This window comes from Marmota monax, unplaced genomic scaffold (genome assembly GCF_021218885.2).
Source record: "Marmota monax isolate L192 unplaced genomic scaffold, Marmota_monax_Labrador192_F-V1.1 WCK01_AAM20220418_F8-fsc00007, whole genome shotgun sequence".
Lineage (NCBI taxonomy): Eukaryota > Metazoa > Chordata > Mammalia > Rodentia > Sciuridae > Marmota > Marmota monax.
Window position 1 is genome coordinate 11,311,889 of NW_026692781.1, and position 142,387 is coordinate 11,454,275.

The 142,387-nt window shown below is 37.5% G+C and overlaps 1 pseudogene; it reads left to right on the top strand.

Annotated features, from left to right (window-relative positions):
• Positions 1–9,236: 9,236 nt before the first annotated feature.
• Positions 9,237–119,108, top strand: LOC124094637 (MICOS complex subunit MIC26-like; annotated as a pseudogene).
• Positions 119,109–142,387: the final 23,279 nt, after the last annotated feature.

Sequence of the window (142,387 nt, forward strand, 5' to 3'; positions counted from 1 at the left end):
TCTGAGCACCTTAGTACCAACAACCCTTACTCATCAGAAGCAGTTGGTAAGTTAAAACCAACTTGCCACCTTCGTTCAAGAAATGGTCCTATCTCTCACCTCTAAATTCAAGCCAGTGTGGAATGTCATTCAATGTTGTACACCTCAATTATGTCTCTATAATGTTGTAGGGTATTGATCCTTGGGATGCTATAAAATTCAAGTCTTTTACATCTGTCTTAGTCCATTTCTGCCACTATAACAAAATACCTGAGGCTGGATGATTTATAATAGAAATTTTTTTTTCTCACAGTTCTAGAGGCTGAAAAGTCCATGATGAAGGGGTCAGTTTTCTAGTTCTTTCTAGTTTGATGAGGGCTGCTCTCTGCCTCCAAGAGGGCACTTGCTGTGCCCTCCAGAAAAGACCAATTCTGTGTCCTCACACGGCAGAAAGATAGAGGTCCAGACTCATTCCCTCAAACTCTTTTATAAGACAATAATCCAGAACTCCCACTTCTTAACACTGTTACATGGGGGATTCAGTCTCCACATGAATTCTGGAGGAGACACAAATGTTCAAGCAATAGCAACATGACTGAAGAAAATATTTCACATTACCTTGGGGAAGAACATATTTTGTCTTTCTCTTGTCTAACCCTTCAAAAATGTGTAATGCATTTATATAAAGAGGGAGGATCAATAGCACTAGTGCGGTTCCTGACTCATAGTAGAAACAGAATTCTCAGTTGCCCAGAATGTCCTATAGACAACCATCTTGTTTCACGGAACAGAAGCTATTTCTAGTTCTTTGAGTTGGCTATGTGTTAAGAAGAACTGACAAGGAAATTCAGGGCACCCGTCCTACCATGTGCAAGCCACGACAGAATCTCTCCATTGTCACTACAGCTCTGTCAGAAGAGAGCTAAATCTGGGGAGGGATATGGGGTGGGGTGTGCTAGCACAGCAAGACTGATGGATTAATCTTGTGGCTCCTGCCTGAACTACCTGCCTTCCCCCAAGAAATCCTTGTTCTTCTGAAAGCTCAGGTCAAACTAGTATAGAAAAAGACCCTCTGAAGTCCCAAAGTTCCCATGTGCTATGAGACTATGGACAAGTCATGGTATCTGAGTCTCATTATCAGGAAAAATAACAAAGTAAAAATAAAGGGATATAATCAAATAATTTTATCTCTAGTCATTTCCTACTATCTTAAATTTGTGATTCTAAAAATGATACCTTACATTGCAAATGGAAAAACTGAGACAAAAGCTTGCTTAGGGCCACAGAAAATCCCAGGACCAAATTGTTAAGTTACAGGCAGTTTGCAGGCACAATCATGAATATTTATAATAATTAGCTATTTTCTACTTAGCAGATACTTTTTTAAAAAAGAAATTCACATAAATGAAATTTATCTCTAGATAGCTATAGATTACTAAAGAAAATGTTGTGTCCTAAATTACTATACTGCCCTGGATTGTTTTTTTCTTACCATTCTAATGTTTCTGTGGGTAAGGTTGATGAAATAATTTTATGCCATAAACACAACCAGCATTAAGACTGTTTATTTTTACTATTTCAATTCAAAAATAACTAATTTTAGAAAGTTGGTTAAATTTGGAATTGTTTGAATCAGCACAGTTATCATTGTAGATAAAAGTATTGGGATGCCATAATAACAAAAAAAAAAAATGTAAGCCAAATTAAAAAAAAAAAAAAAGTGCCAGTAATTAATCAGAACTGGGATAGGATGGTGGGAAAGAGAGAGAGGAGAGAGAAATGACAGAGACTGAGGCAGAGAGGGAATGAATAAATATGTCAAGGTTTCCATAAAGAGAGTAGCCCTGCAGTACATGAGACATTTACAAAATCCTTGCTGATTTACAAGTTGGCTATTCGTGCTTCTGCCAGAAATGTGTTCAACATCCTGCTTTTGGTCATGCTGGATTACCTAGTGTTAACACACTGACTTCTTCTGGTCCCATCATTGCTGGCTCCTTCCTAAGAAAGGAGGCTGTATCTGTGTTAAGAAGGAAAGAAAATTCATTCCATGAATTAAAAACCTCATCTTCACAACACAGAAAGCTTTTCATAGATCAGACTTTTCATTCTGAAAAAGAAATAAACATTTTCCAATGTTTTTTTATATAGAAGCCCCTTTAAGAGTTTAAAAAGCAGAAAGGAAAAAAAAATCCTAAAATGACAACAAAGCAAAATGAACATTTGCTAACATACACATGCCCTTGTTTTCTATTCAGCTATTCTGAAATAAAAGTTGAAACCCTCTTTACATAAAATGTTGATCCAACAATAAGCTACTATTAATGACATTCTCATACCTACTATTCTTAGTGATTAACTGCACAAACACACATGGAGTTCTAAATAATTACTGGAACTTTTGTTTTACTTAACTCACATTTTGTTATATTATGGCACCCAACACTTTTATTGACAGTGATAACTGCATTAGTTCAAACAATTGCAAATAGAAGCTAAGAGATTTGATCATACCTGAGCTGTACACCAGTGGTCAAGAAAGTATTGCCCAGGAGCCAAATCCAGCACGCTGCCTGTTTTATAAATAAAGTTTTATAGGAACACAACAATGTCCATCAATTATATAGAATCTATGGCTGCTTTCATGATATAATGGCACAGTTGAATAAGTAAGACATTAGAACCAGGCACATTGGATCACACCTGTAATCCCAGTGGCTCAGGAGGCTGAAGCAGGAGGATCACAAGTTCAAAGCCAGCCTCAGCAACTTATAGAGGCACTTAGCAATTCAGTGAGACCCTGTCTCTAAATAAATGACTGGGGATATGGCTCAGTGGTTAAACACCCCTGGGTTCAATTCTTAGTACCAAAAAAAAAAAAAAAAGTCTCACAGTGGATAATATGGTTCACAAAACTGAACTTTTAAAATGTTTACTATCTGGTCCTTCCCAGACAAAGTATGTTGACCCTTTTTCTGCACAACAAATATATTCAATGCTTCTTCTGCCAATAACATTAAAGAAACACATAAGCCAAATATGTTTTGCTATATGTTCTCTCCTCTGTACCCATTCATTCAAAAAATATTCAGTGCCTACTCTGAGCCCCACACCGTAACCTTTTTGTATGAAAACTCTAACATATGTACAATAAAACTGAATGAGAGTTCTCTAAGCCACAACAGCTAAAGAAGAAATGCCATAATTTCTAAGCAAATTTTTTTTTTCAGTGGTTTTGAGCCATCATTGCTTGCTTCTTGATCTTCTCTTGTGTGAATCTGGAAGTAAATTAAAGACAATTGTTACTCTTTCCTAGACTTAGCAGCACCTGCCTCAAAAACTAGATTACACTGTCCCAACAATTGTCCTCACCCTCCACTTTTTCCTCTTCCACACACCCTGAGAAGCCCCCTCACTGGGCACAGATTAAAATCCTGCTCTAGTTCATTTCTTTATGTATAAAAATCAAATACTGTACAAAAAGATAGGGATCTGGCCTTATTTATAAAGATCTTTTAAAAGAAAAGCTCCATAGCTATCCAAAGTAGCTCATTTTACTGTCTACCAATTTCTCCGATGAGAAAACCCTCTCCTTTGTATATTTCCATTTAAACTTACTTATTTCTAGGTATCTATTGAGAGTTGACTAGTTAGTACCTTCTAGAAATCTTAAATCTAACTGGTATATGGTTCTGTGGTTCACATGTACGGAGGGGTTGATTCTTTTGGCTTCTTTGAACAGCTTTAGAGCCAGTCCAAGAAACACTTCATAGTAATCAAATGTGCTATGGGAATTCAGCTCAGACTGAAGAATTCTACTCATTCACTCAAAGTATTTTTACATTAAAATTATTTGAATAAGTACACTGAGTGCCCATTTAAAGATAATAGGTTTGAAGTGGGCTGATGAGAAAATCATTCCACAAGGATAGGTAGTAGTGGGGTTTTTGTTGCTCACCTGTAGTCTGTCTGCCAATCCCTGGAAGACACAAATGCTGCAGAGGCCCCTCCTAGAGACATGGGAGGTCAGGGGAGCACAGCATGGTTCTTTGTAGCTGTCTAGCTTAGTTGGGAACTCAACTCACTGTGCCAAAGAGGTCACTTCTCATGTGTCCTAGACAAATTTACAAACCCCAACAACTTACTACACAAACATGATAACAAGGTGGAAGAAAATAAAGAGATCAAAGTAAACTCATTGCTGTTTCCACAAATAAATACATCTGCCTGACTCGTGGTGGGCATCTTTATACACAAAATGGAAGCGTGCTCTTCATTTCACTTCTACTTAAAATTTCAGCAATAAAAAAGGTGAGAGAGTCCAATGTGTTGCCCATGTTCAAAGAGTCAACTTGCTAATTCAAAAAACAAGGAGATATTTTATTATAATAAAGTAAGACCCAGACACTAGTCCTTCTGCTATAGTCACCAAAAGACTAAACTGGGGCAAGCCCTAGCCTGAATATTTTGAGTGACCATGGCTCTTTGCAAAACACCAGAAATTATAGAAATATTCTGAATTTGATTAAGTTTGTGGCTAGTAGAATACTCCTAAAATAGTATAACTCACAAAGAAAAAAACAGTGCAACTTACCAAGTAAGCCCAGGAGTAACAGAATTGGAATCTACCCAGTAAATACTGTTGGTCTCTGAAACAATGGCACCAAGCCACTCGGGCTCCCAGCATGTTTTCTACTTCAAATAGCAAGACTTTTTAAAGCTATGCATCTCCTTCAATCTATTCATCCATCAGCAATAAAATTGCTTTGACAGGATTGATTTAATACTTGAGAGAGTCCCGAATTTGATGAATGCGTGACAGCTGCTTATTTTGGCCTCTTTTGCAAAGCTGTAGCTAGCATTGTTTGGAAAGCTCTAGATGAAAATTCTATTTCTTCCCTTTGTTTCATTTATCAGGGTACATGCAGGGTAACTGTTATAGAAAGCAGAAAATAAACCATTCTTGGAGCCCTTTTAGCACAGAGGTGGGTAATATTATTGGAAACAGGCATGCTGGTAAACCTGGTGTTCAGAGTAGAGCTCTTTGCAGACCATGGTACCCCTACATTAGCACTAAGGCCATTATCTCTAGACCCTTCTTAGTTTTCTTTGATTCCCTCCAAGTCAAGACAGACCTTCTATCTTATTTTTTCCAGCTACCATACCCACAGTTTGGCGAAATCCTTCAAGGTGCAGCAAAGTTTGTGAGGTTTCATGAGTTGTCCAAGGTCACCCACCAACCCTTAAGTGATTGCTCTTCCCAATCTTCTCTTTCCCCAACCACTTTCTGAAATTTCCTCCAATCACAAACACTTAGGATGTTATGTTTTTCTTTTGTTTCTTTGCAGCAATTACAAAACTATTCTTTAGTTTTTGTGGCTTTATGTCAGTCATTAGGGGTTAAAAGTATTCCTTAGATTAAATGGCAGAAATTGAACACAGGCAATATGAACACACTCCACTCCAGGTAGACAGATGAAGGGTTTTTGCTGGCTGTATGAACAGTATAGTGAGCTTATGCTCCTTAGCTGAATGGGTACAGTTCAGCCTGCCCCATTAGCTTTCACTGGCTAAGAGCATACAATCAAATTTGCAATGAAAGAAAATGTACATTACATACTATAATAGATTGCCATATATATATATACTTATAAATTCATATTTATTATATTTTTTATTCACTTCTACAAATTTTAGGGAAATATACCATCTCAGAATGATGTAAAACACAATATGCTCAACTTTCTGGAAAATACTTCATATTCTTTAGGGTGTTTAATTATTCAGCTTCATCTCACAAACCTTTATTCCAAACGCAAAAGAAGTTTCAGAAGTTGCTTTTTGCTATATCAAAGCTCTTTCTTGCCTGATTACTCATCTGGAAACCTCTGGAAGTCAGTTCTCCACCACTGCTTTGGTTGTTGCAGGGGAGAGGTGGGTAGTTGCATCTATTACCCAGGCTCAGAAAGACAAGGTAGGATAGGAGCAGAGAAATGGACTTAATGGAAAGAGTTAGACCAAGAGAAGATGACAGGGGACACTACACAGCAGAAGGCAGGACACCATGCAAGATTCTCAGTCCTCATGATAAGGACTCTGAGATCAATTTGCAAGTATTGAATCAGATCTGAGTGAGGACAATGAGAGAAGCAGCCCAGAAGGAATGGAGTTAAAGGAAACCAACTCTGGGAACCCCGGGGCTAGGAGAGGGAGAGATTATGCAGTAGAAAATTGTCATCACCTTCTCTCCAGATCTCTGAGCCAGAAATTTGTCTGTTGTAGTTGTACCTACGCAAGAGAGTATATTAGTTAGTTTTCCATTTCTGTGACAAAAGTAATGGAGATACTCATCTTAAAAACAGCTAAGGTTTATTTTGGCTCACAGTTTTGGAAGTTCCCATCCATGGTTGGTTGGCCCCACTTCTTTGGGCTGTGACAAGGAAATATATCATGGCAAGGAGCATGTGGCAGATCACACTGTTCATCTCACCAGAAGCAAAGGACAGGAATAGGATGGATTCCCACCTTCTCTTTTGAGGGCATATCCCAATGACCTAAAATCTCCCTCTGGGCCCCACCTCCTAATAGCACCAAGCTGGGGACCAAGCCTTTAACACATGGGACTTTGGGGGACCCTCAAAATGACAACTATATAGCAGAGTGAGGCTACCAAATAGAAGCTGAGCCCTTTAATAAGGAGCCCAGTAAATGTCAACACATGGTCAGGCAGTATAGGCACATGGGAATAAACACTATAGATTCTCTTGCTGATTCTCTTCACTGGTCAGATGAAACAGGGGGAGGAGCTGCACTGACACAATCCATACAGACTGCCTCCCAAAACAGAGAACAGGGTGCACAAGTATAGAGTGAAGACTCAGGGGCAAAGCAACAATATCCTACAAAGCCAGAACCCCAGGATTGCTTGTAGAGAAAGGTACAGCAAAGGCAGAAGCCCAGAAGTAGTGCTTTGAACCACAAAGCCTGAATCTGAGTGTTAATTTTCTTCTTCTGAGAAGTGGGGGAGGGTCCTTAATATGTTCATTTATATTCTTTTCTTTCAGTTTTGCCCAAGTACTCAGGCTCAGTGGAAATCTCGGGCAGGAGGTAGCTCTGTGTTTATATAAAACTCAAAAGCATGTCTCTGCTAATAGTTGCAGTTTGTTCTCAGGGTATCTTTTAGCAGCTTAGGTCAGCATTTAATATTAAATCCAATTCAGAAACGTGAGCAAATTTAGACAGCTCAGGAAGATGGTGCCAACTCCCCTACCCCTTGGAAGCATGTTGGCCACATGAATTACAAGGAAGTTTTATTAAAAGAAAATCAAATACCATTAGCAGACATGTCTGTTCAAAGTTTCCAGGAGCTTTAACCAGCATAGACTCCACACGCACACACTCTGGACCAGAGCTGCTCTGTGGGGCAGGGTTGCTGACTCGACCAGGTATCAATAGCATTCGATATTTCCACCTTTATGCCCTTCCCAGTCACTCCTGAAGCCAGGAAACCTAGTCATTGTGGTCAAGGCCAAGACCGCAGCTACCTCCCTGGTCACTGAGAAGCTCTCTTCTCCTTACAGCTCCCCCAGGTTGTGATGCTTATTTGCTTGTTGGCTTGTTTGCTTAATTAGGCTCATTTAGCCTTTAGGCTGGGACAGAAGGTCAAACCACAGCAAGGAATAGTCCAGAGTCGCAGCATGAAGCACTCATCTAACTCTGTCCTCAGTTAAATTCTTTCTCTGCTAGGTACTAAGAGGTTGTAAAGGGTCTCAGTCTCAGTCTCCCTCTCAGTCTCTCTTTCTCTTTCTCTCTCTCTCTGAAATTTCAGACCTGATACTAATCATTTTATTTGGTATTTTCTTCCACTCTTCCTACCCACTGGGGACATCAGGAAACACAAGTTTTATGGGTATTTTGCCAGGATGGGGTGGTGTTGAAAGTGAATGCAATGGCGACAGCAATATGCATCTGTGCATTTTGCCCACAGTTTGTCCAGATGCTACACAGCTTGACAGGCTCATAATTAGTTTAACCCAGAGAACCTGGGACCTTCCATAAGTGGTTTCATGAAGAATAATACAAATTATCACCATTATAATAAAGGCCACTATTTATTGAAACTAGGTCTTGTAAATTAAATTGTATACCTTTGATATTTGTCCTTTAATCTCCAAAGCAGGATGCTGTATTATGTATTGTTATCGTCATTTTAAAAAATTACCCTAAAATTTTTAAGTAATACCCTGAGATTAACAACTAGAAAGTTGCAATGACAGGATTTGAATTCAGATGCCCTGGACAAGATAATCCTAGAGCGCACAAGTCCTATGATCTCATTATGAGGAAAATCATACCTTCCACAGCCCCAGCTATAAGCGGGAACTAAGTCACCTTATTATGCAGAGGTACAGGAATATGCTTCTTTCCAATAATAACAATGCAAAAGGATGGGATTCATAACACCATGAGCATGAGAATTAAATATGTTAATAAACAAAACATGTAGGTCTGAGTTTTTACCTTGATGTACCTGTATATTTACATGCATATCTCGGATGCATTATTTTTCCTGAAATACTACATAGTGAACAAATTTACTCTTCCTAGCACTTCTGGAACTATTTAAAGTACAGGATAATTACTCTTTTTCATCTAGTCATTATAAAAATCATGATTTCAGGCATTTGTGTTTTAAAAGTTGCCAAATTCCTTTCCCTTAAGCACCATTTCCACTTTCCAATCTCAAACATATTCAACAGAGGATGTGACTGTCATCTATATGTTCCCTCCATAATGACATGACAGAATTTCCTAATTCCTAACACCCACTATAACAGATATTTGTAGGGGAGAAAACAATTCTTAGCCCATTACTAGGTTTATGGCTAAAGCATCTATAACACAAAGACAGATAACAAGAAAAGCACACAAATTCACTTGATAAATTTTATGTGACACAGGTGCCTTCATAGAGGCAGGAAATCTTGTGTATTTTAATGCTTCAATTTGAAGAGTGGACAGTCTTGGAGAAGTGACTGAACCAAGTGGGCAAAGCTAAGGAGAATAAACTGGGAAAGGGGACTTAGCAAGGCCTGTTTGTTCTGATTCTTCTATGGCTTGTGGGGATAAGGATATTTCTTTCCTCTAAGTACAAGGAGATAATTTTGGAACGAAGGTTTTTTGAGCTGCTTCAGGGGAGAAGGCAAAGGGAAGGTGAGAATGTTTTTCCTACTTCTGCTGTTTCCTGAAATGCCAAGATGCCATATTTGTGGGTAGCATTTCCTGAAACCTATCAGCTCTCAGGAAGTTACTCCCACCAGATGACCATAGGAGTCAACAAGAAGCTGTTCAGCTTCAACCAGCAGTACACCAGTAAGCCAGGCAATGAAAAAGCCTCCCTTCTCTGGGCCCGGGGTGCTAAGTCCAAAGTTCACAAACTAAATGTCCACAGGGAAGAGTAAGTGATGCAAATGAGTAAGGTGGTCAGGGAAGAAGCAATCAGGAGTTCGAGGCAAACTGTCAAACTCCTGCCTCCTAGAAGGAGCCAGCCACCTTCCATTGTAACCTGATTATTACCATGCAGGATTGTAGCAGGTGTTTCTAGTTCCTCTGATTTTTCTGGAGACCTCAAAATCCCATATTTTGGTGTGAGTCTCTGAGCTTCCAAATGTCATCAACAATTTCAAATTATTTTTAAATTATGCAAGTCACATGTGACATGCCTTTGACTACAGACCTGCAGGTATGACCTATAGACTGCCCATTTACAACCCCTGCCTAGCCTACAGCCAACATCCACTTCCTCTTTCCCATGGTAGATTATTCCTCCGTTTCTCTCTTCCTACAGTCTGTGCCTTCTTCTCTCGTTATGACTTAAATCATCCTCATTCCTTCAATCCAAACCCTCCCTCCCTACTTTAATGCTATCCATCCTCTTATCAAAATTCCATTATAATAATTATATAAAAAGATCCAACCTCCCAAATCAACAAAGCAAATTTATGAAAAAAAAATCAAAGTGAGTAAAACTTTTAAACCTTATACCTAGTAAACTCCTTTGTCCCCTGTGGGCACTTTATAAGTATTAATATTTCAATGGCTTATATTTGAATTGAATATATTTTTTATTTCCATTTGACATCACTCCGTATATATGCTGTCTTTTCTCTTTAAGATCTTGAAGTGAAGAATCCTGTCAGCTTTCCCTGCTCAACCATCCCACAGTCCTCAGGCCCCAGCTCCTCTCCACAACTATAAAACCACTCACACCTGGTTGACATAAAATAATGACTCTGCTTTAAAGGAAATAAGAAAATAGTGTACTGTTAGCCAAATATGAATGACCATGGACACAGATTTTAGTTACCCTGAGTGACATGTTCCACTATGAAAGAGGCTACATGAACATTTGTAGTTACAGAACAAAAGAAAAATCATAAATCAATACATTTACCAGTTGCTTTGGTGGGAGCATCAGATAGGCAGACTTCAGACAAGTAGGTAAGCTCCAGTAGGTAAGACGCTATAGCATCTTAGCTTTGGGGTTGTTGGGGCTAGGCAGCTGCTAAGCCTAGCAATACATTCTGAGAAACTTATCTATTCATTAAAAGAGTGTTTTAGTCAGTTTTTTTTTTTTTTTTTTTTTTTTTACTACTGTGACTAAAAAGACCCAACCAGAACAATTTTAGGGGAGGAAAAGTTTATTTAAGGGCTCAGGGTTTCAGAGGTCTTAGTCCATAAAAGGCCGACTCCATTCCCCAGTGCTGGAGGTGAGGCAGAACATCATGACAGAAGAGTGTGGTGAAGGGAAAAAGCTCAGGTAATTATCAGAAAGCAGAGTCCGCTCATCAGATACAAATATATACCCCATAGTCACACGGGCAATGAACTACTTCCTCCAGCCACACCCCACCTACCTCCACTTACCACTCAATTAATTCCATCATGGGATTAATCTGCTGATTAGATTAAGACTATCGCAATCCAATCATTTCTCCTCTGAATCTTCTTGCATTTTCTCACATGTGAACTTTGGGGGGATACCTCATATCCAAATCATAACAGTTAGGTTAAGGTAAATGGCTACTAAGAACTAAAGATAATTCTGGCTCTCAACTGACAATATTCCATCTCTCCACAATCACATGTCTAGTCCGTCTACAGGATCTTTAGTGTTGATGCAGCCTCTCCTGGGAACATAAATAGTTCACAGCTTCTAACCTCTCTTCTGAATAAGCAGGCAGGGCCTCCTGGTGACTGACCCTGTCTGAGGAACCAAACTGTAACAGGAAGCTCTCTGAGGAATTTGGGTAGCTATTTATCCAGCATCTCAGAAACCAACTCTTCACTTACACAAAGGCATTGGCAGCCCTCTTTCCTCAGTTTGTCACAATTTTTAGTCATTTAATAAGACAAAGATGTTAAAAATAGATCCATCCTGCACCCAAGATAGAATTGCCCTGTAGACTCAGATTTACCAAAAAAAAAAAAAAAAAAATACAATAAAAATAAAAACCAAAAACATCTTCACTGTTCACATTGGCTGAAACCTTGGCCCAAGTTTTCCGTTTTCCCCACAGAGGTGCAGGAGTCCATGCCCCAGAACAGTTTCCATCCCTTTCAGCCCACACTGAGGGATTCTACCTTGCTCCCACTGTCTTCCTCCAACCCTGGAGAGACCCACTTTACCAGTGAGTGAGACGTGAGAGTACTCCTTTAACACTTCCTCCAGTTATAAAGATCAAAATCCTACCCCACCCTCCGCTCCCTCTCAGCACTTCAATATTTACAGGCAACTCTAGAGACAGATAAAATCTACTGGGATGTCATGTGATTTCTGGGTCTGAGGACTTTGAGGCAAGTCCTTTCTCATGAAGGAATTTCACTTTCCTGGCCCAACAGAGACACAGCCCAGAGGGCAAACTCCCATGTTGGGTATAATTCTTTAGTGAAATGTTTAGAAAAGTCCTGACAATACAGCAGCAATTTCCATGCAAATTCCTGCCTGCAGGGGAAATACAATTGGCTCAACCATCTCCTACTGCCAGGTGTGCCCCTTCCCACTCCAGTGGGGTGTGAAAATGGAACTCAGAACCCAAGAAAGAGAACTATCTATTTGTTCAGCTTTTCTACTTCAAAACAGGTATTTTTGTTCCCCACACTACTGTCAATGGTAAGGACTGCATGGAAATGAGAAGTTGTGATCTCCTTCTCCCTGGGGGGACTAGAGATCATAGGCAGAATTTTTTCGAGGGGAAAAACGCCAAAACATGCATGTTTTGTGGAACAAAAAAGGATAGTTGATAATGTGGGTTATAAAGAAAAAATAAGGATAATTCACTGAACATGGTTATTTCCAAGTGATCACAGAATTTCAATCCACATGACCCAAGGCTACCCAGTTCAGTGGTGAACACAGTGGTTAAAGAGTTCAGGATCAGGAGATTGTTCTGGACTCTGCCCCTCAATTCATTAATTCAAAATGAATTGGGGTAAGTTGCAACAAAAATGATAGAGTTAAACGAGCTCAGGGGTCTTCAAACTGGGGCAGTGACATGTGCCATGGGGCAGGAAGTATTTTGGGAAATCACCCATCAACTCTTCAACTCCAGTATGTCCTCTTTCCCTGAAAGTAATCCGACTAAGATGGTGCCACAAGGACTTTCTTTTTCTCCAATTGTCCTTTTCCTACTTTGCAAAAGAAAAGCAGACCACCACAGTCTTCACCCACCCCAAACTTACTCAGATTCATTATTTAGAGCATGTGAAAAATTCCATGGCTTCCTACTGAGGAATAGGACTTGCAGGAAAAAAACAAGGGAACTTCAGAAAGAAATAATGAAGGCAGACCTCTGAGCCAGCTGTCTTTCCTACTTCCTTCCCTCTCTCTCTTGTTCCCTTCCTTCATTTCTTAGAATTAAAAATCAGAAGCAAGAAGGTTCCAAAGGGTTGCATATTAAAACATTCATTTGAATTAAAAAATGAAGTAATATTTTTTTTTCTGACAGAAAGGAAATCCAAATTGGCAGAATGACTTCACAATAAGGACTAGCTTTGCCAATTAATTTATATGATGGACACTATCCATAAATTTAATGAGCTAAATCTGGAACTCCAAAGTTTAGATGGAAATATATTTTAATCATGGATAGGATATTCAGTCCATCATCTAATATATACTTGGAAACTATTTAAATTTGTGATAAAAAAAAGTTTAGATGTCAACTCAAAGAAACTTTCAAATTTATTTTATGAGTACATGAGCATAAAAATGTGAAAACTATAGTCTAGTTCATCCTTTCCAGGTCAAACTGCCTGTGAAATTTTTTAGTCTCTTTTATTTCTTATTCTCTCTACAACCAGTCCTACCCCTCCTCCCCTACCTTGCCCTACCGCATCCTCAAACACAGTAGTTGAGAGGACCCACAGTTCCTAGTATGCAGTGCATCGTTTCAAGCTCTCCAGAATAAAACATCCCTGAGAGACCCAGAAAAGTAGCTGGAAAAGTTATGGATGCCAGGCAGAGCACCTCCCAGACATCTTGACTATCTTACAGATGGGGGGACTAGAATAATCAGCTTGAATATATCAACTGTTTCAGAAAAAAAAAAAATTATAAACTGGTTTTCCTCCCAGTTTCCCCAATGGACAAATTGAATATTTCCTATCCATACATAAAAAATAGATGTGCTATTCAAAGTTAGACAGAATGACAGTCTTTTTTTTAACTTTCTTTTTTAATATACTCCACTGATGCAGTTATCTTTTTTGTTCAAAATAACCACCCTGGATGGGAAAATGAGGAAGGAAAAATACATATATGTAGAGACAAAGATATAGAGAAGTTTCCTTTCTTTTTTCTTGATTTATAGAAGACCACAGTGATATCACTACCAATAAGCCTCAGAAAAAAAGATAAACCCCTCAGTGGCTCTGAGCAGCCACACTACCCATCTGGTTCTTGCTCTAGACAAAATTTTTGTGTATGGCCCCTTTCATCATCTGGTAAAATCTATGGACTCTTCAAAATACACAAAACAAATGACTAGGATTGCAAAGGGGCTAATTATCTTGACAGTTTGTTATAAAAATATTTTCAGAGCAAATCTGTGGTACAGTAATACATGTGCTTTTTATTAACATATTAAAATAGCAATGGCAGTAGCAAGAGCACTCTCATAATTTTAAAGCAGTGATTAGTAAAAATGATAGTTTCAAATATCTATAGCCACTGAAATGTGATATGAAAATATCTAAGCTTTGCTGATGAATTTACATACACTGATGATAGTACTGGAGCTTCTTGAATTTTTACATAATAAGAGGAAATGTGAAATTTTAGTTAGAGTTCCATGTAAGTGAAGACTTGAGGGTTTGGGGGGGGTTGGGTTTTGGAGGGGGTGCTTTTTTTTTTTATTCTTCTCCAAATTCATGGATACCCTGCTCTAGACAAACTGAGATGCAGACAAGATGTTGAAGGCCTGTCCACCTTTCTCTTTAGCCCCTCTTTACTCTTCTGGTTGGCCCTTCTTCCCAAAGCATTTGTTATACAGGAGTTTTGACTATCAGATGTGCTGGCTTATGAGGAATAACCACCATTCATTGTCAGCTATTTTGCACTCATTTTTGGTACATCTATGACAAACCCCTAAGGTATTTTATGAATGAAGCAAGGAAAGCTCACAGATGTCAAGTAACTTGCCCAGGGCAACAAAGTGAAAGAACTGGAGTTTAAACTCAGCTCTTCGTGGCTTAAAGTTTATTCTCATTTCTATCCCACTATACTGCTGCCTCTGGCATGAAGAAATTTTGCATGTTAAATAGAAGTTTCTTAAAACCAAATACAATCATCTCCTGGGTGTTGAGAGCCACAGTTTAGTCGGAATGACGCCTGGCATTTTGCTAGAGGGAATGGTTGAAAGGTGACCCTGCTCCGCTGCCTTGGGCGCCTGCTACTTTGGAGTTCTCATTGAGGTCTCACGGGGGTTCCGGGAGAATTGGCACACGGAGCCGGTGGAGGGAGTGTATTCCCGGGAAGTGTGTGTAGAGTGCCGGTGAGAGTTCGGGAATAAAGAGTTGCTGTTTGAACCTACAAGGCTTTGTGGCGGCTCGGTTATTTGTGCCCAGCCAGACTGCGGCACCTGGGGGATTGGTTCCTGAACCCTCTGCACATAGTAAACCAAGGATGCTCAAGTCCCTTATATAAGATGGCACAGTATCTGCACAAAACCTATGCACAGCCACCTGTCTGCTTTAAATCATCTCTAAAGTACTTAAAATATGAACACAGTGTAAATAGTTGTTATACTCTATTATTTAGGGAATAATGACAAGGAATGTTCAGTAAATCAATTTTCTTTTTGAATATTCTCCACAACTGGATCTCCAATTTGTGTTTTGTTTTTGCCTCCCCAGCTTCCCTCCTTTTCTTGTTCTCTAAACAGTGTCCCATCTCTGGCCTTTACTCATGGCCTAATGTGCTGGACTTCTCACTGCTTAATAGCCTGGTCACTTACTCTCTGCCTGAGTTCCAGCAAAGGAACTGGAATGGATTCACTGTTTCACAAACTAAGTTTGCAAGTTAAGCGGTGATGTGTTCCCACTGAACTATAGATTCCAGAGAAAAGGAGCCCAAGTTTGCCATGTCTAAACTGTACTCCTCAGTGGAAGTGCATGGTGATTGTTTAGTTGAATTAAGACAGCACTGCTCCATGAACTTCCTTTGTATCTCTTCGAAGCATCCAAGGCATTTCTCTGCCAGTAAAGGACACTCGATATTTCTAGCAAGTTGATTTTCCAGGCCATAAACCTTCTGGACAGCACTGTATTCACTAATCATGAAAACAATGCACATATTTATTTTTTCCCTCTATCTTTCTCTTCTACCAAGTTTCTTGCTATCTTAAAGCAGAACTAGTAAGTATTGTACCAAATGCAACCACTGGATGACAGACCTCATCAGGATTTTTTATGAAATTTATCAAATTCAAATGTGTGGTATTCTATTAAATGCATTAGAAGATTTAAAAAATGGCAATAGATTATAACATCTTTTATACTAAAACACAATTTTTTAAAAAATCAGCACTAATCTCTAAGAGTTCTCCAATCTTCCTTATTAGTATTAATTTTAAGAAGCATTTTTCAACAAATATTTATTAAGCATCTACTATGAGCTCTTTACTATTCTATGTGTAAGGAACAGAGAAGAGATGAATGCATTCACCTAACTAAAATACAACATGATAAGTACTAAGCAGCAGTATAAATTTAGCTCTAGGAAGGAACAGAGAAGTAATGTGTCTATGTAGTATTTCATGTTTTTTAAATTGTTTTCAAACATAGTAGCTCTTAAGTCCACGTTTTCTTCCCTATGTGGTACATAGGGCAGGTATTATTACCAAACATTATTGAGGCTGAAAAACTTGCCCAAATTCTGACAGCAAGTCAGGAGGAGACCTAAAGCTGGAGTCCAAACCACAGTACTTATGTGTCTAACTTCATAATACATTTCTGGTCTGGCAGACTACTTTCCCATGTAGCCAGCATCATTCAATAAAACTGCATCAATATATTCTGAACTCCCACAGTTCCTCTTTTGAGAAGGAGCCCTTTGAGATCTCTCCCCAGAATTCTACATGCAAATATTCTACCAGGTCAGTGACTGGAATAATAAACCATGAATCTCATCCTTGGGGGTTCTACTAATCTGTTGCTATGGAACAAATTATTCTGAAACCCAAAAGTTTGAAACCACAACCATTTTATTAGATTTCATGATTGATGTCTGTTGGGAATCTGGGCTGGGCTCAGCTAGATAATTCATCTATTCCACATGATATTGATGGTGGTCACTATGCTGTATGCAGCTAACAGATGGCTTCAGTCACATGCCTGACAGTTGCTAAGGGAAGGAAGGTGGCTAAATTGAGCCAGGACTGTCAACCCAACCATGTATATAGGACACTTAAACATGACAGTTCTGGAGCAGTTGAACTTCTTATCTGCAATCTCAGGGCTCAAGAGTGACAAAGCAGAAGCTGCAAGGACTTATGACCTAACCTCAGTGATATGGTATAACTTCCATGATACTCTTTAGCCAAAACAAGCCTGCCCAGATTCAAGAGGAAACACAGACCACAACTCTCCATGAGAAAAATCATGTTTTAAAACAGTCATCTATGGGTTTCTTATTATTAACTCGTGATACACCTTCTTCACCAAAGGTGGCCAAAAAGAGTTCCCTCTATTCTGAACCCATCCAATTCCTCTTCTTCTAAAGTCAGCCAAGTTTGCCAACCCTCTTCTGCCTGTTCTGCACATCCTAGAAATGCCCCTATAGTGTTGTTCTGGATGTTCAATTCCTGTATCAGGACCTTACCATACAGGGTTCTCAGTCTTTGCCTATGGCTGTATGAGGTACACACTAAGGGGAAGCTGGTTGTTTGGTGCCAAGAGTAGCCTCTCTCCATTATTGCCATTTTAGCATTTTGCAGACCCAGGGGCACTCTACTACTTCCTCATTGCGTGTTAGTTCTGCACTAATGTCTATCAACTTGAAATTGAGCTCTCAGAGTAGGGTATTGCCCTGTCTGAATATACTGTTTTTGTTTCCAATAGTACACTTGAGACTGAATGGATATGAATATAGGCTTTAGAGTCAGAAAGATCCAGATTATCTAGTCCAAGCTACTTAATATCTCTAAATTTTAGTATCCTAGTCATGAAACAGAGACAAATACATATACTTCATAAAGTTGTTGAGAGAATTAAAGGTGACTATGTAGACAATGCAATTGTCATATTGCATGGCACTTAGAAAATACCCACTAAGTGGTAGAGGTAGTGGGAGCACTTCTAATAGTAATGAGGAGGGTCAACTATATCTAACTGATAAAGGACTGTGATGGTATAAATTACTCAGGAAAATGCAAATGGATTTCTACAAGTCCAGTTCTCTCTGTATAGAAACATAAACTGAAGTTAAAACGTATATATGCATATGAGTATACACATATCTGAGAAAAGCATTCATATGCAGTGGTTAGGTTCAGCTGATCGCAGAGAACAGAAAATAATGAAAATGTCCCTAGAGCACCATAAAGAAACCCTTCAATATTTAAGTTGGCTGGACTAACTCCAAAGACTGAAAGACACTCTGCCTATCACTAGCGCAGCTTCGAAAATATAGTTCTTGGCTCCAGTAAAAAATCCGCAGTTCAATGAATGTGATCAGCACAAGTACAAAGAGAATAAATCTTAAAGATACTGAACTAAGTTATTTCCCAACACAAGAACACAAGAGATGAGACGGTCTCGATTAGTCAATGCCCAAGCTAGTATTTCATCTTGGACTAGCTGATGTGAAGGTTAATGCTGTTGACTCCCTCTTTGAATCTTCTTTGGAGAAAAGCAATATTCTGTTTTGAATTGGCAACACCCTCCCCATAGTTAAGATCTGTCAATATTTCTTCATCTGGGAGATTCTTAAGGCCTAATGTTTTACTGGTCCTGACGGGAAGTAACCTACATCACAATCCACACGCAATTCACTTCACTTACACAGTTTGGCCATTCTAATAAGTAAGAATCCTCTCAACAGAGACTATATTTACTTTCCATTCGTCTACAGCTATGCAGAGAAAAGAGGGTGGAGAATAGGGTTAGGAGAATAGGTTAGAAGCTCTAGAAAAAATTTTTTTTTCAACAGCAAAGGATTAGAGGAAAGATTGTAAACTCCTAAATTTGATGTAAGTACAGTATAGTAATTTCCTAGGGCTGCTATAAGAAAGTACCGCAGGCTTAGAGATTTATTATCACAGTTATGAAGGCTAGAACTACAAAAGCAAAATATTGGCAGGATTGGTCCCTGGTAAGGGCTGTGAGAGAGAACCTGCTCCATGTGTCTCTCTTGGCTTCTGGAGGTGCCGCACGTTCCTTAATTTATGATAGCAAAGCTTCCATTTCTGTCTCCATTTTCACCTCCAGTCTTTGACTCCATCTTCACCTGACTGTGTACTCCCCAAGTGTTTTTGCAACATCTTCCCTCCATACATGTCTGTCTCTGTGTCCAAATTTCATTTTAATATAATGTTACTAGTCATATTGACCTACCCTAATGACCTCATTTTAATTCAATTACCTCTGTAAATGTGCTATTTCAAAAAAAAAAAAAAAGGTCCTGTTCTAAGACACTGGACAATAGGACTTCAACAAATCTTCTCATGGGACACAATTCAACCTATAACATACAGTACTCCAAGTTTTGGGGGAAACAGAGCAAGGAAATGGCACCATTGTATTACAGCAGCTCTACGCCCAGGAAAAAAAACAAACAAATAATACAAAAGATTCCCATTCTAGTCTTCCATCTTTCCATTGTTTAGTGTCCTTTTCTGCAAGCTATCATTAATACCATTTCACCATCAGTCTCTGTAATTCAAAGCACAAGGAACAGGTTGGGAACTATTATCCTAGGTCTGTTCTGAGACGTCTAGTTTCCAAGTAGGTTCATTAGTTAGGAAAAATTCCCCTGAATCTTCTATTGTTATTTTTTTTTAGTACGAGACTTTGGAATAACTTGCTGCTAACTCCTCTAGATCAGATTTTGCTGAGAATAATAGATATGTATAGTAATTATTAAATGGAAATGAATTAGTTGTAAGTAGATTTAAACAATTTTTTCCAAACATTGGAAAACCAAACATATCTTTCTCAGAAGAATGTTTTTTCCTCTCTTCACCTCTGGCCTCCAGCTTCTTTGACCCAATACCATTCAGGTGGGATTTAAAAAAACCTACAGTATTTATGATGTCTGGAGGCCATAAATATTGTCTCTGCCAGGGACTGGGCTTCTGGAAATAAACTTTCAGATTCTCTTAAGTACACTTTATGGAAGAACACTAGGAATCTGAGGCATCCTTTAACAACTGCTCATGTTTTAAGCTCTTGGACCTACTAAAGGACTCAATGGAAATTACTATATTAGAAATGAGAAACAAGAGACTAATTAATAGAAACCATATTTGAAAACAGTTTTGATTAATTATGTAGGATTTTAGGATTGTATTTCACAGCAGAAGCAATAACATGAAAAATAAGGACAACATAAGAAAGACATAGGCTAATCTTTGTAACTACATCTTCCCCCTAGATTGAGTGCTAAGTTGTACATAGTCCAAAGTCAGAAGAGGAAGCATGGTCCATGAAACATGTTAAAAAAGAAAAGAAAAATGGACAGTTGCCATAACTTATAAGTGAGAGTTACAGAATTATAACTAATTTTTACAAATTTAAAAATGAAATGCCAGGATCAAAGGACCATTTAGTTTTTCCTGAGTAATTAAGATTACAGAAAATCAAGTTGTAGAAGGTACATTTGCAACAATGGCAGCCCCAGACTCAAGGTCAATGAGTGGATTCACTGATCTTTCAAAGGAGTTGACAAAGTAAAAGAAATAAAAGAATCATCTCCCCCAAATGTCACCTATTAATTCCACAGATAAGTCATCTAGCTTAATGACCGATTGCTGCTTATGCTGTAGGGTACTGACTTCAGTTATTTTTCTTTCAAATGAAATTGGAGCTTTACCATACATACATTTTATGACATCTGAAAACATTATAGGCCATAACTAGAATAGTTGTGGTGCATAATCTCAAAACTAGGCCAGCCCTATTGTTTCTCCGCTATATGAACCTGGAGCCAGGAAGATTGCTTAGAGCTGACCCTCCTTTGTCCCATATATGGCATTTAGGGTTCAACACACTGATGCAGCTTGAGAGTGCTACCTCTATCCAGATCAACTGTATCTGGCTAGGATTCCCACCAGACAATTGAGAAATGACTGCAATAGGTGTAGATGTGAATCCACGCTCATTCTATCTCTGCCAACATGAAGCACCACACCACCTCTTCATGTTCCCATTTAATATGGATTCGTTGCTGTTCTTTATGCTCCACTGCTCTCTTTCCTCATTTTTAATGGCTTTATGTTTCTGCATTTCTCCCCTTACAACAAAGCTACAAACCAAACGAACACCACATCTTAGCTGGACTAAATACTTAAATACGTTTGTCGCTTCATCTGGCCTCGGTGCACTCTACTGAAAACAGCTTGTGTCGCTGATTTTGAAACATCTTTATGGTCAGTAAAGAGATCAAGCATTACCTCCTGTGATGGTAAGACCAAATAGCCAGTTCCAGTAACATCCCTGGATATGAGTCATAGGTCTGATCAGTTGGTTTATAATAAATCTTCCCCATATATACCTTGATAAAAATAGACATTTCATGATTTTTTTATTTAAAGCTTTTTACCATTACTTTTCATTCATTTTAGTTGTCAAATTTTACAAACTTATAATTGTCCTAATTTACTCTGGATACAGGTGACCTCGTAATCCTTTAAAGAGCTACCTGTAAATATAGTTACTTGGCCCCAATTTTACACACACACACACACACACACACACACAGAGGTCATGCTTGAAATGTCTTTTCTTGTCTTTTTTCATTAAATTGCAAAAGGTTTCATGCAGGTCAGCATAGCCAGTGCCTCCTTACTTTCATTTCTGTAACAATCTTCTTTATTATTAATAACATTGATGACAATAAAAATAGTAATAATGCCTGCATGCCTTCCCAAGAGCACAAAGGTCTTGGCCCTGAGTACCAGCATTCACTAAAATATATAGCATATGCTAGGTATCATTTGTTTTAACTTCTTGAATGTCTTAACCAATTTTTCTTAGCTTACTTTGTAAGTTCCTAACAATTCTCAGTCACTAAAGGCAAGAGAGTAGAAACAAACACGGAAATAATTAAAATTCCCTTCTCTCTTCTTTGTCCTTTTAATAGAACAGCCTTACATTTTCAGTCTTTCAAGCCTTGCATCTACACCACACATCCATTAATATCAGATAGACACTAAAGAAACATTTTAGCTTTCTTACCAAGAAAAAAATGAAGATCAGAATATATTTTTTTAAAGAGAGAGAGAATTTTTAATATTTATTTTTTTAGTTTTCGGCGAACACAACATCTTTGTTTGTATGTGGTGCTGAGGATCGAACCTGGGCCGCACGCATGCCAGGCAAGCGGCTACCGCTTGAGCCACATCCCCAGCCCAAGATCAGAATATATGAAGAACTTTCTTCCTAACCATGGAGGTACCTAGTTAGCCATGACTCATCTAGAAGTGAGCTATGTCTCTAAGGAAAAGATGAACTTCAGGACCACAACCTGATCTTTTTTCACTGAGAATAATTAAAGCTTTCTTTTCCTGTACTAAATCAGCCTTTTGAAAATATGACATATTCTGAGTCATCTGGTAGAGCCTTCACTATCAATAAAATAGGTTTTGATTTGTTGATTTCTCTCTCAGCACCATACTTTCTGATCCAGAGGTAGCCGTAAGGTGAACGGGTCAAGAGGTTGTTTAGCTCAAGTCCTTCTGAAACACAGAAAATTTTTTTTTAAAATTTAAACTTCCTTTTAACCTAGGTTTGATTTTTATTCATTTCAATTTACTAAATATTTACGGTTCTCCCATAATCCTAGACAAAGTTCACTTAAAAACATGAGGCAAAGCCTAAGTTCTAAGCTTCACTGGGGAGTATAACCCCATATCAGTGTGAGTGGTGGAAAAGAAAACTGTTGCAAGGTACTGTTATACCAATTTAGCCAAAAGACATGGTCACCTGGGATAGCCTGTACAGAAATCCTTCTTGTAGAATAGCCCATCAGAGGACAGAATAAAGAAACTACCTACCAGCTACCTCCCATGTAATATGTCCTGGAGCCAAAGTTAGTTGTCATGTTGGCATTTAGAGTGGAAGAGGAACAGAACTCTAGAGAGATAGGCAAAGGCCAGAGAATCTAAGGTGTCACACCTGAAGTGCTGGATAGAATTATCATGTCCCCTACAGTCATGTATAAACTAATTAGTACAAATTAAAATTTTTAAAAAATTGTCATGTCCAACAAACTATCTTATATACTACTTCCTCATCAAATATGACTATCAAAATGATAATTTACATATGATTAAATGTGTTCTATCTATATTTGCAAATCACAACTAAGAAAACATCTTCTGATCACTAATTTTTTTGAAGACATATGTAATAGTAGATGGTTTTTTAAGAGATTGTTTTCATCTATGAATTTCATCTAATTTTCAAAACGATAACCACTAATCAAAGAAGAAACAATTTGATCTCCTCCTGGAGAACTTTTTCTTGCTGAAGCCCCTCAAGACTATCAGAATTAAGTAAATATTAAACAACATCTTATAAGGGCACACTGAAAACCATGCAGGCTGTCACGGTGGCCACCTGACAGGAAGGTACTTAGGAGTGACTTCCCCAACAGAGGGCTCAGAGTAGCATGTCCAGTGTGGAGGGAGGAGAAAGGAGAAACTTCGGAAGAATAAATCTCTCCCTTCATTACTATGTAAATAAATTATTTGTATGCAAATAACATGAGCAGTACTGCAACTGTAGTCATAAAATTTACAAAGAAATTTTTTAAAAACTTCTGCCTTAAGAAAGCTTTTTTATTATTTTACCAAATTTTCCACTGAATTATTATGCCAAAATAACTCTGCATCTGATGTAATCTGAACCATCTGGCGTATTTTGGACATATTTTCATTGTAATTACAACACTTCAGCTCAGTTTAATTTCTTTCTGTTCAGGGGGTGTCTAAAGATCTTTAAGGACAGACGATTCTACCATGCATAAGTGTTTTGACAAATTTGGGAATTCGTTTTGGCTCATAATGTCTGATATTAAAGCAGTCAGTTATTTGAAAGTCAGCGAACACAACCTATTGCATTACACACCAAGCCTTACATACCAGGAACTATCATTTCCAGATGATTATAATGTTAATCCCTTGTTTTCAGTTTGTCCAAAATTCCTAAAAGAACAACAACAAAAAAACAAAACAGAAACAAAAACAAAACCCTCTTTTCTCTACATTTAACCATTCTCTATGAGGACAAGAAGAATATAGAGTGTGTTCAGGCCCCCCAGAATAGTACCAAAAGACCCTATCTTGTTATAGGATTTGTCCACACAAATGATGTCTTAACCCTGTACTAATTTGGAGGGGCTGCCATAATAAAGTGACACAGACTAGGTAGCTTCAGCAATAGTAGTCTACTATCTGTAGTTCTCAAGACTGGAAGTCCAAAAGCAAGGCACCAATGGCTAAGTTCCTTTCTGACTTGTCTAGAGGAAGGGTCTGCTCCAGGCCACTCTCTCTTTGGCTTGAAGATGCCCATCTTCACATTCATGTGGCATTCCCCTTGGATAAATGTCTCTGTGTTCAAACTTCCCCTTTTTGTGTTTTATATCTGTCATATTGAATTAGAATCCACCCTAACGATTTCATTTTAACTCAATTACTTCAGGAAAGACCCTATCTATAAATTAGTTCACATTCTGAGGCACTTAGGAATAGGACTTTAACTAGATATAAATGGGGAGAGGCGGTAAAATGCAACCCATACTACTCCCTAACACTCATGTATTTTGTTAACATATTGTGCCATAGGTGGGTTCCTTTGGGGTAATGGTAGACATTTGAAATGTAGGGTCCAATATTGCACTGCCTGGGTTCAAACTTCAGATCTGCCCCTGACTGGCTATGAGAGCTCAAATAAGTCACTCAGCCTCTCTAAATTCCATTTTTTCCTCTGTAAAACGGGAATAACAGTAGTTCCTACCCCATAGGGTCGCTGTGAGGACTAAAAAGCCAATCCATGCAAAATACTGAGCCAAGTGTCTGGCACAGAGTAAGCATTCCTAGAATGTTAGTTATTATTCATATGAATTATTATTAATCCAATATGACTGATCTAAACTAAAAAGTAAAGCTTTCAAACACAGTGGTTGGAGAAAACACCTTACCTTTCCTCTCCAACCATCTTATAGCTCCTATGCATAAAGCTTCCTTTAAGATGAACATGGGGGCTAGGGTGTAGCTCAGTGGTCGAGCACTTGTCTAGCATGCACAAGACCCTGGATTTGATCCTCAGCACCACACACCAAAAAAATTAACATGAATTCCTAAGCTGTCAGGAGTGGCTTGACCCTGAATCACAATGATTGATCCCTGATCCCCATTTTACTCTACCTTTTAATGCCACTAGATTCTTAAGAGGCATAGCTAAGGTCAGTATGGACCAAATGTCATACTTTGTGTAAGGATCCCCTATTCTGTGACATGCACACACAGCTTCCTTCTCACAAAATCTGCTTTTGCATATCATAGAAAGTCAGAAATGTATTCCACATTTCCCACTTTTTTAAGCAGTTCATATTTTCTCTTTTATTCAGCCAAAATTAGGTTACCAATTTGGTAGGGGGGCTGTTGTTGAATTTTTTTTCCCTAAACTTTCCCTTACAAATTCATTGATATTCATGAAGGAGCTTACATATTAAATTTACATAAGCATGGGATAAGAGGAACTCTGCTCCCAAGATTCTAGTCTTATGTTAGGAGACTCCTAGACTTTCTATAAATACCTGTTTTTCATTGTTTTGTTTTCATGTTTGGTTTTTCTCCAACCTTCTCATGAGGCCAGGAACAAAAACAGATTTATGCTGTGGGAAGGGACTCTGACAACACCAAGAAGCCCCCTCTAATGGTGCATCTCAGAAAAGGGTGACCAGTTCTCAGCCTGACCTGCACAGATGTTTCCTGGAAGAAAGTCTGAAAGTTCATTAAAGTATCCAAGAGCTACATTATAACTTATTTTTTTATGGGCCCCTTCCTTCATTAAAATGAAAATAAAACTAAAGCTTTCAACTACCTTGGTATAAAGATTAAGATAATAATGTTATATATTAAAACACTTTCTTTGACCTAAAAGTTTACTTTTATCTGATTTTAAGAGAAATTAAGGCCTGGAATCCTGGTGCACCTATAATCCCAGCAGCTCGGTAGGCTGAGGCAGGAGGATTGCAAGTTCAAAACCAGCCTCAGCAAAAGTAAGGAGGCCCTAAGCAACTCAGTGAGATCCTGTATCTAAATAAAATACAAAATAGGGTTGGGAATGTGGTTCAGTGATTGAGTGCCCTGAGTTCAAACCCCAGCACCCTCCAAATAAAAGAGAAAGAGGGGGGGGGGGAGAGAGAGAGAGAATTCCAGGGTTGGGAATGTAGATCATTGGTAAACCACTTGAACCCACAAGGCCCTGGGTTCAATCCCCAGCATCACAAAAGAAAAAAAATCATGGGCCATAAGAATTATAAGCCTGAGGCACTGTGTCTACTATGCATTATAGATATTGACCCTGAAGCAAATGAAATAATGTACAGTATTTGATATAATGCAAACTTTCTTAGACTCCTAAGATTCCTAGTTGCCAATAACCATGACCAACTAATTACAAGGCTAAAAGACACATTTGACTTTTATAACCCTCTGTTACTGGCCACAATCTAAATTCCTATGAGACAAATAATAATAGTAAGAAGAAGAAGAAGAAGAAGAAGAAGAAGAAGAAGAAGAAGATACAGGCCTATCATGGCCCAAGATTTTTGCATATAGTTAGAGCAAGAATGACACAAACTCTTAACATATATCCATTACATAATGCATATCACATATTAAAGCCATCATTTTGCTCTCTCTGAAACTCATTTTACATGTATAAACATATAACAGAGCATTTGCTGATTTTTAAAGTGTTCCTTTCACAAATCAAAATCACTGATAAAGGAACAAAGGAAATTAATATTTACTGAAAGCACACAAATATTGGGCACTGTCCTGAGTGCCTCTGTATGTATATATGTGTGTGTATATATATAAATATAATATATATATTTATTTATTTATTTATTATTTATTATATCATTATATTTATTATTATATTTATTATTTATTATATTTATATATATACACACACATATATACATACATACATACCAGGGAGACCAAGATTATTACTTCCACTTTTATATATAAGGGAACTGAAGCTAAAAAAGGTTGAGCATCTTGTCTAAGATAACATTTATAACCATAATGGTGGAACTAGAATTCAAATGTGGGTCCTTTTGATTTCAAAGTCAATGCTTTTCCTACTACATCAAATAGACCAATAATACAGAGTTGTCCTATTCAATATTTTTAGATAAAAAGATTTGGAGTGACTTTTTTTAAAAAAAGGCTAGTTATCAGGCAAAGTCATACATATTTAATATAATCATAAACTTGCTGAACTAGAAGCTATATTAGAAGATATTCCTACTTCAACTCTTTCATGTTCTAGAAGAAATCACAAAAGAGTTTGGTAACATTCCCAAGATCACATAGAGAACACAGTACCCATGACTATTGCCTCTTGCTAAAACAAAAAAGGAAAAAATATCTATATGTATAAAACTTTTTAAGAAAGGTACAGGATAGAGGAATAGAGACTTATTCTGACCCACTTTTCATGGTTCAGACTGCTTCTAAATACCTACATCATATGCCCAAAAAGAAGACAAAGAACAGTTAGTGAAGAGTCCTGGTGGTAGTAGGCTGGGTGAGAGGAGCCACCCTAAAAGAGATGCGTACTTCAGGTACAATAGATTATAAAAATTGGAAAGAACAAAACGTCAAAGACTTCAATCCTCCAGCTAAAGAACGTACAGGTTTTTGTGACCCAGCCACATCCACAGCCACACCCAGTTCCATTCACAATAGCTAAACTATAGAACCAACTTAGATGCTCTTCAATAGATGAATGGAGGAAGAAAATGTGGTACATATACCACATTTACATATTTACATATTCCACATATACACAATGGAATATTACTCAGACTTAAAGAAAAATGATAGGACATTATCAAGCAAGGGAAAAAAACAATATACAGAATGGGAAAAAACATTTATAAATTTGATAAGGGCCTAATGTCCAGAATATATGAAGAACTACAACTCAACAAAAAGTGGGTAAAGTAATTAAATAGACCTTTCTTCAAATAAGATATATAAATGGTGAAGAAGAACAGGAAAAGATAATGAACATCAACACTCAAAAGGGAAATGAAATCAAAACCACAATGAGGTACCACTTCACACCTACTAGAATAGCTATAATTGTTGAAAATCACAAGGATTGGCAAGTATGTGTAGAAATTATACCTTCATATGTTGCTGGTAGAAATGTAAAATGGTACAGCTGCTATGGAAATTTTGGCAGAACAATTTCCTCAAAAAACTACACAGAGAATTGTCATGATCCAGCAATTCCACTCCTACTTATGTACACAAAGGAACTGAAAGCAGGAACTCAAACAGATATTTGTATATCAATGTTAACAGAGGCATTATTCACAATAGCCAAAAGGCGGAAACAATCCAAAGGTCAATCAACAGATGACTAGATAAACAAATTGTGGTATGTTTGTGTGTGTGTGTGTGTGTGTGTGTAATAATATTATTCAGTCATAAGAAGGAATGAATTTTGAATTTCTGATACATGCTACCACATGCAAGAAAACATTATACTAAATGAAATAAGTCAGGCAAAAAGGAAAATATTACATGAGTCCACTTATTTGAAATAGCTAGAATAAGCAAATTTATAAAGACAGAAAGTAGATGGATGAGAGTTTACCGGAGGATTGGAAGGAATGGGGAAAGCAGAGCTACTGCTTGGTGGTTTCAGAGTTTCTGTTTGGGAAACAGATATGAAAATTGCCCAATATTGTAAATGCAATGAATGCAACTGAATTGTACACTTAAAAATGGTTAAAATGGAAAGTTTTATAAAATTAATAATGTAATATATGGAAAATATTAATTGCACTGTATGCTTTAAATGGGTGAATTATACAGTATATGATTTATATGTCAATAAATCTGTTTTTTAAACATTGAAAGGAAGATGCATTAATTAAGGTTCAAATTGGGAGTTCCTGGCCCATAAGTACTTGTCTGCCTGTACCAGTCCAGGGTTTGTAACTCCCTCTATCTCATAGCTCTGCCATACCTCAGCTGAGCCTAGCACCACCTTATGGACCATATTCAGCTGACATGAGGGGAAAAAGCATCAAAGGGATCCATCCACCTCCTAAAAGGCTTATCTTGGAAATGATCACACACATGGCCACAGTAAGCTATAAGGAAGGCTGGAAAATGCAGTCTTTTAAAAAAACAGTTAAAACAGACAAAAAAGCAAAAGAAAGCAGAGTGAGAATAGGGTTGAGGCAATATTTGAAAAGATAATGGCTAAGAATTTTCTATAACTAATAAAAGACAACAACCCATACATTAAGTATCCTATAAACCCCAAATAAAAATAAATAAATAAAAAGAAATCCACACCTAGATGCATTATAGTGAAATCACAGAACGTGAATACAAAGAGACATTAAAAACAGCCTGAGAAGCCAGGCGTGATGGTGTACACCTGTAAAACCAGCGGTTCAGGAGGCTGAGACAGGAGGATCACGAGTTCAAAGCCAGCCTCAGCAAAAGTGAGGTGCTAAGCAACTCACTGAGACCCTGTCTCTAAATAAAATACAAAATAGGGTGGGGTGGGGGATGTGGCTCAGTGATCAAGTGCCCTGAGTTGTTCAATCCCTGATAACAAAAAGAAAAAAAAAAGCCTGAGAAAAAATATAGATTACCTTAGACAGACTTGACATCTGACTTCAATGATAACAAAAAATCAAGAGGAGAGTAGAATAACATATGCTAAGAAAAAATAATTATCAACTTAGAAATCTATATAGAGCAAAACTCATACTTTTTAAGCATGAGAACAAATTAAGATATTTTTCAGACAAATAAAAACTGAGCCTGTTTGCCATCAGGGTTCCCTCAGGAAAGGTATTTATAAAATATGTACTTTGGAGAGAAAGAGAATAATCCTAAAGGGAGTTCAGATTTGCAAGAGCATAGAGAATAAAATACGATAAATACTGACAAATCTTGACTATGCAAAACAAAAATATCATGTGGGGTTAAAAAAAAAGAACTAAAATATAAGACACGAGTATGAGTATTTAAAGGGGTAATTTATCCTAGGTCCCTTGTATTCTTCAGGAGACCAAAAAGTGATTAATGAGTTAAGTATGCAAGTTAAAAATGTCTAAAGTAGCCACAGAAATACAAAAATAAATGTTAGAGCTTCCAAGCTAATAGGAAAAATATTATCAATTCAGAAGAGGGAAAGGAAAAAAAAACAAGCAACACAGAAAAAATGAGAAAAATGTAAAATCAAACAACAATATGTCTACAATCACAATAAATATAAATAAGTTAAAAGACAAAAACATCAAGCTGAGTTATTTTCTTAAGTCCTGTTTTATGCTATTTACAGGAGACATGTCTAAAGCTTAAGATTGCAGGAAGAGGGCTGGGGATGTGGCTCAAGCGGTAGCGCGCTCGCCTGGCATGCGTGCAGCCCGGGTTTGATCCCCGGCACCACATACAAATAAAGATGTTGTGTCCGCCGAAAACTAAAAAATTATTTAAAAAAAAAAAAAAAGATTGCAGGAAGATTGAGGGCATATAATAAAAAGGTGTAAGAGAATATACTAGGCAAGATCAGGTTGAGTGTCCCTTGCCCAAACGCTTGGAATTAGAAGTGTTTCCTATTTCCCATTTTGTATAGTTGCTATAGATGTAAGTATCCCTAATCTGAAAATCATATCTGAAATGCTCCAAAATTTGAAACTTTTTGAGTGTTGTGTTGGTATTCAAAAAGTTTCAGATTTGGGGGTGAGGAAACAGTTGTGATAAAGTGCAAGGCCCTGCATTCAATCCCTAGCAAGCACCCCCCAAAAAATAAAAAGTTTCATATTTTGGAGCATTCTAGACATTCAGAATAAAGATTCTCAACCTGTACCAAACAAAAGAAATCTGGTTTAATCAGCTCCAATAGACAAATATATTTATAGACAAATAAAAGATTATTAGATACACAGAAAATCATTACATAATGATTAAAATGCAATTCACTTGGAAGATATGAATGAAATATTCATATACGAAATTATTCCTAATTATAGTTACAACATAAATAAAGAAAAATGACAGAACCACATGGAGAAATTGTCACATGTTGCATCGTATTATGACTTCAACACACATTCTCAGCAAGTGAATGTTGAAATAGACATCTATCAGTCATTTCATAGAAGATCTAAACAAATCAATGAATATATTTAAACTGATGAACATTTTATCATTATATAATGTTTATATCATCATTATATAATGTTTATAAGTATATAAACATTATACTTAATGGTTTAAAATATACATTCTTTCCAAGTATTCATGGAACTGCGTGTGTATGTGTGTGTGTGTGTGTGTGTGTGTGTTACTAGAGATTGAACCCAGGGCCATTCAACCACTGAGCTACATCTTCAGCCCAGTCTTTTTTATTTTTTATTTTGAGACAGGGTCTCACTAATTGCCCACGTTGACCTTGAACTTGTCGTTCTCCTGCTTCAACCTTTTGAGTAGCTGGGATTACATGCATGTGCCACTGCATCCAACTCATGGAACATTTTAATCAAACACTGAACTCTAAAGCAGTTTTGATAAATTAAAAAATAATAATAATAATAGTATATTGATCAAGTTCTGGTAGTAAATAGATTTGTTACCAAAAACAAACACCCAAATAGATCCCTGCTTGTTTGAAATTAATAAATTACTTACGGATCAAAGAAGAAACATCCAGACTCAATAGCAAACATAATGATTAAAATGCAATTCACTTGGAAGATATGAATGAAACAGAATATTACATATTAAAACTTATTTTGTGAAGATAAAGAAAATCTAAGAGTAAAATCTGTAGCTTTAAATGTTTCAATCAGAAAATAAGAAAAGCTGAAAAATAATGAAAACTATATTCATCTTAAAAGTTAGTATAAAAAGAAAAAAAACAAAGAAAACAATAATAAGGTTAGGAGCAAAAATTAATGAAGTAGAAAATAAGATTTAATGTCAAAAGTTGGTTCTCTGAAAAAGCTAATAAAACTATAAACTTCTGACAATAATAAGAAATAAGATAGATAACCCCAAAATAAAAGTTTACATAGCACATATTTAAAATAAAAATGTATGAAATTACCTAGATGCAGCGGTGCATGCCTATAATCCCAAGCAACTTGAAAGGCTGAATAAGGAGAATCACAAGTTCTAGGCCAGCCTGAGCAACCTAGCAATACCCCATCTCAAAAATTAAAAAATAAAAAGGACTGAGGATGTAGCTCAATGGTAGAGTACCCTTATTATAAGCCCCAGTAACCAAAAAAAAAAAAAAGTATAAAATCAAAAGGGAACATAAATTCAGATGCTGCAGACACACATTAGATAATTAGGAGATATATGAGCATTATACCAATAAATTTGAAAGTTAGTTATGATTCCTCTAAAATAGGATATCTAAACTGAGTCAAGAAGAAAGCAAAAATCCCATGATTATGTACAACTATAATGTACCAATTTTAAAAATGTGGAAAAAAAGAAGAAAGCAAAAACTTTCTGTGGTCCAATAACTATTAAAGAAATTTCATTATTAGTTTCCACAAAGGGCACATCAGGCCTAGATATTTTACAATTTAGCTATACTAAGCATTCAAGAAAAAGGTCATTCCAATTTTATAGAAACATACCAAATTATAATAAAATAAAGATATTATTCAAATTATTTTCTAAGGTTAGTATAACGTTGGTACCAAAATTCAACTATGACATTCAAAAAGAAGAATTTACACAAACATAAATGCAAAAAAGTCCAGATAAAACACTAATAAACTGAGTCCCCCAAAATATTAAACACACACACACTGTTGCCAAGTGAGTTTATTCAGGAATAAAAATTAATTAAAGAAATAAAAATAAGTCATGTGATTGATTACATTAAACTATTGAAGAAAATATCACATGATTATCTCAACAAATGTATAAAAAGCATTGATACAATTGAACATTCTTGTATAGTAAAAATTCTTAGTGAAATATGAATTAAAGTGAACTTCATTGTTCTGATACCAGATATCTACCAAAAAAAAAAAAAGTGCAACAAACATATTCAGTGCTGAAATTTTGAAAGCATTTAAAGATCAATAATAAATTAAGTTTATTTGCTATCCCCAGTACTACACAAATTTAAACAGGAGATCCAATATAGTTCAAGAAAGTAAGAATGAGAAATAAAAACTATAATGATTTAGAAAGAACAAACTTGTTATTATTCAAAAATGATTTTTCCACAAAGATAAATTTTTAAAAAATTCAGTAAAATGCTGATGTAAAATTATTATGTAAAATTTGATGTATTTCTATGTACCACTAACAACTGGAAAAAAACTTAAAAGATATTTATCATACATTAAAAATACGATGTGCTTTGGAATAAATCTAGCATAAGATGTCCAACACTTTAAAGAGAAAAGTACAAAATTGTATTGAAAGATATTAAAGAAGACTGTAATTAATGAAGAAATACAAAATGATGGATTTTTTTTTAAGAAGGGATGTGAGCATAGACCCTTACACCAATGGAACCTCATAGGAAGTCCAAAAACAAACCCACACACAAAAGAACATTTCATACGTGACAAAGGTGCTACTACAGGTCAGTGGGGAGAGTATGGATTTTTTTTTCAGTAAATAATGCTGGAAACATTTGTTTCAAAATGAAAAAATCAAATTATACTCCCATCTCATACAATACACAAAAATCAATTCCAGGTAAATTAAAGACCTAAATGTGAAAAGCAAGAATGTAAAACTTTTAGAAGACAATATCATAGAACGTCTTTATGATTTCAAACGGGGGAGGAAATTCTTATACCAGAAATAAAAGTTCAAGTTATAAAGGAAAATATTGACTACATTAAAATTAATGTCTTCTATTGATCACAACATTATAAAAAAGTGAAAAAGCCCAAATTGAGAGAAGATGATTGCAGCACACTAATGAAGTATCAGAATGCAAACTATATTTTTGAAACTTCAGCAAATCAGAAAGAATGACAAAGAACCAAACAGAAAAATGGGGCAGAAATAGCTCATAAACACAAGAAAAGATGCTCAGCCTCGTGGCAAATCAGAGAAAATGAAACCATGAAGTTCATTCCAAAACTGCCAGACTGAAGAGGTTTGATAAAACAACTATTTTCAGGGTCGAGCAGCAATGGGAATGCTCCCATTTCACTAGTGAGAATGTAAATCTGTACACTTGTGGAAAATAGCTTGACATTACCTAGTAAAATTAAATGTGCCTAAACTCTATGACCCAGTATACCTCTAGAGAAATCTTGCATATGTGTGCCAGGAGACAAACAGAAGGAAGTGTATATAGCATTGTTTACAGCAAAGAAAACTAGAAAATAACCTCAATGCATTCAACAGATGAGATGGATAACTTGTGGTTATGTTTTCATAATGAAACACCATATAGCAATGCCAACGAATAAACTACAAATTCCAACTTGAATAGATCTCAAAAATAAAATGTTCAGTTGAAAGGAACAAGTCACAGGCAAATACGTACAGTATATTTTAAGTAAAGCTTAAAAATAATACAAACCAAACAGTGCAATGTTTAGGGACACACAAATATGCAGTAGATCAGGAGAGAGGCACAGACATTTTGGGGACATGGTCATGTTCTATTTCTCAGCTTAGGCATGAGGTACAAAGAAATCCATTTTATTTTTCTTTAAACTTGCATTCAAATATCTTCATATATTCTCTTTTACGACTGCTGTATTTTATAATAAAAATAAGATTAAAAAAACATTTAACATTTGCCTTGACTATCTGAACGTTTCAGATGAAATATTTTTCCTGATTAGAAGAGTTAATTTATTTTAGTTCCTCCTTTAGGGACTTGTAAAAGAACTCACAAAATTTGGGTTTCTCTCTAGGATAAAATTTTTAAAAGTGCCTTTTCCTCCCAGGTGTTGGAAATCAAACCTGAGCCCTTGAGCATGCTAAGCAATCTTGGTTTACTTAGCAATAGGTTTCAATTAATCAGTGTATATTTTCATGTCATCAAAGCATGGTAGGAAATTATATCACATCACTTTTGTTCATAACAGCTTTCATACTATCCAAGAAATATCCCTATAACAGTGGTCTGTGTAGCAGAAATATACTATAAGCCAAAAATGTAATTTTATGCTTTCTGGAAGCTACATTTTAACATTTGATCGATATTTCTTAAATTATTGATGAGATATTTTAGATTCTTTTTCATACGATGTTTTCAAAATCCAGTGTGTATTTTACACTTACAGCATATCTTGATCTAAACTAGCCACATTTCAAATGCTCAACAGTCACATGTGGCTGGTGATCACTATCTTGAACAGCGCAGCTTTATAGTCCCCAACTCCCAGCTCAGGGAAAGTAGGAAACACCACATCAGAAGGCCTAGGAGGTCTCCAAGTACAAAGGAGAAGAGTTCTAATTTTAGCATTAAGTACAGGTAGGTATCTTATTCGTACAGAACAATAGAACTGGTCATTTTTTATCACATCTTTTCTCTTTATATCCCTGAATTTCCTTTGCATTAGGCCTAACAGGAACTCCTTTTTTCAAAGGAAATAATAATGCTTTGGAGTTCTTAAGCCTATTTTCCTCAGGAATCTAAAAAGTTTTAAGACCATAGGTTCAACAGCCATTAATCAACAAGCTTACAACAGACATGACATATTCTGCCATTTCAATTCATGTCTATTTACAAAAATCGAACCTTAGAATAGAGCAGCTCACATTGCATGTGAAAACAGAAACTGCGCCAGAATCCAGGATTCTGAATCTCAAGATTCCCCTGAGTCAACCCCACTAAGCACAAATACATGTTTCTTTGAATAATTAGGTTTTCTCTGGGTTTCTCGTTATCTAATCATTTACAGCTAATTCCTTATATTATTTCACATTATACTTATTCTACTTAATTTCAGTATTTTCCTACTCCCCCACCTCAATTGACTATAAGAATCAAATTTAATATGCTGACATCATGCCTTATTTAGTAATGTCACTAAAAGGAAATACATAATTGCCAAACACTCTTATTTCCTTACTTTCTTAGGACCAGATATTATAATTTCTGTAGAACAACTTTTGTAGCAATAAAAGCCAAATACTAATTACCAAAGAGCTGCAGAATGAGATCATCATTATTTATGGAATTTTTCTTCTGATTCATTATCACAATTTTGCATAGGAGACTTGAATTTTCTTAGTAAGTTATTTAGTAAATGTATTCATTTTCCAGTGGTAATTGCATAAAGGTGTTGCTAATGAGAACCAAGCATTGACTTCCTGGGATTCATTTGTGTGCTCATATACACACTCATTTTCCAGGTCTTTCCCTATTTTTTAAACTGTATTTTATCCATAACAACACAAAGTATTATTTAACTAACCTCCAGTGCATTGGTTTTCTGGCTTTCAGTTTTCATAAACCAATAAAAAATAAATTTTCTCATTGAGATACTAGCATAAAGTAGCTAATGTCTTATTTTGCCAGTTAGGGTTATAGAAGATTGAAATCTACCACTTAAATTACCACTGTCATTTCTTTCAAAAACTGGTTCTCCACCAGAGTCACCTAGATGGCTTGTTAAAATATAGATGCCTGAGACTCATCTGCAGAGTTTCTTACTCAGCAGGTGTAATTTAGGGCCCAAGAATCTGCATTTCTACCAAGTTCACACATGACACTGATGCTGCTCTGGGGAACAACACTTCACAATTGCTGCATTGAAGACAGGCTATTTCAGTAGCAAAAAATGAAAGTAGGAGGGTGGTTTAAATTGAGTAAGTTTAGCTTTACTTCCCTTACTTCTCCCAGGTGAGGAGAAGTTTACAAATAGTAACAAGTCCTTGAAGTAACATTTAGAAATACTGTCTGATAATTAACCCTAACCAATCACACCAGGCTATTGAGCACTTCAGATATGGTTAGTGCAAATGGAAATGTGCTGCAAGGGTGAAACACTGTATTTTAAAGATCTACTCCCAAAAAAGAAAGCATATATATTCATTAATAATTTTATATTGATTAAATGTTGAAATGATAATATTTTAGATATTCCAGGTTAAATACAAGATTTGTAAATACATCATTTTTTACTTTTAAAATGTAACAACTAGAAAATTTTAAATTACATTTGTAGCTCACATCATAATTCTATCAGACAGCAGGACCCTAGAGCGTGGCTCTCAGTGTGGTCTCTGGTCCAGCAGCAGGCAATGTCATCTGAGAACAGGTAAGAAATGAAGAAACCTCAGACCCCACCCCAGACATATTCAATAAGAATCTCTAGGGATGGGGGCCCGGCAATCTGCATTAAGGACAAGTCCGGCAACAGTTTCTGATCCAGGTTAAAGTTTGAGAACCCTGCTAGAACAATGTTTTATCAAACTTCAGTATACATGCATAAAAATGCATACATAAAAGACCAGGAGACCTTTTAAAATTCAGATTCTAATTCAGTGGGTAAGGGGTGGAATTTAAGATTCTGCCATTTTAACAAACTCCCACATGATGCTGGTCCTGGAACATTCTTTAGGTTACAAGAACCTAGGACATTTCCTACTTATGGTGCACTTTAATGCTCAACACAAACAAACCAGCACACATCCAAACTCCAAAGGATTCTCACCTCAAGACTCCAATTAGACTGCTCTAAGGAAGAGGAATTGTGTTCCTGACAGGAGGGATTCTGTCAAGACCCTTTGAGAGCTATAAATAAATTCTTCCATTTAATTATTTGCATTATCAGACAACCTGCTGTGTTCATCTAATAAGAAAGTGTGTGTTGGTGTTCTTATTTTCTCCAGTAGGTTAATGGTGATTCAATATATTTAGAGCTGGAAGCTACTTCCACGAGGCTGGAACATTTGAATGAAAAATGGGCACTCCAGCTGCATCTCCCTTGGCAAAGTGATCCATTTAATCAGCACTGTTGTTTATATCTAGATAGCAGGTTTTAATCTGAGTTACTAGCTGCTGATTTTAATTGGGGAAAGACAAGGAGAATAAGGAAAGGAGAAGAAACTCTAGAGCTTTGCTGAGTCCATTTTTAGTTTATCCATCATGACAAGATCCATGTGACAAATGGTAGGAGACCCTCAATGTTACACAAAATTACATATAAGAGGCTGTGAGGGGAAGGGGGGGGGGAACAAGGGAGAGAACTGAACAACAGCAGATGAGGTAGAGAGGGAAGATGGGAGGGGAGGGGAGGGGGGATAGTAGGGGATAGGAAAGGTAGCAGAATACAACAGTCACTAGTATGCCATTATGGAAAAATATGAATGTGTAACTGATGTGATTCTGCAATTTGTATTTGGGGTAAAAATGGGAGTTCATAACCCACTAGAGTCAAATGTATGAAAGATGATATGTCATGAGCTTTGTAATGTTTTGAACAACCAATAAAAAAAAAAGGTTAAAAAAATATCCATGTGACAAGAGATAGGGGCAGACCCTCCCAAATTCTGCTTGATTCCCAGGATACTCCATGATGCATTGAAGAAATAGCTGCCCCACATTTGAAAGAGGCATTTTTTTTCTGATTTTCCCCTTTTTCTGAGTCTCTTATTATATTTTCCTTCAAACTTCCTATAGTAGAAAAATACAGAAAAATATCTTTTTAGTGCCTTGGGGAGGAACTCTTAAAACTCAACTGAAAAGATAGATAATGATCAATAATTGTGTGGCTCTTATCATGCCGTGTTGTTTTTGTTTTTGTTTTTTTAATAAGCCAGAATACAGAAAATGAAAAGTTAGGAAACATCTTTGGTTAAAAAGATTTCTTTGTAAAAGAACTAAAGAAACTTTCATATTTCTAACAAAAATCTATTTCATTGTTTATTGTAAGTATATGAAAAAATGTAATTAAATGGGCAAGTTTTTTAAGGGAAGTATGATTTATTACACTTCTCTGTCAGTTTGGATAAAAACCTATAACATATGGTACATAATTTGTGCTATACAAGAATGTCCTATAGAATAGGTTTAGGGTATATATACACATACCAATTATATTCACATATGTACACATTTTGGGGTTTTTTTTCAACATTTATGATATGAGGTAAAGCCAACAATTATATTTAATTTATAAAATTCTTAGTTAGAAGAAGTCAGTCCATTTTCTGTCTATATCTCATTGCCACTTGAAGAAGTAAATCCAAAGCAATAAATTTTTTTTAAAAAATGGCTCCTGAGATCTGCGACGATTGATCCTGATGTTACTATAAATATAAAACAATCATTTATTGTTTGGACAGAGAAAGTGAAAACAAGTCCTATAAATCATTGGATTAGCTACAATATGGTAAAGGTTAAATTCAAATGTTCCTTGCACTTGAGAACAAGTAATTTGTGTCTTTGGCATGAGTTTAGATAGATGTGTGATCAAAATGGGGCAGTTTTCTGTAGCAATTCAGTTTGCCAGGAAAGTGCCTTGTGGAGTCAACTGAAGAAAGAACAAGGTATCCTGGAGGACCCGGACATTAAAAGGGGCCATCCCCTGGGGTAGGACACACAGGCTTCTGCTAGAGTAGTATGACAAATTGCTAACACAGACTTGGTTTTGAATCCCAGCTGTTTCCATTTACCAGCATGTTGACCTTGAGCAAGTCACTTAACCTCCCTAAGCCCCAGTTTCCTAAACTCAGGTTGACCATGAGTAAAGAAGAATATCTTTCTCAGTAATTTTTGGATAAATCACTTTCTTCTTTGAACTCCCCTGAAATTTTCAGTTCCTTTTGAGAAAAAGGATGACAACCCCTATTTTGCAGTGTGGTCGAGCATACTGACCCTCTCTAGGAACACCTACCACCACTCTGCATTGGCTGTTTTAGAGACCCCAAATATAGCTTCCTCTAGAAACAGCCCTACTGTCCCAGCCCCTCCCCATTTCCATGGTTTCTATCACACTGGACTCATTTTCTGCTGAACTGACTGCTCCTCCTACAGGCCAGTGGTTCTCAAACTTTATGGTGACTCAGATTCAGTAAGTCTGGGGAGGACTTGAGTATTTGCATTTCTAACAAGTTCCCAGGGATGCCTATGATCTGCTTCAGCCTACACTAGTTCTTTGAGGAAAGAAATCCCAAATTATTTTATTTGGTATCCACAGCACCTCAGAGTCTGACATATGGTAAACATTCAAACAACATCTTTTTTAAGTATTTTATTAGTTATTAATGGACCTTTATTTATTTATTTGTTTATATGCAGTGCTGAGAATTGAACCCAGTGCCTCATGCATGAGAGGCAAGCGCTCTACCACTGAGCTACAACCCCAGCCCCTCAAACAACATCTGTTGAATAAAAGATGGGTGGACTACAGAATCTCTTGGCATTTCATTTAGAGATGGAACAAATTGGTCTCAAAGCATAAGAAGAACCCAAGATATTGCATCAGTATTAAGCTCCCTCTAAAAACAAGCAGTGGAGGAGGATTTCTTTGCCAGCCTCTGACCTAATTCAGCACAATAACTATCTGATGCTGCAGAAAAAAGCCATTTGAAAATGTGTTTTCAACTTAACAATCAAAAAAAAGAAATCCAATCAGGAAATGGGCAAATGACCTGAATAGACACTTCTCACAAGAAATACAAATGATTAACAATTACATGAAAAAAAAAATACTTGACATCTTTAACCATCAAGAAAATGCAAGTCAAAACTACATTGAGATTCCATCTCACTCCAGTCAAAATTGCAATCCTTGAGAATATAAATAACAATAAATGCGAGTGAGAATACAGAGGAAAAGGAACTCTTACCCATTGCTGGAAATCAACATGAAGGTTCTTAAAAAAAAAAAAGAAAGAAAGAAAATAGAACTACCGCATAATCCAGCTATACTACTCCTCAAATCCATAACAATTCAAGTCAGATAAGAGATAACTCATTCCCACGTCTATTGCAGCACAATTCACAATAGCCTAGTTATGAAATCAGTCACTCAGATGTCCATCTTGAGACAAATAGATAAGGAAAACTCAGGATACATATACACAATGGAGTTTTATTCAGTCATAAATAAAAATGAAATTATGTCATTTGCAAGAAAATGGATGGAACTGTAGGGCAGCATGTTAAAGGAAAAAAGCCAAAGAAAGACAAGTATTCTATATTTTCTTTTATTTGTAGAAGTTAGAGGGAGAGGGGAGAAAGGATGTCTCGAAAATAGAAAGGAGAATCGTAGGGTAGAAGAAAGAGAACAGGAGGAGGGAGGAGGGGAAAGTAAAGAGAGGTACTGAAGAGTGAAATTGATCAAATTATGTTATATGCATGTATGATTAAGCCACAATAAAACCCACTACTCTGTATAATTAATATGCAACAATAAAAAGAAGTACAAATGGCCAGTAAACATGAAAAAATTCTCAACATATTCATGTACCAGGGAAATGCAAATCAAAACTGCATTGAGATTCCCCCTCAGCCAAGTTAGAATGGCTATAACTGAAAAATAAAAAATATACTGACAAGGATGTGTAGAAAAAGGAACATTCTTGGTGTGACTATAAAGTAGTATAGGCACTATGGAAAACAGTATAGAGGTTCCTCAAAAAACTAAAAGTAGAACTACCAAAGGAAATGAAGTCAACACACACAAAAGAAACATCTGAATACCCATATTTATTGTGGCACTACTCACAATAGCCAAGATATGGAATCAGTCTAGATGCCCATTGGCAGATGAATGAATAAAGAAAATATAGTGTATATACACATAATGGAGTATGATTCCACCATAAAGAAGAATGAAATTCTATCATATTTAGAAAAATAAATGATACTAGAGAATATCATAGTGAGAGAAACGAGTTAGATGCAGAAAGAAAAGTATCATATGTTTCTCTCACATGCAAAAACTGAAAGAAAAAAAATGATGACCTGAATATAGAAAAGGGACAATTAGAGATTGGCAAAGTGTTCCTCTTTAGGGGAGAGGGAAGAGAAAGGAGAGAAAGAGAGAGAGAGAGAGAGGAAGAGAGATATCGAGCTTAGAAGGGATGGCAGGCAGCTCTTTGTTTTTTGTTTTTTGTTTTCTTTTGATGTTATTGTTTTGGTTTTTTAAATTTTTTTTAGTTGTTGATAGACCTTTATTGTATTTATTTATTTATATGTGGTGCTGAGAATCGAACCCAGTGCCTCACACATGATAGGCAAGTGGTCTACCACTGAACTGCAACCCCAGCCCACAAACTTAATTTTTAATACATGAAATCAGGCCCTAGGATCAGAGAGTAAGTTTGGTTGGAGATAAGCCAACCCTCTCTCCTTAATAGCATTGCTATGTAAATAAGTAAAAGAAGACAAGATATCAGCATTAAAATATGTCTTTAGGACCACCAAATTCAAATAATATTTCAAAAATATTATTAAGTGCTCTTTCCCAATATCAATACCTTAAATCAAGTTGACCAAATTTCTCTGATCATCCAGGAGTCTTTTTTAAAATACAGGTAGCCAGGACCCTCATGAGGAGAGTATAAATTTAGTAGGTACATGTTAGGGCCCCCCAGGAATCAGTGTTTTTAACAAATTTCAAGTGGGGCCTACATGATGGCTCCCTTAAGCCCCCCATTGATGACTTAATTAATTCATTAATATGCCGCTAGGACTGAGAGGCATTGCAGGAACCCAAGTGGATGTTTTCTCATAAAACTATTTTTGTCCTAATATTTTTCACCTGGAACAGGTTAGGTCATGGTGCAAAAGGCAAGATTCTCAACCTGGAATGTTGCTTTATTGCCCTTTCGTTTCCTGGAGGGAATAAATGCGGACAGCATTTCTACCAAAGATCAAGTTTTGCGTCATGGTGCTATGGGGCATGAGCCACTCCAACAATAACAATAGGACCATTAGTCAAAAGACCAGGAAAAAGGGAAACTTATCACAGGATGACGCCAATTACCCAATTATTCTGAACTCAAAAACTAAACCTTTAGCACTTGTCTTATTGCATCAGAATTATGGTATGATCTGGGGAAGTAATTAATATAACTCCAGCATTAGAATCTTTGCTGGTACAATACTGGGATAAAACAAAGGTGGGCTCTGGAATGTACAGGGGTTGGGGTGAAACTAGAAATGATCTTGCATTTGAATATAAATATGGTGGTGTCGACAATTAACCTCCCATTGAAAATATTTTTCCTGTTTATACACATGCTCTGGTGGAAAGATTTTTTGGTATTGAATATTATGTTTGGAATATAACTTCCTTTGCATTAAGATTTCTTAAGATGAATTGTAACTTTAATTCCAGAATGAAAAATTCTCTTTTTAAAGTCATATTGGGTTGAAGCCGTATTTGCCTTCTAGCTCTCTTCACGTTACATTCCATAATAAAATCCAAGCATCCATCAAACCACTCTACAGTGGCCTCTGCCCAGACACAGGGGAGGCCAGTCAGGCTACATGAGGCCTGAGGTACTTCAGTTCCTTAAATTGTTTAATATGAACACTAATTTTTACAATCATGTAATAAAAATAGATGTTTTCAAAATGAACAGTAGACAAAGGTAGAAAAGAATATAGGTTTCCAGGACACATACCCATGGGGATTTTATAGCTAAGAAGTCATTTTGCTAAAAAAATAGAGTTGCAAAGTGCAATTCATTGTTAGCACAGCACTGGCACGAGAGTGTCACCAGATGAACATTTGATGACATTTGTTTTCTCAATAACTGCCCAAATCTTTCATTAAACAACTACCATCACGGCTGGGGTTGTGGCTCAGTGGTAGAGCACTTGCCTAGCATGCGTGAGGCACTGGATTCAATCATCAAGCACCACATAAAAATAAAATAAAGATATTGTGTCCACCTAAAAACTAAAAAACAATAAATATTTTTTTAAAAAAACTACCAACAAAGAAATTATTTCTTACAAAAGAATGATTTGAGAAATGAAAGGCTGCAAACATGCAAACTAAAGTTCACTGAATTCTTAGTAAGAATTTCAAGCACAACAAAGATTTTTACATCCAAATATATCAAAGAAATAGATGCTAATCCTACATTAAAAGGTTACTACACTAGGTTCATTTTTTGTTGTTGTTTTGTTTTGTTTTGTTTTTTAACCATAACCAAAGTCATAGTTAGTCCTTAAAAAGGGACGAGGTTATGCAACAGAGATCATATTTGATGGACCTCATTTGGTCCCCCAGACTCTACTGTTCGTGGTAGAAGCTTAGGCTGCACAAACTAAAGGTGGAAGGTATTGCTGAAGGCTCTGCCACAGTCTACCCCACACCCTCCCGCAACCTGGCCTAACCATCTTTAACAACCCCCTGTGGGGGAGATAAAATAGTTACTATGTGCAGAAAACCCTTCACCAAGAAGATAGTAATAAGAACCACCTCCTTCTCCATTATCACCTGGATTCACATAGCTATTCAAATTTATTAAATTTGGTAAAATTAAAAAGTAAGTTCCTCAGTTGCACTAGCCACATTGCTAGTACTCAATCAAGAGCACAGACACAGAAAGGTCTATTGGGTGGTGCTACTCTCCAGAGGGCATTGCTAAGGAGGGGAAAGATGATCCCCTTACCACTTCAAGTGTCAACCAGGAAGGAGAAAAAAAAATTCTCTTTTCTCTCAGAATGTTTTCATTCCCACCAAGTCTGCCCCCAGTGGATTTCATGTTGCCTTAGAAAATTCATTTCAAAGCTTTAAAATATTAGTTTTAATGATGAAGGTGATGAAGACCAATGTTGCTACTACTTTTAAATAAAAATATGGTAACAAACCCCACGTATATTCAAAATATAGTAATAATAGCAATTGTAATAAAGTCATTTTTTCTTAATGTCTGAAAAGGACAATCATTTCATTTCTAACACATGTGGGTAGTGCTCACAAGACTGGCTGCAGTAGACACCGATAGTATTCCCCATATTCAGCTGTTCTCCACTTCAGGATTCACAAAGATTATGAATCCTCAAATCCCTTGAAAAATTAAATGAAAGCAAACATCAACTGCAGTGCTCCCAGGCAGAGCATTAATTGGCAGTTCTTGACTCCTCTCTTCCCCTGCTTTGATGAGCCCTGAAGTTTTGCAGTGGGAGGTCACTTTCATAACATGGTAAAGCTCCATCCTTCTAAAATATGGCCTCATACAGTAGAATTCTCCACCCACCTACACATCAATCCACATCCAGTATGAAAGATGAGCACAAAGAAACCTTGTTTTAAACACTGATAGTTGGGGTTCTTTTTATTTCAAGCATAACAAGCTTATCTGACTAGTACACCAGCCCATCACCAATAGTCTTTCTCTACTGGCATTAGAAACCATTACTATTATTTCAAGATATGAAACCAGATTTTTCCTTGTGTTTGTCAGATTTTGTTATAGCACTGATTACTTCTTTTAGGGCTTTTCCTGAGAGTGGGTCACCAATAATACTCCACTATGATATATCATGGATGTAACCATGATTAAACACATCATAACCCATGTGCCTGGAGCTGTCCTTTCTGTACCATTGGAAATATTACCCTTGCACTCTGATGTTACCATGCCATTTGTGCGTATATCTGAGCTTCATATGAATCCTTCCCTGATGCTTCTCTCCTGTGCTCATGGGAGTGGGTGCCTACTGTAGCACCCCACTGTTGGTTACTCATATATAAGAAGGTGAACTGGGAAGAGGACTCTTGTATTGCTCACTTCTGTTCCCCCCAAGGTCTAGCCTATTCTCAAAAGTAGGTAACTACTAACCATCACACGGAAAAGGACTAGACAGATGTATTTACAGGTTTACAAATACCTAGCATGATCTAGTGTCACAGAGAACCAACTCTGAATCTTTATAAATAATTTCATATTATTATTGTCATATTTTAAAACTCTAGGATTGCTACAAACTAGCATACTATATTAAAGCAAAAGATGAGCCATTTGTTGAAAATCTTTAAATGTTGTTCACCCGCGCAAATGATCTATGGATAAAAACAGTCAAAAACATAGATTGGGGAGATGTACTACTGACAGTCATTAAAATACCATTTTAGGAAAATGATTCCCAACTTTTTAGAAAGTGCCATACTTTTTAATTAATTATTGGATCTGCTGACACTCCTCATCCCAGCTCTAAAGTAGTTACTTCATGCATTTTCTTTGAAAGAATCAGGGAAGTCATCAGTTTATTCCCATATTTTCTTCTGTTTCTCCTTTTCAACTTTAAGGACAGCTATTTTCCTCCATGTTACTTCCTCCTAATGAATGGGCTCTAATGGCAGCCAGAAGCTGTATCGATGCTGATGGGCGAATCTACCTGTCCTCAGCCTGACAGCTCAGAATCACTAGGGAGCTTCACTAAAACATTGATGCCTGAGCCTCATCTCCAGCAGATTCTAACCTAATTAACCAGAGGTGTGGTCTAAGTATTTTTAAAATCCTACAGTCAGCTTTGAAAACTACTCCTTTCGTCAAATGAACAATTTGAAAGAACATAGGATAGGGGTGAGAGGCTCATTCACTCATTCAATACACTTTTAAGCCATATACTATATGTTGGGAATTAGACTGAGACCTGAGATGCTAAAATGAGTAAAACACAGTCCTAGAGAGATTCACAGTCTGGTTAAAGAGAAAAGTAAATTACTCAAGTGTTGTGATTGAAAGAAACAGGGGACCATGACGTTCTAAGGAAGGAGAATTACTTAATCCAAGTTGGAAGGGTTGGAAAATTCTTCCCAGAGGAGACACATTGTCCTGGATCTGGAACAATGGAAATCATTCAGCCTGGCAAGAAAAAAAATAGCAAAAACGTTCAATAGAGAAGAAACCATTCATAAATTTGACGATCATGAGTCCTGAAGGGACTATAATCAGTTAATGTGGCTTGAGCCTACCGTTGGGAGGCAGTGGTGGGAAAGGACGGGGAAAGGCAGACAGGAGCCAGGTCATGATGATGTAAAGGGCCTTGAATCTGACCATTAAAGTCATCACAAGGCCAGTTGGCTATATATGATATGAGATATACAGCAATACCTGGAGTATATTGCCATTGAACTGCTACACCTTACAATGAACACCTTATCATCTTTAGATCCCTTTTCCTACCCAGAAACATGAAGGTAGGGTCTATAGGGACAAGCCAAAGAATAGCTTAGAGAGCTTGAGCCCCTCCATAATCTCCATCTTCTAGAGACTACCTCAAATAAATACACAACCTTGAAAAAACAATGTATTGGGGAGAAATGCCACCACTTGGACCCTCTATATAATCACCTAAACCGAAACTTGATTTTTTTTAATATATTTTTTTAAAAGAGAGAGAGAGAGAGAATTTTTTTTAATATTTATTTTTTAGTTTTCGGTGGACACAACATCTTTGTTTGTATGTGGTGCTGAGGATCGAACCCAGGCGGCGCATGCCAGGCGAGCGCGCTACCGCTTGAGCCACATCCCCAGCCCCGAAACTTGACTTTTAACAAGACTCCCACGTGACTTACATGCACACTGAATTTTGAGAAGCACTGCTCTAAAGTACTATCCAAATATAAAATCCTATAACTTAAAATAATTTCAAAAGGCGTAAATGATTCTCTTTGCTTGAAGTAAAAGCACTTTTTACAATGGTTTTCATTCCTCACCATGCATCAGAATCCCACAGTGAACTTTAAAAGAAGGCACGTGTGCCTTGGCCCAACCCTGAACCACTCCAATGCCCCTACAAGTTCTGATTTCTATTGGACTTGGTAGCAGAACCAATACATTCTATTTTTAAAAGCTTTCCATTAATGAGATTGAAACCCAACAGCTTAAAGAGATCATAAATTCATACAGTTTTTGTGGTCACTGGGTTCACCTGGGGTGAGGATGGCCTAGTTAAAGAAAAAAAAAAGTAATCTGCGCAGGTGGTCTAGTTCAATGGTACAGTGATTGCCTAGCAAGTGTGAAGCCCTAGGTTCCATCCTCAACACTGAAAAACAAAGGTCAACACTGGCTTGAGAAGGATTTCCACTAAGACCACTCTTTCTCTCCTGGCTGAGATGACCCTGCCTTCTCCATGCCCATACCTACTGTTCCTACTCCAGTCCTTCTTTCCCAGCTTCTCCATAAATCTTAACCAAGGTGATTCAACCCTAGCTTGGTACTTTCCTCCACTTCTGTTTCATCCTCCACTGCAGCCACTCTGGGTTCAGGTTCAGTCTGGTGACCCAGCATTGACCATTCAATGCTCCCCTGCCTGTTCACCCACATCCTAAATTTCTGACCCAGGACTAGTCCTTTGATCCTGATCAAAACTAGAAGAGACTTTCTTAGGGCCATAGTCCTGAGAAGAACACAATCTCTTTCCCCCCACAAAAAAGTAGACTTGGGGAATGCAGAGGGAATGTACCTCCTTGATGACTATAGACAGAAACCAGCCTCTCAGAGCTAAAGCTGCTAATGGTTATGGTCCAATCTGCCCCTTTCCACTCCAACCAATTTTAGCAGTAAAATATCTAGCAACAAAGAAGAAAATTAAACAACTAACTGTTGCAATATGCCTTTTTAATTTTGAAAATTTCATAGCAAAATGCTCTGGGGTTGACACAATGGCTAGAAAACATTTATTTTAAAACTTGATCTTATAAATTAAATCATGAGTTCGTAGCACTAATTCTAAGTGCAACAAAAGGTCATTGAAAAGCCTGAGCTGAGATCAGACATAATCCAATCTGCATTTTTTTTAAAGGCTCTTCTTGTTGCTCTGTAGCAAATAAGATGCAAGGGGCAAAAGTGAAAGCAGGAAGCCAGTTAGGAAGCTATGGCAGTGATCCAGGCACAAGATGGCAGTAAATGGGATGGGTGATAACAGTAGAGATCAACAGAACTGGGCAGATTCAAGGGATACATAGGATTAATAAGACTTGCTGATGAATCAGATCAGGTGGGAGCAAGAGGAAGGGATCAAGGAGATCTCCTAAATTTTGCCTTGAACCTTGGAACTGTCATTTACTGTAATGGGAAAGATTAGCAAAGCTGGAATCTTTGAACAGACTTGCTGAGATGTGGCAACCATCCAGTAAAAAGAAAATGTAAGAAAAAAGAAACCAGGTAGAATAATAGATGCAGCTTGGGCACAAAGACAAGTAGAGACACCAGGAGCCTGGTAAGAACAGATATCTAGGTTTGCATTTAACATTACGGAGACCTACTAGCCTGGAGTGGGGCATCAAGCATCACTGTATCTCCCCAGGTTCCAAATTTTTCAGTAATTTGGTATTTTTTCAATGAGTACAGATTCAAACATTTAGTAAAAGAAACCAGGTCTGGTGATAGATGGAGCTTGTGCAGAAGCCAGGAAGGAATGACTTACATCCTGGAACCCAGGTCTAGAGCAGGATGAGATCAGTACAGATCATCTTTTCTGAGATGTGTTCCCAAAGCCTAGCTTAGCACTTACCCATGCCAAGTACAGAGATGTTTGTTAAAATGCCTTATTGTTTAATGAATATTAACACAACACTTACTATGTACCACACAGTTCTAAGTGCTTTAGATACATTAACTTGTTTAATCTTCACAGCAACATAGGAAGTAAAAACTCTTGTTATTTCAGATGAAACTAAGGTATGATGGATGCCTACGATGCCTCAAGTATCCTGCGACCACAAGCAAGACAGTGGTGAGCCCGTATGTGTCTGTCTCCTACTGGACTTAAGGAAGAGTCTATCTGGAATACATGCTTAGAAGAGGTCCTAAGGCATTCACACACTTTATCTGAATACTGACATGTTGCTTTCCAGGATGGCTGTTCCAGTCTACATTCCCATCAACAACACCTGGAGGTTCCCATTGCTCACATTCTGCCAACACTTGTTATCAACTACATTTTAATTTTTGCCAATTAGATGAATACAAACTGATAATTTATTTACATTTTCTGTTCTCTGGTTAAAGATAAATTTCAGCATCATTTCATACGTATTTGCTAAATTTCCTAGTAGAAATAACCATATTTATAACTTTGACCATTTTCTGTTGGGTTTTATTGGTTTTAAGGATATCATTATATTGTCTTTGTATTAATTCTTTGTTTCCTTTAAACACTGCAAATATCTTACCCCAGTTTATCATCTATTAAATTTATCTATGACCTTTCTACATTTTCTATGACAAATAAGGACTTTTGGTAAAATGACATTCTCTTTCCTTTAAAAAAAAATACCAGAAAAATGTAAAGGCTTTCAGCTCCCATAATTGAAAAACCATCCCTTCACCAAACCATGAAACACAATGGCTAAGGAGAAAGTCTGAGAAATGAATTTGAAGTTCTAATTCCCAGACCACTAAATTGGTGATTAAGGAATGCTTTTGGTGTATTCTATTAATAATCTGAAGCCATTTTTTATTTATCCCAGCTTGTTCCCACAGAGGACCTGAGGAAGCTTATAAGAAAACAAGCAATAAAATTGAAAAATATAAATTTAAAAAATCAGGAACAAAGAACACACAGCAGAATAGAAGGTCAAGATCAGGAAGAAACTAAAAATTCAGATATGTAGGCCACAGGGTCCTACAAAGTTATTCATGTGGAGCCAAAAATTTGGCTCTGAGCTTCTTGGCAACCAGAGGGAAAAGGGAAAAGGGAATACAATCAGGCACATTCAACAATATTCTCTTTGTTGATAAGAAAACATAAAAGTTCCTCACGGGAAGATAAGCTTTTCCTGGCCTTGAGTTCCAAAAGAGTATCTCAGGTGGGTTTCATGTTGGGGACAGTTCCCTCAACAACACCTCTATGGCAGAAGCAATGATTCTTGTTTCTTTTAACATTTCTCAGTAAAGCTAATGGCCACCAAACTGTACTGGGTAAAACACAGAAATAAACTCAATCTGTCATTGGCCAGTTGAGTTCAAGAAGGAGAAAAAATGAAACAAAAATGAGGAAAAAAGCAAGTCCATCCAATTATGCAATCTTTAAGAGTCTAATTTAGTCTAAAAATTAAATCGAAAACATCTGGGGAAATTAATGGCATGTTAAAGATAACACCAGCTGCTATAACAAAAACACTCTGATAATCTCAGGGATATATTACAAAATAAATTTGTTTCTCATTGATATAAAACCAAAATGAGAACCAGAGTCATTCCATCTTGAAGACCCACCATAGTCTACACATGGGAAAAGAAAGTCAAGGACCACATAGGCCTACAGGCAACCACACATCTCTTCTGCTGTTGTTACACTGGCTAGTATTTTGTCACTTAGCAAGTCCTGACTCTGAGGGAGATCGGAATAGTCTAAAGCCATGTGCCCAGGAAAACAGGTAAAAATTTATCACTCAGTCACAAATTATCAGCTATATCTTTCAAATATTTCCTTATAACTTCAATTCTCTAAATCAGGGACCAGCAATGTATACCCCACAGGCTAAAACTACCCCATCATCTCTTTTCAGATGGCCCATGAAGTAACAAAGGGTTTTCCATCTTTTAAGGGTGTGGGTGGGAACAAAAGATAATGATATTTGGGGACACATAAAAATTTTGTGAAATCCAAATTTCAGTATCCATAAAGTTTAATTGAAACACAGCCACACATACTATCTATGGCTGCTTTTGTACTACACAGCAGAGTTGAATAGTAGCAACAGACTAGGAAAGCCAAAAATAATTTACTCTCTCACCTTTTGCAGAAAAGATTTTCCATTGTCTATTTTAAACTGATAAGCATTTACAAGAGTTGAGCAACAGGTACTCTTAGCCAATGACCTGAAACACAAGTATGTCTTATTGGGGGTTGAATGAGCTGATAGTAAAACAGATATCTTTGAGGACACTGAGAAGTCTGAACAAGTTTCTGGCCATTCCTCTGTATGCAGAGTTGGACCAGGGAGAACCCTCAGGGAAAGCCAGAATGTTTCTTAAGAAGCATTTCTGAATCCACACTAGTTAAAAAACAAATGATTCATCAGTCATTTTTAGATAAGCAAATGAAGGAACCAAATTCCTCAAATAAGAACACATTTCTTCAATAGAATTGTTAGATATTACGCAAGCATAGCTTGTTTTAAAAAAAAATGTATCATTCTGTTATAGAAAGGGTACTATTTTCTGGGAGTTGTAAAAACCTTAATTCCAATGGTGAAAGGTAAAGGATAAAGTTGACTAGTAATCATATTTCATGAAACCAAATATCAAGTTTATTTATAGGTAATTTTCTGATAATTATGTTAGCCTTTCTTTGTTTCTTGATAACCCAAGAATCAGATCAAGAACAAAAGTAACTCCTTTCTATCCAAATGCTTTATCAACCTCAAATATTGACTGATAATATTTCTTTCTACAGAAGTTTGAAAAAATAGGTTCACAGTGAATATGTGCTGCTAGTACCTATCCAAAAACAATTTAAAATATTATTAAGGAATAAAATATACTGACATATCAAAATAAGCTTTACAAATGAATCTCAGATTAACGTCAGTAGCCTCCCTCCCTCCCTTCTCACCCTTGAGACTCCCAGTGACATAAAGCATAAGTCTCAAGACAATTTTTTTTTCTTTTAGCCATTGTAGCTGTAGTAGTAATCCAGAGCAAACAAAATCCCCTGCCCTGGGAAGCCAGGCTACCTGTGACCAGGATGCCCAATTTGGGAATGACCTCAGAGATCATTATTCTGGAGTCCATCCCAACATCCTAGGTTTAGATAAGAGAAAACAAAGCACAGATTGGGTAAGCAATGTGCCCATACTACATAGCCAAAGAGCAAAGTTGACGTTAAGACTCCAGCCAATCCATTTCCTGTCCTGTGATTCTTTCTCTACACAATTCATCCTCCTACACTGGCTCTCTGGGGCCATCATTGACTCATGTGCAGTTAATGTATTCTCCATCCAAGGCAGATAAATTCAAGTCCAATACTACTTACTGCACGAACCTCTTCCCAGTGATGCCTATAAAGCAGAAGCCCTGTCTGCTTTGCAGGGCCTCAAAGATCCCACAATGCCTTTTTGGAAGAACTTAGTTTACCTCAGCTATTTGGCCAAAGTTAGATGCCTTTCATCCTTCTCCTCACACTACACTGGTTAACCATGGCTCTCTTCTTCCCTGATCACCTCCGCCTCTTTCCTCCGAAGCATCTGCTTCTCAGATCACTCTTCTGCAGTGCACGGCAACAGACAATTCCAAAACTGCACAGCTGTTCAACGGCTGGAGGAATAATTCCCAGGCAACCAGTGCACCACTTTTACCTTAATATTCCAACTTGCTATGTAAATATCCAGGATGTGTTTGTAGATTTCTTTCTACTAATACAATAATTCTACAAGTAACTAAGCCCATGGTGAAATCTCTTAACTTTTTTAAATTCTAAGACATGAGAGCCACTCTTCTTGGCAGGTTCTCTGGGAAAAATTGTAATCAACCAAATTTAATTAATATTATTTGGTGTCACTTGACAAAACTAAATACTAATCTCCATTTTCCCCCGGTTTTTGAATAGGACCAGATCTCAATTAACAGTATTGATTTATTTAAAACAAAAATAATGACCCCTTTACTTTCTAGCTTCCCTTTGCAAAAATCCCACAATCTCTAATAAACAATGATTTATTTTGCGCAAAAACAGAAACAACTCTTTCCTTTCTTATCAATTCCCAAAATGTATAATTTTACCTCTGTGCTGCCTCAATCCCCAATCAGAGACACCGAAAGCTTTTTTTAAAATCTAGCATAGTGACTGAGTACCACACCAGTAATTCAGCTACTAGAGAGGCTGAGACAGGAAGATCACAAGTTCTAGGCCAATCTGGGCAACTCTGTAAGACTTTGCCTCAAAATAAAAGATACAAAGAGCTGGAGATGTAGCTTAGTGGTAGAGCACCCCTGTGTTCAATCTCCATTATGGGGCAGGGGACAGGGGGCAGGAGAATCTAACCTGGTAGATGGTATCTGATCCTGATTTTCAAAATGCTTACCTAGTAATGAATGTAATTTTTTTTCAAGAGGTTTGACCATAATATTTTCAGTTAGATATCTCCCAGTTTTCAATTTCTATACCTGTCAATCAAAACCTAGCATCAAAACACAGAATTCTGGCAGAATAACCAAAAATCTGGGGAACAGAATGCAAAACATCTGAATTTAGAAGTTTAAAAAGGCTACGTGCAATGGTGCATGCCTCTAATCCCAGCTACTTGGGTAGCTAAGGCAGGAGGATTGCAAATTCTCACCTAGTGAGACACTTTCTCAAAATAAAATTTTAAAATGGGATGGGGACATACCTCAGTGGTATGTGCTTGCCTAGCATGCATGAGGCCCTGGTTCAATCCCCAGTACCCCCCGCCACACACACACACACAAGTTTAATAAGGAATATTGTCTTGATGTTTGGGGATGTATATAAGTCACCGAGAGTCCAGCTCATTTTTTGCTTTTCACAGAGACAGTTGTTGAAGTTAGTTTCCAGTGAGGTACAGAAAGAAGGGATCATGGGGCTGGGGTTATGGCTCAGCGGTAGAGCGCTCGCCTCGCACATGCAAGGCCCTGGGTTCAATCCTCAGCACCACATAAAAATAAATAAATAAACAAATATAATAAAGTTATTAAAAAAAAAGAAGGGACCATGAAAATCTTACAGTCCTGCTCCTCTTTTAAAAAGGAGTGGGGGGTGGGTAGGCAACTTGGCCCTGTGGTTAAGAGGGCACATTCTGGAATCAGGTGTTCAGGGTCCAAATCCTGGCTCCATTACTTTTTATTCTGTGAAGTTGATCAAGTAGACTATCTTCTATATTGTAGTATTCTCATTTATAAAATAGGATAATAATTATCTCATTGGTTTTGTAAGGATTAAATGAAATAGTATAAATATTAATTTAAAGGTGAAGAGAGCACTCAGGAAGAAATTGTTGCTTAGCAAATACTTAATAAATATCCATTTTTTAATAGACTAGAAAGTGAAGAACAAGGAAGTTATGTGATTTACCCAGTATGCCATACAAGAAGTGCTAGAATTCCTAGTTCCTCTTATTGCACACCGAGTGCTCACTCCACTATGCCTCCTTCTTCTTACAAATGTTTTCATCTATAACATTTACCTATTAACATGGTTTAGCATTAATGCAACTGCTGAAGCAACGGAAAGTGGTCTTATCAAGAATAGCAAAGTCTACCTGAGACCATGTGCCCTTTACCCCAAGAAATTCCTATTCAACTGCCCACACACGATGTGTGTGTAATCCCTGCCCACATTTTCATAGCCACTCAATGGCATTGACATTGTTCTCCTTAGTTGTTGCTCTTACTGCACTATGAAAAGTGGGATTGGTTTTGTCCTCACAAAACTGTTGATCATAGCAGCCAATCTCATGCCCAACCCATAGTTTTATGAAACTATGCAAAAATATAGCTAGGTATCAACTTCTTCCAGAAAATGTGAACTCATTTCTTCCTTTTATATGACTAAATCTAATTTTTTTAAAGTCCATTTTTCATGCCACTAAAGACCAAATGAGGCCAAACAAGTATTCTAGAATCAATTTAAGACAGAAAGTAATTCCATTATCATCAATCAGGGAAGCATGTCCTTATTTAATAATAATTTTTATACATTTTAAGTTATCTCAAATGCTGAAGAAATTCAAAAATAATCTATATTTTTTAAATCTCAGGATGGAAGAAAAAGGAACTATAAGCTTGCCTAAACTTGATAATTTAGAAGAGGATGTTTAAAACTTTTCTTTGACAAATGCCCAGTGATGTGTGAACCAGAATACTCACTACAATGTTTTTTATAATGTATAAGCTATAAAGCAGAAAAAAACTTAAATATTCAGTAAGATAAGAATAGAGTAAGTAAATTATGGCATATTCTCATAATGGAATAATATACAATTATCAACATTGATTACTAGACATAAACTTATTATCATGTAAAGATGTTCATGTTAATTAAAGAAAGGAATCATCAATAGGAATTTTTATGATCCAAATTTGAAAAAAATCTATGATGAAAATCTTGTTTCACATGCATAGTTATACATAGAAAAGAAAAATTATAAGAACATACATTAAAATAATAATATTCAGGTAGAAAAGACTGTGGAATGAGATGGATATCATTACCCAAAGTACATGTATGAAGACACAAATGGTGTGAATATACTTTATATATAACCAGAGATATGAAAAATTGTGCTCTATATGTTTAATATGAATTGTAATGCATTCTGCTGTCATATATAACAAATTAGAATAAAAAATTAAAAATAATAATAATATTCATTTCTAGGAAGTAAAATTAAAGGTTTTGTTTGTTTGTTGTTGTTGTTTTGTCATTTTGTTTTTTGATATCAAGGATTGAACCCAGGGGCACTGGATTACTGAGCCACATTCCCAGACTTTTTTTTTTTTTTAATTTTTATTTTGAGACAGGGTCTCAATAAGTTGCTTAGGGCCTCACTAAGTTGCTAAGGCTGGCTTTAAACTTGTGATCCTCCTGCCTCAGCCTCCAAGCCACTGGGATTTCATGCATGAGCCACTGTGCACAGCAAATTGAAGTTTTTTGTTTATATTTTCTAAATGTTTTACATTAGCTTGTTTTATTTGCCTAAAAAGTCATGAAGTATATAGGGCATTAGATAGCTTCATCCAAAATGGCTAACAGTAAGAAACTGTTCTCAGTTGTGGAGTACATCAGCTTTGTAGCAGCGGGCTTCAGTCCTTGGTAAGGCTAGATTAAGAGAGAAATTACCCTTTATCCTTCTATCCCTAGGTACACTGAGTTGACAAGTAAAATCAAAGGCAGAACTAAAACCAAAACACAGAAGTCTCAGATTTCAATTCCCACTACTAAAGTTCATTTACTCATATATTCAATAAATATTTGTTATGAAGCCAGAAATTAAAGAATATAAGGATAGATCAAGCACAGATGCTACTTTCAGAGACTATAGTTACTAGGACAATAAGGAATCTACTTAAGTTTTTTTTTTTTTTAAGTGGTACAAGAAAGTTATGTATGAAGAACAGGTTTCCTCCTACTCTGGAAATTAGGGAAGTATTATGGAATAATAAAAAGCACTGCTGCAATTCAATGTAGAAAAGGTAAATTCTTATGGTTGTATGCTTGCATTACCTCAGAAAATGAACTCTATGTAGTATCAAGTTAAAAAAAAAAGCAAACTGAAAACAAACATATATGCTTAATACACAATTCTACACACACATGCACACACAAAAACCAGCATGCATGGATATGCGTATCCAGCCAGATTGTAATTAGCTAACACACAGCAGTTTGCTCTTGGTCATATTTTTCCAACATGTCTATGGGACAGGATCAAAAGCCTTCCAAAAGTCAAGCTAGGTTTCATCAAGATCTATCTAGTGGCTTCCTCTCTGCTACGTGAGAAGATTTTGGATGAAGCTATCTAATGCACTACATACTTCATGACTTTTTAAGCAAATAAAACAAGCTAATATAAAACATTTAGAAAACTTTTGTGCTATGGGTGTCCTATTAAGGAATTTGGAGCCCGACCCTACAATATGTAGATCGGAGCCAACTTTTTCTTCTATCAGACGCAGAGTCTCTGATTTGATATCTAGCTCCTTGATCCACTTTGAGTTAACTTTTGTGCATGGCGAGAGGAGGGGATTCAGTTTCATTTTGTTGCATATGGATTTCCAGTTTTCCCAGCACCATTTGTTGAAGATGCTATCCTCCCTCCATTGCATGCTTTTAGCTCCTTTATCAAATATAAGATAGTTGTAGCTTTGTGGATTAGTCTCTGTGTCCTCTATTCTGTACCATTGGTCCACCCTCCTGTTTTGGTACCAGTACCATGCTGTTTTTGTTACTATTGCTCTGTAATATAGTTTTAAGTCTGGTATCGCTATACCGCCTGATTCACACTTCCTGCTTAGAATTGCTTTTGCTATTCTGGGTCTTTTATTTTTCCATATGAATTTCATGATTGCTTTATCCATTTCTACAAGAAATGCCGTTGGGATTTTGATTGGCATTGCATTAAACCTATAGAGAACTTTTGGTAATATCGCCATTTTGATGATGTTAGTTCTGCCTATCCATGAACAGGGTATATTTTTCCATCTTCTAAGATCTTCTTCTACTTCTCTTTTTAGGGTTTTGTAGTTTTCATTATATAAATCTTTCACCTCTCTTGTTAGGTTGATTCCCAAGTATTTTATTTTTTTTGAGGATATTGTGACCCATAGCACAAAAGTTGATAACAAAAATCAACAAATGGGACTTACTTAAACTGAAAAGTTTTCTCTCAGCAAGAGAAACAATAAAAGAGGTAAATAGGGAGCCTACATCATGGGAACAAATTTTTACTCCTCACACTTCAGATAGAGCCCTAATATCCAGAGTATACAAAGAACTCAAAAAATTAAACAATAAGAAAACAAATAACCCAATCAACAAATGGGCCAAAGACCTGAACAGACACTTCTCAGAGGAGGACATACAATCAATCAACAAGTACATGAAAAAATGCTCACCATCTCTAGCAGTCAGAGAAATGCAAATCAAAACCACCCTAAGATACCATCTCACTCCAGTAAGATTGGCAGCCATTATGAAGTCAAGCAACAACAAGTGCTGGAGAGGATGTGGGGAAAAGGGTACTCTTGTACATTGCTGGTGGGACTGCAAACTGGTGCGGCCAATCTGGAAAACAGTATGGAGACTCCTGGGAAAGCTGGGAATGGAACCACCATTTGACCCAGCTATTGCCCTTCTTGGACTTTTCCCTGAAGACCTTAAAAGAGCATACTACAGGGATACTGCTACATCGATGTTCATAGCAGCACAATTCACAATTGCTAGACTGTGGAACCAACCCAGATGCCCTTCAATAGATGAATGGATAAAAAAAATGTGGCATTTATACACCATGGAGTATTACGCAGCACTAAAAAATGACAAAATCATAGAATTTGCAGGGAAATGGATGGCACTAGAGCAGATTATGCTTAGTGAAGCTAGCCAATCCCTAAAAAACAAATACCAAATGTCTTCTTTGATATAATGAGAGCAACTAAGAACAGAGCAGGGAGGAAGAGCAGGAAGAAAAGATTAACATTAAACAGATACATGAGGTGGGATGGAAAGGGAGAGAAAAGGGAAATTGCATGGTAATGGAGGGAGACCCTCATTGTTATACAAAATTACATATAAGAGGTTGTGAGGGGAATGGGAAAATAAACAAGGAGAGATATGAATTACAGTGGATGGGGCAGAGAGAGAAGATGGGAGGGGAGGGAGGGGGGATGGTAGAGGATAGGAAAGGTAGCAGAATACAACAGTTACTAATATGGCATTATGTAAAAATGTGGATGTGTAACCGATGTGATTCTGCAATCTGTATTTGGGGTAAAATTGGGAGTTCATAACCAACTTGAATCTAATGTGTGAAATATGATATGTGAAGAGCTTTATAATGTTTTGAACAACCAATAAAAAAAAATTAAAAAAAAAAAAAAAAAAAAACATTTAGAAAATATAACCAAAAAACTAATTTGCTGTGCACAGTGGCTCATGTCTGAAATCCCACTGCATGAAACAATGCTCATCACTGGATAGGGGAATTAAAGGTGGATGTTACCATTTTGCTCTCTTTCATGTCTAAGTTTGCTACAATACAACTGAATGGCATATTACTAATGAATAAATGGGGAAAACTTACCCGTGGTAACCAAAGAAGAGCTCGCATTATGACATGATTAGTGCTGGACTACGAGAGAGCTAATGCTGACATGTGACAGATTATGACTGGATTGCAGGTCTTGCCCACTTCTTTCTGACAGCCCAGCTCTGATTTTTTTCCATCATTACATTATTTACAATCATTAGTAACCAAATGGCTTCTCAAGAAACTATTGGTGATATATAGTCATCTTCTCATGTAGTAGAGAGGAAGCCACTAGATAGAGCTTGATGAAACCTAGCTTGACTTTTGGAGGACATGTTGGAAAAATATGATCAAGAGCAAACTAGTGTGTGTTAGTTAATTACAACCTGGCTGGAGAGCTCTAACCAAAACATTTAAATTTAAGAAGTCTCACAAAGTCATTTTGTGATAACAACCTGGACAACAGACAGATGTGTCAAAAACAGTGTTCGGAGGTAAAATAGCAACTTTAGGTGAAATTGTACAAACAAAAGGGAACGAAATTCAGATTTAAGCTTAGTATGAAAAACTGGTTCCAAGTATACCTGAATTGGAAGAGATAAAGAATTCAAAAGTATTTGAATATAAATCTGACTACTCATAGGCATTGCAGCAGCAGTTTAAAATCCTGTTCTGTCAAGGGACACAGAATTAGGTCTAAGACATCCAAGTGCACACTGCACACACCCATGTTAGCACGTATCACATTGTATTGTCATTGTTTCTCAGCAAGTCTTGTTCTCCCTCAAAAGTTTTTTGGTTTTTTGTTTTGTTTTGTTTTGTTTTGTTTTTTGTTTTTAATTTGGCTGTATTTCCAGCACCTAGCAGGAATCGGGCAGTGTGGAAGTTTTCAAAATATCTTTAAAAATGAATGAGTGGGGGAGTTGAGGATGTAGCTAAGTAGTAGAGCATTTGCCTAGCATGTGTAAGGCCCTGGGTTTGATCCTCAGCATTAAAAAAAAAAAAAAGAATGTGCTGGGTATAATGGTCATTACACACCTATAATCCCAGCTACTTGGGAGACTGAGGCAGGAGAATCACAGTTTCAAGGCCAGCCTGGGCAACTTTGTAAAACTCAGTTTCAAAATAAATAAACAGGGTTAGGGTTACAGTTCAGTGATAGAGTGCCCCTGGTTTCAAAACAATAACAACAACAAACAAACAAAAAAGGGTGAATGAAAGTATGTCTTATCTTTCTCAGATACCCCACAAATGCACTAGGCCCCCTTGGAGCTCTCCCTTTAAAGGTAGATATGAATAGTTTGCTGAACATCTAAATATGCAGAGGAGACCCTAAAAAAGTTGAGGAGCTGATAAGTGAAAACTGAACTATTCAGTTGATAGAAGAGAAAACTAGGAATAAACCAGTAACAACATTCTTTCTGATGAGATCTTCCATGAAGGGTTTCTTTTTCTATTAGAAATTTCCAAAAATACCAGGATAGAAAAACAGACGAGGGAAATGGGCCATTATATATTGTAACAGATAACAGCAACAGCAAAAATAAACAAAAACTCAGCTAAAATAAATTTTACTGGATGCTTTTGCAAAAGAGCCAACTCCTCAGCTCCATGATAAAGGCTCATGTATAAGCCTCTGTGAATTTAGGAGCAGGATTCTGAAGCAAGCCCCTTCCAGAGCCAAGACACCATGATTTTGTGATAAATATGAGTAATCAGCCATCATCAGAAGCTTTGCATAATTAAACTGAAAATGCAAACCTCAATTTTATTTTCATGATATTTATGTTCTAGGCATCATAGAAGTCTATATCAACAGAATATAAAATATTCTCTGGATGTACAGGAAATAGATTTCTAGAAAATCCCATACTTATTTCTTTCTGTATATTTGCATAGCTTTCTATGTTTAAAAAAAATAGCTGGCTATTTCTCAATTCTGAATGTTCTAAATAAAATCTTATATTAAATCCAATAAAATCCTTTCAGTTCCAAAATGCATTTAGTATGCATATTAAATATGATTATAGTAAGAAATGATGAGAAATCAACACAACTCTTGATTCTTATCTATTTATCAAATATTACATCATTCTATTCTTTGACTATTGTTTTTATTTGCAATATATAACTGTTTAATAAATAATCTACTTGTCACCATATAAAGCCTTTAATTTCTCTTCCTTTCCAAAAATGAGTGAAAGAATCCCCCAAACTTATTGATTTAATACCAAATTTAAATAAACTCAAAAGCCCTCTCACTTTCACATTGAGTAAAAAAAGGTCAGACTGGGCATCTTCCAAATGTAAAGCTTAATTGGACTAATTCTTTCATGATAATAATGTATATTTAAGATAGCCACTAAAAATTGTCAATGCTAATTTAGTAGATCAATTCCATTAAATGCTTTGAACTTTTCACCACTTGCTAATCTCATCTATTACAGCTGCTATTTTGTTAAAAATCTGAAGCTATAACTTAATATCATATTACAACAATTCCAGCCAGACCTAAATAATACTTTTCTATATGTGGAATAGAACCTTAAAAGATCTTAAATTGTGTCAAATTTGAAGAGTGTAGCTATAAAATTTCCCGCAGCCCAAATGCAAAGCAATCTTATCAGTCTATTGGTACTTAATATTATGGAAAGAAGCTTGCAGGTTTTTAAAATATATATTTGAAATATATATATCTTAGAAAATGCATGTTTTACTGTTTCTGATATAAAGTTTCAGCATTTGTGATTACTGATCATAGACCAACCCTTATCCAACTAAATGGTTCAGATTTTAATATCAAACACAATGTAATTTAGGAAATAATTCAACTCAGGTCAATAAAAATGTCAAGATTTTGCTCAACATTTAAGTGAACAATATAAGTGATATGACTCATTAATGTAAAAATAACACATTCATAATTAGCTAACAAAGAATTCGGGGAGACTCTAAACCACTATTGAACATCCACCATATCTTTTTTTGTTTGAAACGAGATTTTTGAGGCTATTTTTATTCCTGTGATTTACCACCAGTATCCTCTGGGTGATAGTTGAGGAAACAGATGCTGGGAATCTCTGTCCCCTGAGTTCCTGAGAGGAGGACTCTGACTCAGCCGTGCCAGCTCCCGGCTTTGTACTTCCACGTACAGCGGGTGGTGGAGAGAAGCGTAAATGACTGCCTGATTTCCAGGCTCTGGTTGCCAGTTTCCTCAAAGTTTCCACTTACGCATTTGCCTCCCTTACCAACTGCGTTTGAAGTTCCCATTCCAAAATCCTGAACGGCATGTTCCCAGGATACATCTAAGTTTCAAAAAAAAAAAAAAAAATCAGTGGGGATTTTCCAGCTGAAATTTTAAAAAAATAAATTGACAGCTGGGGAGGGGACAGTCTCTGTTTTTAAGAGTTGTTCCTTTGCTGTCGATTGATGGTACTGCTCTCTGCAAAAGGAGGATGTAGATAGATAAAAGAAATCTCCAATTGTTTCATTTTAAGCTCGGTTTCTTGAGAACCACAAACCTTCCTAAAGTTTCCTGTTCCCTATTATTTATTGTGAACAAATTTAAAATAATATAAATCTGCATCTATTTGGAGATTCTATTTCAATTTAAAATAATGTTTATTAATGTCCAAAGCTTTATTCTTTCTTAGTGCATCTAGGACTAGGAGAATGAGAAGTAGGGGGGGTACAGGATCTATGAAGCTTAAATATCTTTTATAATGATTTAAAACAGAAGCTCAGGCCACACTATAGATTGAAATTCAGTTTCTCAACGCAGCAGTTTCTATTAAAAGGATTCTTTTATAAAGAAATTAAATTCACTGGCCAGTCTATATTTTTACCAAGTTGTTTTAAAGCTACTTTTACTTTACTCTATTTAAAGTAATAGAACCTATACAGGTGATTTTTTAAATTTTAATTTTATGTAAATCAGTGTTATTTTCTGATCCAGTGCCAATGAACTACCAAAATGGGTACTTATCAGTCCTGTTATTTAGTGTGATTTAATGATAGTCTAGAATAATTGATTTAGGCTATTTCTACATTAGGAAAATGCAGCAATTGTTACTGTCTTTCAGATAAAGTGAGTTTAAATTGATGAAGACCTAACAGTTCATCTATGTGAGGTGGAGGCAACAAGTCAACCTGCTAACTTAAAGGAAATCCATCAGTTTTTGACATAGGGAAGGGCCACAAGAAGAAAGGTTTTTGGTTTGCTATCATGTACGTCAAACAATTGCTAAAAAATAAAGCATTGCCTTCCATCATAAAAACACCTAACCCAGGGGACTGGGGACATGCCTCAGTGCCCAGGTAGAGCATAGTTCGATCTCTAGCATCACCAGAAAAAAACAAAGACACCTAACCACTCTCAAGTTGATAACCATCTGTTATCTGTGAAAGATCATTGGTAGACTGGGCCTCCTCACTATCAGCAAATAGATATTTCTTAACAGTCACAAGAAAAAATTATTTTGCAGCAAATCAGAAACATTCTAAAGGGAAATGAGGCCTTTTGAATGAAAAAGACTACTTCAGTTAAAAAAAAAGAACAGATACTCAAAATGAGCAAAGAACCTTAAAATGCAAAAGATGTTTCCAGTAGAATATAGCCTGCCGAACTGCCATACAACAATCAACATAAAATTTGCCATTTAGGGATTGGGAATGTAGCCCTGGGTTCCATTCTTGGTGTGTGCGCACACACACACACACACACACACATACACACATCTCCAATAATATTTCACACAGACATCAAAAGAAAACTACACATTAAAAAAAGGAAAAATGCACATTATGCTGAACTACTTTTGTAGCTGCAACAAATAACTAATGTTTAACAATTACACTCAGGCTTTAAGTAGGCACAAAAACACCAAGTAACCAACTGATTAGTCAGATGCTTAAGCAAAGAAAGTCAGTCGAGTTTGGTGAGTAATCTAAAATACTATTTGGCTATCCAAAGAGGTATTGTCACCCTTTACATATAAGTGAAAAATAATACAGGGTCAGTAATATAGTTACACGGATTTGGGAAAAAATTTTTTTAAATGAACACATCAACTCTAGCATATGAATTACATGCTAAAATCCCTTTAGTATACACAAACACCATTGCCAAACTTAAAGGCCCAGGCAGCACCCACAGGGTAAGACAAACTCTTATTTTAATGTTTCTCTGAGCCCATCAAATAACCTCGTAAGTATAATATTGAAGGTCAATTCTCTAGCATCTCAAGGGTTAAATTCTTTGTTGTGAATAATTTTGAAAAAGTATCCCAGTAAGCACTAGGCTTAGGCTAGTTCAGCAAGAGAAACCGTTCCATAATGAGGCTTGGCCTCCCCAGTCCCAGTAGAATTAATTTTGTGCAGTAGAACACCTAGATAAATTAGTTTTGCTTTAAATATTGAGTCCTAAAAGAGTTAAAAGAGGGAGAATATCAATCAATAATTTTTAGATTAACTACTTTGTATATGACAAAACAAAATTAACTTTGGCATTATAACCTCTTTCTCTGGCATTTCTGATGAACCTCTGGTTTAAAATAAATAATTAGAGATTTTAAAACCAACCAAACATGGGCATTTGCTTCTTGCTATAGAATGTTAACTCACAACCCAGTTTTTTAAAAAGAAAAGCTTACTCATGCATTTTGCAAAATTATAAATATTATTATTATTTATTAAAATAATCCCATCTGAGAATTAAGAATTCTGAAGATATATAGACAGGTTTCTGTAGGTCTTTTAAATTATTGTTGAAGAAATGAAGCTTAAAAATTAAGTGAAAAATAACATCAAGTTAACAATGTTAGGTTCTTACAATTCTATTTTAATTGAATAATTCCTCCCAAAGTCCAGCTCTTACTACCCTTTTATAAATTTGACTTCTATTGAAAGAAATTTTCACAGAATTAAAATCATATCTACAAATGACAACAACTTTGAACTAGAACTCTCTTATGTTTTAGTGGCTTTTTCTGGTTATAAATGCCTACCAAAAAACTATAAGATACATTTCCATGGAAGATGAAACCAGACTTTTAACCTGGCCAATTGCCCATATAAACAAACTGGCTATAATTTGGTAATTAAAATGGCAAATCACAACCATGCTGAATTTACATCCCTATGCCAAAATGTTATTTAACAGATAACTAGAAATAGAGGAAATGTCTCTTTAACAGATTCTTTTAAGAATACATCTACAGGAAGCATCCCGCATTCAAACAGTCATAAAAGCAAGAAGCAGTTGAACAGTGGCACCCAGAGGTGAAAAGTATATTACTTCTAGAGATTTATATTGTTAACTAATTTGTTTTTCAGCTATCCTTTCTGTCACTTTCAGATTTTTCTCTGGTAACATACCAGAAATCATTCTGTCTTAGTTGTGTATTTAAATACTATATTTTAATCAGTAAAAATAAATATTTTATTTTAGAAAAAGCACTTTATTTCTGTATTAAACTGCATGTCAATTCCTCTCCTACAAAACAATAAACAGACAAAATACCTTCCAGAATTGAATAAAACATCCACTCATCTACTTCTAGCCTATCAATATTATTAGGAAAACACATTTTTAAGAAATGATTCTGTGACTACTACACAAATTGCATACACCCCAAATTATGGGTTGTTGTTTGGTTTTGGGGGGTTTTTTGGGTGGGGTTTTTTTTCTGTTTAAGTCGAACTATAGCATATCCCTGAACCAAAATTGATAATACTGTGGAGGAAAAAAAAATCTTTGTTTAAGTTTAACTCACAGAAAGTTAATGAAGCACTCCTTCCCCCACTCCAGGGGAAGAGGAAAAATTAAATATAATTCTGATTAATTCTGAAATAAAGTTGACTAATTTTTGAGTCTAAAAAATAAGTTCCATATTGAATTCTCCCATTTGTACCATAGCTGGGGATAGAAATAGGAATAAGAATGTTGAATAAGTGAGAGAAAAGGAAATAACATTTTTTAATGCCACAGGAAGTTTAAAAATAACAATATACTTTGATTTTTAATTAAAGAAGCTCCACACCCTTGAACCTGCAGGCAAGCAGTAACATCAAGCATTTGGCTGGCTCTGAGTTCCTCAGCTACCCTGTAGAAAAACGCCTCCTCCTGGATCTAATCACCTTCAGGGAGCCACAAATAAACCCTTAGTCTCTGGGCCAGTGTAGGTCAGGTTTTTAAGAGGCTCAAAGAACAGGGTCTTATTTTTTCCCTAAGCTGAAATGCACACGTGTACTTAGTAGAGAGGGTTTCCCAGGCAGCTTATGGCCAATCTATCCGGGATTTTCCATTACCTTTTGAGAGGAATTCTCTTCAAGATCCTCGCTGCTTCTTCTTTTTAATCACCTAAGAAGCCACCTTAATGTGCCAAGCTTCAGAATAAGGCTCATCCTTTCTTATCTGCATCTTCAGCCTAATGATGAGAAATGGGTTTCCATAAACTTGAAAAAGGCAGGAAAATGCTGCCAAGTCATTACCTACTACTTTGAATTGGAAAGATGAGATCTGTCCCTTTTTAGAAGAATAGTAATAAAGTATTAAATAATAGTGCAAAGCCTTCAGCGTTTCGTATAAAGGAAATTGTCCAGTGGTATTCAAAACAAAAACGAAATACCTTTATTTTCTGCTCTTTAAAATCTGTATCCGAATACATCCTTCATTTTGCATATGCTTGCCTCCCTGTTCAGTTGTCTGTCAAAAATGAGAGAATTATTCCTGCATGAAAGTCAATTATCAAAATAACCTTTCTCTTTTTGATACCTTCCTCTTGTCTCTTTTAACTTTCCGGTAAGTAGCAGTGTCCTTGCCTAAGTCAATATTTTGACACTAAGCAGTAGCTTCTAGAGGACTTGTCAGTGGCCAGACTGCTACTCGCAGGTGTCACGGTTGGAAGCAGGAGGGCCTGCTCCTCTTAGTGTCAAACAGCAAAACTGCAGGCTTTCTCATACTAAAATCACACCATCATTGACCATATTTGAGGGTTCCATTACAGTAACAGTTTAAAGGAACCCCAAGCTTACAGCATTTGGGGACAGACGTTAGGGAAGCTACCTCCTACGCATCACACTGAGCTCTCCAGCCGCTCAGAAAATCCATAACTGTTCAAGACCCGCGCCCGTCGGAGGCCATAAGCCGCAGTAGACGTGGGCGCCACCTAGTGGATCCTGTTGACCCCGGGGGGGGGGGTGCCTTCAGGACATCTGGGGTTTATGTAAGATTCTGCAAGATTCTGCACACAATCCCCACAACTGGTGTGTAAAAAACGATTTTCTTCATGCTGCGGTAGGGATGAGGCTTGTCTAAAAGATAAATTAGTAAATTAAAAAATAAAGAAGAAAATGACAGAACAAGCAAATGAGTAAAATAACTGTCACAAAAATTTCAAGACTGACACACACCTGCAATCCCAGTTGGTAGGGAGGCTGAGGCAGGAGGGTCCCGGTTTGGAGGGCAGCATGTGCAACCCCCCTCACTCACCGCCAAAAAAAAAAATCCCAATTTTTTTTTTCAATATGCATTTTAAGTATTTGCACTGTCAAGTACTATATTATTTTTATATTTATTAAGAAAAGGCTGGCACTGTGGTACACGCCTGTAATCCCAGTGACTGAGGAGGCTGAGGCAGGAAGATCACAAGTTCAAAGCCAGCCTCAGGAACCGCGAGTCGCTAAGCAACTCAGTGAGGCCCAGTCTCTGAATAAAATATAAAAAAGGGCTGGGGATATAGCACAGTGGAAGAGTGCCCCTAAGTTCAACCTTTGGTACCAAAAAATGAAAAGAAAATATATGGAAAGTTCATTTTGCTAAAATATTACTATTTTTCTATAATCTGACAAATTGAATATTGTATAGTTATGCCTTAATAGCTTATGATTCAGCAATCCAAATGGAATTGAATTCTTATTTTTTCTATCATCTTATAAATACATGAGTCTTAAAGATGCTGCTTATAAAATACTTCATCAATTATTTCTCCCTTCCTCACCCCAATAATTCCCATTCCTATCATGCCCCAAAAGAGTTCTTACTCATTTCCAGCTCTATTCTTTGCACACATATATTTTCTGGAAGAAAGAACTTCAATTTTCTTCTCGACAAAGTTTTGTCTATCACTCAATTTAAGATCAAATTCAAAATACAACTCCTGGAAAGTTGTATCTCTGATCTGCAATCATTTCCTAGCTTTATGTTTCCAAACATATTTAAGTTGCCACTTGTTTATGATTTCCTAATGGTCTCATCTCCACAAGTAGTACTTGTGTCTGATCCAAAGCCTCTACGTCAGAAAAAAAAAAAAAAAAACCTAAGATGTTGAATAAATAGCAGTGATATAAGTAAATGACTGTTTCTGTCAAGATTTGTTAATAAATTCTCCCATTATCCTGTCCTTTTAGTGAGGTAAATATATCAGTAATAATGAACATGTATTGAGCTTTATTAAAGCAGGGTCAATGTTAATCATTTATTGGGTGCTCACAACAGTCCTATGAAACAAGGACAGTTGTGCTACTGTCCTTATTTTGTAGTTAAAGAAAGCTGAACATGAAAGGTTAAGAAAATCATCAGCGATACAGAGGCAGAGCTCGAATATGAAGCCGATCTTTCTGACTCCAGAGCCTATATTCTGAATCACTGTATTACACTGTGTCTATTTTATATGTTGCAATTAAATATATGATACACTATATAATCTCATTATTGGTGGTATTATATTTCAATGATTCACTTTATAAAAATTAGTTATAATTTTATCCCCTGGAAAAAATCAGTTATTTTAAATAGTTACTAAAATTATTCAAGTTGTTAATATTTTTGACCATGTTTGTTCTTCAAAGAATGAGCTTACTATAATCAAAAGATTTGTACAGAGGAAGGAAAAGAAATTACTTTACTGATCAAAGGACTGATGTAGGAAAATATGCAAGCTGACTGCATTTAGCTAAGACTGCAACAATGAAGTGGAAGAGCCAGGGGAAATGGGAGATCTGGTAATAAGTGTTTCTTTGTTTTTTCAGTTCACCTGACCTCTTTAAACATTTTAATTTAGAAATGCTCCTCATACTACTCAGGCTTGGCCTCGTGAGTAAGTAAATCAGCAACCCCACAGGAACCACCTGTGGGTTTCAATTCAAGGGGACTAGAAAGGACTCCCAGCCCCCTAAAAACATTTAAAGATATTTAAAATTGCATCCCTAGAGCTCCTTGAATCAAAAAAGGGACTTTTCAAAAACAGGGACAACATTGATATAATTGCTCAACACTGGAAATAACCCATAAATCCCTAAGCAATAAAATAGATAAGTAACATGATAAATTCATACAATGAAATACTATTTGCATTGAAAATGAATGTACTAATGAGACACTCAATGTGCATAAATCTTGAGCTGGGGCTATAGCTCAGGAGTAGAGTCTTTGCTTATAATGCATGAAGCCCTGGATAAAATCCCGGCCAAAAAAAAAAGTAAAGAAAAATAAAAACCTCAACATAGATAAATCTCAAAATACAATCTGAGCAAAAGAAGCAAAACATAGAAGAATACACAAAAATTCCTCTTAAAATAGTGCTAAAAGTGGCAAAACTAATATCTTGTTTAGAAGTATATAACTCAGGAGTGAAATTGATTACATTATGTTATGTGCATATACAAATGTGGCATAATAGGTCCCACTGTTATGGATAATTCTAATGCACCAATTTTTTTAAAAAGATGAAGAAGAAGAAGTATGTAACTCAGATGGGAAAACTACAGGAAATGCAAGGAAATGATACCACAAAAGCTGGTTGCCTCTGAGAGGCAGGACAACAAGGTAGGGAAGGAGATGGGTCACTTCTGGAGGTCTGGCCATGCTTCTTCCAATCCATCCCTCGGGCTGTGTTCACTTTCTGTTCTTATGTCATATTTCATAGTAAAAATTCAAAATAAGCATATCCAATGATCATTTCAAAAATGTATCAGGAAAAAAATATAATAGGCTTGTACATGATTATGTTTGAGTGAGGATAAATTTATGAGTTCCATGATTGCAGCCATAGAAGGAGAGGAAAAAGGAGTAAGCCTGAAAACTCACTTCTAAAAGAGGATAGTGGCCAGATAGCCAGCTCTGGATCTCAACTAAAGTCTTGCTCCCTGCCAGCAGAGGGCCTTGGGCTGGTGTGTAACTTGTCTAATCTTCTGCTCTCCACCTATAAAACAAAACCCACAGTAGGTCGTGCATCCCAGGACCATTTTGAGACTAATAGCACATACTGGTTTTCATCATTATCCAGTAAGGGTTGTTTTTTGACCTGAGATTGGAAATGGAGGAGGAAATCACTACCAGGAGCAGAAAAGGAGAAAACTTCAGAGATTGTATTTAATGGATTTCCTTTCCAACCCCACTAGCTTCTTCCTGAACCACTCACCTGAGACTTCTCTAGCAAGAGTCACTAGGGACCTTCTGGAACCTCTTTTCTCTACCTCTTTTGACACTGTTGATGACTTCATCCTTGGAATTTTTCTCCCTTGTTTTCTTTGATACCCTGAGTTGACCCTTCTTATCAAAACCTCACCACTGCCTGCAGTCAGGTTCTGGCCACTTCCCTCCACTCCTGCAACAGCTTCCTAATTGGTCTTCTCTGGGATGGCCTCTCTTCCATCCTGTCCCCCACGATGTAGCCACAGTCACATCATTCCCAGATTCTTCACATGAACCTCTATTCTCTTTGGTGCTCCATGATCTGGTAGTAGTTTCTATAGCTACACCAACCCACCTGCATTCTATTTGGACCTTCTTGCCTTTCTACCATCTCCCCTCTTCATCTGGAAGATCCCCTCCTTGCCATATCACCTGCCTCCCTTGTAAAATGTTAAAACTCAGGACCAGTCCTCTTCTACCCATCACCCACCACCCAACCCTTTCTAATAACATACCTTCCTTTGTAATGGGTATCATCTGTGATCATCCTTAAACACCTGCACTAATTGTCCAAACTCCTTACAGATAGGCACCTTTCTTAAAATTGTATACCACCAATCAAAACAGGACCAAGAAAAACCCAGTTAAGTGAATTAATGAACAAAGCAAATCATCAATGCATACTCCACAGTTTTACAAGACTGCCATTGCTATCTCCTCTACTGTATATAAATCCCTCACTCTTTCTATTGAAGGGGAAAGAATCATGTATCACATCCTTGTCTCTTAAACCCTGTCTTCTAACATTTTTTGGTTTTGTCATGATTATTGTATTTTCTCCATATTTAACAAATCAAAAACTGTAGAGGTAAATTAAATCTATCTGATCTCATTCATATATGTTATGTGTAATTGGACAGCCATGGGTTCAAATTCTAACTACCACATACTAGCCATGGAACCCTGATTAAATTATTCAACCCCAAGTTTTCTCACTTGTAAAATGAGAGTAAAAATACCTAACCCATGGCTTTCTTGTAAAGCTAAATCTACTAATATACATTAAGCACTTAGCAGATTTCCTAGCACAAATAAGTGTGCAACAAATACTATTATTATTAATGCACAATTGGGACAGTTACTTTGCACTATATTGTTAATTATTTATTACAGTGTTCTGTCCTTTTCAAAACTGGGAGTCACTTTGGATTTAAAGTAAGACCTGAATAACTCTATTTTTCCCCAAATTCTAAGGCATTTATTTGCATTATGTGGAAATATAGAGAGAAATAGATAGTGATAACTACCTTATTTCTTAACTGAAAAATTCTGAACAAGAGTAGATTAATTGAAAGTAGAGATTTAACTTAGTAAGTGCTAGCAGTCTCACAGTGCCATCTACGTCTTTTATTAAAAGCAAGTTAGTTATGTATGTTGTTTATTGGCAAAACATGTTTTAATATATAACATGAAAAATTCTGATATCACTAACTTAACTTTTGCTCTTCCTATTTCTTGAGCTTAATACTTCAACATAAGTCTTGTTAAATTTAAAATGTTGGTTTTGAATAATGCAATGAGAAAAGTAGAAATGAAAGAAAACAGACTATATTAGCTAGAACTATATGAGGATATTCATATGGCCCTTGTAAATATGAGAACACATCATTGGAATTTATATTATACATACAGATTACTTTTCAGTTTTTTAAAATTCACCATATTCTTCACTAATCTAAAAAAGAAGGGTCTGTTTATCTATAAAACTCACTTTCCCTCTTGCACTTGCTTCCCAAAGAAAAAGAAACAAAAACACTAGCTACTTTATTCAAAAAAGAGACTCTCATGACAATAGAATTATTATGACAAGCATTTTCCATACTTTATTCTTCATGCCCAGAATGACATTGGTAAGATAAGACATTCTAAAAGTCAATAGCACTTATTTTGAAGTTTAAACTATCATGTTAAAAAAAAAGTCATTTCCTTAAACAGGAAATGTATTAATAATGACACAAAAGACAGTACAAGTCACTATAGAGTACAATATTTCCTTTCGAAAAGAAAATAATATCCTATCCTCAAAAGGTAGTATTCTTTAGCGTGGTGGCTTTTTTATTTTTTTTTAATACAGGAGGTGAGAAAATCTTGGCACCTTTTGTCTAATATTCACATATATTTTACTTAATACTGATCACTTGAAAAATTAATATATTTCACTCAAGATTTGAGACTATATGAAACTGTAAATCGCACCAGATAAGTTGTCTTTGATTTATATATACATTATTTATTTATTTTCACACCAGCTTTTGCAAAACTATCATATTTTTGCAATTGATTGATTCTGCAAAGCACTGTACTCCAGAAAGCTCTGCAGAGAATGACTTATGAAAATGATACATTTTTTCAGATTCCTAAAGATTTTAGATTTATTTATAAAACAGAGATCTACCATAGAAACATTTTTGTATTTTATTTTATTTGCAATGACTTTGGATTGGATGATATTGTGGAGGCTGAGAAAATTTAAGAAAGGTAATTGTGCATGGATTCCAAGTTCTGAAAGGTTACCAACAGTATATTTTCGTTTCCTATTGAAAATACAGAACCTGCTTCAATTCACTGCCTAACTCATCTCACGACTTTTCCATTTTTTACCTAAATAAAATATCCTCATTTGATAACAATGCAAAACTTTTACCTAAAAAGTTGAGGTATGTGTGTTTAAGTTCCTTTGTGCATTCGCCAGCTATTAGGTAAATAAATCAAAGCCATTATCGAATTCATCCTAAAGTACAATAAACTACATTTTGTTTGTCCACCTCATAAAATATATCAAAACACATGGAAATTAACGAAAGTTTTAGTCAAATATTCTAAACTCTTTTTCTAAAATAAATAGATTTCCTGAAGCAAATAATTGCTATTATGAATGACTGCCTGAATAGATTGATTTAATTCACTGTCATTGGTACACTTATAAGTGCATGGTTACATGAAGGTTTTGAACCCAATGGAAGCCCCTTATTTTCCAGGATCAGGATATAAAGAAGTCTCTGGAAAAAAAAAATGGCTCTTTACTTACTAAAACTAACTTTCTAAGATGAGACTCCAAAGTCTCTAAAATGGTTGCTTTGCTATTTATTGAATCAGCATTCTCAGGATCTGAAGTGTAGACTATTCCCTTGAAGATAATTTTTTACTAAAAATTGGTTTGAGGAGCAATTTAGAAATACTTATTCAAGTCTCATTTTTATGAGCAAAGAGGATTAGTTAGGGCTTGGTATCAGAAAGAGCAATGATGGAATTTTAATTTTTCATAAAGCTGGAGGTTGCTTAAATACATTAACATGAAAACGCACATCTTTTTATGTGAATTATCTGAAATTAACCAAAAGCTGAACATGGAAACATCAAATGATCTAGCAAATTTAGGCTCATTTGAGCCAGTGTGGGGACAATTACTCCACTAAGTTGATTTAACAAACATCCCAAAACTGACCCTGAGCTCTTCTTGGGTCTAAGGAAGACTCATCCTTCCACTATTTCTTGAACTGTTTTGTGGGCACAAGGGCATGTCACTTTGGTGTGATGGGGAGGTGGAGGGGGGACATAAGGAATGTAGAATTTCCTCATCCATTCAAAAGCAAACAGAAATTTTTTTTCTGTTCCCAAATATCTTCCTTACTAATAAGTGAATTTCATCATTCTATTAAAATAAATAAAAGAGCAAATCTACATGTTCTAAGGGGACGGAAGCCATAACTGTCCCACAGTTCTACGCCAGCCTAGCACAAAGGCTGATCAATAAATATCTGTTGAATGAACACATTTCCTGACATTTTTATGCAGCATGGGATTTTAAAATGTTGTTTGTTTTTTGTTTCTATCAAATCTCTTTCCAGTCCCTATATGAAAGAACTCAAATTAATGAAAAGCTAGGAAAGGGAGACTTCAGGGTATAGTGCACTTATTCTTTTGGAATAATGAAAATGACAGTAAATTTCTGATTTGTAACCATTTTTTTTTTTGGCCGGCCTAGCTAATAAATGAAGAGGAGAGAATTCTCTCTTAATACATGAATTTGGTTGCTGAATAATGGAGTACATTCTTTATTATCAAAATTTTGTTACCCAAAATTCAGTGGGTGGTAGTATGTCCTTGTCTTTATAAGTTCCTGTAAATCCTAATTCTAACCTTATTTAGTTGAGCAATTGGAGTGGGAGTGGTGGATTAACTGACAAAAAATAATTCTAGCCCATAGACTTTCACTGGCCCTATTACTGGAACTGAACATTCACACAATAAAGAAGGACAAATAACTGATGCTAGAGACATCATTTTAATCTTCATAAAATTCTTACATAAATAAAGCTTCCCCCCACCCAGGAGACTGTGAGTCTATGTTAATTTGCATAGTTTGTAACCTAAAGTCTGAATAAGGCATTTTGGAATAAGTCAAATGGAGAACTGTGTACTACAGTATTACACCAACCATTAGATTACCTTTTAAAGAGGGGGAAAAAATATATGACAGGATTGTTTCACTGCAACATTTCAGAGAAAAGGCAATATAATTATGTTAAATTCAGGAAGGAAAATTGTTTAGTTGCATCTTTGTTAACAATTTGGAAGCATCCATTGTATTACTTCTGTAATGTTATTGAGCTAGTTTTATTAAGGCAAATTTATAGCAATGTTAGAAATTAATACCACTCTTATTTCCTCCACTGCCTGACTTTATTGAATGCCATGGGGCATATTAATCAGTAAAGCCAAGTAGTGCATGAAATAAAAGTATAAATTAACCTGTAACATGAATGTAAAAGGGGCTTAATAAAATAGAAATAAATAATACTTTAATGATAATCAACCTGCCCTGTCTGAGCCCAGCAAAAATTGTGATAATGCCAAACACAGAGTCTAAAGAGCACTATATATTTATATAAAGTTAGATGGGAGCACGCATTGACATGGAAGTCAAAGATGACAATTATGGCCACATAAGCCAGAAATGATGAGTTACTTTAGTATCATAGCACTACTGGTTCATAGATAAACACAAGTACTGCTTTCAAAGAATTTTAACACTGAGCAGCTAACTGTTCTACTTTTTTGTAGAATAGTTTTTAAAAAAAAAAAATATTGTCTTATTGGACTTCCTTCTCATCCCCAACATATTTTAAAAGCATAGTATAAGGCTCTTAAATGTATTGTTGTAAACTCTATTTTCTTCAAATATTTTTAAAGTATCATAGTTTCCTAAAATTTTTTAAATCTCTCTTCTGTCTGTGACTAATTAGGACCCCCTTTTGTTTTTCTCATATCATTTCACCTTTTCTCTTTCTCTCTAAATCAAGCAGAATACTCTATTAATATATCAGGTCTGTAAATTGCAAATATCTTTATACAAAGGAAGACTTCATTGAACAATACTTATATACAACTGGATGCCACTCTATTTCCCCTCCAAAATGTGTTTTTCCATATAACTTAATCAACTCTGAGTATATGAGTATAAAACTATGAGTATAAAACTGAATCAACTATGATATCAAGTGTAAGACCCCTACAAAATGAAATTCAATGCTTCTTCCAAATAAGTAATAGAACTGGGAATGTAGCTCAGTGGTGGAGCACCTGCCTAGTATCTGTGAGGCCCTGCATTCAATCTTCAATACTGCAAAATAAATAAATAAAACAAGTAGCCACATAATGATAATCTCAGCTCCTCACAGAACTGCTGCAACAGCCACAAGCTTTTGACCTTATCTATAAATCTATTTTTACATATGTAATCAAAAGGAGATCATGGCTGGAGAGGGGATTATAATATATTTATTTTAACCTTACCAGGCTAATGGAAGAACAAAACAAAATAATGTGTTAGCATTTAGAATAACAAAATATATTTCCCAAATATAAAATGTTATTATTGACAGTCACGGAAAGAAAATAGCCACACACGGCTCTATTCAGATTAGTTCTACTGGATTGTAGCATTGACTATAGTAATCAAGGGAGACGATATAAAAATACTTTACATCATACTCTAAAATTATGTGAACAGTGATTTTTAAATTATAACTTTTTATTTGGTTTTCTAATGCTGATGCTAAATCAATTTGATTAAATCTTCAAGGATCCTGTACCATGTCACCAAAACTATGTCCCTGGAGTAAAATTCTAATTATGCCTCTTTCTAAAACTCTGCCTGGTTCCTGTTGTTGTACCCAGAATAAAGTCCTAAATGTTCAGCTGCACATCAGATAGTCAGAGACAGCTCCTCTGCAAGCACCCAGTTCCTGTATCCTTGTGTAACTGGAGCCCTTTCCAATGTTGTTCTTTGCTTATAATCTCCTTTCTGCCTGAAGCATCTGCTGCTCTCAACACTACACACCCTACCCCAGCACTATCCCCATAAAGTTATTTTGAACGTTCAAGGCTTCCTCAAATACTTATCTTCCTAAAAGTTTCTGATTACTATGAGGTTACATTTTTTTCTCAACATAAAAAAAAACCAGAAATGTTGATCCACAAAATTGTTGATTCATCATAGAATTCTAAGGGTTACACTGTTCTAGGGGAAAAGAGAGAAAGATAATTACTCTTAATTTTTTGATTGTATGTTTTGCACCAAAATTTGATATCCTTGTCAGTGTAAAGTTGATGCTTAAACTCTTCCTAACATAGTCATGAATCACATTGTGAGATGACATTGCAGGCAAATTCTCCAATTTGGGAATGTGATTATCACTCTGGAGTTCCTTCTCCTCCAACGGAGCAAAATAAGATGAGCCACAATATGTAAAATGTATGCCCATGGACATTATAAATGGTTTGGTGAGCGAAAAGTAATTCATATATTCTGAATTGTTTTACCATAGTAAAAAACTAGTAACCAGTGGACTTTCATCAAACATCAGAAAATAATAGTCTTCTCCATTTTGTTGACTTTAGAGTTAAAAACTAAGTAGTGTGCGTCGTATCAGAACACAGGGATTGCTGGAAGACCTGTCCTCACTATCAAAATCTAAAAAACACATCAGTGTATTTTAATTTCTCTTTTATTTCAGTTGCAGGTGGATTTATAGCTAGAAGTGCCAGGAAATAAAAACAGCTGATTTCATTTTTCGAGAAATAACAAAATCTAAAACAAGATTTTCCCCCTGGATTAAAAGACTGGGAAGAAAACTCTTACTGGCAAATCCTTGCCTATCAGTTATTCTTAGTGGTATTCCTGTAACTTCATATAATTAAAGAATAAAAATAAAATGACTTAAAATTGCAATAATCTAGCACATTGTGATTATGTTCTAAACATCTATGTTATACATGTGCACAGATTGTAAACATCTATGTTACAAATGTAAAACAACAGCAACTATAATAATTATTATAATAGCAATTCAGCCAGAGAAATAGCAGACCGTAAAACAGTATGGGCTCCCCCTGCTGTTTCTACTGCTAAACTTAACTAACATTTCCGGTTGCCAGGGCTTGGTGCCCTGATTTTAAGGCTGATTCATAAACAAAGGGTAAACAAAACAAAATTAAAATACTATCGTCAATAAATCAACGGGTCAAGGGGAAAAGAGGGAACGAGAATGCCTACTCATTTTTGCAGTAGGGGAGCATGAACGTGAGCTTGAAGGTGAGGACCGCCTGGCTGCACACGCCTACGCGCATGCGTTGGCAGGGAGCGGTCCGGCTGCCCTGCCTCTGCATTTAGTTTAAGAAGTTTTGCTGGTCGGGCTAGCTGCAGAACTTAGTCAAGTCAGAAAATCGTACGATGCCCTTTGGCAAATTAGGCACGATGCCACCATCTCTAATCTCTGAAAGTGCGACTAGGCCAGCCTGAGCCCAACAGGGCACACTAAGGGGATTATTTTGGAGAAATGGTAATGACATTGAACAGGAGGCTAACTTAACATCTTGTCCAAGTGAAATCCCAAGCCTCCTTCGTGATGGCTGCATGGAGTTCCGTAGGCTAATGAGGGGAACCATCTGTAGTACTTTGCTGGCAGCTGTGTCCCCTCATCCTGTGCCAACGTCTCTTAATGGGAAGGTCTTCAGAGGGTTGCAGTATCACTGGGCGGGGGGAAGACTGCGTAATTTCACAACCATGTAATGTAGAAGCCAAACAAATATTTAATTATTCCTATATATGCACCTTAGTATGCCTTGTCTTGTCAAATGTCAATGTTAGAATGAATGTGAGTGTATGTATTTATTTGTAAGTTTGTCTTTACGTTGTCACATTCGGGGACATCTACCCCCAAGAGTAAAAACTATAGCCTATGTTTGTTTCTTTTGTTTAAAAAAAAAAATAGACTACCTCGAATGAAAGAAAAATTTGCATTGAATGAGCTTCATTTACTGCTATCACTATTTCAAAGTCACAAAATACTCTCTAAAGAAAAAAATATGAATATGCTCAGATTTTTCTTCCTTCAGATGTGTTCATTTGAAATGTTGAGTTAATTTCTGATTTCATAATTTCAAAAAGTAAGAAGAAATTAAACTCAAATGATAAATCTTAAAATCTTTATGAGTAAATTTCAAATTACGACAAAATGACATTTTGAAGCATTTATTTGGCAGCATATGGGAAATTATATAAGGATTACAGCCATAATCAAAATTTTTTAAGGCAACCATTAAACAGTTTTAAAGATAGACCTAATGACAAACTCAGCGTTCAAAGTAAGTACTCACATTATACAAAGCTGTTTTAAAAGAGCATAGATTATTTTATTTTGCTGTAATTCTTAAAATTTTATGACAATTCAATCTATCATTCACTTTCATTTCAATTAATCCACTGTCATTGATAGAGCCTTATTAAAATAAATTATCCTTTAACAAAAACATTAAAAATAGTACTCCTTTTCAGGTTCTTATTTGAAATTTATTTCATTATATAAGTGCAGCTTCTATGTAAAGATTTAAAAGACACAGAGAAGAGCAGGTCAACTGAAGATTTTAAGATTTTTTTAACTGGAGCCGTATTAAATACCAAAAGTTACCAGTTGCTTATTAAAACCAAAGGACAATGGCAACATTTTGACCTGGTTGGTAATAAGGCTGGGTGAATTTTTTATATTAAATATGCAATTTTTAGCAAAAGTTTAAAATATAGTTTGTGAATTTCACACAGCAACACCATGGCCAGCTATTTTACCACCTGATATCTCAGGTAAATATTTTAAATATTATTTCTCCAATAGCACAGTAACATAAATTGGACTGTAAAGTAAGACTGGCAATTTTTCTTTCCTGAAACCTCCTCTTAAATTAGATATAGTTTCCAAAAATATCATAACAAGAAGTTTCAGTTTGGATGATCCTTGTTCTCTGTAACTGACACAGATATGGAAATATGAATGACATTTTAAAAGAAAAGTTCTTTACCACCTTCAGGTGTTTTCATAATAAATTCCACTTAGAATATTAGTACTAGTAATTGATTTTAGCAATAAGTAATAGAGTTATAAACAGCTCCTGCTATTTAATGAAAGAAATGTCTCCGCTTCAGGTTTTATTTATTAGCATTTGAAGTCCCTCCATAACCCCAGTAAGAGCAGTTATGGCTTAATTAAATGAAAGAAATGGCCTGCCAAAGATTCTTTGTTCTTAAAATAAATACTGTATATTTTTATTTTTTCCTGCAAACCATCATAACCTATTTCTATTTGAAATAGATTGGGCTCCAAGACTAAATTTGCTTCATATATCCCAAATAAAGTCTCTTTTGCTTGGAATTTTTATATTTTTTTCACAGTGTACCAGCTACAAAGAACATCTTAAGATGTTTCTGCTTTATTAACCATTTGAGTTATTCATCTTAGAGTTGTTCCAGTGAGGAGGTAGTCCATGCACAGTAAAAATCTTTGCTACTTAAGCATGAACACAAATTTACACTTACAGCATGCCTCAGTACTGTTTGTGGTGAAGTTCCATAGTTATACATGTCCTATTCATATATGCAAATATATCTACAGGTTAAAAACAAAAAGCTAAAAATTCACTGGCATAAATTGATCTCCATCAACATGGCAGGAATATTTCAAATACATGATCTCAAATCCTTCAGAGAAACGACTGCATTTGTCTGGCTTTCCCTCTTTCTGCCCCCGCATACCGTTTTTTCTCTACTTTCATCTATAATCCCGTGTGTTCCTCTCTGGCCACACTGCAATGATTCCCCCATTCTGTTGATGGGGGAAAAAAATAAGGAGGATAAAAGGTAAAAGGAGGAGGCCCACTGACGCCTTCTCAGATTTGAGCCCGACAATGCAGCTCCCCTCTGCTACCACTAGCTGGCGCCAGAACTCTAAAGATACAATGATATATTGCATCATCGCTTGCTAATTAACGAAACTTCAAATTGATCATAGTTTTCCGAAGAAAACACGAAATGATTTTAACTATGAACATGTAGCAGCGGCAGCAACAGCAAAAAGGCTGCCATTCCAATGAAAATAACCCCATTTACGCCTCCAAGCTTTTGTCTTCAAAGAAAAAAATAAAAGGAAATACATCCTTAAAAATGCATTGGAGTTTTTAATTTATTTTTTTATCTTATCCAAATAATAAACCGAGGGGAAGTCATTTTTTCCTCCACAAACTATTCACTGTACATATAAAACTGTAAAAATTTTTCTGGTTATATAATGTTCTGTTAACCTAAATAAAGCGCCTTTTTTATTATCCCTTTAGTCTAAGACAGAAATGTCCGACACACCAGGGTCACACAGAGAAAGACTTTACTGCGTGAACTCCTAATTCACTCTCTATGCTCCTTCCTCCTAACCAGTTTTACATGTATTCCAAGAGCCCAGCTTTTGGTTTTCTCATCCTGCCCTCCCCTCTTCTTGTACAGCAGAACACTTCCCTTCCAGACTCTTCCATGGCTGCAGAGAAGGAGCTAGTCAGCCATCCAAATGCAGTGCTCATGATAGGGAAAGACAGTCCTGGGACCAGGACCAAGGTTTAGGAAATAGGGGTCTGATTCACAACGTTATCCCTGGATGAATAAGATGTTCTGAGTTTAGGATGGATAGAACAAAATCTCATGAGAAAAATTCAAAGTGTATGCTTCCAAGGAAAAAAAAAATTATTTGTGAAAATGTCATTAGAAAAGGGACAGATACTGATTATTTTGGCAAAAGGCAATGAATTCAGACAAAACTACAGTGAAGTACCATAATTTCAAAAAGAATTTGTAGTTTGACTTTTCTAGTTGAAATCTCTTTTATGAACCCTTTTAAATGACAACTGGGTGGCTTTGATGTAGTAAAGAACATTCAGAAAGTGAAAATGAAGTTTGAGGAAAGTGTCAAAATTCTGCATAGGAACACAATGCAGAAGCTCAATATGTCTGCCACACAGTGAAAGGTCGGAGCTAATCCTTTGCTATCAGTCGTAATTTTGCTGGGCCTTTTCAGGAGATATAATGACAGGGGAACTACATTAACCACAATTTGGGATGGTCTTCATGCTAACTGCAGTTATCTTTTGTTACTTACTGGCCTTGACCTCTAGATGGACTGCATTAGGTGCTACTGAAACCAGCAGGTCCCTCTCCAAAGCCTAGTGCAGGCCTGAGTCGTATGCAGTTTAATTCATATTCCACTCAACATAGCCCATTTTATTTCCAGTGGAAATTGCTCATTTAATTGCACTGTAAGTTTTATGGGGTATGCCCCAGGCTGCGTTCTTTATGCTAGGCATTTCAGTATTTATGGGCAGAGCTATACCCAAAACTTCAAACATAAAGTAAAACCAGCAAAATATGCTCTCCTCTGGTTCCATAAATACTTTTCACCAGTATCATTATTTTTTCCAATGAAATTAAATGAGTGTGTTAAACCTGTAGCATAGGCTATTGCTTGGTATCTTCAGAACTGCTTTTGTCCTTCATATTCAAGTCTGAATCGGCTCCTCTTTCCTGTTATTCTTAGGATGAGATTGCAGAAGGGCAAGCACAGTCCATGCTGTGTATGGTCTAGCTCTCCAGTAACAATAAAGACTTTCTTGGTCAATAATCTATACGGTTTTTATCCATGAGACTAACCCTGTAAAAGGATTTGAAGGTTTTGTTTTTTAATAAATGTTGCCTGCTTCTAGGTCACACCTACCTCCCATAAATAAACACTCTGATTACAGGGCTAATGCATGTGTTGCAGAAGGTGCCTGGTTTAAAGAAATAAATATGTTAGCCTTCTACTTCTGATGGTTTCTGTGTTTGGGGACAAGAGCAGACAGACATGATTTTACCTATTGCAAATCAGAATACATTCCTATCATACTCAAATGCCAAATAAAGTTCTACCTAGTTTTACTAAATCTATGACTGTTTTCTTTTTTGTCTTCCATTGTTATCCTGCTATATAAACTATATGAAAGCATATTCCTAGGGAATTTCAGAGTTTCAACAAATGGTTCTTGATAAAGGACATGAATGGGTTTTTAGGCAATTTCATTGGAGAAGTAGGAACAGAAGCCTCATCATGGGGGTTTCAGAAAAGGAGAACGAAGGGGAAATAAAGACACTAGGTATGGAACAGCACATCTTTCTATGAATTTGGAAGATGCTGTCAGGTCAAATGAGTATGTTTATTGAACTGAGCAAGGTAAGGCCATATTTAGAGCCTCTAAGAAAAATGACAGATCTCAAGAACTAAAGTTTGAATGTGAGAACAAAACTAAAGTTGTTTTTTCAAGAGAATAGGCAACATATCCAAGACTTAGAAGAAAGTAGAGGTAATAACATAAATTATAGGAAAGGGAATTCTTAGAGATTTATCTCCAATATACTAGATCCCAGAAATTCAAAGATGAATGTAAAGGGAAAGGGGCTGGGAATCTTTAAGAAAAATGTGGTTTCTTCCTTCCACAAAAAGCACCTGGTAGAAGTGAGCCTGCAAATCCTGCAGAGGATAAGGCATATACACCCAGGAACCGCCTTCTTTATAAGTCTTGGTTTGAACCTACTTACCACAGCATTGATGTGACCATTCTTACAGTAATGGGATTCAGTGCAGGTGCAAGTGGCTAGAAAACAAAGTAACAGTGGCTTACACAAGATGGAAATTGTACTAGGTATTGGGACCATACACTTATTTGGTTCCCTCCCTTTGGAATACATAATTTGATTATACCCCCTCTAAAGTTAGATCATGTGCCTTGCATGCATCAGCAAAGTAAGACGTGTCATTTTTGTATACTTTCTGGACCCATCTAACAGGGAATGTACAATTCACTACATTCCCTTTGCCTGTCTCAGCTATGGTGGAAGTTTGGTTAATTTGAAATGCTGTTAGCCTGGGTCTCTGAGTCCCCACAATGAGCAGAGTTCCCTGCTGACCAGCATTGGAAGTGTGATGTGACCAAGAAATAAACTTTTGTTGTGTTAGGACACAGATTAAATTTCTTTCTCACGTGAAAGTCTGGGTAGAAAGACCAGGACAGATCCATGGCGTTAGAAATCCAAGCTCCTCTGTCTTGCTGTTTAGCCATGCATGGCCACATGCTTCTGATCCGTAATTATAGCACTGATGCCCAAGCTGGAGTGGATGTAGAAGCAGAGGGCTTGGTGCCTCTTAAGGAAGGCTCCCAGATGCTGTCTCCCTTCCACCTGGACATCTGTGACCAGAACTTAGGCTCATGGTTACACCTGGAATTGAAAGGGAGAAAGAGCTAATGAAGACTAGGCAAGGCCAGCCAAAAGTTTGGGGCTGTTTCACCATCTCAGAGGAGAAAGAGAAAAGGGGACTACCACTCTTATCTTTCAAGGACTGCTCTCACAAACATGGTAGGGATAGGACAGCACTTCCCCACCCCATTTTTCATAAAACTACAGAGGTACTTAGCATATTGACCAATATGGATGAGAAGAGATTGAGGTCAATTAACACATTTTATTGTTGGAGAGGGACTCTTTTTCTTCCCCAATATCTCCATGACAATGTTACTGAACTAGGCCCATTTTGCCCATCATGTAATATGCCAATCACTGAAATGATTTTTTTTTTCTGGTACCAAGGATTGAACCCAGGGGTGCTTAACCACTGAGCCATGTCCCCAGCCCTTTTTTATGTTTTATTTAGAGACGGGGTCTCATTGAGTTGCTAAGTACCTCACTAATCTGCTGAGGCTGGCTTCGAACTCAATCCTCCTGCCTCAGCCTCCCCAGTTGCTGGGATTACAGGCGTGTATCACTTCACCCAGCCCAATCACTGAAATGAAAAGACAGAATTTATTCACAAAGCAGTCAAGCCTATTAGAGATAGGAGAGCTGGTCTCAAATCCACATCCCCCAGGATAGAGTCCAAGGGTATTTATCGAATAAAGAAGTAGGATGGTCTGAGGCCTTGGAAAGGTAAATGTAGGTAAGGAAACTGAAGTAATCCGTGGTCTGTGCATGCAGAATCAGATTTCAAGAAATTTCATAGGACATGTGTTCAGAAAATGGAGGTATTTTCATGCCTTCAGGATGGAGTTTGGGCCCTCTGACATTCAAAAGGTCACCCTTGGACACTTGCACAGGCCCCAGTGAAGGGTCAGTGGTTTCAACTGGTTTAAGCTACCTCCAAGTTCCTTGAAAACAACTTGGACAATCATTACCTTCATGACCCCTATGTCAAAGGTGTTATCTGTAGCAAAGCCAATGGGAAAGTATTGCTTAACTATGTGACCTCTAAAATTGGTGATAAAATAAGTAACTAAAAGCAGGTGAAGCTAGAGAGTTTATCCAGGTTTTGCCTTGGTTTCAGTAAAAGATTATGAGACAACAGTCCTCAGTATAACCTTCAACAAGGTTTGAAATGGTAATCTGTATTCATTCCATGTACTTGTTTGTCTGGCTTCTTTTAAAGGAATGCCACAAAAGGACTGGGGCTGTAGCTCAAGAGCACAGTGTTTGTCTAGCATGTATGAGACCCTGGGATTGATTCCCAGCATGGAAATAAATAAATAAACAAACAAACAAACAAACCACAAAAAATCGAATTTATATTATTTGCTACATCTCAAGATAAGAGACAGGGATATAATATAAGAAATATAAGATATAGTGATAGAAAGATTGGCCTAATCTAGGAATTACATTCCAGTGAGTTTGGCTGTATACTCGTTGTTTCTTGCAAAGACCAGAATTACAAATAGATCAATGTGATCAATTCCAACAGACCACTCTTGATCTAGTACCCAGGACAGTCTTGAAGAGATGGGCTGAAACTGGTCACAGAACTCTTGTTTCTTTGCAGAAATTAATCCGTTCTTTTCATAGTTTACTTGGTTCAAAGCAGAGTGAAAAGCCCATCTAAATTCATTTTTGGTCACCATTCTTTATATTGTGTGTGTGTGTGTGCCCACACGCGCGCGTAAAATGCCTTTAAGCTTTATTAGTGAGCACTACATTCAGACCAGGAAAGGAATAGAGTTTGACCCACAGAGTACAGACAATTCAAGATGTAGAGAGAAGACAGGCAATTTTTGAACCAAAATTAACCATCAAAAGGAAAATCAAAAAAGAGGACTCAAGAGAGACAATGATATAGTGACCCTCTGACCTTTCACTCTTTTTTTAACCTCTTCTTTTCCTGCTTCCTCCCTTTATTTAAATAGTTAGAAACTTGTTGTCCATTGCTGAGGTTCAAGCCTGCCTGGGCAGGTGTGTGGAACTGGTGGGGCAGGCTTTTGCAGAGGCCTGAGGGCCCCTGGCAATGGATTCAACTGGGTCTGCTATTTAAATTCAAACACATCCAGACAAGTCTGGAAAATTAGTAGAAAGTAGAACTGGAATATGTGTGACATGCAGAAAAGCCTCTCTACAGAGAAAACTTGTTCTCAAAAAAGGAGAGCCTTCGTTGCAGGAGTTAGAGACTGATTTAGTTTCTCCCCTCAAAATAATTCTTATGATGACTTTTTGGTCCTGGGAAATTGGGACCCAGCGTCAGAATCTGTGTACCTAATGAGATCATCACTGTTAGAGGCTCAAATAGGATTTGTTATCAGGTCAAAAAACAAGCCTGCAGTGTGCCTTTGTACACATTAAAGATTCCCTCCCTCCCTTCTGCTTTAACCCTTCTGAAGAAAGTAACCTAAGTAACATGATGCAATTTATTATTATTATTATTAATATTATTATTATTTTGTTCCCACACTGCCAAGAAAAAAAAACTGTCTGCCATGCCCAGGAGAATTTTGTTTTGTTTTTCTTTATTTCAATATTAGGATTAAACATAGGGCCTCACACATGCTAGGCAAACACTCTACTACTGAGATGCAGACCCAACCTACAAACCTAAAGATTTTCTAAATCTTTAGATGAGATGTCCACTGATTTGTGAATTGCTAATAAAAGACAATTACATCTTTATACTGAATTTGTTGTAACTTTGTCTTTTGACAGAGATAATTAGATTTAGGTCACTGGGGTGGGGCCTTGATACAATTAGTGCCCTTATAGAAGAGGCACAGAGTTTTCTTCCTCTCACTCCCCATTACATTCAGGAAAGAGTGAGAAGGTAGTTGAATGACGGCACAACAGGAAGAGAGCCCTCACCACAGACCCAAATTGGCTGGCCCCAAGCCTTAAAAGGAGCAGGGAAGGGAACAGGGTGGAAACCCAAGAAGAGTGATCTAATGTTTAAACTGTTAATGCTGCATGACCAGATACTCGACTACATAGTTCTCCAAGTGTGAGTATAAGGAGGCAAAAGGGCAAGCAATTAAATTAAAATATTGGGGGACAAAAATGCGGGATAAATCAATACATTATTCCAATACCATAACCCTAAAAAAAACAAAAATTGTTAACAAGAATTTAAATATTAACACTGCTTTCTGTTCCATAAAACATAGAGGAGTGGCATTTTTCTGGAACACGTCCATTTCTGTAATGACTTAAGAGATTAATTCAATAAGCTAAATTTACTAAACTTCAAGCTGGCAACCAAGAATTTTTCCTTCTTTTGATATATCTAAAACATTTTAAAAATAATTTAAACTGGCATTCAGTATAGATTTATTAGAAAGCTAATGGTATGTAATGTTATAGTTTTAGTAAATAGATTGTTTCTAAAAACAAAGAGTGATATGAAATGAGTTATTCTTAAATTATAATATTCACTATGTATTCTACTTGGAAAGGAAGAAAATATCTTATTGAAGCATTATTTTCATACTTCTTTGTAGTTATAAAGCCTTTCTCACAAATATTTCCTTTAAATACAAGGAAAGCAGATCTGCTCCAGAGGTGTGCTGGTAAATGCTTAACAAGGAGCTCTCTGAAAGGAGTAGAACTTGAGGTTTGCTGCTTTCCCCAGCGTAAATGCTCCCACCATGGTCATCCCTCACTGCAGTGTTGGGAGAAGAAGTGCACCATCTGATTTTGCAAGCTGCAGGCCTCTGAAACCACTCAGCCCAAACCCAGAACCCTTTCCTTCTTGCTCATATCCCTAGAGATATCGTTTGAAAATTTACAAGTATGATATCCTTGTACAGGGACACTCTTTGATGGTTATCTCTAAAATTGATAAATTGTTGTTTATCTAGAAATCCTATTTTCATAGACTTATCTTAGGATTCAATGAGAAATTTTATAAAATATACAGGAGGAATTTAGTAACCAGCAGTAGACAATTTCTCCCACTCATTGAAATAAACTTTAATCTTCATCCCATAATCCCTAATATATATATTTCAGATATATTTTCTCCTCAAATTTAGTGTTATATGGAACTTTAAAGAGGTGTGCAAATTAATTCTTAAAAAATTTACTCGTAAAATTATAAATGAGACATTACCTTATTCCTTTCCCTACTTTTTTCTCTCTCCTTTTAAACTCTCTCAATCTCTCTTTTCCTCCCTCCCTCCCTTTCCTTCATTGTCTCTCTCTAAAAGGTACTATAAATTTGGAGATCACAAATTTAGCTTGATGAGGAATTTGTACAGAAGCTAAGGAACTGCAAGCCTTACCATCCCCAACATAGAATGGAAAGATGTGGGACTTGTGATTTGAAGGAGTCTAGGGATAAGGTCAAAGCAAATTCCCTCCCTCTTGTGTTTCTGAGAAGACCCAGGAAGTCTAAGTGTCTGCTATAGTCACATGACAGCCAAATGCCAGTTAGAGCATTGCTGCCCACCAAAAACAAGGCAGGCTCTTATGGTAATGATCTTCAGAAAGATGAAGGACTGATGAGGCATCCAAGCTTTTGTCACTTCTTGGCAATATCTCCCCTCTTTTTATGTGTTTGTTTTCTTGTTACTAAATAACCACTCCATTTCTTTCTTCCTTTCATGGCTCTCTGTAGCCACACACATATATCTAGATATAGATATAGATATAGATATAGATATAGATACACACACGCACACACGCACATGTACATATATATACACACACTGTAGGTTATGTTTTCAGGGAACAATAAATAATCATTTTCTTATATATGCTAGGAATCAACAACAAAATATTTGCAGGTCTTTCCATGAGCAAATCAAAAGAAAAGAGTTGAGACCAGAACCCCAGTTGGCTGTCTTTCCTAGAACTCCACCCAACTGAGACCTGCGCCAGTTAACACACACATGTATAGAGCACTGACTGTGTGCCAGGCACCATGGTCTAGAAATTAGTTCTTCCATCCAAGAGCCCCAATTTACCCTCAATTTATTGAAATTTTTTGTTTGCTTTTGTGTGGCAGAGGGCTGGGTGGTCCATTTGTTACTGACCCAAGCACATTTTGCCCACTGTACAGTATAACCAATCATTGAAATGACCTGTTTCCCAAAAGAGAATGATTTTATTCACAAGGCTGCCAAGTGTGTAGAGTGGAGAGAGCTAGCTTCAAATCCACCTCCCAGGGATAGAGTCTAGTGGCACTAACTGGATCAAGAAGAGGGTGGTCTGAGGCCTGAGAAAAGTGATTACAGGTAAGGAAAATTGTTATTTGTTCTGTGAGTGCATAACTAGACTTCAAGTTTCTTCATAAGACACATGTTCAGAAAATGGCAGTATTAGCATCCTCTGAAGGTGGAGTTTGGGCCCTCTAACATTCAAAAGGTCACCCACTGGACACTTGCACAGGCCCCAGTGAAGGGTCAGTTGGTTTCAACTGGTTTGAGCTACCTCCAAGTTCCTGAAAAACAACTTGAGCAATCATTACCTTTATGACCCTATGTCAGAGGTGTTATCTGTAGCAAAGCCAATTGCATTGCTTAGCTACGTGACCTCTAAAATTGGTGATAAAAGCCAGTGAAACTAGAGGTTTTATTTGTGTTTTTCCTTATTTCCATTCCAGGCAATATTGAAATACCTCTCATTCCTCACAAGGACTAATCTGAGACTCTCCTGCCTGGGAGAGGAAGGGGGAAACTACTCCTAGAAGGGCAGGCAGAGAATAGAGGAAGCAGAATGTGTCCTCTGGGTCAGATGAGGCTTGCTGAGAACTCAGGGAGAGGGAATTGTGAAGGTCCAAAAAGACACTGAAGAGAAACCATAAGAGAGGATCTAAAATAGGATAGGTGAGAAAGGAGGAGTAAGGATAGGAAAAGACAGGAAGAAGTTCCAGCTGGAGATCAGGATATGCTGGGGTGCGGAAAAGCTGTGTCAATACTGGAAGATAAATCTGGTGAACTAGAGCAAAGTCAGGGGAAAGCCTAGCTCTCCAGGAATTGTGTGGGAGACAATTCATCCTAAACCTAGGAATAGAAGGATGATGGAATAACCAGGAAAGATAGGCTCAGGGAAGGAGCTACAAGAGTTAACGTGCATGTTGTGTGCAAGACACTATCCTAAGTACTTTGTATGTTATCTCATTTAACCCTCAACAATAGCTCCGTGCAGTGGCTGATATTATTATAGTAGGAACACTGAGAAACATAATGGTTAATTTATTTCTGTGCAGCTTGTGAGTAACATAGTCTGGATTCCAAAGCCAGGTAATATAATCTCAGAGGTCTTATCACAGTGCTGTTGCATAACCCAAAGAACAGACAAAACTGGGCTGAACAAGTTAATGTTTTTCAATGAGTAGCATAAGGTTGTAGTCTTGCAATTTACTTCATCTCTAAGTAGACTGTGTCCTGAAATATCACTGTAAAGATATTTGTTCACATGACATATTTTGAGCACATTATACAACAGACACCTAATTTCATTTGGCAAATATTTACTGATCATCTCCCAAATTGCAGGAACTGGGCTAGCTAATAGGAATTCCTGCTCTCAGGGAGTTTATAATCAAGTGGGAACTCAGTGGTCATGGATTATTACTAAAGCAGATGAAGAAAAACCACAGGTTTAAAGACATATATATTAAAACTTGAATGTTAAAAAATGTTAAACACTATCAATTACTGATTCTCCATGATGTACCAAAAATTTCAAATGACCCTACAATTGTGATAGTGAGGACAGATCTTCCAGCAGTCCCTGTGTTCTAATATGACGTACACTACTTAGTTTTTAACTCTAAAGTCAACAAAATGGAGAAACTTTATTGTTTTCTGGCTATTTTTAAATGAAGAAATTTAGTTATCAAAACGTAAATAGATTATCCACTGTCACTGACAAAATAAGTGGCAGAGATTTAAATCTATTTCCCTATGATATGCAAGTCCAGGGTTCTGCATTGAAATACAAGTCCTGTGAAAAAGAATGAGTGTCAGTGATAGTTAACTAAAACTCCATGGGCCTTCTAAATCATAAGTATAATTTTTACAGCATGAATATGTGACTTTTCACAGATAAACCCACATGTATTGAACAAGGGCTGGATTTGGGAGCAGGGAAATACTGAATTCCCTGGTAGTTCTAAAGATGAGGTTTTAAAACAAATGTGTTTAGCTTAATGATAAAAATATTTTGCCTTTAAATAGCTCCTTTCTTTTTTTTTTTTTTAACTCAGAGCCTATACATGCTCTACTACTGAACTCTACCCCCAAAATAGCTCCTTCTCTGAGGAATTTTTTTAGAAGTGAAGATCTTCCCAGAGCAGCCTTAACCCATTATGTCCCATTGTCCTATGCAGCACACTTATAAAAACCTATAAAGTTTTATAGAATGCCTATAAAATTGTTCAATTTAATTTTTATAGGTGCTCTATAATATAGAATGATGGCATATGATGAGTTAAGGTGTGCTAGAGATCTTTAGCTAATTCTTTACCTAGTGTTGAGGGGTCTGGCATAAAGTCCACTTGGTAAAACCTTTGACCAACTGTGTGTCTCTGTTTATTTATTTATTTATTTATTTATTTTGTATTTTTTTGTGTGTGTGTGTGTTTTTAATCAGGAATTGAACGGAGAGGCACTTAACCACTGAGCCACAAACTCAGCCCTTTTTATTTTTTTATTTTGAGACAAGTTCTCACCAAGTTGCTTTGGACCTCGCTAAATTGCTGAGGCTGGCTTTGAACCTTCGATCCTGGTGAACTTGCCTCAGCCTCCCAAGCAGCCAGGATTACAGGCATGTGCCATTGAAAAACCAGCCTCTACCTCAGAGCAAAGCCTGTCCAAGGAAGGGACATCACCTTTGTCCTTGGAAAGACCCACAGAGCACTCCTAGGCACATTCCCACCCTGCTAAGTTGTTTATCTACAAATCAGATCTTCTGTGCCAGGTGTCCCTGACTCAGTCAGGCTAGGTAGGGATCCATAGCAACCCCCTAGTAGCCACCAATCAGCATGAGACAGGGAAATATCTGGGATGCCAGATGACCCTCCCAGTAGTTTATGGTGGTTGATAACATGTTGGGAAACCATGTAGTTCAGCATGTACACCCCTCTTGGCTTAAACCAATCAGTTCAAATGAATCCCCCTCTTGTAGTAACCAATCACCCTTACCCAACTTGTTCCCGCCAGTGAATGTGCTAACCATGTTTTAGAGTTGTTATTTGATTTTCCCAAGGTGTGATGATTTGCTAAGAGATGCTATGATGTATGTGGGGGTCCCTGCCTTCTCCAAAGAATGTATAAAACTGCTGCAAACCCTGGGCTCGGGGCCTCTCAGCGTCACCAGTTGCTGTGTGTGCATGTGGAGGACCGAGCTAGCTCGCAATAAACACCTCTTTGCTATTTACATCGATCTAGGTCTCTGGTGGTCTTTGGGGGTCCCGACTTCGAGCATAACACATCACACCTGACTATCTCTGTTTAAAAGCTCACAACTGGAAAATTGATCCAAATAGACTCTTTTCTCAAGAGTTGATTTAAAAACCTGGATCACTTCAAGTTGAGAATTTCCTATTTCCATACCTGTTTTGGAAGAAATATGAAGTGATCCATGGTGTTTCTGGAGAAACAATCCTCAAAACGGATTGGTTCTCTCTCTCTCTCTCTCTCTCTCTCTCTCTCTCTCTCTCTCTAACACACACACACACACACACACACACACACACACACACACTGTGATCCAGTGACCATGTGTAAATATGCCCCAAGAATAATGAAAAGTAACAAATTCAGAACCAACCAAACAAGAAAACAGGAACTGAAATTCTATAATCAGCTCTTCATAAGAATCCCCCATGATGACCTTATCTGAAATCCTCCAAGTGCTACTTTGTAATAAGGCTTTGGGCAGGGGATACAGCTCAGTTGGTAGAGTGCTTGCTCACATGCACAAGGCCCTGGGTTCAATCCCCAGCACCACCAAGAAAAAAAAAATCTGTAATAAGACTTTATTTCTTCGATCACCAGAACATTCCCTAAGAAATTATAGCCTATAGGCTTAAAAAAGAAAGTTTAAGTGTCACAATCTGGCTCCAACACAGCTATCTGCAGCAAGATTCAAATGCAGGATTTCTCAACCTGGGCTGCTTTTTGAAATCACCTAGAGAGCTTTCAAACACATTGATGTCAGGGTTCCATCCCCAAAGGTTCTGGTCTAAGTGGTCTGGGGTGCAGCCTGGACATTAGAACATTCAAAATCTACCTAGCTGATCCCAATGTATAGTCAAGGCTGAAAAGCATCATTAATGCTAGATACAAATGATGTGATTGCTTTTCTCTATTTAAAAAAAAAATGGTAAATTAGTTGTAACTGGACAGGCCCATCTCAGAATCCTTGACCACCTTGGTTAAGGGAGTGGACTATGTCCCATTAACCCCATTAGAGGGCACCCTTCAGGCCATTTCTTCCAAACCAGAAGAAATGCTGAGGCAAAAAGATACCTAGCCAGTGCACTTCTCTTGCCCTGCAGAGCCAAACCTGGAACTCATTAGAGGGCCATCCTCCTGGAAGGAAAGTCAAGCTTACTCTGAAGTCTCCTGCACTCTAGTAGGAGAGGAGAGGCAGACTGCCTGAGGGTCTAAGAAAAGAAATTTGCTATAATAGCTTTCTGTTCCAAGGCTTGCTCCTTTCAAACATAGTTCGTCACCTTACCCATACACTTTTGTATTGCATTCTAAAAACATTCCACATATTTTTCATCAAGATAGGTTAATACCTTTTTAATTTTTTTGGTCAATACATGTTGAGATGTTTATACATTGTTCTAAGGATGAATGCAAAAAAAATGGGAAAATCTTCCATAAGTTATGCCCCCTTTATTTATGTACCTTCACCAGGAGCACTGTACCTGTGGTGTTTCTCTGCACACTGATTTTATTACTGTCATACTGATTAACATATGGAAAATGAATTTGGTGTCAAGGAGACACCAATGAAAGGAGAGGAATATAAGACACGTATATTTTGAAAGCAAAAAAGTCAACAGGTTATATAATATCATAAATATTTATAGCATTCATCAATTTTGAAGGCTTCTAGTTATTTGACTTACACTGTTTGGTTATTGCCTATATAGTCGTTATTGTAATTATCCCGAGATCATAAAAGGTTTTTTAAGAGTGTTGGTATATTAATGTGATCTGCTGTTTGAAAAATCATTTCCATTTATGACTCAAAATAGAACATAAAAGAACTCTACACCACCAATGCTGTACTGTACAATTCAGGAAAGGGAAGTCAGTGAGATCATAAGATCCACAAAACAGGACCCAAGTCTGTTTTACTCACAATTGTATGCCCAGAACTTAACACTGGTGACTAACACATAGTAAATAACCAATGAATAAATGTTTGTTTAATGAGAACACATGGAAGGAGAATAAAAAACAGGAAGGAGGGAGAATATATTATAGAAAGTGAATGGAAGAGTATTTCACAGATTCTAGCATGGAAACTTTTTTAGTGTTTTCTACCAAATTTCTCACCCTTGCTACAAATAAGGTATCTGCATAGAAACAAAACGATTTTAAAATGATGATTATTAAGACTATGCAATCCTATGTATATTGTCAGTACTCTTAGTTGCAAGTGACAGAAACTCCACTCCATTTTTTTAAGCAAATCAAGAAATTGGCTTTTGCTCACAAAACTATGTATGTAAAGTTCCAGTTCTGAGCTGGTTCTAGTATAGCTGCATTCAGATGTGCATACAGGGTCCTCAGACATACTTTCTCCTCCCACTCTCTTTCTCTTTTTCTCTCTCCTCCTCCTCCTCCTCCTCCTTCTTCTTCTTTCTCTCTCTCTCTCTCTCTCTCTCTCTCTCTCTCTCTCTCTATATATATATATATATATATATATATATATATATATATATAATTGAGGGGGGCGGTAACTGGAGATTGAACCCAGGGGCTTTTTTACCCCTAAGATACATTTCCAGTCCTTTTTATTTTCTTATTTTGAGACAGAGTGACAGGGTCACTAAGTTGCCAGGACTGACCTCAGACTTGTGATCCTCCTGCTTCAGCCTCCCTAGAAGCTGGAATTTCAGGTATGTACCACCATGCCTAGCTCCCCTCCCTTTCTTACTTAGCTTTATTCTTAGGCAGGTTTTTTGCATTTCTGCATGTTTAGCCCCATGCTGTTCAGAGACCTCTTATTGTCTCAAACATACATATTAATCTCCTAAAACTGGTTAGTCATTTAGGTCAAGAGTCTGTTCTTGACCAATCTCTATTTCCAGAGAACTGAGACACTGGGATTGCCCATCCATAATCACTTAGAGTAAAGGAAAGACAATTTTCAAAGTATAGGCTATGAAACAAACAAAACTAACAGACATTGTATGGATTCAGCTTGACCTGACTGCAGCCAGCCAGAGTCTTGGCCATCATGATTGCCTCTGAGTTACCCTGTTCAGTTCTCCCTGCACATGTTCCCAACAAACTATAAATAAACAAAACCATTAGAGTTTTGTTCAATAAACATTAAATAAACAAACCATGTGGACCTTTGTGGCCAGACCCTATGCCTAATTTTTTTTTTATATTAGCTTAAGATAAACTAGTACAACCAGTTTAGATAAAATCATTTTTGTCATAACCACTTTGTAAGTTTTAGCCTTTCTGAACTAAATCTCAGTGGTCTACTTAGTCTTGCTGTCACCCAGGGCCATGTTTCTATTAGTAAGTTCCCCAGCAAATTAGGAATCCTGGATCCTCTTGCCTCTTCCGTTTCACAGCAACTGGGGCAGGTTTTCATTCACTAGAACCAGCTCAGTCCTGAACAACTGAAAAGTCTGCCAGGACACCAAGAAGCTGAGCAAGGGGAAGGAAGCAAATCCTGGGTTAGCCAGCTAATGTGGGAAAGAGGTGGGACTTATGTTAAATAATCAGTGCCCACCATATGAGTAAAAGGATGCCCCCAAATCACCTCTTAGTTTGGAGCAGCTATGTGCTGAATGCTGCTTATCCCACTGTGGTGAGAAGAGAGGCATCTTGCCAAGACAGTGGCATAGACATAGCTGTGGGCAGTTCAACTAGCCATCAGTGCACAGCTGACAGCAGATGGGAAGATAAAGAAATTAGAAGAAGAGTTATAACTTGAAAGAGATGTTCCGTCTCTCAACCTCTCAGCCTCTGACCTGGCAGAGGAAGTGAAAGACCAGGACACCGCTTACAGACCCTTGCTTGCTATTTTGTGCAGCTGAGAGTGAAAGAACTAAAAGAAGGAACAAGTGTGAGCTATCATCTCAAGATCAGATTGGGAGGCAAAGAATTCAATTCACCAGGAGGACAGGAATGAGGAAGAACCTGGTATTGAAGTGAGAGAGGATGGGGATCCCCTGCCAATGAGCCTTGATTTATTGCTCAACCATTAATGCAATATAAGACAAAAGTTCAGCATATGCAGATGCAAGAGGGGGACCCTTCCATTCAAGATGCAAGAGGGGAACCCTACCATGCACAAACTTTGACTGTTTGGGATTATACTGCTGTAGAATTGGTAGTTTGTTGCAAAAAGTTTTAAATAACTATCCCACAAGGGTCTGACTGCCTGGATAGCAAGAATCTGGGACACAGATGGGATGGCATTTCTCTGTCAGGAATAAAGATGAGAAAATGAGTAATATTACTTTCATCTGGCCTTTGGGCTACTTATGTCTACTTAATGGCCCCCAAACCCAAGTAAATAATTCCCTTATATAATGGATAATCTTGGGCCTGAGAAGAGTTTTGTCAAATGAAAAGGATCTGCCAAAATAGGTACCCCCATGGAAAAGTGTAGGAAAAAAACCCAGGGAATTCTGCAGGATTGAGCATGCAACAGGCCATTTACACTCAGGTGTTCCAAGGACTTGATAAAACCATTTTTAAGTTGGAATGAGAAATAAAGTATTACAGAAGCCCCTTGAGAATGGATCAGCCCTTTTCTCTCCTTCCTTAGCCCAGTCATCAGAGGTTTATGATGTGGGCAAAGCTATTACCAACTGGGGAGAGGCTGATGTGGTCAAGAAAGTGTGTCTCTTGTCACAAAACCTGACAAGAAAAAAGGATAAATAAAAACAGGAGAGAAGAAAACAGGGGTCTGAGTGAGATTAACAAGAAAGCAGATATGACACAACTTGCTTTGCGCTGGCACCGCTGGAGAAAAGCTAGATAAATAATGGTGTGCAATTTTGGTAGCATCAGGGGAGGAACTTAAGTCCCAACAATTTCTAAACTTTCCCCTGTGCTCCCCCTATAGGGGAAGAAGTGGAATTTCTCCACTCCTGGTTGGCCAGTTATGCAGGATGGATTTCCTTTCCTCCTTGAGATTAGGAGTGGGGCCACGGTCACCCCAGAATGAGAAGTATAGTGGGAACTAGAGGACTCACATGAAACTCACTATTCACTGGTCCTCCAAGAAAGAGGAGAGGATTATCACCTTGGTAGATATGGGTCTGAGTCTACACTAATCCACAGCAACCCAAAATATTTTCTGAGGGTCCTGCACAGTTATTGATAGGTATGGAGGTGAAACCATCAGAGTAAAACAGTTACTGTTATATCTAGGAATTGGGAGAGTGCCCTTGCCACTCCTTATTTGGTACTAATTTCCACAGTTCCTAAAAACATTTTAAGAATTAATATTTTTATATATTTATTTTTTAGTTGTAGATGAACACAATATCTTTATTTTATTTTATGTGGTGCTGAGAATCAAACCCAGGGCCTCACACATGCTAGGCAAGTGCTCTACCACTGAGCCACAACTCCAGCCCCTTGATATTTTATTAGAAGAGGCATTACAGACCTCTGTGGAAGAAATTTTGACTCACCTGGTAAGTGTGAGGATGGAAAGCACTGCAGGAGTCTGCTAGACTTTCCACCACTAGATGGGTGATAAATAGCAGGTAGTACAAGCTTCAGGTGAAGGTGCTGGAATTGGTACAACCATAAAAGTATTAGAGCAGATTAGGATATTTTGATTTTCCCATAGAGCCTTCAGTAACCAGTCTGGCTGGCCAATAACCAGATACAACTTGGAGAATGCAGACTCATTCTTAGGATAGAAAGCAGTAGATAATCCCCACAGATATTCTCTGGCTCTATTATAGCAATGATATCATGCTAACAGGTGAAAATCATACTTTCTTACAGAACACAGTAAAGTGACTGTGCATTCATCTATGCATGAGGAGATGGGGATGTCAACCCCAGCAAGATTCATGGCCTTGGACCATCCATGAAGTTCGTAGGTTTTGGCTGGATTCAGTAAGACCTTTTTGATTCTGGACACAGTGCAAGATATATGTGCCCAGAATATCCGTCCCATACAGCAAAGAATTTGATAGCCTATGTGCAGGCTCTGGGCACCTCCTTTCTAGGCATGTGATGCAGTTAGATTTCACCAGTACAGCACATGGCATGAGTTGGGTTCTCTGGCAAAAACAAGTACATACTTCTAGATTTTTGGTCAAGGCACTGGAAGGGAGCGGAAGGAAACTAGACACACCCCTTTAGAACAAAAGTTTCTAACAGCATACAATACCCTGATCCAGGTGGAACCACTGACCAAGACTTTACTCATCACAGTGCAAATCGGCCAAACTATGAGGGATTGGTGGACGGCCTATTTCATTGACTTCAATTACTGTAGCACAGACCCCTACTCTAAGTAAGTGGCATGCACATTTACAATAATGCAACGTCCTTTTCAATAATTTATTGACTCCCAAGCTGTGGATGGTGCTAGACCCAGTTACCTATGAAACGGTCTCACCACGTTCTGTGTTTACCCCAGCGCCTCTCTCACAGGGCAAGATTGGTGGTCCTAAATCTGAAAATGTTTAGTATCCAAATTGGCCCAGCAGGGGGAGCTCGAGTGTCTGGACTGCTGCTGCAGTACAATCCACCACAGATACTATCTGGTTTAAGGCCGAAAACCAGAGTGGATGGAGGGCAGTGCCGCAGTCTGGCTGGGCACAAAATAACCTAGCCGCCACACAGCCTTGTAGGTTCAAACAGCAACCTTTATTCCCGAACTCTCACCAGCCCTCTACACACACTTCCCGGGAACACACTGCCTCCAGTGGGCTCCGAGTGCCAATTCTCCCAGAACCCCGCGAGAACTCAACCCTGTGGGAACTCCAAAGCAGCGGGAGCCCGGGGCAGCAGGATCCACCCTAATCCCAGCAGGATCTGCCCTAATCCTGGAGCCACCTATTCCCAACAGGATCCACCCTAATCCCGGAGCAGGGTCACCTTTCAACCATTCCCTCTGGCAAAAATGCCAGGTGTCATTCTGACTAAACTGTGGCTCTCAACAGGGCAGAATGACAGCGGTATGGCCAGTAGGAGTTCAAGGCTGCTGGTTGTTTGTATTGACAACTGAGCAGCCTTCTGAGGATTTACTTTGTATATGGTACAACGGCAAGAGAGATAATGGTCTACTAGCATCATGCAAGCCTTTCCTAGCAAGAGAGAGTTATTGAAACTCCCACCATTAAAGATCCTAAGAAGTTAAGTGTGATGTATGGGTACCCATACCAGATTAACACTGACCTGTACATTCCACCAGCACTTCACCCATTCCACAGTACAATCTTCTAGGATTGAGCCTAAGCACATATTTTATCATAGCATTCATCTGCCATGTAACCACCAGGTAGCAAGATTGGTGAGGAGAAAGCACCACTTATTATAGCAAAAGATGTGAGCCCTATAAGGCTCCACTGGGAGTTCAAGGGACTCGTTCCCTCCCAATGGGTTGGCTGTTCCTCACTACAATGTGAGAAATGAATGGAAAAATAAATGTTTAGTTGGGACTAAAATGTTTAATCCAGCCCTCCTAAACTGGCCCCTGTTGTTCCTGTTGGACGCTGTACCAGTGGCCATGACTTAGGACCTGAGTGGGCTAAAGGAAACACCTCTAGGTGTTACAGGTGGCTTCTTGATCTGGCATACCATAGTACCATTGGTTTTAGAATCACTCGTGGATCCTGTCCTGTGTGATATGCTCCATGGCATCAGCCCCCAACTACTGTCATGTTGTCTAACAGGGATGATGCCACCAGTGTTGTTTAGCTGGATGATACAAATTTCCTTTATAAATACCAACTAAACATTTATTTTTCCATCCGTAGCTGCAGGATTTTTATTGTTCTTGTTTGCTATTTTTCCTAGAACCCATGCTGTTATCAAGACAAAATGTTATATGTATAACTCAAATGTCATATGTCTATGTCACATATGAAAACCCAGATTAATGCTTTATCTGATCCTGTCTCTCCTATAGTAAACAAAGTAGGCCATTGGTTTGACTTCTGGGTCTCCCGGTAGCAAAGATTTATATTATTTGCATAATTGTTCTGTCTTTTTCCATGCATGGGGCCTCTACTGCAGCTAAAGACTTTCTTACAGGTCCCACAAATGGTCTCACAGCTTGCCATGCTACAAAGTGCTAAAACCCTTCACAGGCTCAGGTCTTAGGGTAGAAGGGAGAGAGGTCCCTGAGATTTTAAGAGCTGGTTAGCAGGAGTGCAATGTATGGATTCAGCTTGACGTGGCTGAAGCATCTTCAGTCATAACCACCATGACTGCCCCTAAGTAACCCTGGTCAGTTTTCCCTGTCTAGTTTCCCAGTAAACTATAAATAAACAAAACCATACTGTGGTATGTGGAGCTTTAGGACCTGACCCTGCGCATGACTGTTTCATATTAGCTCGAGATAAACCAGGTACAGTCCTGCTTGGATGAAATCAATTTTTTCCTAACCACTTCACATTTATTTTCTTTCTATTTTTCTTTTTTCTTTGTTGCAGTGCTGGGGATCCAACATAGGATCTTGTGCACTCTAAGCGAGTGTACTACCACTGAGCTATATCCCTAGCCTCTGTCCTGAATAGCTATATACAAAGTCAATGCAAAGGATTTAAAATATAATACTACATTATTTTCAAATATGCAAAATTACTTATTTGCTAGGATGACAGTATGCTTAAAAAAAGAAAAGTAAAAGATGTACATTAAAAAAAAATAGGAGTGTGGGTATAGCTTGGTGGTAGAACACTTAGTGCATGCAAAGTCTTGGTTTGATCATTTTATGTCCAAGACTGGAAAAAAAAAGAACTGAATAAAATTACTCTAAAATATTAATAATGATTATGTTTGGGTGCTGAAATTCTTAATAATGTTTTTCTTTTCTCTTGTTCACAAGTTTCTTTATTGATCATGCATCATTTTTATTATGAAAAAATTAATAACATGTAAAAAAGAGGACATGTCTTGCATTATAGGTATCTGTGTAAATGTTTGATTTCACTTTCCAAATTGTGAAAGTAAAAACCAAAGTCTTTCGCAACTTTCTTTCACAGCACCTGGTACACAGGATCTTGTACCTACCAGATGCTGAGAAAACATTTGTTGAATGAATGCCAAAACCTAGCTCCTTTACCATATGCTATCTTGTCTGAAATTCCCATACTTGATCCTTGAACTTCTTTGGATCAAGGCAATAAAGGCTCCTGATAAACCAACAGTATGTTTTCTAAGAAATGTAATATTAATTAGAGACATTATTTTATCAAAATAGCAAGTCTGCCTTCTTGTAAATTGCAGCCGAAATGGGACAGGGAAAAGAAAAACAAATTTTTCTGAGGGGACAGAATAGAAGTTAGTGATTTTCAATAATAAAGAAAGGAAGCCTTGGGGGTAGGTTTTGTTCAAACTGTTTGCCCCTGCTGTTCTGATATATGCTCCACCCACAGAGTGTTGAGGAGGGAATGGGGAACACACATAGAGAGAGTCTACTTGTCAGATGTTGCATCTGAGTGAAGTACCATGGTAGACAACCCAGGGAAAAACATGGTATTTTATTGCCCTAAAGAATTTCATCTATTTTTGTATCTATTGGTAATAGTTTTGTATCTATTTGGTAATAGTTTTGTATATATTCAGAAACTCACTTTGGCATTCCTGATCTTTGTACATGTATGCGTGTATGTATTTATATGTGTATGTATATATATACACACACACCAGTCAATACAATCCTGATTTTTTTTTTTTTTTTTTGGAGGGGGGCTGGTTACCAGGGATTGAACTCAGGGGCACTCAACCACTGAGCCACATCCACAGCCCTATTTTGTATTTTATTTAGAGACAGGGTCTCATTGAGTTGCTTAGAGCCTCTCTATTGTTGAGGTGGCAATCTTCCTGCCTCAGCCTCCTGAGCTGCTGGGATTACAAGTGTGGGCCACCGTACCCAGCTTGAACTGATCTTAATACCTTACTGAGTTCCTCATTACCGAGTTAGTAAATCTTTTACACATCTTCATTTTATGAAAAATTTTATTGCATGAAAATTATGTCTTAACCTTTTCAAAATTATGTTAGTACCATAGATGTTTCTAGGAACATTTTTATTCATCAGAGAATTCCAAAATTAAAGTCTCAACTTTCCAAAGAATATCATTCCACTTTCAAAATAATATCAGCTTTGTAATAAATCTAATTTTCCTAAATTAAAATAGGAAAAGTTCTCTATAGAACTTCCAAGGAAGTTTTGAAAAGAAGACATTGTCAGTTGCTTTAAAATCAGATCTTTAAATAAAAAGAAACTAAAAGCAGACAGATCAGAAGAGTATGAAGAGAACAAAATTTAAAAATGATCAATGCCAAAGATCTATGATTTTAATACCAATCCTGGGCAAAGGTCAACAGTTGCAATTAGTTATATAGATGATTTGTGAGCACTCACAAAAAAAAAAAAAAGATTGATCATTAGCTTAGAGTTATTAGTGAGGCAAGAATTACTGTGGAGCCTGATCCATATAACCACCCTGTTAACATAAAGTAGGAATTCAATAAATACTTGTTTGGTTGATCCATATGCAAAAATGTTCTTTTATCCCCCAAATCATTTACATTGCTCCCTTAAAAGTTTATAGTCAAGGGCTGCGATTGTAGCTCAGTTGCAGAGCACTCACTTCGAATGTGGGAGGTACTGGGTCCAATCCTCAGCACCATATAAAAATAAAGTAAAGGTATTGTGTCCATCTACAACTAAAAATAAATAAAGAAATATATATATAAATTTTTAGTCAAGCATCCCAGTATCCTTTCTCTTAAAAAAAAAAAAAAGATGCATCAAGTAGAATAAAATGTAATTTGATCCATACTGTATTTTGTTTCCTGAATATTTTATAATTAAAGTATACAGTGACTTAAAAGTCAGTGGAATAAAGCAGATCTTAATTGGTACTATTATTTACTCTAGATAAAATTCTAGGTAATATTTGTCTTTGCTGTCCCTTTTTTTGCCGTCAGCACCCCCTTGTGCCAGAGATCCCTTCCTGGGGCTTCTCCTGATGTGCAGGAATCTCCCTATCCAGGTTTGTCATTTCCACTGATTTCCAATACTGTCATCTATAATCTTCCACCTTTGTCTTACTTTCCATATTGTTTCCCTAGGTACAGAAATGTTGGGGTCTCTGCCTCTCTCCTACTTTCCCTTTTTGCTTGCACCCAACCCAGCCACCAAAGGGAAATAAATTTCAGTGATTGTTCTGAGCCCAAGTTAGGCCAAGTTTACTGTTGAGCAGAATCACTGTGTTGGTTAAAGTTCATAATCTTCCTTCAGTTTCCCATGGCACTAGCTCGGTCTAGATTAATCAGGAACCTCATTCAGGTTCCCAACCATCTCTCTGCATGGTCTTTCATGTAGCAAATCAGATAATAAGATCTCAAAGCAAGTTTGAGAACAGAATTGTCCACAAACCCAAAGAATCTAACCCCAGTTTTTATTGAACCCTTGTTATGGTTTAGATATTAGGTGTCCCCCAAAAGCTCATGTTGAAAGGATAAAAGAAACTGAAGTTAAAATATAAAGGACCAGCTATTGTAAAGTTTCTAAACTGCACTCAGAACCTGAAATTCCTGTGGCAGTTAAGACAATTCCCGGAACTGCCCATTAGATATGTGTCGAAATCCCCCCTGACCACTTAGTTGCTTAACAATCTGGACCCTGTGCAGCTCGGCACGTAGGCACCTCAGGGCCCAAACCAATCAGTTTGAATGTATCCCCCTCCTTAGGACTGACCTATCACTCTCGCCCGACCTGTTCCAGCCAATGAATGTGCTAATCATGTTTGAGAATTGTTGTTTGATTTTCCCGCGCTTCATGATGATTTGCTCTGATGTATGCAAAGCCCCCGCCCTCTCCAAAAAGTGTACTTAAGCACCGCTTAACCCCTTCTCGGGGCTCTTGGCCGCTCTCCCTTCTTGAGTGAGCACGGAGCCCCAGCGCGCTGGATTTTCAATAAACCCCCTTTTGCTGTTGCATGAGTCGGTCTCTTGGTGGTCTCTTCCTCCATCGTTCGCCAGTCCCTTACAATGTGTGAGACAATGCAAGAATGTTCAGAGGTGAAATTATTGGGTTATGAGAGCCTTAACCCAATCAATGAATTAATCCCCTGATGGGGATTAACTAAGTGGTAAGTGTGTAGGGTGTGGCTGAATGAGAGGGGAATTGGGGTCCTGCCTTTGGGGTATATATTTTATATATAGTGAGTCTATCTCTGCTTCCTGATCATGTCCTGAGCCACTTCCGTCCACCACATTCCTCCACCATGATGTTCTGCCTCACCTAAAGCCCCACAGAATGGAGCCAGCTGTCTAAGGACTGAGACCTCCAATAAACTGAGACCCTAAATAAACTATTCCTCCTCTAAAACTGTTCTTATCCATCTTTTAGGCAAAAGAGAGGAAAGAAAAAAAAAGCTGACTAAAATAACCCTTTTCACCAACAGTCTCAGGAGAAGACTTTTAAAGCTAAACAAATGCAAAAGTGGGGGTGGGGAACTGTCTTTATTTTTGGAGTGACCCCCTTAAGTCGATAGTAAAGTAGCTTGTGGGAAACTGATAAAAACTTAAAACAGAAGGGAGCATGCTCATTTTATATCAAAGGCTACATCTCCACTGTTTGCCAATTATTTTCTTTTTTTGTTATTATTTTTTAAATAAAGACTACTTAAAAAAAAAACTACCAAAGGAAATTAATCTAAAAACTCAAATGTTATGTTTTACTTAGTAATAACAAGTCAAATATTCACAAAAACCTTTCTCTGCAAAGATACTTGGTTAGTGCTGGAAATTTGTCTGGGAATGGAGTGAAGAGGAAGCCACGATACATATATAGATACATAACAATAATCTACTGATATGTCTTTCTTTAACCTGTAAACTGATAGACTGATGAACTGAAGGAAAATAAGAAGCACAAACAAATATTCTGTTATTGAAACAAAGTACAAGTAGGATGGGAAGGGCCGGAAGTGCGTCTCAGTCAAGGACCTCCACTGATAATCACTAATTCAAGAATACCCTACATGGCCAGTGCTTTCATGAAAATGCTTTTATTGTTTTATAACTGCTGTGAAGATTTTTAAAAGATAAAAGGGATAAGATATGTAAATGTGGAGTTTTAAGTTAGACTTTGCCCATGTTTAGCAATTAGACTTTAGTCAAATTTCTCAACTGACAAAGAGGAGATTAATTTTGACTGATTTGGGAGGAAATGATAACAGTTATGAAGCACTGCGTCACTAAATATCAGCATGGTCACGATTTAGTAGTTTTATTTTTGCTTTTATAATTAAATGTAAATGAAAGTTTACATTTCTTCTGTTGCTTTTTGAAGGACAATTTTTATTATTTTTATGTACAGAAAACTGAAGAGTGTATATTAACCAAGTTGAGTGGGTGAGATCTTTAGCCTCTTCTTGGAACATTTAATTTCTTCTCTTTTTCTTTCTTTTTTTTTTTTTTTTTTTTTTTTGGTGCTGGGCCTTGAACGTGCAAAGCAGGTACTCTATCACTGAGCTATATTCTCAGCTCTAGAAACATTAAATTTCTTACTTCTGAAAACATGACAGTGCTTTCTCAGCATGGTGATGCTAGCCAAGGCCTGATGAGTCTTCCTAAGGTTGCCCACAAGAGACTGAGTGGACAAGCCCATTTAAAGGAAGGACACCTCTGAAAACATCAACATATGGTTCAGATCAAAAAGATTGTGACATTTTGGGCTAGGTTGTAGCTCAGTGGTGGAGCACTTGCTTAGCATGTGTGAAGCACTGGGTTCGATCCTCAGCACCACATTAAATAAACAAACAAACAAATAAAAGGTATTATGTACATCTACAACTAAAACAAAACATTTTTTAAAAAGATTGTGACCTTTCATCTCAACATAAACCATTTAAACGTAGGCAGAATGAGCAGAATATCTTTCCAATGCCTCAAACTCAAACCCGTGCCTCAAAACATTCTGGCTCCTCACCCTCCTTGCCCCTCTTATTTCTGCACTCTCTTGTGAGTTAATAGTGTCATCATTCACTCAGTTGCAGAAACCTCAACTTCTACCTCTATTTAGTCAGTTGCTGACTCTTGTAAACTCTCTCTTGAAACCTCCGTTTCGGGGGCTGGGGATGTGGCTCAAGCAGTAGCGCCCCTTGCATGTGTGCACCACATACAAACAAAGATGTGTCCGCCGAAAACTAAGAAAAATAAATATTTTTTAAAAAGAAACCTCTGTTTCTTATTTTTCTACATCCAACAACTTGGATATACAACCTATAATATCTGGATATATAAACTTATAATATTTTTTCAGTCTTTAGAAATTTTTCTTCATTTCTATTTTCCTTCCCTTCACAAATTACTTTTAAATTTCATGATTTTATAGAATTCAATTATTTAAATTCAAGCAGAACTTTTTATACTAGATAGTGAGTTCTCAATAAATCATACTTGAATAAAATTAAACTCTTTAATTTTACTCCTAGATCAACAAAAATGTACAGGTTAGATATATGAATGTTAAATAAGGACCCAAATTATATTTTGCCTGTATGCTTAATTCACTTATTCCTAGGATATTTCAATTCAATATTACTCTAAAGTGAATTATCTCAGTTTTTTACTCTTGTGTAAATTATAGCATGACTTTCAATTTAATATGTGTCTATTTATTCACTCCTAGATTTTCATCTAGATTATCAAGAAGTCTTCTTTCCAGCACAAATGTTTACTTGTGTGTGTATGTGTGTGTGTGTGGTGCTGGGAATTGAACCTAGAGATCCTCAACTACTCAACCACACCGCCAGCTCCTTTTATTCTATTTTGAGATAGGTCTAGCTAAACTGCTAAGGCTGGCCTCAAAATCGCAAGCCTCGAGATTTGTTGGAATTACAGGTGTGTACCACAACATCCAGCTCAAGGTGAAACTTATATCCAAGCATTATATTCAAAACCATATTGAAACAATTATTTATTATGCATTCCATTTGAAGATACTAGTATAAAAATAGGTCTTGATTAGTTACCTCTAAGACCTGATATACCCTCCAGACTTTTTATTTTCTTGTTCATCTCAATGGGCTTTTTAGTCTAGTTTACTAAAAAACACAGTCCAAGGGAGATTGAGTGCTCTTGCTTTATATGGTAGATGTAAACCCAGAACAGGGAGAATGAGGAAGAAGAAAAAAAAAAAAGGAGTGGCAGAAAGGATAGGAAGCAATGCACAGCTAAGCCACAGGAGAAATCGCTATAGGGGCAGCTAGTCAATAAGGAGGAAAGAGGGTGATTGACTTGCCACATTCCCTCTGACTCCAATTTCTACTAGTCAAAGTACAGCTCCAGTGTAGTTAACACCCCAGTCTTTTGCATTGCATCATCCAGATACTTTGGCAATCATTTGAGAAACTGGATACTGTGCTCTTTGGTATCGTGTTTCATCAAAGTCCCAAGGTGATAAGAGGAGCTAGGAACTCCAAGTGGGTGACTGGCACAGAAGCAGCAAAGAGGAACCAACATCCTGAGCCAGGGCTGAAGGGCAGAGGAAATCTGAGGATGTATATAAGACATCTCCATTATATATAAGTGCCTACCATAAAGTTCAGAAGACAGGATAAACATCTATCCCCAACTGTCTCTGGATTCTTTCTCAGAATTCTCAAAGGCAGCATGATATATTTGCTATTGCAATCAAATGAGGAGGCCTCCCCACTATTCGCCAGCTTTCGTTCTAGGATCATTTAACAAGAATCTTTGCTCACCTAAATGGAATTGCATTATAGTATATTGAGATAAAGAGGATGGGGATATAGCTCAGTTGGTAGAGTGCTTGCCTTGCATGCACAAGGCATGCACAAGTCCCTGGGTTCAATCCCCAGCACCTAAAAAAAAAAAAAAAAGGAATCCCTTCTGGCTGGCTATGCCTTATAGGGATGAGCAATGAAAACTAGCTTCTCTCCTAGCCAATCCCTAAAAAACAAATGCCAAATGTCTTCTTTGATATAAGGAGAGTAACCAAGAACAGAGTAGGGACGAAGAGCATGAGAAGAAGATTAACATTAAACAGGGATGAGAGGTGGGAGGGAAAGGGAGAGAGAAGGGAAATTGCATGGAAATGGAAGGAGACCCTCAGGGTTATACAGTGGAGGGGGTAGAGAGAGAGGAGGGGAGGGGAGGGGAGAGGTGGGGAGGGGGGAGGGTGGATGATGGGAAAGGCAGCGGAGCACAACAGACACTAGTATGGCAATATGTAAATCAATGGATGTGTAACTGATGTGATTCTGCAATCTGTGTATGGGGTGAAGGTGGGAGTTCATAACCCACTTGAATCAAAGTGTGGAATATGATATGTCAAGAACTATGTAATGTTTTGAACAACCAACAATAAAAAATTTAAAAAAAAACTAGCTTCTCTCTATCCCATGTAATCCATAATATATAAATAACCTAAGGCTTAAATAAATAACATATTCTGTGATAATTACATACATTTATCAAATAATTAAATGTGCAGCTTCCACAAGTGGAATATTGGCAAATATCTCCTTAAAAGAACCATGACAACAATTCATTTCAGTTTCTCTGTTCAATGACAACTTTCACTGTAGGTCCCTTTGAGAATGGAATAAGCCAATTCTAATCTCATCCAGGGAAACAGGTAACATTTGCCAGACATGAAAGCATGAGTGAATTGGGGCCCTGACTAAAGGCTGCCCCCAACCTTCTCTTTCCACCTTCTGCTCAGAGGGGCCTCTGGAATATTTGTGTGGACACTCCAGCCCATTTACTTAAGGGATATACTACCAGGAGTGGTACACCTTAGGGAGGACAGATATAGAGAAGGGATATGACAGGCTCTGATGTGTTTTCCAGGCTATTTGGGCAAAGCATTCAGGGATCACAGAAAACCAGAGTCCCATCTATAAGAAGAGTTGTCCTAAGAAAATCACAAAATTGTATATCTTGTTGTAAGTAGTTGAGAGCAATGGACTCAGCTCTGTTCCTTTTCATGAGTTTCTAGGAGTTATTTATTACTGCTTATCACCTGTAGATGACATATGGGCATTTGGGAGTAAATGGTTACATAGATTTCTTATGAGAGATCAAAGTCTTTGTTGTATAGCATTTTGTTTTATTATTCTATTATGTAGCCAAGGAATTGATCATTGACATTCAATAGCTTAGATTGCAAAGCTTATTTTGAGCAAAGAAATGTCAAAGAGGAATGGGGTAAATATGTTAAGAATTATATGCTGCTAGATTACTAGGTGATAATTATAGCTTCACTTTATTTATTATTATCAGTAGTAGTAGCAGTAGTACCAAGGATTGAACCCAGGGGCAGGCACTTAACCACTGAGCCATATCCTCAGTCCTTTTTATTTTTTATTTGGGAAAGGGTCTTGCTAAGTTGCTTAGGGCCTCCCTAAGTTGCTGGAGCTGTCCTTAAACTTCTGGTCCTCCTGCCTTAGCCTCCAAAGTCACTGGGATTATAGGCGTGTGCTACCACACCCAGCTATAGTTGTACTTTAAATTATGTATTGTGAAATACCTGCTTTGTTTTTCTGGTGGTGGTGGTGGAGGGGGTTGTCAGAAAGAGAAGATGTGAAAATTTAGCCAATCACCCAACTTAATTTCTCAGGGAAAGCCCCTGAAAATACTTCATTCTCCTGGCATAAAAATATATTATTTTGATTACAATCTATGCCATGTTGCTTTTTAATCTGAGAGATTTATTGTCTCTTGTGAGAAAGTAACCAGTGATATATTTTATACTCCTCAACTCACACATCTAATTAGATGAGCAAAACACAATTAACATCTAAATTTCACACTATTTTGGAAAGGAAAAAAAAATCTTTGCTGAAAGCCAGTCCTGCATTTTAAGAAACAAATTGCCGATAGTAGGAAGAACCAAATGGGGAAAGGTTTGAAGCACAACTATAAGCCTGTAAGGATTGTAAGGTCACCTGAGGAGAAAATGGCCCCTGTATAAGTGCCCGGCAATGCCCTGCCTCTGAAAGTACAGCAACCCCATATGGAGAGTTTCGTTATGAAACTGCTAATAAAAGAAAGAATTCAATATTACACCTTAAATTTTTTATAGCATTTTACTCAAAGGGCACTGGGCTAGTTATTGCCTTCATTTCAGAAAACTGAAACTTATACTGGATAGCTGTTGCCTTCATCTGCAGAGGCCCAGGGATGCCCTAAGCTGGTGCTATTGCGATTCAGGGTGGCAAGGCAGAGAAGAAAGACCTGGGCAAATTGCTTACAGAGTGAGATTTTATCTCACACTATCTCTGTTTATAGTGTTCTCTTCTTGTCTTTTATTATCCATATTATCATAAGCAAATTACTTAGCTTCTCTCACTCAGTGTCCTGGTCTCTTAGGTGGAGATACTAGACCTATCTATGGTAAATAAAAGGATTAACTGAAATAATGTATATAAACACCATGACAACCAGTAGGCTCCTAATTTAAGTGTCTACCTTTTAAATATAAGTGGAAACGGGAAGCTACATCCTTCCTACCTTGTTGCTTTTTTTGCCTAGAAATTCAAACTCACAGGACAGGAAACAACCCAGAGTCTAATGTTGGAATTGACAGAGAGCCAGGAAGTGATGATGGCTGCTCTAATCTTCCCTGAGAATTACTTGCCTCCAGCAAAACAGGTTCTCAAGGGAATGAGCAGGAAATTTTGTTTTCAGTTTTAGATATCTTTTTTTTTTTTTTTTTTTTGGTACCAGGGAATGAACTCAGGAGCACTCGATCACTGAGCCACATCCCCAGCCCTATTTTGTATTTTATTTAGAGACGGAGTCTCACTGAGTTGTTTACTTCCTTGTTTTTTGCTGAAGCTGGCTTTTTTTTTTAATATTTATTTTTTAGGTATAGGTGGACACAATGTCTTTATTTTACTTTATGTGGTGCTGAGGATCAAACCCAGTGCCTCACGAATGCCAGGCAGCCGCTCTACCTCTGAGCCACAACCCCAGCCCGAGGCTGGCTTTTAACTTATGATCCTCTGTTCTCATTCTTGCCAGCTGCTGGGATTACAGACGTGCAGCACCACACCCAGTTTAAACACCTTTTTTTAGAAACACTCTTTGCTCCACACATTAAAAAATACTTTAGAGGCCACAGTTGTAACTCAGTGGTAGAGCTCTTGCCTAGCACGTGTGAGGCACTGGGTTCAATCCTCAGCACCACATAAAAATAAATGAAGTAAAGGCATTGTGCCCATATACAACTAAGGAGAGAGAGAGAGAGAGAGAGAGAACTGCTTTAATGACACCATGGGTCTTACTTGTACATGTAAAAAAAGTATTGGCTAGAATGTGATGTTCTTGGCAACTAAAAATAGAATGGTTTCTCTCCTTTACAGCACTATGCTGAAAAGCTTTTTTCAGTTCTCAAAGGTGTGTGGTCACTAAAATATGAACACTGAAGTGTTAGACACAAAACATTAGTTTGAGGATTTTAGAACACATACTCCTAATAACTGAGACATTTCCTTATTCAAGAGAGCACTGGAACTATTTAATGAATATATTATAAAAATTAAAAAAATTATCAGATAAAATAGAGAAAGTACAAAACTAAGACTTTCTATGAAAGGAAAATCTCAGCATCAATGATATATTCAATGTCTATATATAAATATAGATGCTCTACTAAACCATGACTGTAGGAGTGTCATCTACAAGATTGTTTTGCTTGCTATTTCAGAAACCATAAACATGGTCACATTTACTTATTTTATATCTGTGAATATTATGATTCAGGTAGTGAAAATATTTCCTGCACAAATATTCAGGTAATTGCTGGGCACAGTGGTGCACGCCTGTAATCCCAGCGGCTAGGGAGGCTGAGGCAGGAAAATTGCAGGTTCAAAGCCAGCCTCAGCAAAACCAAGGCACAAAGCAATTCAGTGAGACCCTGTCTCTAAATAAAATACAAAATAGGGCTGGAATGTGGCTCAGTGGTCAAGTGCCCATGAGTTCAATCCCCAGTGCCAAAAAAAAAAAAAAAAAATCAGGTAATAATTATAGTGTAAATGAATAAAGATTAATTGATGAAGATGAATTTCATTTCTTTTCCTAATTAGTTCCAGATTTTTCTTTTACTTCCTTTCTTTTTCTCTCTTTCTTTTTTTTTTTGTTTTTGTTTTTGTTTTTGCAACTTTAGTACTATGTTATATCAATAATTCAATGAATAAAATGTGGTATAAATTGTTACAGAGCTGGGGCCTCCTGAGAAACTGAAGCAACACAAAGACTCTCCTTCAAATCCAGATTCTTGCAACCAACTCAGAAAGATTTCAGACATGTCACTCAGAGTAACAGGAATGAGTTTATTGAAGGGACAGCAAAGGGGAAAGGGGACATTCTTTTTTTTTTTTTTTTTTTTGAGAGAGAGAGAGAGAGAGAATTTTAATATTTATTTTTTAGTTTTCGGCGGACACATCTTTGTATGTGGTGCCGAGGATCGAACCCAGGCCGCACGCATGCCAGGCGAGCGTGCTACCACTTGAGCCACATCCCCAGCCCAAGGGGATATTCTTGAGGGAGAAAGTGGGTCCTTTCAGTGAAGAGAGGGACAATGTGCGTCTCCTGCACTCCAGATTTATTTGAAATCTCAGAGAAGTTTCCAGAGAGTCCAATCCAGGTCCACCTCTTGATTTTTGACTGATAGCAAGATGGCATCAGACTTTCATTGCCATGGCAATTCTAGGTCACATTGTGTCCCAACCGGCAGGACACATCAACGTGGGCAGCGAACCTAGATGGGCAGGAATGAAGGGACAAGAGACACCAAAGGATGACAGCAAGACAGGAGTTCTGATCAAGCTGCAAACTTTTATTGTTCACACAGGGGTATTTATATGCTGGGGATGGGGAAGCTCTCTAATCAGCAATTGCTGGATGTGGGTGGTAAAACTGCCAGCTGCAAGATGTCTGATGATCCTGATAACCGTAGGGTGTTCCAGGGAGATAGGTAGCTGCAGGATGTCTCCCAGGGGGCTGTCAGGCTATTCTTTGAAGGAGAATTTCCTTCTAGCCCCTGACATCATTGGCCTATGTTGACCAGTTCTAATTGTATTTTTTTTTTTCTTTTTTGTACTAGGGATTGAACCCAGGGACACTTAAACAATGAGCTACATTCCCATATATATATATATTTGGGAAAACATATAATGGCAGCAGCACCCCAGAGAAAAACCCCAGCATGGCGTCTAACGACCCTCTTTCTCCTCTTTGTTTCTTTCACTGGCGCGAAACGTTCCCGCCGGCGCCAACGTTCAAACCCTGCTGGTGGGAAGCCTTAGCCCCAATTAGAATTAACTTCTTGGGCTCCAGAACTGACATATGGAAGAGCTTGCCAATAAACGGGCGACCTGTTATCTACCTCAGCCCTGCAACCTCTCCTTAGACCTATATAAACACACAGCCTTTTGTAATAAAGCGGAAACCTCTTTGGTGATCTGTGTCGTGTGGTGCGGCATCTTCCAGTCTTACATATATAATATATATTTTATATATATATATATATATATATATATATATATATATATATTTTTTTTTTAGAGAGAGGGTTTCACTGAATTATTGAGGGCCTCACTAAATTGCTGAAGCTGGCTTTGAACTCGTGATCCTCCTGCCTCAGCTTTCAGAGCTGGGATTACAGGTGTACACCACGGCTCCCGGCTCTAACTGGATTCTTTTTTTTTTTTTTGACCCATTACAAACATGTCTACAAGTTTTTATTCTAATATATTTCATAGCAATTTAAAAATAAATATGCATTTTATTCATACTAATAATGCTACTATTATTTTATAAACTGCTTCACAAAATAATTATAAACTTTATATCTATATAGAGTACAACTTTTCTTGAATTGTAAAAGATAAATTTTAATATTCAGCTACATACATAAAACACTTAGAAAAACAACACAATAATGAAGAAATTATAATTCCAACTTTCTGTGCTTTTGAATGAATCTAATATTTCTTCTATGCTCCAATCCTATTACGCTCTATTTCTAGAAATGCAGTGAGATAAACTGGGGACTGGCAATGTGGCTCAATAGTAGAGCACTTGCCTAGCATGCATGAGGCCCTGATCTGATTGCTCACACTGAAAAAAGGAAAAAAGAAAAAGAGAAAGGCATGGAGATACAATGGACTAGTAATTATTCAATACAAGTGCTAATGAAAATCTGATTAAGTCCAAATTTCCCTTAGCTCCTCTGTTAATTTAAATATTGAGTTGAGAAAGCTACAGTATCCACTTAATAAAAAGAAACTGGATTTAACATCTGATACTAAGGATGGTAGTATGCTGAGTAAAGAGGTAAAACTGCTATCTACATCAAATTTCTGAACTAAAAGCTCAATATACAATTAAGGGCTTTCCTGTCTTCTCCAGAGGCAACCTCAGTTACAGAGTTTTTAGCTTCATATGTTAATTTAATTCAACCTGAGTACTGATAAAATGTCCTTCAGTTAAGAGCAGAGGAGGAAAAAGAAATTAAAATCTCCATTTTACATATGGAAATCAATTTCAAATACATCCAACCTCAAGGAACATTGAGATGAAGAGATTCCTAACTTACAATCTCTCCTACTCTGGCAGTTTAAATTATAGATTGACACAGAACATCAAATTCCTATAATTATTTTTGCTGAGTCTAACTGGATTCTTTTTTTTTTAATTTTAATATTTATTTTTAATATTTGGCAGACACATCTTTGTCTGTATTCGGTGCTGAGGATCGAACCCTGGCCGCACGCATGCCAGGCGAGCGCGCTACCGCTTGAGCCACATCCCCAGCCCCTAACTGGATTCTTAACCATACATTTTTTACAGATTTTTTGGTTACAGGAACTATCCTTATCTCCCAGACTTTCAGGATCAAGCCACAAAAGTCTCCCGGGTTAGTCCCATCAACATTATCTCAAGCCTGCATTTCTGCTACAATTAACAGGTAGTTTGCTGAGCAGTGTGACCTATCCTGTTCACTTAGGCCATGCAGGGCTGCAGGTAAATTGCTTCTTGGAAAAGAAAGCATGTGGGAATCAGCACAATGGGCCCATTTCATAGAATTATTCTCTTAACTTTGTTGTTCCCACCATACTCATCTGTATGCCCCCTAAAATAAATTAATGAGGGAGTTGAGTTACATACTTTCTAAGGTTTCTTTCAGATTTAATATTCTTAATTCAACTATAATTCAATTTCATATATAAAGGAGAAAAACACCATCATAGCAACAATGAATTAATTGAAACATTGATGGTATAGAATCCTTTCCAGTTATCCAAGAAGGTAATTCTTCTTGAATGGGTTTGAATTTACATAAAACTTCATTATTGTAAAAGGAGTTATAGTAACTCAAATTAACTGAGATTCCTAGAGAAAGTTAACAACACACTCAAGGTTGCAGGTTAATCTAATAAAGATTCGTAAAAATTGTCAAATATCAAGAAAGAAAACACTTTAAATAACCATACTGCATTTTATATATCCCTTCTGTTAAAGTGAGCTATTTGCTAAATGGTGTTCTTTAGAACTGTGTGAATTTACAAAACCAGTGATAGGAAGTGAAGTTGAGCTTCATCCCCAGTGAACTGGAAGAATTTTAATCACTTTATCACTTACTTGCCTTATCTGTGGTTCTATGTACTCTTCCATAGAAGGATGTGTAAGGGTAAAAGAAATTGAAGTTAAAGTGTAAAAGTTAAAGTATAAAAGACCGGGCATTGTAAAGTTTCTAAGCTGCAAGGCCTGAGTTAAAATGTAAAGGACCAGGTATTGTTAAGTTCCTATGCTACATGTAAAACCTGAAATTCCTGTAGCTGTTAAGACAATACTCAAACTGCCCAGTAAATATTCCCCCTGACAGCCTGGTTGTTTAATAACTTAGGGCCCTGTGCGATCTTGCATGTAGGCATCACAGGGCCTTAACCAATCAGTTTGAATGTGTACCCTGCTTTAGAACTGACCTATCACCCCCGCCCGACCTGTTCCTGCCAATGAATGAACTAATCATGTTTAGGAGTTGTTGTTTGATTTTCCCGCGGTGTATGATGATTTGTTAAAGGAGACTGTGATGTATGTAAAGTCCCCGCCCTCCCCAAAAAAGTGTACTTAAGCATTGCTCAACCCCTGCTCTGGGCTCTGGGCTGCTCTCCTTTCTTGAGTGAGCACGGAGCCCCAGCATCTCAATAAATCCCACTTGCTTTTGCATGAGCCGGTCTCTTGGTGGTCTCTTCCTTGGACGCTTCGCCGGACCCTTACAGATGGAATTGAGGTAAATAGCCTAGAAAGCTCTAAAATACTCATATGATTCTTAATGAGTGTTTGGTCCTTTTGAAAAATTCTAAATATTTTCCTAAGTTTCGTAGTACACCTAATAAACAGTGTTGAAGATACTATCGTAGAATTTGAATTAAACAGAATTCACAGTTGACATTATAAGCTTGAAGTAAAGAACAGCATATATTAGCATACTCTGAATAAGATACAGGATGTAAACAAGACAAAAATGTATTATCATTCTAAATTCAACATGGTTAATCCTGCCAAGTGGAGATTGTTTGCCTGTATCTTTAAAAAAACAAGAGGAAAAAAAGAGAGAAAAGGACAGTGCTTTTTACTTTGTCTCTAAAACCCCTTTGGGGTTTTGTTTGTTTGTTTAGTATTTATTTCTTCTTAGTTTTCCGTGGACACAACATCTTTGTTTGTATGTGGTGATCGAACCCGGGCCACACACATGCCAGGCGAGCGCGCTACCGCTTGAGCCACATCCCCAGCTCTGTTTGTCTGTTTGTTTAGATACTGGGGTCTAAACCCAAGGGTGCTTCACTACTGAGCTACATCCCTTTCAAACTTTTTCTTTTGATACAGGGTCTTGCTAAATTTCCCAGGCTGGCCTTGATTTTGAGATCCTCATGCCTCAGCATCCCAAATAGCTGGGATCACAGTGTGCACCATACACAAGGCTGCCACAATCCTTTTTTTTTTATGTCAGATTTCTTACCAGTGATTCTATTTTGTTTTCTTATGTATACTTCCAATAACAATCTGAATTGCACTTTATGTTTTAGTTTGGTTTGGTTTGGTGTTTTGCCATGCTGAGGATCCAACCCAAAGCCTCAAGTGCATTTTGTTTTCTACCTGCGTTTTGAGATTGTCATAATTGCTACAAGACTAACTAAAAACACAGATCAACAGAATAACATTGTTTGGATGTAATATTACTCGACTCACCCTGCCGGAGCCACCGGCAGAGACTTGTTCAAGAAGTTGAACAATAGATCGCAAAGAAAAAAATAAAATTTGCCCTGCAGCTCTGGACATAGTCTGAAAGCACAGGCTCAGGTAATTTGGAGGTCCTTGGGGCCAGCCAGCCTGAGCCTGCTCACCTTCAGAGTCTATGTAGCACCAAAAAGGACGCACCTCACAAAAATGCCATGAAAGTTGATGAGCTTTCACTCTATACAGCTCTGAAGGGTCCATGTATTTACATTATATGGAGGAGCCAAGGAGTCAACTCAAGAAAGCATCTCACAGCTTCAACATCATTGCAAGCCATGTAAAGTTGGTGTCAGGAAACACTCCCAAACTAAGCCTAAATGTTAAGTTTGATTCAATGGGGGCTAGACAGCTATGAATATCTCCAAAATGTACCCCCTGGATTCTTTCCAAGACTTGGTATTATTGGTTTTGCTGGCCTTGTTGGACTCCTTTTCAGTAGAGGTTCAAAAATAAAGAAGCTTATGTATGCACCTGGTTTCATGGGATTAGCTGCCTCTATCTATTACCCACAACAAGCCATTGCATTTGCCCAGGTCACTGGGGAGAAATTATTACTGGGGTTGATGAGGCTACATAGTCATAAAAGATTTGCAGAAGGAGAACTTTCAGAAGCTCTCACTTTTGCTTTATAAGCCAGGAAATGTGAAGAATTCACCTGGAAATAAGTAGAAAACTGCATATTCTGCCTATTTTAATCAGTTGCAGGTAAACAATGGAAACTCCAGACAGTACATCAGTATTTCTACAGAAAAGTGGCAGAGAAGTCAGTGTTGAATATAGTAAACTGGACTTTTTCTTCAGGAAAATCTCTAGTAGGCTTTTTCATTATCTTGAGTGATATACTACAAGTGGACTAAGCTGAAATCCTTTCATCTAAAGATAATGTAAAAGGGGGCTGGGGATGTGGCTCAAGTGGTAGCACGCTCGCCTGGCATGCGTTCGGCCCGGTTCGATCCTCAGCACCACATACAAACAAAGATGTTGTGTCCACCAATAACTAAAAAATAAATATTAAAAATTCTCTCTCTCTCTCTCTCTCTCTCTCTCTCTCTCTTTAAAAAAATAAAATAAAAAAATAAAGATAAGTAAAAGCTTTAGAACTCCTCATTCTCATGTCACTATTTATGTACATAATTAAAATCCAAATTCAAAAATAATAATAATATTACTTCACTCAGCCTCTTCCCCATTTGCATCTATCATTTCTGTAGATTTAGGATATTCCATTGCATGAACTGAAAACACAGCTAAAACTAGGCATATTTATTCATCCATGAACTTTTGGAAGAACTATAGGTTATCACCATTTACATCATGCTCATCCACATGGACAAAGAATCATTAAATTCCTATTTTCTGAGCCTAAGGAGACTCCACATGGTTCCATTTTCTCCATTTCATTCTGAATTAATAATAATAATAAAGCATGCCTAAATTTTTTTGAGATTTTATTGTGTCATGTTGTAAGTAACTTATTCCTTATAAGGATCTTTTAAAAACTTAAAAAAAAGTACCAAAAAAATAAATAACCCAAAAAAGAACCAGTCAGTTGAAATCTGACAAATTAAGAGATACAATATACAGATCTGTAATCTAAAGCTCAGTCTTCATCCTTGACACCAATCCAATAACGAAGACAAGATCTTGAGAAAAAAGAAAAATAATGTTTATTGCTTTGCTAGAAAAGGAGAAACACAGTCCCAAAGGCTGTGATTCTGCCCATCAGCACAAATAGGGGTTTTTTATAGAGGTGATTCAGAGAAAATGAGATTAGGGAGGAGAGATCAGGAAGAAGAAGTTTAGGGAAAGAAGATTGAGAAAAAGAAAAAAAAAATGTAAGTTTCAACGCCACAAGGAATATAGTCAAAGCATCAAGTGAACTCCTGTTACAGATCTATAGGGACAAAGCAAATACAATTATATATATAATTGTATGCATACACACACACACATACATAGATAGATATGTCATTGTTTTTTGGTTTTTTTTTGTTTTGTTTTGTTTTTTAATATTTATTTTTTAGCATTTGGCAGACACAACATCTTTGTTTGTATGTGGTGCTGAGGATCGAACCCAGGCCCCACGCATGCCAGACGAGCGTGCTACCACTTAAGCCACATCCCCAGCCCCAGATATGTCATTGTTGATGTAAGGCCCAGGCTAACAATGTCCATTTGGTAGGACAAGCCATGTTGAGCTTTACAATGTCTGGTCTTGCTTATAAATTTAGTCCAAAGGCACAAGAAGGAAACTAATATTATTATCTTCTCTCAGTTATTAGCAAGGGGTAGTGCAGGTTCAAAGTGCACTGTCTAGATGATAAATCCTTACTGTTAACCACTCATTATATTATTATGTAGTGCCTGTACCTGTGTAACATAAATTGAAGGCCAGAGCAAAGCAGTCCTCTCTAAAACTGAGGACACAGTACGGGTAATAGAGCTTAAACAAGATAGAGTTTGTACATCCCAAAGTACACCCCCTTCAACTTGCTGCTCCTCACTAGAGGCAGATCCCTCAGCAGGACACAGGTCCAAGGCCCATATTAGAAGGTGTTGTTAAAGCCTTTCTTGACTCCCCTTAACCCTACATCTAACACTTTCAGTCACATGATGACAAGAGATAACCATCAGGTTCCTTCCCTCTTAGGACTCATCTTATGAAGGAATAAGTCATTTTGCTCTTCATCTTAAAGTCTCATTCTTTAAACTACCTATTTTTTTCCTGTGGCAAAAAGTGCCAGTTATTCTTCAATATCTGTATAGTCCCTTCTTCCATAATGATAGAGGTCCCATTTGCTGTCTCCCTGAAGTTAGTTATGGGCATGTGATCAAGTTTTTCCCAATGGCATATAAACACACTGATAGAGTTCAGGACACACTACCCCAAGTAATGTCATTCCTTTGGTATTTGAGAAAACTGCAGAAATGACAATACTCTCACCTTCTCTTCTAAAGCAGGTCATAAGGTCCTCCTCATTTGAGAAGTACCCTTCCTATACTTGGAGGAAGGAAACATCAGCATCTCTGAAGAATCTGAACAAATGGGCCTTGCTAAATTCCCCACACTTTATTACCATTAGCTCATGTTCCTCTTGTCCAATCACACTTCTCCAGGAATATATAATTTTTCATCAAACATAAAATACATGAGTATACTTGTTTCTTTGGATGTTTATTTCCTTATGAGGTCTTATGTATTATGTAAAACTTAAGTTTTTATGCTTTTCTCTTTAATCTATCTTTTGTTTTAGGTGTGTTGGCCATGAATCTAGCCATCAGTGAATAAAGAAATCTTTCCCCCTTACTATAATACATTGCTTGCACAGTTTACAGAAGTGTTCTTAAAGGATGTGATATACTCTTCTCCCACATTCTCCCTTCTGCTGGCTGGAATGTAGATTTAATCTCTGGTATGAAGCACAGCAGACAGCAAGATAGAAATAGGAATGGCATGTCATTCCTAGAGTTGTACTGACAACTTCATGCACCAAAAAGATTTCTGGAGTATGAGAGGGAAACAAACTTCTACCTTGTTAAAGCTCTATTATCTGGAATAATCGTGTTACTGGTAGCCATACTGACCCTAACTACTCCCCCCTTTCATCTATTGACCAGCAGGACTTGTGGCTTTTCTAATAGAAAGAAAAGCCTCCTCTTTATACCAGAGGACCTTATGGCCCCTCCTAATTGGGCCCATGATAAAATAGAAAATGAATTTGGAAAAATCCTTCCTTAGGTTAAAAACTCTGCTTACAAGGATACTCATATGCATAATACGACTTTGCTTTCAGAAGCTGATAGCACATAGCCTTTTTTCTTTTATACTTTCAATCTAAAAACCAAATTTCCCACTTTTGCTAACATATCAACACCTCTATCAATGGGAGTAGATAGTGTTCTGTGAAAAGCAAAGGAGAATGTCACATAAATATTTTCAAACCTTACTTTTTTTTTTTAAGAGAGAGAGAGAATTTTAACATTTTATTTTTTAGTTATCAGCGGACACAACATCTTTGTATGTGGTGCTGAGGATCGAACCTGAACCTGGGCCGCACGCATGCCAGGCAAGCACGCTACCGCTTGAGCCACATCCCCAGCCCCCAAACCTTGCTTCTTTACAGCCATCTGAAGGATAAGCGCTGGGTCTCATTCCTTTGCATCCCTTAAGCTATTTCCCATTCACTTAGCCACCTAAGTTCATCTTTTTAAAAATGACAAATTCATAAAAATCAAAAGTAGATTAAAGGGCTAGGGACAAAGGCTCAGTTGGTAGAGTGCTTGCCTTGAATGCACAAGGCCCTGTGTTCAATTCCCAGCACCACACACATACACACAAAAAAAGTAGACTAGAGGGGCTGGGTTGGTGGCTCAGTGGTAGAGCACTTGCTTAGCATGAATGAGGCACTGAGTTCAATCCTCAGCACCACATAAAAATAAAATAAAGGTATTGTGTTCACCTACAACTCAAAAATATATCAAAAACATGAGTTTTTTTAAAAAAATATCAAAAACCTGACTTGTTTTTTAAAAAAAGGAGATTAGAGGCTACCAGTGCTGGGAAGAAGAGAGATGAGGCATTACTGTTTAGTGGGTACAGAGGTGATGTTCATGCTGTAAGAAAAAATTTTAGTAACAGATAGCAGTGATTATTACATAATATTATGAATGTAACTAATGACATTGAACTGTACATTTAGAAATGCTTAAAATTATATATTGTTTTATATATTATATTTTTTCACAAAATAATTTTTAAATGACAGGAAAAAAGTCTAATAGTAGAATAGAGGGAATAATGCCTACCCTACAGCCTTTTAATAATCTATACCTATTTATTTTTATGTTATTTTCTAATTTCTTTTGTTGTAAGAAAACAATTTATTTCACAGAGCAATTAAAAATAGTCAAGCATGTATTTTACCACTTAATTTATCAATATCAAATAAAATTTTCATAATTTGTTTCTATTTGTTTTCTTGATAAATTCTTCATTTTTTCCTCCCACAATGTTGCATGCCACATGGTTGGGGCAAGGATGTATTTTTATTTTTTTATTTATTTTTTTTAGAGAGAGAGAGGAGAGAGAGAGAGAATTTTTTTTTAATATTTATTTTTCAGTTTTCGGTGGACACATCTTTGTTTGTATGTGGTGCTGAGGATGGAACCTGGGCCACACGCATGCCAGGCGAGAGCGCTACTGCTTGAGCCACATCCCCAGCCCAAGGATGTATTTTTAAACACCACAGCCAAAGAACTGGAGCACTCATTGACAGCTACCATGGTACTATGCCACATGTTAAATGTGTTCCTAGCAATTTTCTTCAGTCATCTTCTATGACAAGTTTTTGAAAAGCATTTATTCCAACGACCTTCATTCATCTTCAAAACCCACTGGATGTTGCACCTTGAAGAACCCAGCAATGGGCCCACAAGCCCTACTACCACCCAGCCACCATGGCAAAAGGACACCTATCATTCTCCACGGCTGTGCGGAAAAGTTGTTTTCTAATTCTTATATAAGCTTTTGAAGATTAGAAGATGTTTCTAATATATGTTTCAATAGAAACCAGCATATTTTGTTTGTTCAACTGAATCATTAAAAACAAAACCACTTTATTGGGTACATGGCATCTTCCATCTATATTTAATGATGTGAGGGCAAGAAGTAAGGTTTTTGTAGCTCATATTAAAAGTGTTTTCATAGTGAGAACTGTTTTTTGTTTGTTGGTTTGCCAGGAACTGAACCTATGCCTCATGCATACTAGGCAAGTGCTATACAACTGGATTACAACCCCAGCCTGACGCTGTTATGTGAATAGGGCTCTGAAATAAAAAGAAACCTCAACTGGGGAAGGACTCCATGTATCCAACAGAAGACCTTGTAAGGGTAAAAGAAATTGAAGTTAAAGTGTAAAAGTTAAAGTATAAGAGACCGGGCATTGTAAAGTTTCTAAGCTGCAAGGCCTGAGTTAAAATGTAAAGGACCAGGTATTGTTAAGTTCCTATGCTACATGCAAAACCTGAAATTCCTGTAGCTGTTAAGACAATACTCGAACTGCCCAGTAGATATTCCCCCTGATCGCCTGGTTGTTTAATAACTTAAGGGCCCTGTGTGGCCTTGCACGTAGGCATCGCAGGGCCTGGACCAATCAGTTTGAATGTGTACCCCGCTTTAGAACTGGCCTATCACCCCCGCCCAACCTGTTCCCGCCAATGAATGAACTAATCATGTCTCAGAATTGTTGTTTGATTTTCCCGCGGTGTATGATGATTTGTTAAAGGAGACTGTGATGTATGTAAAGTCCCCGCCCTCACCAAGAAGTGTACTTAAGCAGTGCTCAGCCCCTGCTCTGGGCTCTGGGCTCTGGGCTGTTCTCCCTTCTTGAGTGGGCACGGAGCCCCAGCATGCTGGAATCTCAATAAACCCCTTTTGCTGTTGCATGAGCTGCAGTCCCTTGGTGGTCTCTTCCTCTGACGTTCGCCGGACCCTTACAACCTGAGCCACATATAACCCTGTTAAGCCTAAATCCTTGATTCATTTACAAGGTATTTGCCTTCTCATATTGTATATAACATTATATAGAGCCTAGGGTTAGCTGTGTCCCTTCATACTTTTGTCTACAGGAAAGGCTGAATTAAAAAAAAGAAACCCCAAACCTCCTTGTTTAGGGAAAATTAAGTACTAAAAAGAAAGTTATTGATGGGAGGTAAAGTAATACCATATCCCAGGAAATTAACTAAGGCAATGATAGCAATAGGACCAGATGAATCAGCAGAAAGGAAAATACAAAAAAAAAAAAATTAAGATCAGGGAATAAAGAAAAAATATTGTGAAATCTAAGTAGGGATCTAAGTAAATAGAATGAAAAGGGATTGGAAAGTTATTGAAAAGACTGGCAATCTTAAATATCTTTTTCATTCTTTAAGCCTTCACAGTGTGCTATTTAAACAAACACATTTTGAATACTACCATACAGTAGTCACAGCAATATGAAAGCATTTGTCCTTGTGTAAGGGTAAAAGAAATTGAAGTTAAAATGTAAAAGTTAAAGGGTAAAAGACCGAGTGTTGTAAAGTTTCTAAGCTGCAAGGTCTGAGTTAAAATGTAAAGGATTCGGTATTGTTAGGTTTCTATGCTACCTGCAAAACCTGAAATTTCTGTAGCTGTTAAGACAATGCTTAGAACCACCCAGTAAACATTTCCCCTGACTGGTTGTTTAATAACTGAAGGGCTCTGTGTGGTTGCACGTAGGCCTTGCAGGGCCTGGACCAATCAGTTTGAATGTGTACCCTGTTTAGAACTGACCTATCACTCCCGCCTGACCTGTTCCCGCCAATGAATGAACTAATCATGTTTAGGAGTTGTTGCTTGATTTTCCCGCGGTGTATAATGATTTGTTAAAGGAGACTGTGATGTATGTAAAATCCCCGCCCTCCCAAAAAAAGTGTACTTAAGCAGTGCTCAGCCCCTGCTCGGGGCTCTGGGCTGCTTTCCCTTCTTGAGTGGGCACGGAGCCCCAGCATGCTGGTTCAATAAATCCCCTTCTGCCAATTGCATGAGTGGTCACTTGGTGGTCTCTTTCTCCGACGCTTCGCCTGACCCTTACACTTGCTTCTACATGAAAGGGGATTTCATAACTGCCACTCAGTGTAACTTAATTTCTACCTTCTAATCATTCACAGATATAGAGCTGTTAGTTTGCAGCAGGGCCAGAGATCTGTCAGCAGAATAGGAAGTAGCTATGATGGGGTGATTTGTTGAAAACTTCTGTCCAAAATCAAATTCCTCCACTGACTTGTCTTGACCCAAATTCCTACCATTTTAAACTGTTTGCTTTGAGTTAATGTATTATTGTCACAATAAATTTTCCTTAGGCAGATGTCCCTGTGCTTAGATAACCCACAGTTCTGGGATGCATTTGTCAATGGGAAATCAGAAGAACTTGAGTGAACAAAACATAGGACAATTTTTCTTGTGTAGGGGGGGTATGCTCTTGAGGGGTATGTTCCCTCCTGCATCTCAGTCAGAAGTCTCATGTCATTATTATCTATCTCTGTGTTTGTGTGTGTGTGTGTATGTGTATGTGTATATACACCCCTTCTCCCACACACATATTTTGCTCATTTAATATCTCATGTTACTACTAGTGACTCTTTCCTTTTCATTAATTATATTTGGGTCATAGTTACCCTCACTCTTTTTACAGAGATACATAGACAGTTCTTAATCACAAACAAGTAAAATATTTAGTAATTTTGGTCCACTGCCAATACATTCTGAAGAACAACAAGAGTTTTGGTGCATCTGAGGCTCAAATGTAAAGGAAAAGAAGACTCCTCAGTCAACAGGGACCTAGACAATCTCCTTGGCAATCATAATCTACCTATACAAACCCCGTTTTTATCTCCAAATCTCTTCCACTTTTTGCCTAAAATCCCAGCATATAGTTTGTTTTGACTGATATTCAAATGTACCTGAGAATTCAAAGGGACATAGAAGTCAAATTTGGGACAATCTAAATATCAAAAGGAATATTGACTGCAATTAATTATAAAATACTGAATAAATAAAAATTCATAAATCTATAGTGGTTCAAAGAGAGAGAGAAGTTAATTTGCCATCATTAAGGTAACTGTTGCACTACTTATTACTATAGAAAAACCAGCCTCTACCTCAGAGCAAAGCCTGTCCAAGGAAGGGACATCACCTTTGTCCTTGGAAAGACCCACAGAGCACTCCTAGGCACATCCCCACCCTGCTAAGTTGTTTATCTACAAATAACAGGAGAGATCTGCTGAGTCAGGTGTCCCTGACTCAGTCAAGCTAGGTGGGGATCCATAGCAACCCCCTAGCAGCCACCAATCAGCATGAGACAGGGAAATACCTGAGATGCCAGATGACCCTCCCAGTAGTTTATGGTGGTTGATAACGTGTTGAGAAACCATGTAGTTCAGCACGTACACCCCCTCTTGGCTTAAACCAATCAGTTCAAATGAATACCCCTTTTGTACTGACCAATCACCCTTACCCAACTTGTTCCCACCAGTGAATGTGCTAATCATGTTTTGTTAGACCAGGACGCAAGAAAAGACCACTGACTCCAATTAATATCAAATTAAAGCAAGCTTATTATTTCGACCAGCCGGGCTGCTTTGCCCATCAAAATTGTGGGAGCCAAGGACAGCACCTCATCTTTCCTACAGCCCAGCTTTATAGCCCAGAAAGTTACACAAAGGGGGGTTAAACTCTGACAAGCATCACACTAATGGTAGTTTACATTTTTTGCTGGCCCCAACATCAGAATTTATGAGGACCATTAGAGCCTCAGAGAGGGTCGTTGTCTGGCCAGGGAAGGCCTATATTTATGAGGTGTCACTAAGTTTCAGAGAGGGCTGCTGTCTGGTCAGAGAGCCAGGCATGGGTGAGTTCAAGGCACAGGCAGGCATTCCAAGCAGGTTCAGAATTTGCAGTAATTTATAGTAAAGCCGAAATTATCTTTTCATGGTTTTGTGGCGAGATGCCCAATTTTAAGAAAAGACCAGGTTGGGTCTATCAGTTTTAGAGTTGTTATTTGATTTTCCCGCGGTGTGTGATGATTTGCTAAGAGATGCTATGATGTATGTGGGGGTCCCTGCCTTCTCCAAAGAGTGTCTAAAACTGCTGCAAACCCTGGGCTCGGGGCCTCTCTGCGTCACCAGTTGCTGTGTGTGCGCGCTGAGGACTGAGCTAGCTCGCAATAAACACCTCTTTGCTGCTTACATAGATCTTGGTCTCTGGTGGTCTTTTGGGGGTCCCGAATTTGAGCATAACACTATTAAAATTGATAAAGTATTTATCTTGCCTTTTAGGGATTGTAGTTCATTCACAATTCATGAGGAAAAGTTTTTTTGGTTTGTTTTTGTTTTTTTGTGGTGCTAGGGAATTGAACCTAGGGCCTTAGTGCATGGGAGGCTGTAAGGGTAAAAGAAATTGAAGTTAAAGCGTAAAAGTTAAAGGGTAAAAGACCGGGTGTTGTAAAGTTTCTAAGCTGCAAGGTCTGAGTTAAATTTCTGTAGCTGTTAAGACAATGCTTGGAACTGCCCAGTAATAAGGGCTCTGTGTGGTCGCACATAGGCATTGCAGGGCCTGGACCAATCAGTTTAAATGTAACCCCCTCCTTAGGAATGACCTATCACTCCAGCCTGACCTGTTCCCGCCAATGAATGAACCAATCATGTTTAGGAGTTGTTATTCAATTTTCCCGCGCCTAATGATTTGTTCTGATGTATACAAAGCCCTCCGCCCTCCCCAAAAAGTGTACTTAAGCAGTGCTCAGCCCCTGCTCGGGGCTCTGGGCTGCTTTCCCTTCTTGAGTGGGCACGGAGCCCCAGCATGCTGGTTCAATAAATCCCCCTTCTGCCAATTGCATGAGTGGTCACTTGGTGGTCTCTTTCTCCGACATTTCGCAGGATCTTTACAAGGCAAGCACTCTACTAATTGAGCTATATCCCCAGCCCAAGAAAAAGTTTTTTGATTTTTACAGACAAGTGTAGATTGTTAAATGTAGAAGATTGATAATTAGAAAAGTCACAGGGTGGGCATGTAGCTCAGCAGTAGAGCACTTGCCTAGCATGTGTGAGGCCCTGGGTTCAATCTCCAGCACTGTCCAAGAAAATTCACTATTCTACTATCCCCAGTTAAATAATAGTTCACTCAAGGATGAACAGATAAAGGGAAAGATTGTTCCAGGGTCAAAATGACAGAAATCCATCTAAGGGAAATTCATGGAAGTAATTTATAAAGAACCTAATATAAAAATCAGCTTGCCAGGTGTGGTGGCGCATGCCTGTAATCCTAGCTGCTTGGGAGGCTGAGGCGGGAAGATAGCAAGTTCAAAACCAGCCTCAGCAAAAGCGAGGTGCTAAGCAACTCAGTGAGTGCCCCTGTATCTAAATAAAATACAAAATAAGTCTGGGTATGTGGCTTAGTAGTCAAGTGCCCCTGAGTTCAATCCCCAGAAATACCCCCCACCCCCCAGCAAAAAAAGATTTTAGCCTCATTAGACTTCAAAACTGGGATGAGTCTGAAAGAAAGTATAGTCATTATGGATGTCTCATGAATAATACTAGCATGAAATTACCTCCTCATCCTCTCAATCATCAGCCTGTGGTGTGTGTATGTGTGTGTGTGTATGTGTTAGATGGAAGCAATGCTCTATCACATCATCTCCACACACTAATCACTACTTCATTCTCCTGGGAGGAATGGACACATTCCAGGAGGGTTTTCAGGTGGACATCACTATACACCTTCTCTCCCAGGGTAAATAGCCACCCCTGAGAGAACAATCCATGCATTTCACAATGTCTATTTTCATTATTACAAAATCTTAGGAAAACAGGGGAAAGAAAAATCAAAGAGGGAAGGATCCAGAAGGAAGCAGACAGCACAGAAGGGGAGAATAATTTTCCTTAATAAAGGGAGGAAAACATCATAAAGGAGGGACAGGTAGTAATACTAATCCCTGAATTAGAAAGGATTAACGTCTGGCTGGGCACAAATAACCGAGCCACCACGAGGCACCTGTAGATTCAAACACGAACTACTTTATTGCCCGAACTCTCACCGGCACTCCCTGTACCTCTCTCCGCCCTCAACCGGCTCGGGAGAGCTCAATGGGAACTCAAAAGTAGCGGGCGCCCAAGGCAGCAGGAGCCGCCCTATTGCCGGACCTCAGGTGCCGCAGTCTGGCTGGGCACAAATCACGAGCCACTGAAGCAGGAACAAACTTTATTTTTAAACTGCAGGAAAACACTTCACACAGCTCCTGGGGAATCCTCCCGAACTTGCCAGGAGGCTTGTCCAGCAACCCCCAGCCGGAAATATCTCTCCCGGAAATCCCTCCTCCTGCACTTCCCCAACCAATGGGAACTCTTGGGGAATCCCCAGAAATCCCCACGAGAACTCCAAAATAGTGCGAGAACTCAAAAGTTGCGGCAGAGGCAGATAGTAATGCCTCGCCTGTCAATCAATACTGTTGGCAAAATGCCAGGGGCCATACAGACTCGGCCGTGGCTCTCAGCATCTCCCCCTTTTTGTTTAATTAAACAACAAGCAATGTGGCTTAGGGACCGTGCCTGTTAGGCAGTCCAATTCAACATATGGTCCTTACCCGTCATCGGATGAACTGACCTCTAGGCGTCAGCCTCCTGTCTTAGGTTGGTACCACTGCAATTGGATCATACCCGTCACTGACTACCGGTCCAGCATACAGCCATACTTGTGGATAGGCCTTTGCACCAGTGGGGGGGTGAGGTTCTTTGCCTCACCTCTGTTGGCCCCCAAATTTTAGACCATCACTAGTAGAAGGGAGGAGGATACAAAATGCCATGACACTAAGCCAATTGAGGGCTCCTTTGAAAAATTGTACCACCGGTGACACCATCAGCAAAAATACTCCAGCACTACCACAATTCGCTGTACCAACAGATAGTTCACAATGCATACAAGTGATACATAGTCCAGGCAAGGTCTGCAAGCAATTCAAAGCAGAGGAATCTGTCAATATGTCCATTTCCTCCCAAAGTAAATCAACTCCTTAATTGAGCATTACTTGTTGAGTTATTATTCATTGATGCATCAGTTTTTACAGTTTGTTGTGATAACTATCGAAGAAGCTGTAGTTTGGTTTTATCTTTTTCTTCACTGGCACTGAGATGAAGATAGGAATTCTGGCAATGATGCTAAGAAAAAAATTATGTAACATTCCAACAGGCACTAAGAAAACAATTTTTTGAACAATTTACATTATCCTGAACAGAATTATTAAATATAATGAGAAGGAAAGGTGAAAGTAAACAAACAAATCTGTTAACCTCCTTATTTGTTCACATATTAAAACAATTTTCAACAGCTGTTTACCCAATCTAAATTAAACCATTAAAATCACGTGAATAAAAAAATTCGGATCCATTTATTCATGAGCGCTCCTCATATATGATATATGGACATACGCACATACAGACATACAACACAAAACAGAAGTGTGCACACATAACATACAACACATAAGACAATAGTAAAGGCCTTGTAGCTTTACCTAGGTGAAATCTCCATTGCAATGCTTAAAAACTCCACAGTCAAAAAATAAAACTGATCAGAAAAACATTAACCTAGGTCTGTATGAGCTCAAAAATAAAATAGAACTTTATGATGTGGGAAAAGGCAAATAATAAAATAAATATTGAAAAAAGCATCCTGGTTAATCACTGTCGCAGATGTAAGAATAGCCAAACTGGAGTTCTGGATATCAGCTGTTATGGATTTGAGTCAAATCATCTTCCTTTTGGCCTGTAGAAATTGTTTTAGTTCATCTCTCTGGAATCCAAATCGGCTGCTGTTCTCCCTGTGGAAAAACACAAACAGAACCCCAACTCCAGACAATCACTGGGTCAGGACCTTTCCATTGTCCTGTTAGAATATCCTTCCAAAGTACCTTAGGCTTATGTACATTTTTGGACACATATGCCTTTCCGCAGCACTAAGCCCTGAGGAATCCAAATTTAAAAAGTTTAGAGTAAAAAGGGTTATTTTAAGTTTATCTTTGGGTGACATATACCCCTTTCCAATTCCCTCTTTTTGCTTTAGTAAGTACATTTTAATAGTTTGATGAGCTCTTTCAACTATGCCTTGTCCCTGTGGATTGTATGGAATTCCTGTTATACGAGTAATGCCAAATGATGAGCAAAATTGTTTAAAAGAGGTAGAAGTATAACCAGGACCATTATCTGTTTTTAACTGTTTTGGAACGCCCACAGTGGCAAAATTTTGTAAGCAATGAGCTATAACATCTTTAGTTTTTTCTCCGGAATGAAGGGAGCCCATCAAAAATCCGGAAGAAGTATCAACTGTAACATGCAAATATTTTAATTTTCTAAATTCTGGCAAGTGTGTGACGTCCATCTGCCAAATATGGTTAGGTATCAGTCCTCTAGGATTGACTCCAAGATTAACTTGTGGTAAAAAGGTCACACAATTTTGACATTGTTTTATTATTTGTCTAGCTTGTTCCTTAGTTATTTTAAAACGCTTTTGTAAAGTATTAGCATTGACATGGAACCTTTTATGAAAATGTGTAGCTTCTTCTAGTGTAGAGAAAATATGTATGTCATGTGTAGTTTTATCTGCTAAATCGTTGCCCAAACTAAGGGCTCCAGGCAATCCTGTATGTGCTCTGATATGTCCTATAAAGAATGGATCTTTTCTGTCCCAGATTACACTTTGTATAGCAGAAAACAAAGAGAAAACAGTAGAGGAAGGGGAAATCCTGCCAGCATCTTCAAGGGATACTATTACATTAACTACATACTGACTATCAGAGAATAAATTAAATACAGAATCTTTAAACATCACAAAAGCTTGTAAAACTGCATTAAGCTCTACCTTTTGAGCTGATTGTTTGGGTACTAAAAATGTAAAAGTTTGATCAGGGGTAACTACTGCTGCTGTACCATTATTTGACCCATCAGTGAATACATTTGGAGCATTCATGATAGGGGTTTTTCTTGTCATTTTTGGAAAAACTACAGGATGCGAAGACCAAAAAGACAACAAAGGATTAGATGGTAAGTGATTATCAAATGAAACATTAGATTTACACATGATTATTGCCCAAGTATTTAACTCATTAGCTAACTCATCAATTTGATCCATAGTATATGGAGTAATAATTTTATTGGGAGAAATTCCAAACACTCCCTTTGCTGCTTTTATTCCTTTGAGTATTAATTGTCCTACAGCCTCAGGATACCTAGTAAGAATAGTGTTAGGAGAATAAGATAAATGTATCCACAATAATGGACCTTCTTGCCAAAATACTCCTGTAGGAATATTTTTTGTTGGTATTACAATAAATAATAAAGGCAAAGTTATATCAATTCTATCCAAATGCATATTTTCCATATATGTTTCAATAATTTTTAATGCCTTTCTTGCTTCAGGCGTTAACATGCGGGGTGAATTTGGATCTGATGGACCTTTTAGGATATCAAATAAAGGTCCCAACTCTCCTGTTGGTATGCCTAGATAAGGCCTTATCCAATTTATGTCTCCTAATAACTTTTGAAAGTCGTTAAGTGATTTGAGTTGATCTACTCGTATTTGAATTTTTGGTGGACGGACCATGGTTGAGGATAATAGAACTCCTAAATAATTAATTGGAAAATTTAATTGTACTTTATCTATTGCTATCTCTAGATTATAATTTTTTAATAAATTTGTAAGTGTGGCATAACATTCTAGAATGTGTTTTTATCTTTGTGTGCTAACAATACATCATCCATATAGTGAAATATTTGTAGTTTAGGATTTTGATTTCTAAGTGGCTGGATTGCTTTGTTAACATAAATTTGACACATAGTTGGGCTGTTAGCCATCCCTTGAGGGAGTACTTTCCATTCATATCTCTGATCAGGACCTTCATGATTCAGTGCAGGGATAGTAAATGCAAAATGTGGACTATCCTCAGGATGAATTGGAATTGAAAAAAAACAATCTTTAATATCTATAGCTAAAACGTACCAGGTTTTTGGCAAAGCAGACAATTGAGGAATCCCCGATTGAGCAGGTCCCATAATAACCATCTCATTATTAATGGCTCTTAAATCTTGCAATAATCTCCATTTACCAGATTTCTTTTTAATGACAAAAATGGGAGTATTGTAAGGAGATATGGAAGGTTGTATATGTCCCTCCGCTAATTGTTGTTTGACCAGGTCATGGGCTGCTTGTATCTTTTCTTTAGTCAGGGGCCACTGAGGAACCCATACTGGTCTATCTGATTTCCAAGTAATTTTTATTGCCTCAGTGACCCCTTCTGAAAACCCAGTCCATGTCTATTTATTCCCTGATCTATTTGAATTGGTGCTGCTATGCCTTGTTCTCCTAATCTTTTTTCTTTCCTGAAACCTTGTCTAGCCCTAATAGTGGGCGCATTTGGATTGATGTTATTTGTTAACGTCAAACCTAATTGATCTAGGACATCTCATCCCCATAAATTTATAGGAAGATGATCCAATACATATGGCTGTATAGTTCCTTCACATCCTTCAGGATCCTTCCAATCTAATACCATTGCACTTCTATGGGGATTAGTTGCCACTCCTAGGCCTCGAAGCGTTTGAGTGGCTTGTTGTAACGGCCAATGTTTTGGCCATTCTTGACAAGATATGATGCTAAGGTCTGCACCTGTATCCAGTAGTCCATTAAATTCATGTCCTTGAATATTTAGTTTTAGCATGGGACGAGAATCTAAATTTAAAGACAGCATAGCCCAATCTACACCTGTGGAGCCTAATCCCCTGGAACCTCTTTCTATAGTACTACTGGAAAATTTATCATATAGGCTGGGTATTATTAATAACTGTGCTATTCTATCTCCTGGTGAAATTACTGATATACCCTTTGGAGAACTAGCTATAATTTTTATTTCACCTTCATAATCGGGATCAATTACCCCGGGACTTATCATAAGTCCTTTTAGCGTAGAAGAACTGCGTCCTAACAATAAGCCTACTGTTCCTTTGGGAAGAGGTCCTTTCACCCCTGTGGGAATGATTTGAACTCCCATCTCTGGAGTTAGTACTGCTCTGGCAGAGGCGCAGATGTCCAACCCTGCGCTTCCTCTGGTTCGTCTGATGAGAGATCTGATGGATAATGTGTCCTGGGCACTACCCTGATGGTGTTGCTGGGTTCCTCCATGGTGTTTCTAGGTTCCTCCAGTGCCCCGTACATTTGTGGTCGTGGGCCCCGGAGCATTGGGCCCCCCTGTCCGTTTTTTGGCAATGGAGCTCGATGCCTTTCTCCACGATATCGTGGGTAAACACTTGGTCCTTGTCTGTTTTTTGATAACGGAATACCCTCTATGGTGGTTTGAGAACGGCATTCATTAGCCCAATATTTCCCTCTATGGCATCGTGGGCAAATACCCGGTATTCTATTCGTTTGATATCTAGCTTTGTTAAACCCTCCTCCTATGGGGCAACTCCTTTTAAAATGTCCTGTTTGATCACAATTATAGCATGTTTTTGGCCTGGCATCTAAAGCCTGTTGTACTGCTGCTAAGACTTGCCCTTGTTCATTAATGTCTCTACATAATTTAATATATGTGTTTAAATCTTCATGTCTCCATGGTCTAATGACCTCTCTGCAACAACGATTTGCTTGGTCATAAGCCAGTTGTTTTATAAATGGCATTGCCTGTTCTGTATCCCCAAAAATTCTGGAAGCTGCTTGAATAAGCCTATCTACAAATTCAGCGTAAGGTTCATTAGTTCCTTGTATTACCTTAGATAATTGACCTTGTAAACCTCCATGCCCCTGTAAAGTTTTCCATGCCCTAACCGCATCTACAGCAATTTGTGCGTATACGCCAGGATCATATTCAATTTGTTGCCGTTGACCCTCATAAGGTCCTTTTCCTAACAACATATCTAGATTTCTTTGAGGGTAACCGGCTGCTGCATTTCGTCTAGCTGTCTCCCTGCAAAATTCCTCATTGGCAACCTTCCATAACAAATATTGTCCTCCATTTAGCACAGATTTACACATACTAGCCCAATCTGCTGGCGTCATGTCCAAGTTGGTAATGGATTCGACCATGCTTACAGTGAACGGTGCTTGAGGACCATAGGTTGTTATAGCCTCCTTTAACTGCTTCACTGTTTTGAAATCTAAAGCACGGTGAATTCACTGCCCTCCTGCCTGCTCAAGTACAGGGCATGCTAATCTTTGAGGTCCTGTCTCAGGATCCCATCTATCAACTACGGGGTTTGAGGGCCACTCAGCTATCTCCATAGGGGGAGCTGTTGGTTGAATTACGCCCTCTGGTGATAGAATGGTGTTAGTAGCAGCCTCCTGTTGTAGCTTTTTCCCTAATAGCTGTTTCTCCTCTAAGCTTTCTTCCTTTAAATTTTCTTCCTCTGTCTGACTAGCTTGAGAGACCTTCTCTTTTGCTTGATCTAAAATGTCTTTCTCCATGGTCTGAACCTCTAACAATTTACTTAACACTCTTTCAGTTTGTTTTTTACTAATTTCTAATCTGTTATAAAGATAACGCAACCCAGTAAGATAACACAAAACAAAACCGAAACAGAATGAAACAAAAACGGAACAAAAAATCGTTGTATCAATTTTCCTATTTTCTTGACATGTGCATTTGTGGTCTATTTCTATCTCTTCCTCAGGGGCGAACAACTTCAAACCTTGAGCCAACCATTTTTCCCAATCTGCCTGAGAAAATTCTAGGGATAGGCAGCTTGAAACAAACACAAAACAAATCAAAACAAGAACACATTGTTTTTTAAAATGGTCACCCATTCTCTCGCCTTCCCTTAGGGGCAAGCAATTTCACTTACCCCGAAGCTTCAGACGTTCCCCGTACGGGCCACCAAATGCCGCAGTCTGGCTGGGCACAAATCACGAGCCACTGAAGCAGGAACAAACTTTATTTTTAAACTGCAGGAAAACACTTCACACAGCTCCCGGGGAATCCTCCCGAACGCACCAGGAGGCTTGTCCAGCAACCCCCAGCCGGAAATATCTCTCCCGGAAATCCCTCCTCCTGCACTTCCCCAACCAATGGGAACTCTCGGGGAATCCCCGGAAATCCCCATGAGAACTCCAAAATAGTGCGAGAACTCAAAAGTTGCGGCAGAGGCGGATAGTAATGCCTGGCCTGTCAATCAATACTGTTGGCAAAATGCCAGGGGCCATACAGACTCGGCTGTGGCTCTCAGCACTCAGGGGTCCATATACAACTGAATACACAGCCTGCCCCAATCCAGCATCATCCAGTCATAGCAATTATACACAGCTTAACTTAATTATCATCATCCCAAAGGCTCGCTGGTGTCACCTCTCAACCATTCCCTCCAGCAAAATGCCAGGCGCCACCCTGACTTGGCTGTGGCTCTCAACAAATTTATTTGACAATTAGATAATCATTTGTGACCTTGAAGAAAGAATTTCTGCAGCCTAGGGCAGAAACTAGATTATGAATACTTAAGAAATGAGTCTCCGATGAAGAAATAGAGGTAAATCACCAAATGGTAAATGAATAAATTGCTCAAGAGACTAAGAGTCTGATTTAGACAGGGCACTACAAAGGAAACTGCTGCTGTCTCCATGGGCTTGTGACCTTTGTAGACACACAGGGCCTTGACTTCAGGAAGGGTCCTGGCTTAGCTTAATCCTCTGATGTCAGTCTTGAAATTCTTAATTTTGAACAGGGGTCCTGAATTTTCGTTTTGCACTGTGCTTTACAAATTATGCAGTAGGTTCTCTAGGGCTCTGTAGGGGAACTGAAAATTTTCATTTAGCATTCATTCATTTAAATGAGCTTCACAACATAATAATTGCCCATTATATAGCCAGGCACTGTAGTTGTCTCTGGAAACAGGATTTTTTTTTTTTTTTAAGGTAGTAAGCAAGACAGAGGCATGACAGAAAGTCTTTTAAGGAAAGGTTGTGACCAACCCTCAAGAATATTAAAATGACATGATATTTTAATTCAGTGCCTTAGTCATAGGACCTTTATGACCTTTGTCAATTTACTCAACTTTCCTAAGCTCTTTTTTTTTTTTTTTAGAGAGAGAGAGAGAGAGGAGAGAGAAAGAAATTTTAATATTTTTTTTTTTAAAGAGAGAGAGAGAGGGCTGGGGATGTGGCTCAAGCGGTAGCGCGCTCGCCTGGCATGCGTGCTGCCCGGGTTCGATACTCAGCACCACATACAAACAAAGATGTTGTGTCCGCCGAGAACTAAAAAATAAATATTAAAAAAAAAAGAGAGAGAGAGAGAGAGAATTTTTTTTTTTAATATTTATTTTTTAGTTCTCGGCGGACACAACATCATTGTTTTTTTGTATGTGGTGTTGAGGATCGAACCCGGGCCGCACGCATGCCAGGCGAGCGGGCTACCGCTTGAGCCACATCCCCAGCCGCTCTAGTTTTCTTAGCTAAATAATAATAGGTCCTACCTGTTAAAGTTGTTAGGTGAATTAAATGAAATCAGGAACATAAGATGGTCAGCACAGTACAGGGCACATGGTAGTATTCAAAATGTGACTATCATGAATTTCCAGCACCTACCATCACTTAGGGTGGAGAAAGAAGGTAATTTTAGATGTGGATTTTTTCACTTTTGTAAAAATGAAACAAATGTGTTTCATACATACTTAACACATTGATTAGGCTGAAAATGTACTTCAGTTTTTGACAGAGGTCAAATCTTTGTAATAGGATGTAAGGGGGAGAGATTTTTATTTTGTGTGTGTGTGTGTGTGTTTTTACTTTACATACTCCTTTTCAAAAACCAAGATTTTAGAAAATAGTGCAGTTGGCATATCTTGAATATAGAGGCAGAAAACAAAGTTTATGATTTATTACAATTCTTCCTTTCTAAGAATTACTTTCTTCCAGTCCAAAATAATTTCATTCAATTACCATTCTTTGTTCTGACTCTGCCGTATCTTGGAAATATCAACTCCTTCCTTTCTCCGCATAACAGATTCATCATTCATAAAATGAGTCACACAAGCCAGACAATGTTTCTCAACCAGCAGACCTTAGCATGCTTATGTCCTGAATGGATATGAGAAATTGACCCTTCCTGCAATGGGGCAGTCAAAGGAGGTCAGAAGCAGCCAGGGCCCCTGGGGTCAGTACCTCTGGTCATGAACTGCCTTATTTAAGACTCCCCAGGGCATTTTATGCAGGGTGGTCTGGGGTATGTGCCAAGTAAGCAATAGCCACCATGGTCAATAATCAGCACTTGCATTTCTTATTGTCTGTGAGCAGTGTCTGCCATGTGGGCAATTATATGCAAAGTACCCTACTGCCTATCATGGACCAGAAACTCTTATCCATGTATGAGTTTGTAATCTAGTTGCCAAAGGTATATAACACAGCCCAGAGGGTAGTCTGTCAGGGCATGAGAGAGGAGCTTGAGCAGAGAAAAGTTTCTGGTGGGCTCAGCTCTAGGTAATGCCTTTAATATTTGTCTTAACATACCGTGGTCATTTCTATACCTTTGCAGGCAGTGTCCTTTTAATGGCATTCAAGCTAGCTGTTTTCTATGCATACATTTCTGCAAGCTAAAGTTTCAATGTAGAAATCTTGATATAAAAATGTATTATTGGATTTGAAATCCATTTGATTATCACATGAAATTACATTTGTCAATAAAAGAAGAGTTGCTACATCCTTTAAATATAATTATAATTGTAAATTTTGAATGGTTGTATAAAATGGTTTTAAATATTTTATTACGTATTTATGTGATCAGAGTCCCTCAATGATAATGACTATTCAGAATATGAGAAGTTCAGCATTAAAAAGTCTGGATCAAAAACTGCATAAAGCCATTTCAGCCATAAAACCTAATATCAAAATGTATTCACAGGAACAAGTTCAAATCCATCATTAAAAAAAATGGAAATCCTTATTTTAAAGTATTATGCCAATTCCATATTTAATATCTCCCCTAATACTATGTATTTCATTTTTTTATCAAAATTATAAACCTTAAAGAAAATGTTATAAATTTAACCATCATTTAGGTAGCTCCAAATCTCTTTCAGTTTACCCTAGTGTGCTGTACAAAAACGATCATTTTCTGTGTCATATGAAAGCAGTTGAGAGGCCTTGATATAGATTATAAGGCCGTATGCCACCCATCCCACCCCAGGAACCTGATTCCCTGCTTTTGCTTACTCTGTCTCTCTCATTTCAAACACAGCTAGGGACACAAGGGTACATAGCAGCCAAGGTTCAAGTTTGTATATTACAGCATCAAGAACTGGACCATGGATGGTTGAATGCCACATGATCTTAGAGCTAGAGGGCAAGCTTAAAGCATAAAAAATAGACAGTGCCTAAAAATCACCTACAGTTAATAATAATAATAAATTTGGCAGGGTGTGGTGGCGCAAGCCTGTAATCCCAGCAGTTAGGGAGGCTGAGGCAAGAGCCAAAAATTCAGATCCAGCGTCAGCAAAAGTAAGGCGCTAAGCAACTCACTGAGACTCCGTCTCGAAATAAAATACAAAGTAGGGCTGGGGATGTTTTTCAGTGGTCAACTGCCCCTGAGTTCAATCCACCCCCCAAAAAGAATAATAAATCAGGATGATTCCAAAGGGAAAAATTCACATTTATTAAAGGACAAAAACCTGAATAAATGGACTAACATACAATATTCCCAGATGGAATGATTTAGTAATCCTGTTTCTCAAGTTAACATACAACATACAAGTTACTGATTAGAAATAACTTAGAATATGTAGACACCCATGCCCTACAGCAAAGCCAGGTAAATATTCGCCTTTATCACCCTTGTAGTGTCTCACAGAATTGCTCAGTGTGGATAACATCTTCCATCATTTTATTTTTTTTCTGTAGGTACTGGGGATTGAACCCAGAGGCACTCTACCACTGAGTTACATCCCCAGCCCCTTTTTATTTCAAGAATGGTCTTGCCAAGTTCCCTGGCTGGCCTGGAACTTGTGATCCTCCTACTTCAGCTTTCCAACTAGCTTTCCACTGTGCCATTTCTTATGGTCTTTAACAGTGCATTTTTCTACGTACCTGGAATTGATCAGGCTATCAAGATTATTTCATAGTAATGAAATTCACAAAATCTTGGAATTAACCAGACACTAAAAATTTTTACAATGCATCAAGGCTGTTGTTGGCTACTGAAGTACCTGAGTACTTGTACTTAAACAAGTTTGCTTGTAATTCTAAAATCAGAGCAACAGGAGGAGGCCATTTGGGGTGTTATTTCACCCAAGTTACATTTAGGTCTGCTGACTGTTTTTTGCCCCACAACATAAACTTTGTTTCCCAAATACGAGGCGTGTCCTCCTTTGGCAATGCTAAATATCAATAAATTCTTCACTTTTCATGTCTCTTTTCCACACTTCAAGCTGACTACTCTCCATTTAACACAAATTTTCTTTTCAAACAATTCACAATATAACTGATTAGACTTCTAATCTTTGAAGGGAGAGACAGACCAATTCTAAAGGAGTTGTTCATGAGGATTGATGAATTAAAATATAAGGCATGTCCTAGCAGGGAAGGGAGGTTTGTCAATTGTAATTTTGTTTAAATATTATTATTATTAATTTATGGCTGTCATGGATGTTGGGAGATCACCCAATCCTACCCCTATTTTCAGTCAAAAAACTAAAGCTAAGATCAGGAGCTGGGGTTATGGCTCAGCAGTAGAGCGCTCCCCTAGCACATGTGAGGCCCTGGGTTTGATTCTCAGCACCACATAAAAATAACTAAATAAAGTTTTGTGTTCAAATACAACTAAAAAATAAATATTAAAAAAAAGAAAACTAAAGCTAAGATCAGATGATTTAAAAATCCCTTGGCTAGGCAGAAAAAGGATTAGATTTCTGTTTTTCTCTCTAATTCATCTCATTCATTACACTGAATAACAGAATTGGTAACAGGTGAGTACATGAAAGTAAAAAAATTACTCGCCAAGAGGCAGCAGGTATGGTGAATGTGCCCCTTTAGAAATTTTTAAGCCATTCACAAGCCCCTAAATTCTGTCCCTTAAAACACATGCTTCAGTTCTTTCCTGGATAACTAGAAAAACACTAAAAAATAGGCCTGACAATTCTTGAGATCAGTGAGCATCTAATGAACTGACCTCCATTAGTCCTTTCTCAGGTCTTTAAGGATAAAAATTCAGTAAATCAGCCGCATTTTGAGGACCGTCCAAGGTGCCCCATGATTCATGCATGTCAGTGTCGCATGGATTTTCAGTACAGGCCCTCTCATGTGTGCGTCGCCAGTCATACACATTGGTCCCTAGCATTTGAAAGGTGGAAAGATGATCCGAGGGGTCGAGCCTTTCTTGAAACCTTAAAATTGCAGGATAGAAACCAGTGGTTTT